At 44.2% G+C, this 144179-nt stretch overlaps 1 protein-coding gene across 7 annotated transcripts; it reads left to right on the top strand.

The window, feature by feature from the left end:
• Positions 1 to 6795: 6795 nt before the first annotated feature.
• Positions 6796 to 82354, top strand: HIC2 (HIC ZBTB transcriptional repressor 2). 7 transcript variants are annotated; one of them, XM_080628930.1, is made up of 5 exons: positions 6796 to 6965; positions 47988 to 48057; positions 72546 to 72689; positions 74107 to 74239; positions 78843 to 82354. In XM_080628930.1, exon 5 carries the CDS (start codon positions 78879 to 78881, stop codon positions 80589 to 80591), a length of 1713 nt encoding a protein of 570 aa, XP_080485056.1. In that variant the 5' UTR covers positions 6796 to 6965; positions 47988 to 48057; positions 72546 to 72689; positions 74107 to 74239; positions 78843 to 78878; the 3' UTR covers positions 80592 to 82354. The 7 variants fall into 7 exon arrangements, with proteins under 7 accessions (XP_080485056.1, XP_080485050.1, XP_080485053.1 ...); XM_080628924.1 differs by lacking the exon at positions 74107 to 74239; XM_080628928.1 differs by lacking the exons at positions 6796 to 6965; positions 47988 to 48057; positions 74107 to 74239 and adding exons at positions 32144 to 32256; positions 32745 to 32827.
• The last annotated feature ends 61825 nt before the right edge of the window (positions 82355 to 144179 follow it).

Consider the following 144179-nt stretch of genomic DNA (forward strand, 5'->3'; position numbering starts at 1 on the left):
GTGGCTCCTGTTCACCTAGATGTAACTCACTGACAAAATGTCAAGTTAGGGAAGGAGGAAACGGTGGCTTTTAGGTAGACCTCTACCGACTATATCAAGCTAAAATTACCTGTGCCTTTCTGCTTAACTGCCACTGCTTGAGAAGCAACTTCATTATGTGCGGTTAACACGTAAGCTTAAAAGCATTCAGCTAAAACCAATCCTTCTGCTGTCCCCTGGTCACCAACTGGCAACAAAGCTCCACATTGACACCAATCTGGCAACCTGTAGAGTTTGCCCTCTGTTACATTTTGCTTCTATAAGCACAGCTATTATTGGAACTGCTTACTTGACCATATTGTATGCTTTACCTCCGTCTGAAAATAATTCGTTCTTCCAGCTTGCAACATTAATTACTTATGCATACTATACACGCTGCCACTCAAAGTACATACACATAAAGAAAAGATTTTATGCACAGTTGAATTTTGTGCTTTTTTCCCTATTATTTTATCTAATGTGAGGACAAGAAGAGATTTTTAGGTTACCTATAACTTGAAAACCAACACCAGAAACACTCAGAAATGTAGCACATTAACAAACACTGGCTGGCTCTGTAGGTTATTATAGATAATACAAAGTATAGCTCAGTATGTCTGCGCTACCCAATAAGCAGCAGAAGCAAAACTTCACTTAAACACGGATTTATGGTTGTACACACACACATATATGTACTTAAATGTAACCCCAAAAAAATAAAAACAGGACCAAAAAAAGCTGGCCAATATATACATATGCTTTTGGTGATTAACACTATCCTATCTGTAACACTACAAACATAAGACTGGAAAAGATCCTAGCACTCGGGAATTCCCAGCCGCTACCAGCAACATATCGTACATCTCTCATAGCCATGGATCAGCACTTGTCTGTAAAGCAGTTGTGGCTTTCAGCTCTCTGTTGTTGCTGGGAAGCTAGTGTCTCCTATGATCACACTGGGCATCCTGATAGACTAATACCTGTCCTAATACCTGTGATGAGATCCTACACAACAACAGACATGGCAGTCCAGCAGCACCTTGTGTCATGCCAGTGGGGCCTTCCTATTGCTGCTGGAAGAACCTTGTCTAGGATCGTATTTGTCATTTCTATTACTGCCTCATGCACTGATGGTTCACAGTCATCCACAAACAAACCAATGCATGCATTTTTTTCTACTTTTTTTACTGTAGTCAGTTTTTTCTTTCAAGAGAATCTCATTTTCTTCATCCTGCATAGAGCTCTGCATAGATAATAGAGAGACACATCCACAGAACAGTTCCTCTTAACCTAAATTAAGAATCTAGAAGAGGCAGGACAGACCTCCACTTCAAGGTAACTTCCCGTTTTCATTAGCTGCAGAAGGAGCCCTGATGATCAGCTTGAAGAAGCAGACTGATTTTCAATGGTTAACGGTGAAGTGCATCCCAAATGTATGTTTGTTTTTGTAGGGAATTGCATCCCATTGCCATTGCTCATTGCTTTCACTGTGTTCCAGCTTACCAGCCGTGACGCTCTGACCCTGTTAATGACAGTGCCTCTTGACTATTTCATCAGAACATTTCTTTAGCATACTCCAGCTTAAATGACAATAGATCATTATAGTGAACATTAAACAAGTTTAGTCTTGAATCACCAGTAATCTCTCTATCCCAATAGTAATCTATTGGCACCTCTCCTTCAGACACTTCCTTATGCCTTTTACTGCTCTTTTACTAATCCCCATCTTTTCCATCTTAATTAATAACTTCCCATGTGGCATCACATCAAATGCTTGACTAAAATCCATACAGATTAGATCTACCACATTCGCCTTGCTTAGAAAATCAGTTATCTACGCAAAGAAATAGTTCAGGAAACTCAGCAAAATCAGCATTGTGGTTGTACCCTGTTTATCTTCTCTTTTGCGGCTTCTTTTTTTTTTCTGGTCCATTATATTTTCTTTCACCACTCTTCTGAAAGCCTCAAATGGTCTTAAAATTAGATAATTTTCAAATATTTTTTAAAATAAAATATTTTATCAACTATTTTTAAATCATGGAAGAACACCTTTCAGCTCAAAAATGTAATTCAAATCCTTGCTATCAATCTGGTACTTGCTCCTTTGGAATTCTGGGATGGAAATTATCTGGTTTCCCTAGCTTGAAAATTATGAGCTCTTTTAGATTTGCTTTCACCTTTATTGTGATAATTTTCATTTTCATCCCCTCATTCCAACTCATTATGCTGGGTTTGCTCCATTCTTCCTCTTAAAAACCTTGGAAAAACCTTCATTTAGGTTCTTTTTCATTTAGGTTCTCTTCTCATTCCCTGTTCATTTACGTAGCTGAAGAAATGCTTCCTTTTTGTTTTAACTTCCTTCTGACATCTATTTCAGAGTTATTTTCAGCAAATCTCACTTTATTCTTAACACAGAGGTAGGGGTTTGTTCATCAGTTGCTTTCCTTACTTTCTGTTGCTCTCCCATAGTCTAGTGAAATGATGCCATTGCACAGACTACATTAACTAACAGGGTAGACATAGTTAAATACAGATGTTTTGTAGATAGGTACAGAGTGAACATATTTGCAATGAAATTCACAGGCCAACAGAAATCAAAGATCCTGTTATAATGGAAGCAATGTTTTTATCTGATTAGAGTCACAAAACCCCTTGCATCAGCCCTGCCTATGCCAGAATGCCGAGCAAAATGCTTTGGCTTGCAGCAATAAAAATATTGTATGCTTCTTCTCTTCCAACGGAATTAAAACTTTCTATCACTAAGAATAAAACAGAAGCAGAATTGTACAAAAAAGTGCTTACTTTTTCAAACTGTTGCCTTCTGTTTATTTTTCTTTTTCAATTGGATTTCTAACGCCTGATTTTGAGCAGGAGCCTTATACTGTGAATCAGAGCAGAGCTGAGCCAATCTGTGGCCAGCCGCAACATAAAACTAGCTCTGAATTGGAAACCTTTGTGGCTATTTTTGATGCTAACAATTCTGATTACATTTACAGTTTCTGATTTCCTTTGATCACACCTTAGTTCCTTAAAGATTGCATTTTCCTCTTCAGCTATGGAAAAATAGTGTGTGGAATTTGTGCGCTGTCAAGTTCTGAATTAGTACAAACAGGAGAGATATGAGAAATTCCGGTATCATTATACGAAGGTAAAATGGAATGTTCTTTGTGTTCCCCCATCAACTGCAGTCAGAAGACCATACATAGCAGTGGGGGAAGCAACTAATCCAGCTAATTAGAAAGAAGCTTTACTGCAGAGAGTATGTTCCTACATAGAACATTTGCAGCTAAGACAGAAAAGATTTTCAAAACCCATCTTAGCATAAAATTGGAGTGTCCTCCAAGGACACTTCGAATCAGTTGGAAAAAGACCTTCCAGATGACACATATGTCTGACTGTAGAGAGATAGTTCTAGTGAGGAGACAGTAACGTAACTTCTTAATTTCACAAGCCATCACCAACTGTTTGTTACCCTTCAATCACCATTTTCCTGGGTTGATGTGATGCCTTCAGAGGATGCCTGTCTCAGATCCAATCTGATGTTCTGGTCCTCTGCATTTCTAGTAGCCCTGTCAGGACTGCCCCATTGGAGAAGCAACGACTGCAAACCTCTGCTAAGAAAAGCATTTTTAGGGCTAAGTCCTTATTTATTCTTGAGGAGCAGGCTGGTCACCCCTCGCTTTCGCTTCCCTTTCTGACATACACCCTACGCTGGCATTCTCTGCCCTTTATGTTTTGCTTAGTTCCTTGAATTATAACTTTCAGGTTTTCACTTCAACTTTTCCGCCCAGCTTTACCCATCAGTTTCCTACTGTAAACAACTGTTTTGCCTGCTAGATGGCACTGGACATCCACTAGCGCTGGGACTGAAGGCAGGTGGCACTGAAGAGCTGTAAGGGCACACGGCCACTCTTTGGTCGTTATTCTATTTACTTTCTGCAATGGCATTTTCTTTGCTCAGATTACTTCATTCCTCACCCACAGCACTGCCCTGCCACTATAACAATTCTACCCGTGTCCTCTTCCCGTTTTATGATGAGTATAAACTTCCTATTAGCACTGCTATGGAGGATTTGAGCTGTTTCTGAACCCATCAGTTAGTTGAAAACAACTAAAACCAAAGAGAAGCCCTGAAATTCCTCTGAGCTTCAGCCATTGACTTGATTTGAGTCCAAGTATTTTGCAAACAATCTGATTTGGGGGGATACAATTAATTAAATTTTTCTGCCTGAAAGCAGCATTACAGAGCTATTTGTGAATAGATACTGAGGGCTAATACAAGGCTGGTGTGAAATCTGCTTGTTCTTGCATTCTGGTCTGAATTCTTTGTATATTATTAAGACAAACATCTTTGGATGTGCTGTGTACAATATATTCATCAACACACCAAAGAGGAAGCTGATGCCTTCATTTGTGTCTGCAGAGCACCCAGCATAACCCAGTGTTGCTGCCTGACTGTGAGCTTCTCTAACTAAATGTTAAAAACCCCACAGTCAAACCAAACTAGAAAACAAAGTTAATCACAAATATCTGGCTGGAAACACAAGAGCCTCTTTCTTCAAAGTATCCACTAGTCCTCATGAAGATACCCCTCGTGACACAGCATCTGTAACCAGAGTGTCACCATCACCATTCTAGTCCACTCTGTCACTTGAGAATGCTGTTCTCTGCACCTACAGAATGAGTTTGCTTTTCATGTACACAGGCAGATGTTTCAGCCAGTGCCAGATGTGCCCACAGTGGGTGTGATTTCTTGGAACCTGAGGGTGTACCCTCTGTTTGGATGGCAAGTTCCGTGGCTGCGGTTGCTTGGAGACATTACTGGTATCATGGTATCTGCCTTGCATGCCTGTAGATGTTTTCCAGGTAGGTGTGGTCATACTTCTACCTGGCTCATCAGATTCCCCACAGATGTCTATGGATCTAGTGACAGCGCAAGGTCTGGCTTTCTCATTAATTCTTTTTCAACCTTATAATTATCATGTATATATGAAGCTGAATGCAGTGCTGCATCCTACCATATCATTTCTAGGTGCCAGACACCTAATTTCTATCTTTTTTTGTCTCCTCTCCACTAAGAATGTGTCTCTCTCTCGATTTCCTCATGGATGCTCAAAATGATCATCCCCAAACCTAGAGAAGATTCAAATAGAAGCAGAGCTTTTCACAGATTAAATCTTGTGTGGCATTTTAGGATGTCTCTTCCCTCCCTCCCAACCTTTTTCATTTCCCTCACTCAGAAAAGTTATCACCTGCCTAGCAGAGTTGGCAGACAGACTGAAATGCTTGTGCCTTGAGCCATTCCTGTGCAACGCCTGGCACCTTTGTTCAACTGTCTGCAGAAAGTGGGTTTGAAGTAAGATGCTGGTCTGTGAAGCGGCAGGGGCACGCAGGCTGTTCTGCTGACTCCTGCTGGGGTGGTGAGCTTCAGCGGAAGGAAGGAAGATTGAGGGCAGATGGTGGCATTGTTGAGGTCTTGAGATGCCACACAGAGATTCACAAAAGTGGCTATTTCTAAACCCAAGTGTCTAAACCTGCTTGAAATAACTCTATGATGCATTTTCTCCCTGATTAGATAACACAGCACAAGGACTTCTGTGTATTTGCCTACCAATTCCTCTGGCACAGCGTGAAGCAAATGGCTACCTACACCTCCCTGGCTATTTGCAAGGCCACTTAGCTTTAAAATACAGTCAAGAGCTGCACCACCAATCTTAAATTAACTTTCCTGGTGGGTGGAAGAGTCTTGAATTGATCCTTATCTACTTCACTGGGTCTTGTGCTGACAGTCCAGTTTGCTGTTCTCACCACTGTTAAAGTGTTCTGCTCTTTATTGGGTGCACTGTGAACAAACCCACCAGTCCAGACCTTTCTGATACTGCTGTTGTGATTTGCCTTATCTTTATTTGCTCCTCAAGCCACTTTGGTTGGGCTGAAAAAACCATCTCCTGCAAAAAAACTTTGAACTCTGGATGAGCAAGTAGAAAATACCTTTATTATCAGGGAAGGAGAGCTTAGGCTCCAGCTGGGGTCCAGCTGAAGTGCAGGGAAACTGCAGGGATCTGAACAGGAAGTGGCTGAGAGTCGCTGGCGTGGAGGCTATTAGGGAATTCTTAGAGATGTGTTAAATGGTAGGTTCAGCTTCACTAATGAATCACCTTGCTCAGGCTACAGAGAGTTTTGGTTGTAGGTGGCTTTGAGGGCACAGAAGAAAACGTCATCTCGCACATGCAGCTAATACAGTGATTCCTACACAGGACAGAGGAAGACCTGAGCGCAATGACAATAAAAATGTTCATATGCATCACTCCTGTTACTACAGATTAATTAGCTGTTCAGGGAGAAAGTGCTACAAAGGTATAATTCAGATTTCTGCACAGCTGTACTTTGTGGCAATGGTCAGGAAAATCGAGATTATATCAGCTCATATTTTACAAAATAATAGTGTGAGCTTGTGGGCTGTGCACACCCAAATAGCCCCTGCTTGCTCAGTGTGATTACTGATGTGCTTAGAGTTAAGCACACATGAAAGTCTTTGCAGGATCAGGGATGCAAACCACAAATAACTTTTCCCCTCGATATACTTCCAATGCGTAAACAGCTAAAAAACGAATAAAAGAAAAAAGCACAAACTAAAACTTTAGATTTCTACAGATTCTGTGGGTGCAAAGGCCATGTCTTCATCTGTGCCTTGGGTGGTGCAAAACGCACTGTCAGTCCTTAACAAACAGACAGGAGCGATAAAAAGCTAATATGCAAATAGCCTATACACGAGGATGTTTCCTTAATTTGTGTGTAAACCTCATTTCGGATTCCTATACATGTCTAATCTGTATCATTTCTCTTAACTCACACTTCAGACATCAGTGACGGGAGAAATAACCTTAACAAATGCCTTCTTCAGTGCTCGGAACCCGGCGGGAGCAGCAGCACTCGGGTGGCCGGAGGTAGGGCTGGGGGTCGGGGTGCGGGTGGTGGGGAGGGAAGGGGGAAGCCCTGGTCCCTCGGTGGGAACGACCCAGCTCCGCGTCCCTCTCCCAGCCCCGCCGCGGCAACATTTATTGCAAAAGCAGGAAATTGCTTATTACTAAACTAGCTGGCCAGGGAGCGGGAGCCGATGCTGTTCCACCCTGGCACAGCACTTGCTTAGCTGCTGCTTCCCCTTGTTCCGCTCTTTCTCCTTCTTCTTCTTCCCCCTCTTTCTCTCCTCTCTGCCTCTCTCTCCGCTTCTTTTTTTCATTTTGGCTTCTATTCAAATGTGGGTCAGGGGTGAGCGGCTCCCAACGTCACAAGCTTGCAAGATGGCGCTGGGAGGAAGGCTGTGAGATGAGGAACAGGCTGGTATAAACCGAGAGGACAGGAGAGGGAGAGGAGGAGGAGAGGGGAAGGGGAAGAAAAGCTGCTGCTCCAGATGCAATAAGAAGGTAACGCGGAGCGGGGCGCGGGTCCCGCTCGGCCGGCCGGGCGCTGCCGGGCTCCGCGGTGCAGCCCAGCCCCGCTCCCCGCTCTTTATTCGCAGCCCCGGTCATCTGCCCATCTGCCCGGGGCCGCTCGGGAGAGTCGCCGGGGTGGCGGCGGTGTCCCCTTGTTTTCTGCCCTGCATCAGCCGTGCCCGGCACCAGCGGTAGCTCCACTGAAAAGAACAGAGGGATCATTTTCTTGTCCCCCTTTACCCCTCTCCCCGTGCCCCAGGCCCCCTCCCCTCGCTCTGCCGGCGCGCTGCCCCGTTGCTTTCGGGGCTGGGGCGTGCATACGGTGTACCGGCCACCGTGCCTGCCTGGGGATCGCTAATGCTGGTTATTTGGTTGAAGCGGCTGAAAACTTTCCCCCTCCTCCCGTGCCATTTGTGTGTGTGTGTGTGTGTGCGGTGCCCCTTCCCCGGCGGCGCTGGGGTCGGGCGGGGGCCGCAGCTGCTGCCCGCGGGGCCGGCGGGCGCGGAGGGGACCGGCGGGGCGGGCAGGCAGCCCCGGAGCGGCAGCAGCCTTCTCCCCATCCCCGCTCGCCCCTGCGAGTGAGCCGTATTTTGTTTTAATTGATTTTACCCCCAGAAAGGAGGGAGCGGAGCCTCGGGGTGCCGGGGGGCGTGTTTGTGCTGGGGATCCGGCCGCATTGTGGCGGAGAGGGCAGGGAAGGGGCTCCCGGGACTCGCATTGCCTCCATCCCCCCCGCAGTCCATCCGCGGGGCCGCTAGGAGACGAGCCAGGCCCGGCATCCCCCAACCCCAGCGCCGGCCCCACCGAGCACCCCCTGCCCCACCGGGACCACGGTGAACTTTTGCCCCGGCTCCCCGCTTCCCCGCCGCCCCCCGTGGTCGTTCGCGATCGCGGAGGGAAGGACCCGCCGCTCCGCTCGCTCTGCCCGTCGCTGCGGGTCTCTGGCTTTTGTTACGGCACCGCTCGGACGCAATGGACGGAGCCGGGATCGCGCACCCTCCCGCGGCCGGGGTCTCCTGGGACCCTGCCCGCCGGCTTTGTGCCCGGGGGCAAGGCGCGCTGCCCGGCCCCGCCAGCCGGGAGCAGAGCTGTGCCCCCCACTTTAAAATAAAACCAATTCAATTGTCCGTCCAGGCCGGCACTATCGCTGCGGAGGCGCGGTACGCTGTAATTCCGGGAGCCGGGAGGCTGATCGCCGCCCGCGGCTGCCCGGTCCCGGGGGGACGGCGCCGCGGAGCCGGGCCGGGCTCCACATCCCCAGGCGCGCCGGTGCCGGTGCCAGCTCGGCGGGGGGGGAGCCGCGCTTTTTGTTTTGTTTGGGTTTTTTCTGGTTGCATTTAAAAGCAAAGCAAAGCCTGCGAGGAGTTGGGGGTGGTGGTGGAGGCTGTGTGCGCGGTGCGCGGGGGAACCCGCGGTGCCCGCAGCGCCCAGCCTGCTCCCCGCCTGCTCCCGGCCCCTTTTGTATGGGACAGAGAAGTCAATTATTGACTCGCTTGGCCCGGTCCCAGGTGGCGGCTCTCGGGGCACCCCCCCCGCCCCTGTTATCGCGGGCGCCAGCCGCGCTGTACCCGGGGAGCGCGTACGGACACACAGGGGAATCGGTGATTGAGAACTTTGTGCTGCGAAATCCGCAGCCTTTGGAAACTCGGGCAGCCCCGGCGCTTGTTGAGGCGCGTAACTTCACGTTCAGCATCCGCGAGTGGGGCGGGCATAGCCTTTACACCGAATTACTGCATTATATATGAACCCGAGCGCGCGAGCAGAGGGTTCCTCAAGTCACCCTGGATGTCACTGAGCCGTTAGAATGAATCTGAGAGAGCAGCCAGAAACAAGAAGAGCATCAACACTGCATTCTGCTAATAAAATGTCCTTTGACCAAAACTGGTTTAAATTTATTGCGGAATGCTGTTTATATTTGAATGGCTCCCATGTTTTTCCACAAATTAAAGGGGAAAACAATATGCAATAGTCACTTTCATTGGAAAATGTCAGAACTATGAGCAGATGTTTGCTGTGCTTGATAAATACACTGTATAAACAACTAGTATTTCAAGATGACTTACTAGTATTTTGTATGACTCAGAACTATTGTATATACTACAGCAGCTCTGGAGAGAAAGCTGTGAATGAGTCCTTCAGATTTCACAGCAAATACATGGGGAAAATGACATATGGAAAGAAAATTGACTTATTTCCACAACTGCAAGTGGCCTCCTTTTGCGCCTTTTCATTAGCAATCTAATCCTAAAAGCATTAGGAGCAATTATTTGCAGTGGTGCCTGACATTCTAGGTCTAATTATTGAAATCAGTTTAACTTTTGATGCTTGACCCATTAGGTCAAATCTGTGTGCCCTTTGTTATATTTATTTTTAAAAAAAAAGGAGAAGGGGGGGGGTGTCTTCAAACTTGCCACCTGCTACTGACATATCATTTTAGCTCCGGAGGAGATCAACAGTAAGAATAAGCAACCTCTTACATTTGTTACTTTCCATTCTAACATGGGTAAGGGAACCCTGCGGAAGTGCCTTGTTCTTCTGCGTCCAAAATCCATTGCTTAATCATGGCAGACTTGCATGGCTGCAGGGGTGTGAGCAGGAAGAATGGGAGAACCCAAGGATATGGCAGGTTTTTCGTATGTCCTGCTTCCCTAATCTATGGCAAATGCAGATGAGATGCACATAGGTAAAAAGGATGGGTTTTCAGTGTTTGGGGAAAAAGCTTCTTCCAAGGATCTGGGAGAGCTCTAAATCTTTAATGCATGAAGAAATAGCTCACGTTAGTATTCACATACGTTGCTGGGCAGAATGACTTATGGATGTGTAGATAGTAATAAGTATTGCAAGATGCTTGAAGCACTTGGTATCATGTGAAAGGCTGTAGTGTCGGTGCTGAATTGCTTGGCAGAAGCCAGTGTGTGACAAGGAGTGGGGGGAGAGAGGAGAGGAAGAGAAGGTGAGAGGCCTTATTTCAGGAGGGTACCCATTCAATTTATTTTGATTAGTTGTTTAAAACAATGAGAACGCAACCTAATGCTAATCACTTCGGCTGTGTAATGGATTGAAACTCTCTAAACCAGCCACCACAGCCCAAAATCGGTGGTCACAGCGTGAAATTTGAAGTTGTGAACAGCAGGACTTGCAATGAGAGTTCTCATTTTCTAGCACTTTTACAGCCCATAGTAATTAAGAACTGTCAAACATAAACTGTGTTGTGCATTGCTTTGACCTTGTATAGAAAATAGTGCGTGACTATTCTCTGAACTCCTGCTACCTTCTTTGGTGATAGATGTAGGGAAATAGGATAATGTTTGAAAACCGAGGTGCATTTGCCTTCATAGCAGAACTCCTGTTTGTGCTGACTGCAGCATTTAACCCTCTCATCCAGTCTGATGAACAAATTGTAGCCTGATAGGTAGAGGGTTTGGTGTGATGAGGATGCCATGTTTTCTCTACTGAAAACCAAGTTTCCCATCCCTTAACCAAACCTGGCTGAGAAAATGTATGAACAAAACTGCAGTTTCTGGCAACATGCAGGGAAGAATGTTGCCACAAAGCTTCATTGCACTGCAGCAGCAAATGTGGGGTGGGAGAAAGCAGAATCACATTTGTGCCATAGCCATTATACTGGCTGCATTGTGACAGGCGAGGCTCAACGGGAAGAGGGACATGCCCACCCTGCTGGGCTTGGAGAAAAATTAACAGGGCTCAGCTGTGGGATTGGCATAACAGAGCATCGTCCCAACCATAAGCAGGAGAACGTCTTTTAGAAAACAAAGATGACTTCTCCTTTGGTTTGCTGTGGATTGCTCCTATGACTAAACCACTAGGGCTGCTTCAATTGGCTTTTTATCTTGCTGTAGTATTGGGAGCAAGGACAGTGCATTGCAGTCGAGATTTCAGTCTGCTGAGCAGTAGCTCGTTGGCAAAGCAACTGCACTGGTTTGTTTAGGTCTTTTTTAATCAGCAGTGACAGTGTGCTTACTGCTCTCAAAAACACCAGAAAAAATGTAAAAAAAGTGTTCCAGAGAGTTGTATTTTCTTGTTCAGTTACGTCTCCAGGTTCCAACAGGATGCCAATTTTAAGCTGGGTTTCTTTCCTTGAAGTGTACACATATTACAAGCTAGCTGTCCAAACTTGTGAGTTACTCACGCTTCTTGTTTGTAATTCCTGGAAAGAAAATTCACCCTCCAGTGCTGGCTCCCACAAAACAAGGAAGAACTGAAACAGTGAGGTCAATCCTGAATTTTAAGCTGATATAAAATGGGTTGTTACAATAGCTGTGAGGAGGAGGCTACAACACTGCAATAGCTGTACCTGCTCTAAGTGACAGGTGGGAGAAATTCTGTTCTTTTTCATCTGTGTTTGGATGACGGCCCAGTGCTGGCCACAAACTGCAATCCAGGATTAATCCTCACATACTGTTTTCTTTCTATATATCAGATTTCTCATTTTGTTAATAAGCACAGCCTAGCATGCACTTCAAGTCAGCTGTTCTGGAGTGGAAGCAACAGGGTTTTGCATTATTGAAATGACGGCTCTCGTGCTTTCCTAGAGCCCGTATTGTTTGACCATGGCAGGGCAGAGGGTGATCCTTGTAATCACAAATACTAAACAGGGATTCCCGTTACTGATTTTACTTAATGAAAAGGGGAGGGGAATGTCGTTTATCCGGGATTACATACGTACTGTGTAACATCTTCAGATGTGCGCGCTGTGGATTTGAAGGGGCTAAAGAGTGATCTTTTAAACCAAAAACTTCAAACAGCGGTTTGGAACTAGACCTATTGTGGGAAACATCCTTCAGCACTGACTCTCTTGCTGATGTGGAAATGACAAACTGCTGAGGTCTCCTGCGGAAAGTGCAGAAAACACATGCACTGACAGCTAAGCTGGGAGAGGAAGGGTCCTAGCCTTCAGCTGGCAATAAGAAGAGTTTAGAGAAGTGCAGGGAGTTTCTTGCTCAACACTGCCATCAGGGGCTGTTCTAGTAAAGACAGCCCTGAAAACAGGGTATACTTCTCGCTTCTGTCACTGAATGTTCCGAGAGATCTATGCAGGGACTAGGAACAACTCTCTCTTGTTCCTCCAGCTTTAGATACTGGATGGAAAAACTTGCCAATGTTTTCCTCACCCAGGTTCTGGATGAAAGCTAGAAAGCGTTTCATGTCAGTACGCTGGCCTGGGGCACTCACTGTCCTTCAGTCTCTTGGGTGAAGGAAGAGGAGGTAGCTTTCAATAATATATCAGTTTGCCCTATCCACTCCCTTCCCCCTCCAAACCGAACACTGCAAGATAAAATTGCCTTCATCTCAGTCTTCTGCCATGAGTTTTAAGAGATACACAACAGGCTGACTGGGGAAGAGGCCTCATATGGTAAACAACCTCAGTCTGCTCTTCATGCTGGGCTAGTCCCATTCATTCCTGGCCTGGTTTAAGATGACAGGGGTGTACAGCAGATTCCTTCCCCTAAATGTGTGCTCATTTCCCGTTGTATAAAGAACCATTCAGTATGTGGATTCAGTTTTCCAGGAGTCACATAAAGACACTGCCATGTAGGACTCTACTTGCTGCATTTCCATCTGCTGTCAAGATGCCACCAGCCAGTTTGACAGTTTGGAAATCTTTTCTCTTGCCCGATAAAGAACAGGATGGAGTAATTTGCATTGCCAATTTTAACTGAGAACTGAAATCAGCCAACAAGAAACCTTACTTTAAAGCCTGCTTGTTTGTCTTTGTGGTTGTTAGTTACTCTCCAGTGGAAAGACTGGATCTCACTGGTTTCTACCTATTAAAACGTGTATGGATGTGCAACTAAAAATAACTTTGAAGTAAATCTGGTATTATTTTCTGCTGAGCAGGATGACAGGATTTCATGTATTCAAGCTATGATTTAACATGCAAATCAGAAACAAAATTAATATACTATGTTATTGTTTCTGAGAAGTGAATCAAACAACTTCTTAAATAGCATTAAATTCAATGAAATGCTAAATCTGTGTATATTGAAGTGTTAAAAATATTTGGAAAATACTTTCTTCTCAAAATACTTCCTGACAACCTTCCCAGGTCTCTTCCTGTGTGACTTACTCTATAATTCTTATTCAGCTCTATTTTAAATGCAAAGCAAAGGAAATGTTCATTAAGCAAAAGGGAACTGATTATTTACTAGCTATGCTCCTATGAGTTTAGAACTAGCAGATGTTAGTCTCTAACACCTAGTTTTGATTTGGAGGGAAGGAAGCTCTCTCGCCCTTCTGCCCTTCCTCAAATATCAATTGCTGTGTGCAGCCTGAAAGAACTAGTTTTTGAACTAAAACTGAAAAAACATCTTCTCTGTCCCTTTACGAAAGGCTCCTGATGCAACAGGTAAGATAACTGCCCAGGACTGGATGAAACAGTGAAGTAGTGGCTTCCTCTGTTTAGGGGCTGACTTGCCTCAAAACTTCACTACCAAAAAAATATTGAAGACTGACTTATTTTTAATAAACAAGACCTATTGACAAGCAGGTTTGCTATTATGGCAGGGTATAGTGAGACTTGAACTTATGCTGCTTTTATTTAATGTTGTTTACCCTGGAAGGATGAGGTGCTTTGCTATTCCTAGTTTCTGTTTGCCCTCATGAAGTATTCAGAATGATGCTCACGTGGAACTTTTTGCATCAAACTTCTCCAGTCGTTGAAAAAGGCTCTTTGTTACTTTTCCAGGCAGTTCAAATGCTCTTTGATAATGTGATACTAGTGATGTGATTATGTCCTATCCTCAAAGAAAAATGTGGATGTCCTTCTAGGCAGGAAAAATATCTACCAAAGTTGTAGATGGCGAAGAATCCGCTAAAAATAAAGGTCTGTGCACATCTATGAGGTGTCTATAGCCAGAACTGTAGTACCAAAATGCTCACAAAAAGGAATTTTGGCATGAGAGTGAGAGTTGTCGTGTAATTCTTCAGGTGTCAGCAGACTGACGTTTGGCTGAGCATGTTTTAAAAGTAATGTAACTTTGGACTCAAAATGTTTTACCCAGAAAACTTGGTTATAGGTTTTTACTGTTATGAATTGGTGCAGTGGTTGAAGGTATGCACACATCTAATACTTCTGGGCGAGTTTGTGGTCTAGGGAGTTCTGGGTTCATTTTCTATCACTGATTTAAATTTTCCATGCTCTGGTCATGAAGGAAGTTAAGCAACTTAAGTTTTGTTCATCTTTAAAGTATAGAGAATACAATGTCCTTGGTTTATCTTGTATATTTATATTATAAATGCTTATATTTAAAAGTTTGCACAATGGGACCCTGACCTTAGCAAGGGCCTGTAAATGCTGTCATCATACACAGAGTTCTACTACAGCTTCAAAATGATAAAGTTGCCAAAGGACTAAGGCTTCAGTATTATGCAAAACCCACAGTGGGGGAGGAAGAGGAGAGAAGATTGCTCTTCAGTCCTTCAGAAATGCTACATTTCTTAGTCTCCACGGTACTTTATCAAACCAGGCTTTCAGAATTGTAATGAAAATTGCAACATGCCAGCTATGAAAACTATTCACTTTTTGCGACAGCATTGAAAATATTAACGAGACTTTATCCCCCTGCAGCGAACACTGGGGTTTTTTTTGGAGGTCTGTTTTGCTCTGCCAATTTCTTCCTGGGAATAAATAAATGCCTCTAAATAACCCCTTTCAGGATGCGCAGAGCAGCAGCTTGTATTTTTTGTCTTTCCTCCCCGGGCTGTGTGGTGCAGTGCCAGCGTCCTGCGTGACGAAACAGTCTTGGAAATTCTTGGAAAAGCACTTCCGTTTGCTCTAGGTAAAAACTGTGTTGGCAGCAAAACTGACTCTGCTGTTTACAAGCTGGCAGCATTCTTAAGTGAACTCCAAGAAAAGTGGTTTAATGTATGCGGTTCTGCATATCCATCCAAGATGCAGAGGTGTTTGAGACTGTTGGCCTGGTATTATGGGTGGTGCCTCTGGAGAAGGAATGTCTTGAGTATTTCCCCAGGTGTGGACCTCTTTTTAGTACCTGTATTCAGCTGGCTTATCCCAGTTTGCTGGGTCTCCCAGTTTCTGGTTGCTACTTATAAGTGATGGGTTTAATTACTCTAGTGATACTCCTTAGCTCCTGAGTAAGGGAAAATCGGACCTGAGCACCAAGAGAGGACTGTAAGCCATTACCTTCATTCTGGCAATCTATTTTGGTGGCTAAAACAAAGAGTTGAATATGAGAATTTGTTTGCCACTGATTTGTTGCTTGATTCTGCCTGTGTAAGGACGTGGTATTTTGCAGATGGGCTGAATTTCCATTAGCATTTAATGAACAGTTAATAACAGCAGTAGCTGCTATTGTCTAATATTTCACCCTGTTAATTGTGCAAGAGGGTTTCAAGCTGAATGCTGTCCTAATAATTCAGTATCCTGTAAGTGGAACCAACTGCATAGAAAAACTAGTATGTTTGATAGTGCTGTAGTACTGGAAATCACGCTGTTATTTAAAAGCTGCATGAAGGTGTAACTAACAATAGAGGACAGTCATGAAAGGAAAATATATTTCAAGGGTCCTGCCAGAACAGTGAACACTGGAGTATATATTAAAATATTTGCCTATCCAGCAAAGAGATCCTTTCCACCCAAGGATCTCATAATGCCTTCATAATTACTAATCAGTGATTTACAGCTGTGTCTCTGCCATCTTCATATAACCTTTTTTGAGATGTTTATATGAGTTTCTGAAAGCTGCAGAAGGGTTCTTCCATACAGAACAGAAGCCATGGCCATAGCCAGACAAACCAGCTTCCACTCCCAGTACACGCAAATGACTGATTAAGCACCCCAGTTTCTCTCTTGCACTTGTAACAAATAAACAAAATCTCCCTCTCCCTTCCAAAATTTGGGAGTTCATATGAAAAGAGACCTGGGTTATCTGACGCCAGCCGTAGTCTTTCAAAAGACTTATCACTAGTTTTCTACCTAATACCCAGAGAATCTAATACCATATGCCAGAGGCTTGGGATGTTCCCCATCCATAAACTGGTTGGACAAGAAAGGGGGAAAGGACTCCAGGTGAGTCCAAGCAAGTTTCCATGTGAATCTACTCTGCCATTATTCAGAATATTTGCCTATTTGTGCTTGCTTCCTCCGTGGTTACGCATGGACCCTGCTACCTCTGTGTCTGTCTGGAACAGCTAGGGTTGTACCCTCACCAAAAACCAAAAAACCAACCAACCAACCAACCCCAAAGCACTCCCCCTAAGCCTTCTTGGAGCAAAAGCAAAGCATGTCCCCTTTTGAGGTGGAGGGGAAGCTGCTTCGTTACAGTGGCTTTGACCATCATTGATGGTGAGTGGGAGGGTATCTGACAGTGTTAGCTCTGTGGATTGACTGGTTGGGATCACGTTTTTGTAAGTGAGAAGGTAGCAGCTGTCCTTTGTGGCATGCAGGACGCAGCGTTTCAGGGCAACTTGCAGCCTTTTTTCCACAAGAACTGCTCCATGCTGTGCCATGCTGCTGTCCCACTCCTCCCTCCTTTGTGCCCAGGGAGGGGAAAGGGCTAGGTGCCCACCAGCAATGCTTGACCGGCACAGGGAAAGCAAGCCTGCCTCTGCTAAACTTACATATCACTGGAGACAAATCAGTCAAGTTTGTTGTTTTGCTTTTGTTTTCAGTTCCCAGTTTTTCAGACCTTCCGGGAAGAAAGGATGTCAGCATCCCGAGTGAAGTCAGTATAATGCCAGGGTGTGGGATTTCCATAATTCAGTGCCTGTCTTACTGCTTTTCAGCAAAATGTTTGAAACTAAAGAAGTGGAGAGGTGGTTTTGCAATAAACTAAAAGAATGAATGGTGCAAACTGGTTGCTGGTCAGATCAGAGTCTTCAGGAGAAACTGTCTCTAATAGATGTCATTGTGAGGGTAATGCTGCACTTGGCACCACAAATTAGATTTAATGCCATAAATGGAGATAAAGCACACTGCAGCTGACAATATACTCCCAGACCATGTCCCTGGGTAAAGAGCTTGCAATGCAAGGCACAAATAGGTGCAGCAGAGATAACTGACTGGGGGGGTCAGATTCTGCAAGTGCTTACTCAGGCACTTTGCTTGAACTCAGTCTGGAGTAAGAGCTTGCACAATCCAGCCGGAGGAGCGGGGCTGCAGCTTTATAGCTGTTGGTTAGAACAGAACTGCTTGGGGGTTTTATTTATTTTTGAAGTGCCTGGTGAGGCTGGCTTTAAGTAAAAGCCCGCTTCCGACCCTGACTTGCCTGGCTGTTTATTTGCTGCTATCACCTGTAACCCAGAATTGCAAAACTCCTGTGGATACACTAGTGATGCCTCTGCAAAGTTTCCCTAGCAAAACTTCAGCTGGATTTTAAAAGCACATGCTTCTTTCAAACCCCTTCGCTATGGAGTTCAGGCTCAGCCTTGTGGGGTGAGAACATTTTGGACTAGGTCAAAGGGCCACATCGAATGCTCTGGGTCCAGTTTCCCAGGCTGATCTGTGCCTGAACTCTTTGAAGGGAGCACAGCACCTGCAGATCCCCTTCTGGGGATTCCCTTAAAATGTGGGGAAGCCTCCAACAGGTGTGTGGAGCTGGCATGGCCTTGGCCCAAGGTGGGGAGAGGTGTGGCTGGGACATGTCTGTACCTGCACTTGGGCTGGAGCAGGGAATCAAAGAGGCTGTAAGTGGTAGCTGTTCTCAGCTCCTCTGCATCCCTGAACGGAGGGAAGGGATGCTAACCTCCACCAGGCCCTGTTCAGTAAGATATTCCTGTTAGGAAGTAGGCAGTGGGCAGGGGAGTTGCAGCTGCTTGTTTCCCCGCTCTGAGAGGCAGTGAATTGGCTGCCAGGGCAGATGCTGACTAATTGTATCAGGAAAGACGTGGGAGGCGATAGAGCTGATTCATGTCCCTGGGTTGAAAATCCTGAGCCCGGCTGTGTGAATGCCTGATTAATGTATTTTCTCCTCCGATTCATTTGCTTTGAGGTCACGGTTCAGATGCTCAAGAGCAAACAAGCAAGACATTCTGAGTCTCGCTGGATGTGTGTCACACTCACTGCCTAGGTGCTCTCTGCTTAAAAGGCTTTGACAAAGTGAAGTCCCAGATAGACAGAGGTACTACTGTGTCAGTGAAGGCTGTGCTGGGATGTCAGCATGGGTAGGGGTTTGAATCTTTCTTTTTCAGAGGCAGTTCGTTGGCTGGCATTAAACTCATTCCTTCTGATGGGTCATTGGATTTTCTTCATAACAGCTTTCTGGCTTATTTTAAAAACTTAATGTTTAAGATGTAAATAAAGCATTTTCTTTTGCTTTCACTGAAAAGAGTGTAAGCACTCCATCCAAGTAGGAAAGAAAAGCATGATTATTCATATAAAGTCAGTCTCTACAGTGAATGATTGAATGAGTAAGTCCAACTGGAAGAGTACATCAGTTCTACTGAGGGCAACAGACTCTTTAATTCTGTTAATCCCCAGAAGCCTTAGAGAAAAATATGTTTTCTCCCTCCTGTTTCTTGTCAGAGGATTTGGCAGAAAGAAGTCTACCTCCTTCCCAATCTAGTTTCTAGAATGTATTTGCTCTTTACGAACAAGTCAGCACAGTAATCCTGGTCCACATTAACTGCTATGAAATACGGTGTTAACTTTTTAGCCCTATAGTGGCAGGAAATGGGATTTCAGATTTTTTTTCCTTGAATACAGAAGAGTTTAGGAGCAGGATTTAAAAAAAAAAAATCCTTACAATCCTCTCTCTGAGTCTTATTTCCACAAACTAATCTTTCAGTTCATCTCATCTGTCTATTATGCAATTTGGTGTATGATTTTAATCATGATAGTCTTTAAATGCAAGTTGACGCCTCAGATCTCTGTGCTGGCTTCAACTCTTAGCCCATAGTGTCTGCTTATTTCGGTTTATGCTTTGGTTGTCTAACCTGTTGGATTCTTTGCTTCCTCCAGAATGCTCAGTTGTGAACATACTTGGTTTTTCCAACCATTTCTACCTATCTGCTGTATCACTGTAACCAATTCATTCCCTGGGCTGTGCCTATTCCTACCTGGTTTCTCTGTCTCTTTCCACACAAAGTTTGCACCATGTTTTGGGCTGTCCTTCACAAACGTAACACTAATTTCTTCACTGCAAGCTACTCCACAACTTCAGAGACTCACAGAATAGTCTAGGGTTACACCCATGCAAGTGTTTCTGGAGCATCTGTTGGTGCATGAAGACTCTCTTTACAGTAAGATCCATGTTTCAAAACTCTCTGAAAACATCCTTCCTATTACAATATTGAAGCCACTTGGCACAAATCTTTTATTGCCTGACTTCTATGAAACTGATACACCAGTAAATAAGAAAGTATCATTGCAGTTCTCATTAGGGCAGGGAAAATGAGGAACATCTAACTGACTTGCAGGAAAACCTTCTGGCTGTTCTACTGACAATGTGCTTCCACTTCCCTTAGGATGCTTTTTAATGTTTGATTAATTCTTCTGGAGCAGAAGAGTCATATGATAAAGTTCTAAGGAATATTCTGAAAGATACAAACTTTAATGTGTTGCTGCTTTGTCTTGCTAGATACCAGTGGTTAGATTGAAGCCTCTGTACAATTCCCACTTGTTCTTGACCTCAAACCTCCAGCCTATGTCAATGTCCTGTTTTCCAGAACTGCGTGCCCTTATGTCTAGGGGAAACTTGTGACTGATGGAAGGTTTGGTATTGAATGCTCTCAAATCTTATTGAAATCAGTAGGTTGAGGGTGCTCATTGCTAAAATTAGGCCCAACAGCTAAGATGAAATTTGCAGATCAGATCCCTCCTGCAGCTGGGTCGCAGAGCCTTGGAGAGAAGCAGTAGATGGTCTCATTCCCTGCCATGGACAGTCTCAAGTCCTCTCATTAAATTGATCATTATTTATTATACACACACACATATGGACTCTTTCTCTACTTTAAATATATGTGAATAATACCAGACATGAGTGTTCCTATATGGAATAACTGAACTCAGTTACACTTGGCATTCAGTTACAACAGGAAAAAATGGGGTTTGGTACTTAGTGCTGAACAGCAGAGGCCAACTCATCAAATTTTTCCATTGCAAAAATGCTATGTCTGAATTTCGTAAATAGTGTGTGTCTATAATAGGCCCAGAGACATGACAGCACATGTGGAGCACATGAAGGGTAAGACACAGGACATGAATTTTTCTGCAGGTTTTAACAAAGCCAGAATCTTCTGTGCCCTCTCTGCTCTGCCACACAGAATAAAAACCCCGGGGGGGGTGTTTCCAAAGTCATCTGAGAGCTGACAGCACAAAACGAAAGCCCCAAGGGTTTCTCCAGTCATTGAAGGGGCATCCACAGCCTATGAATGTGAAAATGCAATGGAGCTGCACTATGAAAGTGAGAGGACAGCGGCCTGGCACAGTCACTGGGGAGTCACTGAACAGTAAAGACTGCCACAATGTGGAACTCATGAACTTGTGTTTAAAAAAGTCATTTGTTTAACTGGTCTGTGACTTACTGCATGCTGGTGGCTGTTGGGCCCCAGATCCCGAATGTTCCTCCATCACCTTCCCCGTGTCTGTGTCTAAGTCAGCTTCCCTTTGGGGAAGTGTCCCTTTGGGACACTTGCTGTGGCATAAAGCTTGCTGGAAAATCCCAAAGCCATGCTTTGTTTCAGACCTGGGCATGTCAGATGCCTGGCTCTAACAAGTAACGTGAGTTCTCCTCTGCTGTCTTTAGGAGGGACTGCCCATTTCTGTGTCTGGAGGCAAGGGTCCCCATAGCCTGTGAGCAGGAGTCTGCTCCCAGTTTTGGCTCCATCACGCAGATACGCAAACTTTGGAAGTGAACGATGTTGTTGACCCCTCATGCAGCTCATGGGGCAGAAAGCACTGCAGGAGGGAGCTGGAGGACAGCATGGGCAATTCAGTTCCTATTTCAGCCCATGTCTGTCTGAATCCCCATCAGGCAGAGCTGCTACATGGCCACTGTTATGGACAGTTGCACCTGATGTGTAGAGTTACTTGGCACGTTGTGGATGTAGTTTCCCATTGATTTTTGGTGGAATTGATTTATAGAGCTATTTAATGGAATTGATTCTTTTTACAACTTTTTTCCCCTCTTAAAGACCAATTGTTTTTCTTGAGTGATGGCTACAAGTTTGTGTTGATGTATTAATATGTTCATGCACCAGCAATCCCAACAGTGTTCTTTCTACTTGCAGTGCAAAAGAAAGCCTCAATCTCACATGCCATCTTAAATTTCAATATTATATTTGATGTATGACCTGGAATAAATTAAACGTGCTAGAACTTGCAAGATGAAATCCTAGTGGTGGGTATAACCACAAGGCAGTGTTCTATTAAGCCAAGGACTGTGGAGAATGTCTGTTGTGGTTGTGTCTGGGTTACGAGTGGCTCCCTTTGGTTTAGTGTAGGTGGATATTTTTATTCTGCCTGGCTTGTGAACAAGGGGATGAAAATTCAGAATTTACCTACAAGAAGTATAAGACTCTGCCGAGTTTTCCTTTACAAGCCCATAGGTAGGAACCACATTTTTATCCTAAACCAAATATTTTTATTGTACTTAATGTCTTTCATTGATTGTCACTCCAGAGTGGCTTGCATTAGGAAAATGTGATATTCTGTACCTGGAGGAATACTATGAGAAAGTGTGAATATCATCATTCTCTGTTATTGTTTTGCACTTTGCAGGTCAGTTCTGTCAGTATGTTTAACTTGCAAATTTGTGTTGTGGTTTTAGGCTTCTTTCTTATTTCCTTCCTTTCTTTCTTCTTTCAAGAAGCACCAAAATAAACTTGGGCAGGATCTTAGCTCTGGGTGGGACTCCTGAGCTAGATATTATACCACCCAAATTTCCAGATCAGAGAGGCTTAAACTTGTGTGCTGGATCTTAGGATCCAGCTAACAATTGCCTGTCAGGATACAATGAAATAATCTCTGAAATAGCCAGCACCCAAGTCATACAAGGTATTAGTAATCCGAAAGTACCTCCCTGAATGGCAATGTGAAACAAACATCAACCATCACAGTTGTTCTGTGTAATCCCTGTGTAAAATCTAGCTAAGCAATTTGGCAGCTGTATGTAGTACTAGCTGGAGCTTCCAAGTGGTGGTCTGATGTAGCCCTAAGCATAGTACATTTGGGTAATCTAGTTATCACCAGAGAAGTGACAGAGATAGAGTCAGCACTAGTCAACATCCTATTTGAATAGAAGAGCTCTCAACTTCATGACTGCTTATCAAAACTTCCACCCTTGGCCAGCTATAATCTGTAGCCATCTAAAAACTGTTGAGAACCCAGCAGGCCCCCCTACTGTGCATTTAACTTATACTGTGAGTTTAACAGGATGGCCAAGAATAATATCATTAGTATGCTGAATGTGCAACTGCTGAAGAAGTGGGTTGTACATGTGAACAAAGCTTAGCAGGAAAACTGTAGATGGTACATGCATGGTGCAGAGCAGATATAATAATAGCAGAGTATCCGGTTGTCTTTTATCTACAACTCTAAATCTCACATACCATTAATTTCAGAAAAGGACTCCAAATGTAAGCAAATTGCTCTGACCCAGATTTTAAACTGGTAAAGGAACTTGAATTCACATGCGACACAATATGGGCCCTCTTGCAAAACATGGCATTTAAATGTGGCTTGCTTAGAGAAGCTTCCAACAACCATCAGTCTTCACCATGCATCCCAGAAGACAGCAGAGCCTTCATTCAACATCTTAGTGATCCTAAGTGGCAGTCTTTAAGAGGGGAAAGTATATCATTACTTTGTAAATTAAACCTGCAGCAGTTGAATTATACTGTAGTTTTACAGAGGTGTTTTATATACCACAGCCACATTGTAAACTAGATTTTGTTTGCTTGGAGTTATACTAGTAATTTGTAGTCTGTCTCTGACAGACATGTATGTGTCTCCCTCTAACCATCACATGCCCTAAGCAATTATGCAGAGTTAACAAAACCTAGCTAGAGAAGGCAACTGCTCTTATCTGTCTTGCCCCATGCCAGTCTTTGCCTTCCACTCTCTGCTGGGAAATAGTAGAAATTCCAGGCATTCTTTGGAAGGGAGAGGGTTAAGTTTAAAGAGAAGGGTATCTTGTCTTTCACCACTACTGGGGTGGAAAGATTTTAACTGTGCTTGCTCCCTAGAGGTGCTTGGCTATGGGTGTGATGATATGGCCTTGGCACGTCCTTGTGGGACAGATTGGATATTAAGGAGCTGTACTGCCAAGGTTCTTTCTTGTCATATGTACAGATTCTGGCACCGTAATTTGCAGGACATCAGAAAAAAGCAGTTACATGAGAATATGAGATTTCATAGTTGGTGTTATGTAAATTGGTCTATAGCAAAGTTTTTACATAAAAGCGTTGTTTGGCTAAAGGATTGCAGAGCCATAAGGTTGTCACTGGGTGCTGTACAAGCCCAGTCTCTTCCCTGAAGAAAGTCATAGTCTAAATGGACAAGGCAGAAGGCGAGAAAGGAAGCAGAGGCATGAAGAGAAGTATTATTCAGTCAAGATGGTGTGAACAGATGGAGGGAACTAGGAGGAGAACTTAAATTCCTTCAAGTTTACTTTGCTACCGAAACTGACTACTGTTATTATAGCACTCTTCTTTGCATCCTTACTCTTCCAACTAAATTAACTTTCCTTGCCTCAAGGACTGACACAGTCCTCATAAAGTCTCCTGGTATATTTTAGCTATTCCAGAAAACTGGAGCAACAAGCACGCAAATAAGTTACTGCACACTGACTGATCATATACTCTCTGTATGTGAGGCTTTAGCTCATGGCAGTGAAAGGTAACCAGATAAAACAGCATTATGCCCAGGAGAGAACCAGCCACACAAGTAGAAGTTGCTTCTGGATTTACACAGCTATGTGTCAGTCTGGAGATGCCTACCTTGGGTTTTGGTCTCTGGGTTCCTGGCTAGACAGGGCTAATACCACATCAGTCTGCCCTAGCTCCATGTTGGATGCATCTTACCTGGACTGTGTCTGAGCTGTAGCCAGCTCTCCCATGAAGTCAGAATTGTGTAAGTTGTTCTTGACTGCGTAACTTAAAAAGAGCAACATCGAAGTCTGACCTCTGGCCACCTACTTTCAAAAACACAGAATGGGCCCTGGGTTTATGAGTCTTCTTGGGACAAAGTGGCAGTAAGAGGAAACAAATGCAACTTCTTACAGCCCTGTACTCTGCCCTGGCTCCATAGGATAGTTTTATCAGAATGCTCTTGTGGTTGCCCACTCTAATCTTGCTTGTGTTTTAAACTCCTTGCCAGACTCTGCCTTACTAAGAGTCTGAGGGATTGCATTTCGGTAGTGCTTGCACTCAGAAAGCTACAAGATGGAAACAAATATTCCTGCTCCAGAAGATGGTAAACAGGACCAGTTACTTCAACAGTTACTTACTCTTTGTGTGTTGCCTTGGTAAAGACTTACATGTATGAAATGATGCAATAGCAAATTCCTTACAAAAAATAAAATGCCTGTAATCAGATAATAGTTGCTTTGGTGCTAGTGGTAACATGGCATTGAATATCTCTTGGTTTGGCTTCCACAGTTCAGGGGTGAGGGGAACTGGAATGGTGTTTACTGAGCCAATAAACTTCTCACTAAACATAATTCATGGGCTCTAGCTGGCTAATAACCAGGACCTCAATGCTCTAACAGTTGGCCCCATACATTTTAAAACAAAGCTTTATTTGAAGTGAAAACTTTAAGAAAAATAAACTTCAGGATTTAGTGGCCTCTAATATTGTCTGCCTCCACAGGCCACGAGAGAGCTCATAACCAGAGAGTGCACTTTTAAATATGTCTATTGCAGTCTCCTTGACCAATGCCAGAAGACTGCTTGCTCCAGAGGTTGCCTCAGCATCATTTTTTGTTTGCTGTTTTTAAGCTTACAGGAATCATACACTTCTTTTAGAAGAAGAACACCGTGCAGGGATTTTTTTCCTATCTGAGTGCCTCAGGCAGTCAACATTGCTTCAGTTATAAGAATAAGGTGAAGAGCTGAAACAGCTGAAAAGGCTTACTCTCTTTAAATGGCATTTAAAAAAAATTATTTCCATAACCTTTCTTACAGCCCTGTTTTTCCTCTGGAGAGGAGAGATCTTCATCTGAGCAGGCTTATTGAAACACTTGCTAGATTATGTACCAGGATTTCCCTTCCCCTTCTCATGAATGAAGACCTGTGCTTCTGCAGGTTCACTCAAGGAGTGCTCCCCCTTCGGAGCACTACAGAACTTCAGATCTGGATTGGTTTCAGATCCCCGTCATTTCCCTGTTTAGAAGAGTACTCTTGTGTTCTGTGTTTGTTTAGTTTCTCATGAATGAAATTTAAATTCTTAAAGAATCCCTCGCAGTTCTCAGAGGGGTGTGGGTGAGTGGAGGTTCTGCTCTCTGGTGCACGTGTAATTTGTACTGGGAGCAAAGCAGTTCATTTTGAAGGACTGCAAATCAGGTAATTTAGATTTCTGCTAATGGTTTTACCTTCTCTGGGAGACCTTGCCACTCTGTGCTTCAGCTTCTTTCTTGGACGGATGAAGAAACAACGCCTGCCTGCCTCCTGTCAGATGCTTTGAAGTCTGTAGATGAAAGATACCATATGAATGCAAAGTACTTGCCAGTTAATGTCAGCAAGTCATTTTGCTTGTACCTTGATGGAAAAAGCTTTATTGTCAGCTTACAATGAATGGATCTGCATATGCACCAGTAGTTCTTTCCTTTTTACTTAAGTCTTTTGCAGAATTGTATTGACTACCTCTCAGCAATAGAGGCAGGTTAAATAACAAGTGATAAAAGATTATCAGAGGCAATTTCTTGTCATGCAATACCTACCTTATAGATAATACTTTATATATAATATTTTGAAATGAAAAGAAAATAACGACTATGCACCCAGTCACAAGGAGTTCCTGCTAAATACTATCCTCTGTCTTTCGGGGATTATTTTCTGATGCAGAGCTAAGCCTAGTTCCATCAATGCATAGCGAAATTCTATTATTATGCACTGACTTGATAAGATAACATAATTAGTGTATTGGTCCATTGATGCAGACCTCTACTGTCCAAAACTAACATTAGGTTATTAAATCAATTCTCGTATTTGTTACAGTAATAAGTTAAACAGCATTATTTAGATATTGCTTGTCTAAACTGAGATAAATCATTCAACTGTATCTATGTTTGCTTATCCACATTCTCCTGCTTTTAAAAACTGGCACAAATTCACTAGGTAAGTGTAGGCTTTGGATTTCCTGGCTTTCATTGTTTGGTGTGGCTACATCTTCCCTGTCAGTTATTTGTGTCTTGTCTGTGTGGCTCTGCCTCCCCTGCAGCAGATGGGCAGTAAGGAAATGAGGGCTCCAGTGGATAAATGCAGCAGCAGCAGCAGCTGGCTTCAAGAAGGGTATCTGTGAAGCAGGTCACAAGTGAGATAGTGTCTGGGCAGCTAATCTGGGCAGATACCTACAAGCAATTTCTGCTGACACAGATTGGGAGACCTGGAATTGAAGGCTAAACTGGCCCAGAGCCAACGTCAACAGAGAGAAGAATTTTTAGGTAGAAAGGCAGGTCTAAGTTTACCCAGATTACAGTTGTTTTGGGGAGCTTGGGAGCCTTCTGGCTCCAGAGAAGGAAGAAAAAGGCCTTGCCAAGTGCACATTTCAAGTGTAAATGCTACCCCAAGCCCCTGGTTCCCAGACTGATACAGGTGTTTACTATTCTGCTGCAAGTGGGTTGACTTACTCAGAGGTTGTAGGGAATTGGTTTTGTAGGTAAACTTGGTTGTGTTTTGTCTTTTTTAGCTGTAGAGGCGCAGATCCTATAGGACAATGGGTAATTTAGCCTGATGCTGAGGGACCTCTGTGTCTCGTGAGATCTGTTTTGATTGACTGATTGACTTATTAATGCTGCATTTTGTATGAACCTGGTCTGCAGACTGCGATTCTGCTCTGTGCCCTGGTTTTGTGACATACTTGCATGGGAACATTCCGCTTCTTGCATGTGTGAGGACTTCCAGGGCGAGAGCTGAACCCTGCTTTGCTTTGTTCCCAAATTCTGTACTGTAACCCAGAACTCTCTGAGAATGCAAAGGGCCAAGCTGTGCTGCTGTGTGCTCCTGGTGTGCTGCTGGCATGATTGTGCACGGCCAGATGGAGAGGGAAGGCTATTTAATGGAGCCATGTGTTATTGGAACTTGCCATCTAACATTCCTTGCTTTCCCCAGTGTGCTCTCCCCCTTCCAGGGTGGAATGCAGTAATTGCCATACCAGAAAGAAGCCATGATCTGTCTGTCTAGTCTGGCATCCTTTCTCCAAGAGAGGCGAACACCAGATGCTTGAGGGAAAGGTACAAGAACTCCTAAAACAAACAACTATGGAGTAACTTGCCCATGGAGGAAGTTAGTGGTTGGTTTATGCCCTAAGGCAAGAGTTTCTGGCCTTCACATTAAGTGTTCTGTGTAGCTGGGTATTCTCTATCATATACAACATACTTGAGTTTAAACTATTCTTGCTGACTCTTTGCCTCCTGAACTGGGGACCAAGGAACTCCACCACTGTGCACTGTATTAGAGTGGTCCCCAGTCTTGATCTTTTGGAGGGCCCGGAATAACAAGATGTGATACTACTCCATAGTGTGTTGCTGATATGTTTGCCTGTAGACAATCAGTCACTCTGGGCAGCTGTCATTCACATTTTCTGCTTATTTTATTTGCTAGTTTTGACTGTCTGTTGGCTTTTCTCTGTTGCCTGTTGTAAGAGCAGCCCCTGTGTCTTGTGCTAAAGGCATAAACTGTGTTTGCCTGTGTGCTTTTTCTGTAGGGCTGCATTTTGCATACCTATGTCCTCTGCTCTTAGTCCCTTCTATCTCTACCTGTACAGAAGTCTGTGCTGTACACGGCTTCATGCTTTATCTCATGTCTTCCCTGAGTTTTAGGCCTGATGAATATACGAGATGTTCCTGGTCTTTCATTAGCTCTGCCTGGAGAAGATCCTGACAGACTGTGTTCCTGGTGGTATTACCAAATGACTCGATTTACTCTGTTCAGTAAAGTGTGATGTAAGCTCTTCCCTGTTCCTTCTGCACACAAGAGCAGGTGGGCTGGCTCCACTGGTGCTCAATCAAGGTCACCAGTAAGGGACCACTGAACATCTATTGCGAGGCAAGGTAACAACTACTATCTAGTTCCCTCCCTCCTGGTGTTCTCCAGTGGCTAAATCTTTCATCACAAGTTGCACATATGAATAGCATGTCCTGCTGCATAGGAACACTGCTGGTAACTGGTGTGAAATAGCCTCCAGCAACTGAAAGCAAGAGAGAGAGAGGCCTGGCTATAAATGAGAAAGACCTCAAGCAATTGTCTCATTCTCTGGTGCTGATGTAGAAGTCAGTATTATGCAGGACCTGTGTTCACCTCAGGGACGAGGAAGGGGAGAGTGCTTTTTTTTTAATTACGTATTGCTAATTCTTTCCTAACCAGCCAGCCTGGGATTTCCTTACATTCTGAGGCAGTGCTTTCATCCGTCTCCTGTTTGACAATCTTGACTTGCTTGGGAAGTTGGTTTCCCTTCTTGTGGAAGACTGCATTGAAGACAGAGTGCTGTTTACTTAATGTCTATAAGAAAAATTCTGTAGTCTTTTTTCCCTTCCTCTCCTAATCAGAAAGGGTTGGCATGGAGAGTAGCATGTATCTGGGGGGTGTGTGTGTGGAGATCTTCTGGGTTCTGTTTAGGAATCACAGCTACCAGACCCCTCTCACTTCAAGCAGTTGTCAGTCTCCCTTGTTCTAGCTGAACTTTGGTGGTCTGTGGTTCTGATTTGACACAGATTCTCCCAGCAATCACAGATAAACTGAAGCAGAGAGGAGAGGATAAGTCTCTTCCTAAACAGCAGCTAGAAATGTCCCATTAGTTGCCATTTCTCCTCTGTGAAATACTTTTTGCTGAGCCCTTTTGATGAAAAAACGTTGTGTCCGTGCAGCTAGATGAGTTATGGTGTGGTACGGCCCTTGATGAAGCTGCAAGAGGTTTGTACTGCATGGGTAAATTGGAAACATAACTAGTTGCTTACAAACAGCTCTACAATCTCACTTCTAAACTTGAGATCTATTCTCTCTGTTAGGTGGTCAGATCAGTAGCTCATGGAAACGGTGGAGGCCAAATCTAGATCCAGGTCCATAAGCAAACTATTGCACAGATGTGGCTGGGATCTAGTGTCTGTCTTTTCTGTGTGTGAAATAATGCCATGAAGGTTTCTTAGGAGCTGTTGTCTTTTCCCATTTTCTATGATATCAATGTCCTTTTTCTTTCTGATTCTTGAACAATACATACGTTCTGGTAGATTGAAACAAAAGGCAAATGCAGAGCCAGAGGTAGATTTTTTAATGCAGCTTGAGATTTTTAGGCATGGATAATTATAAAAAAATTGAATTTATAATTTTATTTATCTTATTTTTTGGGGGGGTGGGGTGCGGGGTGGAAAATGAATGTTCTTTAGCATAGAAGTGGGGAGACTTCCTATACCACACTCGACTCCAGCCTGGCATGTAACTTCATTCTTTGTTCAACCCACTAATCCATGCATGGGCATTCTTAGAATGAAAATGCTCTTAATTCAGTAAAAGATAAACCAAATTAAAGTTCCTTTGAATACTGAATGAATGTGTCTGTACAGAGATATAATGTGGTTTAGCTAAATTACTTTAAATTCACAACTTTAGTTAATCTGAATTAAGTTTCCCAAGTCCTGCGTGTAAAGATCTCTTTATTTAGAAAGAGCTGCTGTTATGGAAGGAGCAGTGGACTCAGCCCTGTCCTGAGGCATTCTGGCATGCAGCTAGCTTTTTCAGAGAGAGTTTCTGGCCATTAGCAAATTGTCTACCACATCCTTTTCTTCTCCTCTCAGAACGCCTCTGTGCCACCTCCTAATATTGAGGTTTCTGAGCCATTAGTCTGAGTAACTTGCTCTGTTTTTATTTGCTCTGCAGCTGAGGAAACAATATTTCAGCAACTTGCATCATTTCAGGACAGGGAATGTTAAACCCATCCGAAAACCAGCCATGAACATACCTTTTGTTTGAAAGGCCCATCCAGTGATGTTTACTGCCCAGACCAGGTACAGAGCAGGAAGCAGAATGTGGGATCTGCAAAGGTTTGTGCAGTAAAACTTGACATGTATGCATATAGATGGGAAAGCCAAACCGTCTTTTAGGTTGGAACTTGAGCTCAGAGATTCACTCCTGGAAATATGTGCTTTTCTGCTTGGAAATGATCCTGTGGTCATGTTATACTTTTCTTACGAAAGTAGAAACTGGTCAAGTATACCCTTTAGGACAAATACAGCTTAATGAAACTTGCTGCCTGCCAGATGCAGGGAGTGCTGGACCATTTGAATTTTGACCCTAGTTTCACCTGGTTAAGTTCATTGGACTGTTTTCCAACTCTTGCCCAATGGGAAACTGTTCATAGCACCACTGCATTGTCTCATGGGCTGCTGGTTTTGCTACAAGATCAGCTGGGGGGATCAGCTGGCTTCCTCCAGAATCTTGCAATTGGAATTTCCAGTAGGTTGATCATGGAAATTATGAATATTAGGTAGGAGACAACAGAGCAAAAATTAGCTTATTTCACTCCAACTTTGAGTTTGGAGTACACAGGGGAGGTGTTTTTCTATGGGTCAGCTGATGAATTAGTGTTCCTTCCACCTGGCAAAGTCATGCCTGACATGCTGAAGTCTCCAGAAGCCCTGAAAGCATCATGCGCTGTGCGTGTGTATTATAAATAAACTTTGAAAAACGTAATTTAAAATCACCTCTGGCAAAGCACATGCTTAACTGAGACTCGCCTGGTGAAGGTTGACTCAGGGGTGTAGGAAGGAGATGAGGAAAGAGCAAGTGGGAGGAAGTAAAGGAAACCTGCTGTCAGAAAAAAGCCACTTGTTTGTAATTTTCAGGCTGTCCAAGCCCTTGGCATGTCAGCTTTGGGAGATCCCTAGTGCCTTTCTGGGTATTTGCCCTTGGCATGCATGTTTGTGTGTGAACTGAGAATTCAAGTATTAACAAAGCTGCATGAACAGGTTTAGTTAAGCTGCTAGAAAAGGATTGGATGTCTTGGAATGAAGGTTGATCCTCCAGTTTTACATATCCAAAAAGCTCCTACTGACAGTCTCCAATCAATCAGACAGAATAATTTCAACAAGTCCTCTCAATGAATTTTCATATGTTCAGCCCACGACTCAGATTGCTGCATGCCTTTATTTCAAACAGACTACTTCTGATCAGCACAGAACCAGAGGCTGTTCGGGGAGATGGAACTCTCTTAGGGTAAATTCCCCTGACAGTGTTGGTGTAGGTATGTAATCTGCACTGCTGCTGTCTAAAAGCAGGGCTGGTGTACCTGCTTGTTTTTCAAAGGTATATGAAAACATGATGCATCTTTGAGCAGGAAAAGGAAGTCTTCTACACCAAGGCCTCTTTAGATTGGCCACTAAGGAGTTAAACGCATTGCCCAGTTCTGACGAAGCCTGTTCCAAGGAAGGCATGGACTGGAATAAGGTTTTGCTGCACACACATGCTGATGTGCTTGCAGCAAAGATTGCAGGCTTATCAGTAAAGATAAACATGCAAAGGCTTCCAAAACCGTGTGTCCCTGCCACTTGTTTGGGATCCTTTTCCAGAGACCAAGAGAAAATACAAGATCTTCTCCAAGATAGATGCTACTTCCAGGACAGCTGCCAGCGGACTTTGTAAACACAGAGGCCACGTACTGCTGCGTGGTTGGGTACAGGTACAGGAGATATTAGTTTACCTAATTCAAAATAGCACTTGAGACCTTGCAGGATCATGGGAGGCTGGCTCTCTCCACTCAATCATCAGTCTTCTGCAGTGTGTCCAAATGCTGGACAATGCTGGGTTTTGTTGCCCTCACTTAGTTACTTGCCACAGCTAATTTCTGCCTGTGGCTTTCTGCTGCCAGGCAATCTCCAGGCTTTACTACTCATTTGTCTGCCATTTCCCACAAATATTTTGAATGTTATTTTATTTTAAGGCTGGTGATGAGAGGAGGAGAATGGAGATAATTTTTCTTTAAATGAATGGAATAAAAATGTACCAGATCAGCTACAGAATTTCTGGGCACAGAAAAGACCTTTTGAGTTGCCTGCAAAAACAGTCACAATGGTAACACTAGGTATAATTATGGTGTAGCCTTGTAAATAATACATTTTTCTTTATTTCCCTCTCTTCCTGTTTCTGTCACCAAACACTGCAAAGCAGGAGACGCAGAAATCAAGCACCTGGCTTCTTGAGGTCAAATTCCAAAAGCCTGCAATGAAAAATGCAGAAATCATTCCAGACGGGTGAGGACTGGCACTTTCTTTTTGTCCAGGAAAGTCTGTGCCATTCTGAAATCTCAGCCTGGGTCCCTCCGTTTTGCCACCGAGCCTGATTGACACCTACATGTGTGTGGCCCTTTTACACAGGGGGCCACAGGGGTGGACTTAAGTTTGAAAATCCGGACATTTTTGGACTGTGACACCAGTTGGTATGGTGTTTCAATCTGTATTCTAGTTTTCTTTTAATTACATACATTATTTTAAATGGGAGTGAGGCAACAAGAATCAGAGAGAAGAGTTTATAAAAACAATTGCAAAGTTTCTGTCAGTGGAGTGAGTCTTTCAGTGTGAAAAGGGAGACTTGTACCATTTCAGAAATTCTCTTAAACTTGCAGAGTGATAGATAAAGCTAGTTCTGAGAATGTGAAAATGTGGGCTCCATGTGCTAAAGCTATTTGAAAAGAGGTGTGAGTGAAGGGGCTGAGGTTGGTGTGAACGTCAGACTTCCTGCCTTCTGCACTTTCTGTGTCACAGCTGTAGCACGTTCATAGTGTGGCACTTCTTTTAAAAGGGACTCTGAACTAACCCAGCCTTTCAGGAAAAGACTAGCTGCAGCCAGAAATTCAGGCCCATTGCAGGATGACAAGAGGAAGAGCTTTGTTACTAGCTTGTGTTTGATCTTAGCTGCTTTTTTTTTCTGCTCTCAGTAGCATGCTAATGATACCTGTGGGAGGTGAAAAATGGGTGAATTCCTGCTAGGGTGCGGACAAGTTCTCAGTTTAGTTCTCGTCCTCTTCTTCCCCTCTGGTAAAAATTTTGGGGGCTGTCCCAGATACATAAAAAGGGCCTTTTTCATAGAATAATTTCTGTCTCACATCTGCTGAGGACTCTGAATCAGAAAGGCAGTAAGCAGTTGACTCAGTTTGTTTTGTCTCCTCTCCCCCCTTCCTTATTTAAAATTACGAGTATTTATGGGAAATGACTGGCTTGAAAGCCTAGGACAAGTCTGAGCTGCCCATAAGCCGTTCCTTTGCTACAGGTTAGTTTTGCCTTGTTTATTTTGAAGTTTAAAGCTGAAATGCCAAGTGCGTCCTGAATTCCCATTCTGTTTCAAATGCCAGAGTTGCCAGTTTCACATTGCTTACATGCGATTCTCTACATATCACCCCACTCTTGCTATCAGAGAATCCAGCTGGGTGGGTAAGCTGCAGTCTGGGTCAGAAGCACAGGGTGATGTTGAAACAGAAGGGTGCCAAACGTCGAGGCAAATATGCCCCAGTTTCTGCTGCTGCCCAGGGAGAGGGTCTGCTGGTCTGTGATAAGGAATGGAAAGAGACCAAAAGGGATGGGTGGGCCCCCAAAGGCGGCGATCTGGATGCCAAAATATCTTGCTCCAGCCTTGCAAGGAGCAGCAAGCACGTGCTTCAGAGGGAGGGCTAGCTGTGGTTTGTGGTTTAGGGAGTTGACGCAAATAGGCTCAGGACCCTTTTCTATGGTCCTGCAAAGCAGTGTCCTGTCTGGGCAACCAGGGCCTGTCCTCCTTGGTGTAAACCTTTCTGTCTCAGCAGGTTTGAGGCAGTGCTCAGCACAAGCAGTCAAGGCTGTTCTTCAGAAAAGCTCCTAGATTATGAAGTAGGGTTTAGCATCCTACATAGCTTATATGTTAAGAGTTAGATGAGGATGGATCAAACACTTGGGTTTGGTTTCTGTTTTTAAACTACCGTTTTGTGTAAGTACTGTGGCAAGCAACCTGTGACAATGATTCTGTGCCCAAGAACTTCATGGGCTTGGCTGTTTTTTCCTTCTTTTAGTAAATGAGCTGTGTAACTTTTTTGTGGACAAAAAATACACACCAGCATGTTGACCTTCATTGCTGATCAAACTTCAGTTGCACCAAGATATAACTGATAGCAGGTCTTACCTGGATTTACTTTCTCCCAGCGCATGTAGCTGGTCACATGGAGGAGAAGTGAAGTACTTCAATATATATAGCACAAATGCCTGGATGGAATAAGAGGAAAAAAAGTGTGTCAAGAGGGCAAAAAGCACTGCAAATCTCTCAAATTCAATAAGAAAACATTTCCATAGGTCAGATATTTCTTTCTGCATGAGAGGCTGATGCTGAACCTGATAAAAGTCAACCAGATGGAGAGAGATTGCTAGCTAATACGAAACCACCAGCATGCCTATTGACTTGTACTATGCTCCTGGTACCTGGCAAAGCACTGGTTACACTAATCTCCTGGTCTGCTTCCTTTCCAATTGAGAGTCCTTCTACAGGGATGGCCAGAGGGAATCTTAGTGATACTACAAAGAAGCCTGTTTGCTTAAAGACGGCATATGTACATGTTTAAACAATCTGGTTGTGTACCTCCTTTGTGGGAGGATCCCTGACCTTATACAGAGAGGGACAAGTGCTAATTAACTTAATTCTGGGAACAGGAGGTGGTATGACCTTTTCCAAAGTGATTCGTTTGGGCTACAGTTTACAGAGAGGTATTTGCTAGGACTGCTGCCTGGGTTTGCTATGAAAACATTATTCATAGAAAGGGGTAAAATTCCCTGGTTGTGGCTGGGTGAAGAAATTCACCTCCCATCCCTCTCGTCTGGGTTCATGGTTCCTTGCCCATAAATTGTTGGCACTGTGGCCACATTCATGTTATTTAGTATCAAAACAGTTACGTTTTCTGTCTCATCTTTTAGCATTGAACACAGCAAGCAGATCCAAGTTAATTAGACCATTATTTTGGCCACAACTCATATGTTGTGAACATTCCATCTTTCACTGGCACCCCAGGAGGAGATGAATTTCTGGGGCCTTTTTTTTCCTAGCTGTCAAGATGCTGTCTGTCCTGAGCATCTTCCAGATTCCTCCCTCTTTTGCCAAAGAAGTGGTAAGGATTCTTAATGCCATCTCTTTGCTGTACTCCCTCTGTGCAGCTCAGGGACACAATTACAGCCACCCTGAGTGTGCCTATGCCATTTGAGTTTTGTTCTTGCTGCTAGCACTAAGCAATCAGCTCCAGTTGCCTCAGTGCAGACAAAACCAGAGGCAGCTCCAGTACTGCCTTAGCAGCAACTGCAGAGAGCAAAGCTTAAGGAGACATGCCTGAGGTGAGCAGGACGGATGGCCATCAGTGTGACTGTTGAGGAAATGAAGTACAGCCCTCATGAAGGAAGGAAGTCACTGAAAATGGCCTGCCTGGCCACGTGTCAGGCTCACAAAGCATCTAGAATGCCCTGTCCCCTGAGAAGTGGGCAGAAAACTGGCCATGGGGTCTTACAGCTTGAGAGAGGTAAGAAGGCAGCTGATGAGACTGAATTTTCCTCAGGGAAAGAAAGACCTTTGGTCCCTGCTCCCTGTTGTCTTCTGATGTTTTGGGTTTTTCAAGAAACAACAAAGCTGCTCTTCCTCATTCCCCACTACCACCCCCAACAACACAAAACCACAGTTTTACTGGACCCTTAGAGAAACAAATGTAAGCACCTCCTTGGAAAACACTCCAGAGGCCTGCGGCCATCCCGCATTCCAGAGGAGGCTGCAAGCCTGCTCCCCAGCGTGCCTGCCCAGCAGGGCAGCCGGCTCCATGCTGCAGTGCCGCCCGGCCCACTGCACCAGCGCACCCACCCAGGGCCCAGGCAGGGGCTCGCAGCTCTCCCGAGCCTGTCGTTAGCCGTGTTTTGTGCTGCTCATGCTCGGGAGGTGACTGCTCAGGAGAGCAGAAGCAGCATCTTTGCCATGTGGCACTTTCTGCCATATTCATTCCAAGGACAGCTCCATGTCTGAAGTGTTGCCAGACTGATCTATGAACACTGTGAAGCAAACAGCTGCCACGTCCTCATCCTGCTGCTTGTCACGGCATCTCCAGCAGAGCAGGAAGTTTTTCGGTAATGTAACTAGGTAAGGGGTATTTGTTTAGATGAAAATGAAGGTAAAATCCCTATTTCCCAGTTGGTTTGACCCCTATTTACAAAGCTCTAGTAATGCATGTATGTGGAAGAAATATCTACATGAGTGAAAATGTGCTCTGCTAATATTAAAAGGTACACTGTGGAATTTTGCCTAAGGATAAAATGTAATTTTAATTGAAAGCTGCTGTAACTTGATAGGGAATATCCACAACAGTCTTGAGGATCTACTTTAAACTATAGTTAAACACAGAGCCAACTCCCACCACTGTCTCTTAGAGCTACATGTCCTCTTTGATCCATCCATGGTGCTTACGATTCCTAAGAGACAGTAGTCAGCTCATTAATATTTATATGATACCTTCCATCTGAAGACGTGTGCTTGGCAATTATTAATTAAAGCAATTCACAAACCCCTAAAATTTAGATCCATTTCATAGCTTACAAAACAGACCCAGAAAGTTTGTGTGTCCTTGCATGAGACAGAATGGGATCAGGAATGTGGAAGCTTGCCTGCATGGACTACTATTATGCTGTATTTTTTTATCTGTCCTTCACCAGTAACTTTTGAAAAGGGAGTACAGGTTTCCTTTGGCAATGAGACGCACTGTGAGCCTAGGCAGTATTGAGAAGGTGAGTGAAGGGAACCTTCTCTTCCACTGTGGTTCTTCACACAGCACTTACTTGCTTTTTAGAAAGCCTCTTTAAAAATACAACCTGGAAACAGCTTGTCAGCCCTGCAGAAAAGACCCTGAACAAGCCTTTACTTGCATGTGTTAAACCCTCCCCTAGCAGGCTGTATTTTAGGTCCTGTGTAAGAGCAGGCAAAAGGGATGGTGGGTTATAATCCATGCCAGACATGAGCTCTCTTCTCTCAGTCCTTCCTGGTGTATATGGAATGAAGGAGCTTGGCTCAGTGGGAGACTGATAACGGGAGGGAGGGCTTGCCGTTCGATTAGCACCGTTCACTGTAAACACCTAAGTTGCACAAGTGGCTCAAACTTTGATCTTTTTGTTGTGGAAAATAAATCTGAGACTGTGAAACCTGCCCTCAGTCACAAACAAGGAGGTGAACATTACTCAAACCCAGCTGTGGAAATGTAAATAGAGTTAAATGTGATCAAAATGGGGAAAAAAAAGCACTTCTTTCCTCCCCGTCCCTTGCTCCTTGGCATACGGAGAGTCTTCTTTTACTAGGGGCTCCTATTCTGACTTGCCTAGCTCTGTTTGTGAGCACAGGCCCCAGTCCCACACCTGAAACGCCCAAATCCAAATGCTCCCCAGTGCTGTCTGGGATAAGGTTTAAGCCACAGGTGCAATTAAGCTTTTAAGTGGTAAGCCTATTTGGTTAGGGGCACACCTAGAGCCTGCAACAAGCTGAGAGAAAAATGATCAGTCTTTCAAACTGACAGGCGGTTCCTGAAATACTGCTGGAAGGGTTAAGAAGAAGCTACAACATTCGTAATTCTCCTGGTATTTATTGTAACAACCCTCTGAATAAGTTCTCTGTGGGTGCATCTGGCTGCCCTAGTGAGGTGGGACTCAGATTTTAATTACAAATCTGGTAAGAGTATCGAAATGATGGTGTTGCTAAGGCCCTGGGCACGCTTTTCTTCATCCTTTCTTCTTTTCCCCTTACCCCCTCCTTCCCAAATCTGCCTGAGCAAACACTGGAGCAAAAGGAGAAGTTTCACAAGAGTGTAGGCTGTTAGCCTGTGGTCCCTTTGCCTATTGGCATCTGGTGGTTTGATTAGATTTTTAGAGGAAAAATGTCATAGCAGGTTGTTCAGTAAGAGGCTGGTGAATATTTTAAGATGCAAATGTTCATAAGCATGCAGTGAGCATATGAAAAATGCTGGAGGTGAGACCCGAGCGATTCCTCGACACTCTGATTTCTTTGCAGTGTGTCATAGCTTTGCTTTTATAATCATTAGGACAGCATCAGACCTTTGCTTTGCATAGCCTTGAGTTCTTAGGCAAGGGTTTAAAAGCGGAGCATTAAGATGTGTTAGTGAACATGTCCTAATTAGTCTTTACCTTGGCTACCACATGCTCAGAAGCCGTGAGCCTTACCTACACCATGCCTCTAAAACACCTTCAACAATATAGCATTTTATCTTAGTCTAGACAAAGTCTTAAGGGTTATGTTGTCTAGTCAACTAATCACTCCTTTTAGTGGGAAAACTGCTTTCCTTTAGGTTTGTTTCTCTGCCTGCTTTTTCCTCCTTTCTCTTTTCTCCTTCCCTCTGCATACCTTCCCTGCAGCAACTCCTGTTCCATCTGCTGTAATGTAAGCATTAACTATTTAATTGCTGATTAGAAAATCTCATCATGTGGGGTTTGGAACGATATGGGAATGGTAATAGAGGAGTGGGAGGCAGAGGAAGGAGATGTGCAAGTTCCCAGTTCTCTATCACAGGCTGAACTGGAGAACATTAGTCATTCTTGATGCTATGAGGGTGTTTAACATCTCTCCAATCTAATGGGTAGAATAGTTGAATGGGATTTGGATGTAACTGAGTCCTAGTCATCTTTTGCTGCTGAACTTGCTATTTGACCTTGAGGGAGCTAGACCTGGCCTTTCATCCCTTAAGTTGATAGAAGGCAAGTACTGCAGCTAAGTGCTTTGAGATTCTTGAAAGCAGAAAACATATTCATGCAAAGGACTAGCTGCTTTTCCTGTATAATAAAATACTGTGGGCTTTTGGAATTCTTCTTTATGTTTCTGCACTAAGTTACACAGAGTGAGATGAGCAGCTGGAGGAGATCTGCAGTTCTCCAAGCAGTGAAAGCCCTTTTAGCTCCGTGTTCCCTAGTAGCCATATGGGGGCTTCTACCCAACTGACTTATTTCCTTGTGTGATGCGAATTCAGCTGGTGGCCCCCTTCTCTCCCCCTGGCATCAGCTATTCTAAGCATTCTCGCATTATCAGCATTTCAGCTCCTCTTTGCACTTGCAGCACCTAGTTGCCACAGTCATACATAGCCTGTAGTATACTACTTGTAAATATGGAAGACTTCTAGGGGACTGTGGGCGATATGGGGAGAGAAGGTGGACTCTGCAACCCACATAGTCTCTGCCCCAAGAACTTTTCACGGCTACTCATAATTGACAGTTTCTCAGTTGGTTTTGCAGTACCCTGACAGCAGAGTTGGAGTGGGAATTGGAGCTTTTCCTTTCTGTCACAAAAGAGAAAGGACTGAAATATTTTGATAATTGCAGAACTAATGAAATTGCCATTGTAAAAGACAAGAAAATGGTTTTCTTAGCAATTAGGAGGGGAAAGCATTTTAGTCAGACTGAAAGTATCTTCTCATTTGTATGGGGAGTTTATTGTTAGCAGATGTTTAAGTTCCGTAAGCAATTAATAGTTGGAAGGCTTACAATTATTTATGTACATATTAAAAAAACCCTTGTATTTTACTTCAGTCAGAGAGTAAGCACTATCTGACCCACTTACTAAAGTAAGTGGGGTCTCCTCAAAGACCCTACAAAGACCATGACTGGCATTCTTGGTACTTCCAAAGAACAGATGGGGCTATGTGTAGGGGAGCACAGGGGAGAGGGAAAGTGTATATGTGGGCAGGGAACAGAAATGAAAGATAACTATTGAGGAAAGGGACAAAAAGTGACAGTATAGCTGTGCTGTCTGCCTGCATCACAGACAACTCCCACCTCACAAAATAACCCAGTTCCATTAGAAAACATCCTTGTAGATCACGTGGCAGCTGGCAAAGGCTGCTAGCCCTTCTACCAAAGACAGCTTAGACTTGTGAAACAAAGCAAAATGGGTTGAAATTCTAGGCATTAAAATACTAAAGCAGCTGCCTCCCCGACATCCTGGGTTGGACTCTGATTTCAGTTTTGCTTCTGCTACATCTTAGGTAATGTCATTGGTACGGTGTAACTGAAATGAGAACTGGGTCAGCTAATCTTTGACATTGGGTCACCCATTGGTAATCCATTTGTTATCTCTGTTACATTTGTGTGAGCACACCCACCCACTCCTTTTAGACTGCAGTAATTTATTTGGCCTATTTTATGTCTGATGGTCACTTGAAACTGTACCTCTTGCCTGTCAGCAGCTGTAGTTGTTCTGCTAAGTGACTATCTGAAGTGAGACTTCCTTGTGCAAATGTGTGTTTTAGACACTGTCACCAGAAATCCAGTGGTTCCCCTCTCTCCCTACCCCTCCTGTCCTCTTCAGCTGTTTAGATATCAGGACACATGGCTTAAATGGATGTATGCTTGGAGTTTGCAAAAATGGCTTGGATGACAGGAGAAATCGGATCACACAATGAGAGTTCAGAACCCAGCCACCAATTGGTACAACAGGAGTCTGCATCTCCCTTGTGCTCTTCGTTGTCTCGGCATAACATCTAGCACTGTGTGTTTCTCACGTCCCCCTCTGAAAATGGTAATGCAATTGAAATGAGCAGGCGGAGGAATGTCACCACCTCCCTCTGAGCGGCTGGGCTCTCAGCCTCTGCTCTTTGTGGTACCCCCAAGGGCTGTGGCTATCGGGGTGGAGAAGGGCCTGCACACCTTATTGTGCCTTCTTGCTTACGCTGGAGAATCTCCAGCTTATCCTGCCAGTGCAGTGACTGCTTGTGGAGGAGGGGGAGAGGTTGTGTTGCAACCTCTGAGAAAATTAGTTGTCTCTATTTTATCTTCTGCAGCTGCAGCGCTTTTTTCCCCCTCATCACACACAATCTCTCCCCCCCCCCCCCCAGCGTGAGTGGTATGTCTGAACCATATCCTTCAAAACCAGTTTTCTAAGTAGATTAGATGGGGAGCAGAAACAGCTATGCAATTGGGCAAAAATGTGCACTCAAGCCTTCATTTCGTGCAGTGGCCAGAGCAGTAAGTGTCTACCACCTGGTTGGAGTGTTTTTCTTCATTCTCTCCCTTTCCTGTTATTCTGCAGCGCTGTGGTCTGTTGCTGTTGTACACTGAAACAAAATGCTCATTCTAGTGCTTAATTATATCAAAAATAGGGAGAGGAAGGAAGTTGCGTTCCTAATACTCGTTAATGTGAAATATAAAGCATGCTCCCTGGCTGGCATGCTTCACCATGCAAAGTGCCATTTGCTCCCTATGAGCTGGGTCCTCTAACACCAATCCCCCCCCCAACCGGTCTGGAAAACCAGTGTAGATGTTTGCTGCTCCTCTGAATTCATTGTACCCTCCTGGACTGCCCCCGCATGTGAATTTGGTCTCTTGCTGCCCTGTATCTTCCAGTGCTCCCCATCGGCCTTGTTGCATGCTAGGAATCTGACAATAATGGTCTTCACCTGCTTTGAGATATCATGCGAACTCTTAAGCATTGGTATTTGTTTCATGTCTTGTCTCTTATAGGACAACGAGCTGAATTTAGGATTATGCTCTGCAGACAAGTTTGGAAACCTTACGGCTTGTTCAGTGTGGGTGGAAAAAGGGGCTGAGTGGCAGACCTGAGGAAAAGAGTTAAGTAAGCTTTGGCTTCCTTCCAGGAGAGGAAATGCAGTGAAGTGTCCCAGGAGCCATTTGTTGCTCCTCTGGAGGAGAGAAAGGAACCCAGAGCAAGGCAATCCAGAAATGCTTCTTAAGTGAGTCTGCAGAAACATGATGGGTAAGAGAAGGAGGGAGAGAACTTGCCTGATAAAATGAGAAAAGGGAAGTTGGGCAATAAGGTTTGAGGGAAGAAGAGAGAAGGAGAGAAAATAAACCTTTATTTCCCATATAAGGCATAGAGAAGGAAAGAGAAACTAACCTGAAGACTTTTATGTGCTTTATGGGGTAAGGAAGATGCTTTTAGAAGTCCTGACAAATAAAGCTATGTTTGAAATATTGATATAAAACTGTGCTTTAACATGTTGGCACAATGCACTTGATCAGCTTTTGCTGATTCCTTAAAAGTAAAGAATTACTTTGAGGAGCGAAGAAAGTTGCAAACAAAAGAAAGACTCAATCTCACTGGCATAAAGGGGGTGGAAGGCTGGTTGGATGTGTCAACCACAAAAGTGGTGAGATACGATCACAGAGAATCCAGGGTTTAAAACACAAGGAAATCATGCAGAGATACTTTTCACGCTGACTTGTAAATAGCGTCTTTGGGTGTGCAGCACTGCCAAATTTACCCTTGTTACAGGGGCAACTTACAGTAAGTTCCCACCAAAGCCATACGCCATCTGTTCGAATCACTTAAAAGAAAGGTTTGTCTCCTTATTCCCCTTCTATTAGATGTGACAGATTAATGTCTTTGAGGGCAGATCACTGTTAGGCTGAATCTCTCTCTGGTTATGATTCCTTATAACTATAAAACAGTCACAAGGTTATGGGGTTTAAAAAGAGAGGTTTATTGCAGTTTCCAACACTGGAACTACAGGCTAAGCATCTCTCCTTTTTCTTTTTTTTTCTAAAGTAAATCAAAACCATGCATGCACTCTGCCTTCTCTCAGATACACCGACCTAGGGGTAAGAACACCGAGTCTACAGGAAAACTACTAAAATAATGTTCCGTGAATACATACTGATCCTCACACTGAGTCCCCTACACTTGAGTAAGAGCTACTTGTTAAGCACGAGTCAGTGGCATCCCTAACAGCTGAGGCAGAGCTTGGTGCCTTCAGCAGCTCCACCAGCATTTGTTTCTACCCAGTTACCACAAAAACCGTGTCCATGCCTCAGCTAGAAGCAGCAAGGGATTGACTGTTCGGATGTATGTTGCAGAATCTCTAGTTCAATATTGTCAGGCTCTCTCTACACTAGATGTTATCCTCCGTTGATGAACTCAATCCTACAGTCCCTGGGTCACACCAGGAAGCAGAGCGGTGCTGATGTTGCTGTATTTTAAGTTTCCTGTTAGGGGAAATTTCTGTAAGAGTGCGCTTTGTTCACTGTATTACTTCTGTGTTTGTTTGTAAGAGCGCTGCTGTGGTCAGTAGGAGACTGATGTTTCTTTGAAGAGGCTTTTTCAGGGAAAAATTGAGTTTCTTTAAAATTGAAGATTCTCCCCCCCCCCCCCCCCCCCAGCAAAGCCCAATTCTAGATTTCTGATCACCTGTAAAATTAATAAATAGCTTTTTACCAGAAATATTACATCAGCCTGTCTATATTAACTGTATGGGAATACTTCTTTGCTTTTCTTTACTTGGCTTCACCCAGAATTGGTTCAGAACATTGTGCTGGATTCCAGGTAGTCCTCAGCTGCTCAGAGACGTGTTGTTTGATGTACCCATCCTCTTCTGCTAGACTCCTAGGGCCTTGGTCTTCCCATATGGTGTTACAGCTCTCCTGGAGACTGTGCTGTGCCATGGGACACCTCAGCGTGTGCTATAGGAACTGCCTCCCAGCCAGGGAGTCTGACCCAGAAGAGAGAGCAGGGTTATAAGGCTGCAAGGGTGCAGTTTCTGAGGCAGTGCAGGGTTGTGGGAACAACACAGTTCAAGAGTGTACTGACTCAGAACAAAATTTCTCAGGTCAGGTCACCAAACCAAAATGAACCAACCTTGGTTTCAGTGATGTGAAAATATTCCATTTCAAATGGCACAGTATGCACTGGTGTTTGTAAATGGGTGTTGGGGTTGGTTGGTTTTGTTTTTTTGAACTTGTAAACTTCTGCAGAGAGTCTCTAATCCCAGTTTTTCTCTCCAAATTGGGATGAGAACAGATGTGCAAATGCTGGAATTTCTTCCTTTCTGGAGAGGAGGCAGCTGATGAGTATGAGCAACCAGTTTCGGGGTTAGGACAGCTGCCTCTGACGACCTGTACAGTGGAGCTGAGCAGGCGATGGTGGAGCAGATAGGTGATGGAGGGGAGGGGAACACACAGGCAGAAGGGGGTAAGTAGGAGACTGGAATGAGAAGCAGCGATGAGGGCTAGAACAGAGGGGTAAGGGGAGCAGAAGTTTCTGCTTGGCTCCCTGAGCTGTAGGAACTGCCGCATTTTTGTGCTGTGTGCTGTATTTTGTGCTGTTGGCTGTGCCTACCTCAGCACCTTCTGCTTTGCTGAGTGACTGGCAGACATGTGAGCTGGTGCAGCACTGAGAGCTCCTGTCAGAGTGAGCTTGGAACACTTCACGGGGACGGCAAGAGCTGCATGAGGTGGAGCTGGAGGTTCACACCAGCACACAATCAGTGCTGTGTGGTTTTGCTTCTGCTCACTGAGCAATTGAGTCCTTCCGTGCTAATCGAGCAGCTGGTGAATGCAGAACCTTTTGGTCCTCTTTTGAGCATGTCTCAGTTCCCACCTGGGTGCTGAGCAGGGCACTGCAGCCCTTGCAAGCAGAGAATCTCTCTGCCACCGAGTCTTTGCAAAGCAGAAGGAACAAGAACACTCTTTTCTGGTGTGACCGGGAAGGGGCACTAGTGACTGTTCCAACACGCTGCAGAGTGTTTATTATGCTGATGCTTTTATTATTTAACAAGTTTCTTAACTTTTTAAAGATACCAGATTGATACACTCCATCCATCTGCAATGCCCTCCAGGAATGAGTAGCTAATTAGAGAGCAGCACTTCTGAAAAGACAAACCCGGGTTATGCACAGAACAGGTTTCTCCGGTATTTATTGCCTACGTTACTGGCCAAGCTTCCTTGTAAGTAATAGTCAAATAATCGGCCTGGGTCCTTTTGTGAATGGCTTGAGCCTGTGTGGTCCTCCTTTGTTAGAGCAGCTCATGGCTTCTGAAAGCTCCTGCACCCCCTGTTCTGAGCAGCAGAGCCTGGTGGCACCAGCTGCTTCTGCCTGGAACAAACATTTGCATGTGACATTAAAAAAAAGCCAATTTCAAAATGTAATTGTTTTTCTTTATCCGTTCACTTTTCAGCTCTTCTTAGAACTCAGGAAATATTTGGAAGATTAATATATTTAGCTTTTGCTACAAGCATCTTTTGAACAAGTAAAGCCTGAGGAGGAAAGAGAAATCTTTCCTTCAGAAATAAAACAGCAGCCAGTGTTTGGAAATATTTTAACAATAGACCATATGGGAGTCCCAAACTATTAAGCTTTATTATTCAGAAGGCGGAAAATGTGGTTTGATATTCAATTGATATACAGCATAAATGAGAGCCGCAAACTCGGCTCCCTTGAGCTGAGATTCAGATGTTCTCTTGAATATAATAACTAACACTTTGGCCTAGTTCCACAGAACGCATCCAGCCTGCTGATCACAAGCCAAGAAAATGTAGGGGTTTTTTTGCCTTCCCCTCTCTTCTCCAAAGTACTTTCCTCTCCTGCCAGCATGAGCTTTTGGCCTGAATGTAAATCTCCTGATATTAGATGCATATAGAAGATGAGGAGGATGCTAAGAGCATGGAGCAGGAGAGCTGTGTGTGTGTGCATGTGTGTTTGTTTTTCTTCTGCTTTAATGGTAAGGTTTTCCCGTCGTGATGTGCTATCAGGGGATGACGTTGGTCATCCTAGGTGGGAGGGAGCTGCTTTGTTCCTGTTTCGCTGTTTGTTTCTTGGTGCTGTGGGAGCAGGTGAACGTCTTCTGGGGTTACTGTGAAGTGGTGCCAGAGACAATGAGCGCGTGGAATTTGGAGAGAGAGACTGGAAGTGGTTTCAGTTTCTTTTTTCCTTTGCCTGACTTGACTTGTGTATATTTATAATTGCCCTTTCCCCTTTCTGTCATGTCTCTATTAACTTCCTCTCCAATGAGGAAAACAACCCATAAAAGTTGCTTATAAAATCCTACATACATCGACTAAGACTGTCTATATGCAAAGGGAGACTGATAGTTACACAGGTACTGCAATCAAGTAATGGCAGGCTGGATCACCTGCTATTTTTGACACTGGATCCCTGATTCATTCTGTGTACAGGATGGACCAGCTTTGTCAGTGTGAGTGTGGGAGGTGTGGTATGAACAAGGAGTTGCAGGGACAACAGAAATGGTCTTGTGGGTCTGGCAGTTGAACGCTGCCCTGAAATCCTGAGCTCTGTGCTGTCTGTGTCAGAGCTGCTCTGAGATGCCAGTATCATCCTTGGAAATGACTGGACTATGTCCACTGAAACCCTTTGCCCTGAGCCCCCCCACCAGAACCCAACTACCTGGGAACAGACCTCAGGCATGGAAAATCATGCAGATGGTGATGTTTAACAGTCAGGTATACCAAACCAAGTCCTATTCTAACAGTCTAGAAGAAACCTTAAATAGAGTATGTTACCCTGTAACACATGCAACACGAGATGGTTTTGTATTTTCTGTTGTAGGTATTCAGTATTTCTCTCAGATTTTTGTGCTGCAGGACTTCACGATTGTCTATAAGTAACTCTCTTGGTGTTGTGACACGCATCTTCAGCTGTGTTGGGTCCTACCTCTTTTAGCCTCTTAAAATTGGGAAGAACTTTCTTTCTGGTTTGTGATTTCCCCTCAAGAGCCTATGAGACTCTGGCATTTTTCACTAGAAGTGTGATGAGCCCAAGGCAGACTCACTTTACGTATAAGTCCAGGAATGCCTGTAATACAGAACACTGTAGAGAATATGAATTATTCATTCTGAATGTGAAGTTCAGTTTTGGCTTCTGTCTTTCCTCCATTTCTCTTTTCAGTTGTTCACGATAGCTGAAATTTTCCATGTTTTTTGTCTCAACCCACACACAAGTTTTTTCCTTTGGGGAAAACTGGAGCAAAATCAATTTTAGTGCAATTTTTCAAGTCTCTTTGACTTGCACCTACATCTGTTTAATGTGGGGGAGTGGAATTTTATCATAAAACGTTTGATTTATTTAATGTATTCAATAAGCATCCAAGATGTGCCAGGTACTTTCTCAGCCCTTTTTGGATGAGAAATCTTGCAAGCTAAGAACTTAATAAACAAAGAAGCTACAGAACTCAAAGTTTCCCTGCTGTTAAGGTCTCCATATATCTAAGGAATAAACCAAGTTTGAACAGTGCAGATCCAGGACTTGTAAAGTACAGAAAGTCACATGCAGTACTGATGAGATCTAACATAGGAATAACTGTTCTTTACCTATTGCTTGATCCTGTTATTTGGCCAACTTACAACTAACTTGGCTGTGTCTACACCACAGCTCAACTTCCACTGCAACTGTGAGTCTGTTTTTATTGGTGAAGCCATTGCTGTGATTTTATGTTTCCGTACTAACAGCTCATCTAAACAGGGTCATTGATTCAGACCCAGGTAAGTTACAAATCTGAGTGGAAGAGCTATTCCCAATTAACTTCTTCATCCTAACAAAGAGGTGATTGGGAGTAGTTAATAAGGAATAGCTGTTCTGGAATATCCCTTTTTAAGACAAACCCTTACTCTTTCTATAATTGCATTCTAGGAAGCTATTCTGTACTGAATCAGCATGGGATAGAGTGCCTAGAAGATGTTCAGACCAAGCACAGCTAGCGGTGAGTGGGGCAATATACAATGGGATGCCCTATTGCAACTATAATGAGTGAGCAGAATAGCAGATCTGGTTGCCTGTGCATCTTTCTAGAAGGCAACAGAAAGTATCCTACCAAAATCACTGTATGGAGGCCTCTCTCTCAGCAGGGATGAAGCATGAGCTGCCTGTTACTGTCTGAGCATTAACCTCATGTTACGGACAGAATACGTGTTTTAACTCGTAACTGATTGCAAATTGATTAAATGTTGGGGTTTGGAAAGGATCTGTGTGCTTTTACCACTGTGTATTTACATTATTATGTGGGAGCAATCAATTTATCAAACCCATCTGATTATTCAATACTGGAAAAGACAACTGGTTAGAAGAAAACTTGTCTTGTTTTTAAGGTGGACAGAAAAATAGTTTAAGAGAAATTTGCACACCTTTTTTTTTTAAAGAGATCTTACACTAACAAACTAATGAAATTAAGGAAAAGCCAATAATTGAAAATGCCTTGGAAACTCTCCTGCAGCACAGAATTCTATACTTCACCTTGCCAAGGAGGATGGACTGGAGTAGAGATGGTGCTCTTGTGCTCTAGTGCATTGTAGTTGTGATCCAGTTACTGTTAATTCATAGTTCTCTAGATTTTTGGAATTCATCCCTTCCCTTAATAGGGAAGGTGGCAGCCTGGAGTGGAGAAGCTCCAACTGCAGCCCTCTGGATGTTAATCCACACTGACTTTCTTAAGCCTCCTACTTAAATCATTATCTTAATGAATCACCATTGCTGCTATCTTCAGTGCTACATAGGAACATGCAAATTTTAAACAGCCTGGGGGAAAGACCTTTTTGTCTGTGAAGTGCTCTGATACTTGCATTTAGATGTTGCCATGATAGGTACCTTGGATACTCTTTTCCACCTAACCTGGTGGATAGATCCTGGGTATGCTGCATCACCAGTGCATGGCTGCTGGGCGGCTCTGAGGCTTCTCCCTGAGAGGAGATGGATGTGATTCTGCTACTGAGCGCAAGCAGCAGCTCGAGCGGTTGAAGCTAGATGCTGTGCAGGTTTGTCATTCCTCTGCCTGCCTGTTGGCTATGCTTTTCTTCAGGTCTGAAATGGCAAGGAGCTGAGGGAGTGGGGATGGGGGACCCCCCTCAGCTCTGCAGCCGCCATTTCAACTTTTGGGCAAGTTTCTTTCATTTGACTCTTTTCACAACACAAATAAGACATGCAAATGTTAATGGATCAGCTAAATTTTCTCCCATGTAATTTTGGTACAGCGGGAAACTGAGCAGCTTGCTAGAAAATCTTAAGAACGCTTGTTTGAGGAAAAACTGAACACAGTGAAGCCACTGCGGGGTATCTCCAAAATTTTCAGCACTGTGTTGTACAAATATGTCCTTGAAGAATCAACTTGGCTTGGCATAGAGCTCTGCCCACTTTCAGCTCTCCCAGATTATCACTTAAATGTTTATTCATAGGTGGTGGGTATGGGGAGAGAGCCATGTGTAGCTGTTTCAGATGGCAAATCTTTGTGGTTATTTGCAATATGCAATGAAAGATTTGATTCCTTTATTCATTAAACCAAGAGCTGAGGGAGCTGTTTTATGCAAATGTCCTAGACGACAAGAAGTGCTCCTCTTAAACTGCACAATAAATTCACCCACTGTCCCCTTTCTGTGGCTTAGAAGAAGAGCCCATTCCCCTGCTATGGGTAACTTTTCCTCACCAATAATTGTTCTGCTTCTGGAACAATGGTAAGATAAAGGCAGAAGATACCAGGTGAACAGAGGTCCTCTAATCTCAGGTGGGAAAGGGCCATATTAACAGAACTGAACTTAAATGCATTTACTGCAGCAACATTACTCATTGTCAAGTCCTGCTGGGAGAGTTATGCCCACAGGAGGCCAGAAATCTATCTCAGGGAGGGCATCCTTGTTCTTCCCAGCTAAATCTTCTCTGAAACCAGTTGAGTTAGGTGGTTTTAGACTAAGAAATGCGTTTTCTTGCCTCCTGCTAAAGCTAAGTAACATGTTCTCACTTAGTTACCAGAGAAAGGGAATGTGAGCAAATGGTACGTGCTTTTTGCAGCTCGTGGCCTGGACGGGTCCAGTGTGAGTCAGGAGATACTAACTGCTTCTTCACCCCTTGATGTGCACCTTCCCAGACAGCAGCAAGTAGCCAGTCCTGTGACTAAAACTGTTTTCCTTGCCCAGTGTAGCTGTGACCAGATTGTCACTTTTTTGTAATAGCATTTAAGACACTTTTTGTAAAAACACTTTACAACAGTAACTTTTCTGCTCATTGTGAGCAGACTGTGGTGGTTTCTGTATTCAAGCTCTCAGGGGGTTCTGATCCCTCTTTGGATGGCAGTGTTGTATAATACAGGGGGTAAATTAACTGGGGAAGCATCTATTAGATTCAGCACTTCAAGAACAGTCAGAGTAGGGATTTCAGAAGAAGCACCAGAAGTGATTTATGTGTGTGTATAAATACATGGGGGGTGTGTGTGTGTGGTGTGTGTTATTTCAAAAGAGGGTGACTAACATTTGAGGCTCAGTGCAAAACTTAAACACAACTTTTTCTCATTCCAGTCTTGGAAAGTAATGGTGATGGGTGTGGGCAGGTCTCTGCTGACTTTCTGAATTGCCTGTATGCCAGAGCTCCAGCAAGGAATTTGGTGGAATTTCTCTTTGTTTTGAGTAAAAGTGATGTTCTATCCCACATGTGTTTCCTTAGAAAACTGAAGGAAAGGGACTCTTCTCCCCAGCAGTTAACGTGCCCAGTGTTATGTTTGCAGGCACTATGTGCAAAGTGTTCAGAAAATGAGATATCCAGAAGGACCGTTTGTATTTCAATATGCTGGACTGGCTTATATTATTCACCTAGCTTTTGCATGCTGTCTCGTGCTTGTAGGTAGCAGTAGAGTTCTGTTGATGTACAATGGTTATTATTTCTACAGTTTGCTCATTCAAATGTAGAGGTTTCTAACTACAGAAGTACAATGTGTCTGCGCTGTTGTTTTGTTATGCTGTCTTGAGCTACCTTTGTTAACCGTGTGTTTACAGGAGTCTGCCCAAGTTACCTGCTCAGTATTCTGGTCAGGTGTGCTGAGATGCAGTGTTACAGCTCATAACTTGGTTTTGAGTTGTCTTTCTCATGGTGTGTGACAACTGCCTCCCAGAAATTCTGGAATTGGGGTCAAACCAACTACTCTGTTTCTCCCAGCATTCACTACCAGGAAGCACAAAGAAACTGCAGCTGAGCACTCTGACTGCCAGTGCTGTTATGAACAAGAGATGCACAGAGCATTAACAGGTAGATGGATTTTAATCTACAAGCATATCTGTCATTAATTTTAAGGGCTTTTGGAACCATGGCAGCTCAGCTAAGAGAGGGGAAATGAGCTAAGCAATTATATGAAGCAGCTATATTTGGTGAAGTAGATCTCTTTGGATTAGCAGGGGCTCACAAGGCTGGGTAGAGAATGGTGCATCACACTGCCAAGTCTGATCCTTCAGGACAGTGACCCATTACATGGGAATGCCTGAGAAATTTCTTAAGACTGGAATATTCATTGCGATAAGCTTAAGAAAGTTTCCTTGGTTAGTCAGGATAGATTTTAATGCAACAGTGCTTTCCCCTGGTTGTTGGCAGAACCATGTACTTTCTGCTTCTCTGGCTTGTGGCAATTCTCACTGGGTGCACAGGTGAAAGAAAGTGGTGATGAGCTTTGAGTGGCTGCAAACTTCCATGCTTTTGGGAAGACTTTGCAAGGGGAGGAAATAAGGATTTGAAAGCTGTGAGTCTGACTGGCTTGAATTGGGTAAAACAAACAGAGAGATCTGTGGCAGCATTTGTTAGATGAAAAATTTTACCTGCACCTCAATAGACTCCCTGAGAGCAGTACCTGCAGTGAGTCCCCAGAAAGTTCTTGCAGAGACTGATGGCCAGCTGGGAGGAAATGCTGCACTCCCTGAAGAATCAACAAGCTCTGTGGGTGTTTACCCAAGATGGTAAAACAAACAGAAACCATCAGTACGCTTCATGGTGTGCCAGTACCTTCAACAACATACAGCTCTGATTGCCACGTCTGAAAGGTAGTGGAGGGCTTGGGAATGTCCAGAGAAGACCATCAAAGATTGGTCTCAAGTTGTGTTGACTGTCTTCTCTTTGCCATAGAGAAGAGCTGACATATTACAGGAATTGTAGATGTTTTATACTGTCATGAATGGGGTGGGGAAGGGGAGTGGAGAGTGATTCTTCATGGTTCTGGTGTTAACTAAATTGATTCAAAGCAGGCAAAGAGGAGACACTCTGTCGAGCAGCAGTTACCACGTGAAAGGGTGTTATGGATAGCAGAAGTCTAAACAGATAGAAAAATTGATGAAGGACAGATAAGTTCTTACTAAAAATGATAGCCTGGATGCAACCTCTGGATCAGGAGATCTTTAACAATTGCACAAGGGATAAGACTGCCTGTGCACTATTTTACTGGTTCTTTTCCCCTGTCTCTCCCCTTCTACCAACCTCTTCTTTCAAATTGGCCCTATGCTGGCTACTCCTGAAGAACAGAGACCTAGCCTTTTGCTCTTGTAATATGACTGTTTTTATAGTTCAAAACTAGAAAGGAAATGCTCCACTGCAGTGCAAGGGAACTAGTTTTGCCTTGCAGCCCACAAGTAATGTAAATGATGTAATGATCATCCTCTATGATTCTGAAGCACACTGAAATGAAGAGAATTAGGAGCCAAATTCTTCTTAATACCTTAAAAATGTGTGTTATAAAATGTTTCCACAGCTGGTTTTCTTCATTAAAATTCTCTTACTAAGAAGCTCAGATTCCTGTTGAAGCTGAGAGTCACTACAATGTTTCTAGTTAGTCTTCTCACTGTGTTTGGTGCTACAGTTGGTCTGGATGCCTGATAATGCACCTCATGGCCTGCCTGAGGCATTTTACCTTGAGTAGCAGGGACATCTTGGGCTGGATGCTGAGGATGGCTGCCCTCCACAGAAAGGGCTGTGGAGCATGATAAGGAGGGAAGCAGCAGCAAGTTGGGAAGGAGGCTGAAGAGGAGGGAAGGTATTAAAATCTCTTGTACATGCACAAAAGTGGGAAAGTCTAATACAGGGCAGGGCTTATAGTTGTGACTGCAGTGGTAACAGTCAGTTGGTATTTGGGAGGTGAAAAAATCAGTTTTACTTTTTGCTAGACGATTGTACTGTAATACAGCAGTGCCTCCTGGCAGGGAAAGCAATGTAATGTAAAGCAATACAGCATGGAAGAGCAGTTGGAGAGCTGTCAGAAGCTGAGTAGCTTGGAATGCTTCCATGTGAACCTGGGAGCAAGCGAGCTTGCTGCAGCATGGCATTCCCCTACCCCCAAGGAGGAGTATGGACTGCAGCACAAGCGTGAACAGTGCACCTGACAAACCATGCAGCTCTGGAGGAGGTCTAGGAGAGACTTTTCTAGGCAAAACAGGGAGAGTTTCTTCCTCTCTTCCAGCTCACAGAGCTCTCCTGAGTTCATGTGCCAGGAAGCCCTGGGGCAAATGAGTTTGTACCTGTCAGCTGTCATTGCCTGGCACACCTGAGTACTCAAGGGCACAAGACTGCCAAAGGGGTAGCAAAAGGCTGCAGGAAAGCTGCTGCGTCTCATCTGTCTGAGCAAACAAGGAAGTAATGACTTGCTTTTATTTTTTTTTTTATATATATATATAAAACACACATTAACAGTTAGCATTTCCAGAGGGCCTTGGTGCATGGCATTGCCTTCTATTCCAGTTTTTAGATGTTGGATATACTTAGCAATCTTACTCGTGATTTTTAACCCTCCCCCTTTCCCTGCCCCCAGCATTTTCCTTCCCTTCAAATCCTCTGCCTCACTCTATGTATTGCTACTAAAAATTGCTGGGGATGATGGGTCCTGCTTCTTGCTTGGAGCCTCTGGATGCTATTAACACGTAATTGCTGGAAAAGCTTGTTTAAACATCAACCCCCTACGTTATTTTTTAAATTGCCCTTTGAGGTGGCTGAAGTGCTACTGAAAGATTACTTTAATACTAGACAGGGAACTTTATTAGGTAAGGGAAATAGTGTTCTTACTAGACTATTTCTGAGGTACCAAGCCGTCTTCCTTTTACAGAAGAGATGTGTAGTTTTACTCCCCATGCTTGCTTCTCCTTCCACACCAGCAAAACTGACGTTTTAGCAAGGAGCAAAGAGGTTTTATTGGCCTCATCCCTTTCAGTGCATCAACTTTCTCTTTTCAGAAACCTGTAAGAATGGAACGATCCATTCTGCACGTTTCCTATCTAGCCACAACTTGAAATCCAGCAATACTGGTAAATTATGCAGGGACATCTTCTCGAAGTCCAGGCTACATTTATCAGGGTTGTCCAGTATGAGGTGGGACCAGGGCACTGTATCTAATACACTACTTCTCCTGTTGTAATCGCATCATTCAGGTTAGTGGATGGCTACCCTGCAGTCATGGATGAGTTTGAACAGGATCTCCACCATTCATAAAACAGCAGTTACACACATGATGCACCTCTCCAGGTTAAGACTGGCTGAAGTGCAACAGGTCTTGCTCAAAATGTAACTGGGGCGTGTTCTGCCAGTGGTGGTATGAGTCACCATTAGCCTACCAGCAACTACTGGATAACCAGGTGGAATTGGCATTTATTTCCCATACTGAAAACTGCTGGGTGACGTCCTTGCAGGATGGGTGTCTCCTGGCTTTAAGAACAAATAGTGCATGCAGCCAGAGGGGTGCAGTAAATGTATTGCCTTTTTATTCCCTTCCACTCTTTCATGTGAGTGTACACACAATATTACAAGAAAGCAGCAACTGACCTCATAGTTGTGCCTCATCACTTAATGAAGCTTTTGATTTAAAGAAATGACATGGGCATTGTGGGGAGGCTGTAGAAGCAGTATCTAGGCTGCCCAGGCCTCAGCCCCAGCAGGCCAAAGGGAAGACCTCATTTCAAGTCTCCTGAGCTTGTCAGGCAGCCAGGTCTGTGCTAGCAATCAAGGTGTGAATTTTATAAATGGAAGTGGTACCTTGGGAAGGAATAAACAAATAAAGGACTTAGTGCAGAAATGGTCTGAGAAATGTCGTGGGTTGTGAAGACAAACATGAATTTGGAATAGCATGGGAAGGTTTCATGAACACTTCTTTCTTCTGCCCTTTTCACATAACATTAAGTCTGATCAGGTGAAGGTCTGTCTTCTGATCCTCTGCCATTTTCCTGATAGCAAATTAAGCTTTATCTTTTTATATTTGGCAGGAATATTAAGAGGTTTTAGGAAAAGATTTCTTTCTAATATAAACTGCTAAACAGAATGTGGGCATTCACAATCACAGCGTCTCAGTATGCATGCCACAGAAAGGGAAGCAGAACACGTACTGTAAGAAAATGACAGGTACTTCTGCTTTCATGGTGTGCAAGTGCTACTCTTTCCCCATTGTTATTTATTTCTATTTGTGTTTAGTAGTCTTTATGTTAGGAATTTGTGGGATATTCAGCAAAATACAAGCGCATCATAGGCGTAGTGGCTAACAGCTACTGAATTGAACAATCTTTTTAATACCTAGGAAAAATGACTTGCTTGAAATAACAATAGCTGTCTGAAATTTCGTAGTGAGTTTAGGTCTGTCCTTATTCAGGCACTACTTGTCTTCTGCCAAAGGTTTAAGGAAAGAGAATGCTCAACTGCAGAAAATCTGTCCCTAAGCACAAGGAACAAGAGCTTGCAAGAAAGTACTGTGCTTTCGATAGATGTAGCTGCTTTTGCAGGGAGACCTTGAGGCCGTTTTTGCCAAAAGTTTCTTTTTTCCCATCTGACTTTGTTTAATGCAGTAAAGGATTTCAGTTGAGAAAAGAGTGAAAGCTTAAGAAACTCAGGATGCTTGTTCTCCTCTTCGAAGCTGGTGAATAAGAACTAATTTAATGGGAGGCAAATATCTGGTAGCTCTAGATTTTGAAGGACACGGCAATGAGAATTCGGTTCTAAACCATCGGCTACAGTCCACTTTAATAAAGGGTTTGTTTTAAATGTTAAACATGTTTGGGCTTAGATGTTTCACATGCTCGACAGGAAAATGAAGTCAGAAAATTCTCAATGGATGGTTACTTCTTGAATTTTCGGGCAGTATGAGTCAAATGAGGAAAAATAAAACGTCTAATAAAAGTCATTGGCTGTTTATTGAAATAATAAAAGGAGGAAGCATGTCAGCTGGATAAATACCTGTAAAATAGAATAAATGTTCAACTGGAGATAGTGCAGCTCTGGTTAATAAAAAATACCAAATTGAGAGTGGACTATATTTAGCTGCAAATCAATATGACTTAGTAGTTACCAGCCACTGTTCATGCTTTATGAAAATAACTACAGTGTAAATGTAAAACAAGATTAAAATTGGTAGCTTTAAATTACTTTGATTTAAATCCACCCTTTCTCTACTGCTGGATGCTATCTGCATAAATAAATAAGTAAAAGCACATTTAGCTGCTGGCACAGCATTGCCATGGCTTTTCCTGTATTTGCTGTGATACACAGATAAAGGCAACTCCCTCTGGGTGTTCATATATTAGGCAACTAACATAACACTTGGTCCCTTTTTTCCCCCTCCTTCCTCCATGTCTCATCTCCATTACTCTCCCCCCAAATGTAAATGGGCAAGTGGATTTTGAATTTGCTGTGTTTTACATGCTTCTCAAGGTGTGTGAGCTGCCTCTGGAGATGAGTGCACCTGGCCTCCTCTTTTCCTGTCTTCTGTGTATTTGCTACATACTGCAAGAGAGCCCTGAAGAGGTTTTTCTTATTTTACTCCTGGTCACATGTTTGGTGCTGGAACTTCCGAAAATTAATTATTACCTTTGAGGCAGACAGTGCAGCAGGGAAGCAGCCTCTAACTCATCTGAACTCAGCAATCCACTGCTTACAATTGTGTAAAACTTCCCAATAATTTGTTTCTATATTATTTTAAGAAAGAAAAAAGCCCTCCTTAATGATGAGTTTGGCTCCTCAATAAAAAAGGGGTAGCTATCTGGCTAATCACTGCTATGCACTAGGTTATTAATTTTCCTCTTAATGACAGTAGAATTTTTGCCGTTTTCCCCTATAAACCTTCTTCAGTTATACAGCGAATGCGTTTTTAAGGCACACTCTCTAGGATTTTATGCCCCAAGACAGGCACGTCATGAAATAGCTGGAGGCTGGTGGAGAACCTCAGCTGGATTAAATGCCTGCAAGTCTGGACAGGAGTAGGAGTTGAGCATTTGGATGGAGGCCTGTACAGAGGCTCATGGACAGCTCTGTTCTCAGCAGCTCCTACTTGAAATGAGTTACTATGTTTTGCTCTTAACTAAAAATTCAGTCTTCAAAGAAGATATATGTGCTGCTGTCCCCCTGTGGGCGCACCCAGCTCTGCCTGGGTATACAGACAGGTTGCTCCTAAGAAAGCCTGGTTTTCCCAAATTGTTTGTGAAAAAATGGAGTGTCTGTGTTCTGTACTAAATGTGGGCATTTTCTTTAAGTGGCTTCTTAAATAATTGTTTCTGCATTAGATGTGTCACTAAGTACCAAGATTTCTGGACGTGTACATCCTGTATACTGCACAGTTATAAAATACAGGTAGGCTTCCACTTCTCTGCTGGGGACACAGACCTGCTCTTGGATTTGGTTTGATGTTGCTCGAGGAAGATGCATCAGGGTGTATTGTAAGATCTTGTGATAAGCATGTGAGGCTCAGTGTTCTTACCAGGCTGGCTGCTAACAGGCCAGGATGTCACCAACACTGTGCCTAGCAAAGAGTAAAGAAAATGCTAAATCTTGGTTATGTGAGACCATTCGACATTTAAACTCCTGATGTCTGAGAACATGGGGCTGCATTTGCAGCAGATGTTTGCCTGGTAATCAAAGACCCGGTGTAATAAATAGTTGGTTAAAGAGTTGGCCTGGCAGTTAATGTGGATTTTTATGGCTATGGACTTGAGACCTCTTGAAAATGAGAAATGCCAGTAGTAAGAAGTGTACATGTTTCTGGGGGTAGATGGATTTGGGGGCTCTGGGGTCCTGCTCATTTGTTTGAGACTGAAGTAGCATAAACTGGCCTTATTCTGGATTCATTTGAACAGAGCTGGCCAGCAAGATGAATAGGAGACTGGGATGTAAGTGTGTGAGAATTTCCCTCTGCTTCTGACCTGTGCTGGACTGGTGAGTTGGGTTTATTTGAACCCACCGTATCACCCAGCCCTGGAGGGGTTATAAAGCAGAGATGCACTGAGAACGTCTTACCTATGCCACTTCAGAAGAACACTTAGCTTAGCACTGCCTCCATCCCTGATGGCTGCTTATTATGCCTGGAGCTATTTACTGTAGGGATGATCACGCAAACCTGATGTCTGCTCAAACCTGGAAATCTGAATTAATTAACCAGTGGAATAAGTTATCGATGAGGTCGATACCTCATAAATTACTTTTCATCAAGATTGGTGCGTGCACCTTCACTCGTGTACTCTCTCCCCTAAAAGCTGTTGCAAGAATCAGTCACTGGAAAATGAAGGCAGAGTAAGAATAGGATTCTTACAGGGCCCTATGGTTCTCCACCTCTGAACGGCTGGTCATCAGCTTCTCACATCATCGCTGCTCTGGCTGCCTGTTAAGTACTACAAGATGCCTTTGGTGAGATGGGTGGCATGGGGGCAGGTCTTCATGCTGAAGAATGCTTTTGTATTGAAATGCAGTGCTATAACTAAACCAAGTAGCTCTTCTCTTTTTATTATCTGTGCCAGCCATGAAACTATGACATAAAAAAAATGCCATTAATGCATTTGCTGCCCTAAAAATTTTCTTCTTGGCTCTTTCAGCTGCTTAAGCCAGCAGCTAGTATCCTCCAAGGCTTAGTGAAGAATTAGGTTGAAATTGCCAAGGGGTGTCTCCTACTGCACTGACTTAGAGAGATGTATGAGGCTCGCTCTCCTTTGTCCTTCCTTCATCCTGCACTAGCCATATTTGCTTGTGCCGTGTCAGCATTTTCTACTTGGGAATGGCTGAGTGGACTTTGCTGTGTTAGCCGTGCATCTTTTTTTTTATTTAAAGGAGATCTCCAGAGTGCCTGTTTGGCATAAATCAGATGAGAATTTGCAGGTAGTAAGTGCAGAGGAGGGAAAGAAAAGTATACTTAGGAGCCCTCCATTCCCTTTCTCTTGGCAGTGCCTCATTCCTGCTCATGGAGGAGGTCTTTTTGCTTGTCCCTGAATTGATTTAACCCCCAGAGCACAAATGCTCTGAAGCTGCAGTCTCAGGGTCGCTGTCTGTCTCCAGAAAGCCATGTGGCAAGGGGCTGTGCATGCTATGGAGAGCAGCTCCCCCCGTGTTTGGAGTTACAGGATACTGCTGGGGGTAGCTACAGCTGGTATGCACTGGTACTAATATAATCCCACCGACTGTATCCATGAGACACAAGTGTGACATGTGAGGTATTTAGGGAGACACACCTGTTCTAGGCACAGGCCTGGGCACTGCATGCCTTGGAAATGGAAGGGTTTGGTGGAGCAGGAAAGACTCTGATTTCAGTCACAGAAGGGTTTTGCTTGCTTCTTCCCTTCAGTTTCATGCTATTTTATAATTCCCTAACATTAGGCAATCCTGTGGCCTGTTAGCACGGGGCTGTTTCAAAGGCCAGGCTGGTGTTTGCATTTGGACTTCTTTTACCTTTACTGTGTGATTCCAGAGTGATTAGCAGGAGAGAACAGCTTCTGGGCTGAGTGATGGTTTGGGTGTAACTGCTCCCAAGAAAGGGCAGAGAATTCGGAGAATGTCATCTATGTGCGGGGTTGGGTTTTTCAGTCCTTTAGATAATATAGATTTTATGTTGTGTTTACCTGTATTCCTGTTATAAGGCCTCTGTCTTGCAATTTGGAGCAGTAAATCACATAAAAGTGATATCATCTTAGCAAATTTTGTACAAAAATACCGCGTGCCTTTGGCTTGAAATCTCTGAGTGTCTTTCCCTCTCTTCTTCCTATCTGCCCCCCATCCCCGAAAGTGTTGTGAAATGGCTACTTTCCATACCAAAGAAAAAGCAAGCAAAAGCAGAATAAATCTGATGGTTGTGTAGTATAAGGAAATGAACTTGCTCAGATTTTTATCTTTTTTTTTTTTTTAAGTTAATCTGACACTTGTTTGGCTGAAGGTAACCTCTTTTTTGCCATTGAGAAGGAGATGTATTAAGATAGAGGGAAAAGATGGCAGGGTCTATCATGACTTGATTCTGTCTGTCTCTCTTGTCTTTCAAGTATAATGGAATTTTTCCTTCAAACTTCATGTTTTAACAGCCTTTATTTGCTGCTAATGTGGAATCTCCTAGTTTGCCTTGGTCTCGTTCCACATGCCCCTTCTTTCCATGGATTCCTGCTCTTGGTGAGGTTTTAAGTGTGTGTTGGTTTGGGACAGCTTCCAGGACTGGGGCCAAGATTTCTTCTGTACCTGATGGACTGTTGTGTGAAAATAGGAGCAACTGGACAGTCTTTCTCTCCCATCTTTATTCTAAATAGAATTTGCCAATAAATATCCAGTATGTCAATTGCTTGTAGAACTTATAATGGCTGGTGGAAAGAAGGAAGGGAGGGTGAGAGGTGTGTGTTACCCTGGGACCTCTGATTAGTTTGGGCAGTAAGTTATTTAGGAGAAAGGAAGATGTTACTCCCTTGTATAAGAGCTCTGCATTCTCAGTGGGGTGGACTGGAATAACCAGACCCTAAAAGACAACAGGTTCTCCTCAGAAATAAAATGCTGTTGGCAGGGGTGAAGGTCCTGAGGATGGAGACTCCTCAGCTCCACCATCACCTGGCCCCTGACTGTGAGCAGGTCATTGACCCTTATGGCAAGGGGATATAAATCTGAATCTGGTTAATCCTAACCTGAAAGATGGCTGCACTGAGGCAAAGGCCTCCTCAGCTGCATGTGTGAGCAGAGGTGCTGACCAAAACCCATGGTCCTCTTTAGTCCCTGTGCTGGCATTCACTGTCTGACCGGCCCCAAAGCCTCAGATCTTTTTCATTCCTTGTGAGCAGACACATTTTTGTACATATGAATGTGAAAATACTTCTGATTGTGGTACTAAGAAGCAGAATATCTCATTTTAAGGGAAGAAGCATCCTCATCTAGCTGTGGTGCCTCCCAGGCTAGCTTTGTATCTCTGCATTATCATTGCGTTTTGCTGCGCAGCCTAAGGTAGACATGGCCTCACTATCCCTGCTAGCTGGTAATGGTGGGCTGTCTCTCATCCCTGTCCCTACTGGGTTCTCCCAGAGTTAATTGATTTCCAACCAAAAATGAGATAAATTCTGTGGTTTTGGTTGTTTTTTGGCTAGTTTTTGGTTATGTTTTTTGGGGGGTGGTGGTTGGGTTTGGTGGGGGTTTTTGTTCCTTAACGGCATGCTGCAAAATGTCCTGGCTGAGTTGTTTCCAAATACTGACATCTCTAGGGAAGGGGTTATAAATTGCTAATTTAAAGCCTGCAACAGGATAATTAACTAACCAGTTTGATGTAAATGGCTTAATGGGGCTTTACTAGCCCCTTTGAACTTAAAGTAGCACTAAAAAGTAAACTGTAAATACCTTCAAGGAAAGTACTGGCATGCTTGAATGTGGGGCTGCTTGGTTGTAAGGAGCAAGCCTGCTCCACTGCCAGGAATGCAGTGGCCTGTGTGACAGCCAAACATGTCAAGGGGGTGAGGGGGCCAACCAGGCACCCCTTGGGGAAGGTTCTGCAACTACGCTTGTTCTTCAGGAAGCACGTACACCCTGATATATCAGGCTTTCGAACCTGCCCTGCCTGCTGTGGCAAATTTAAATCGCAGCCTCAGTGTAAATTCAACTGTAATGAATTTCATCAGGATTGAAGGAAAAAAACAAAAAGAACCAAACCCCTGAGGGGGAGGCAGTCACCAGAGTCCACCCTAATTTTCCTGGAGTTCTATTTGCATTAAGGTCTTTTGGCAAGTCCAGGCAGAAACACTTATTACACTGTGTTTCAGAAGACCTCGTTACCCACTGAATCTGCTGAGACAACGTATTGCAGCCCTGCAGCAGATTCCAGTTTCTGATGCGTTTCGGGGACTTTTGGGAGAACTTTCGTTTTTGCTGGGCCTTCCAAGGGAGGAAGTCAACAACTGCCAAGCATCTAGAAATGAAGATCACGGCAAAGTGGAAGCATCTCATGTAGTTAGGCATTGATCTCGCTCCTGGCTATGCAAACTGGGGTGTTAAGAGAGGAGAATTTCAGGCCCAGAAGAGGCAGGAGTATTTCCTTCTGTTCCTGACCCTATGCAAGAGAAGCTCCTCCTGGTCCGAGTACTGCTCTGCTCCATCCTCTCATCACACATGCACTATGCACTGTCAGCAATAATTCACAAGAACTTTCTTTTCTTCATCGTTTCTCTGTCTCACCACCATCTTTCACCTATTGCCAGCAGCCTTCCTGGGTACTGGAGGATGTTTTGGAGTCTGAAGCACAGCCCTCAATTACTGCTGTGACCTCTGACACATGGGATTTGGCTTTACAGCCAGCTTTGCTGATGAGTGTTCCTGGTCCTTGGCGCTCTGCTGTGCTACCCTTGAGGACCATGAAGCTGTAATGCTGAGCCAGATCAGGGCTGATGCAGGAAGAGGGCAAGACCTAACATTTTCAGTGGTGGCCCTGACTTGGATCATGATGCCTCATCATCTGTAATAATGGATCTGTTTCTCTGTGGTGCTGGTTTGTTTGTTTGGTTTTGTTGTTTGGTTTGGTTTTATTCTCCCCAACCAGGAAAATGATGTGCCATTGGCACAGTTAATGCTGGCTTAAAAAAAACCAACCAACAACCAAAAAAACCAAAGCCCGTAAAAGCACTGAAGTCTGTTGTAGGGGGCAATGATGCACAACTGCTACATCTCATTTTAAGAACCATGTCTGACAGAGGAGTCAGTCCTGCACTCTAATTGTTCAGGTGTCCGTGGGCCTATTGTATGCAAGAATCAAAATGCTCTCCTGTAGCATTCAGAAGAGGTGATAACATGGCACTTCTCTGCTCCTACATGTTGACTGAAGAAGCTGGCACCACGGCACTACCTGCTTGCTGCGTGTGGGTGGGAGCAGTGCAGGATTAATTTGGGGTTGATTGTGTTGGCAGGGATCTGCCAGCAGAGCTGGCCCAGCTGCCTGTGCTACGCTGTAGCTGCTAATCCTTTACTTTTATGAGCACTAACCTAGATCACATAGTTAAAGTTAAAAATGCATGTGCTATTAGAGAGAGACACTTGCAAGGGAAGAGCTCTGTACACATGCCGTGTTGACGGCTGGAGGCTTCCTTCAAGGAACGCCAGAACACCTTAGCGTGCCAGCTTTGATATCTTGGCATCTGACAGGGAAATGCAAATACTCAGTCTTAATCCATCATTCCCACATGCTGACATGTATCCAAGGGGAACTTCTGTGAATGTTGTTGTTATTCCCATACAGTTTCAGCTGCTTCTTTGCTTCCCAGTACTACCCCATCATATGTCCAATTGAATACAGTGTCTTTCTGGCCTTTTATGTCAGATCTCTTGGATTTCTCATGGGGAGGCAAAGGGGCATCAGTGTGTGTGTCTTTATCAATGATCTGGACAAGCGGATCAACCACACCCTCAGTAAGTTTACAGAGGACACCAAGTTGGCTGGGAGTGTTGGTCTGCTGGAAGGCAGAAAGGCTCTGCAGAGGGATCTGGACAGCCTAGATCGATGGGCTGAGGCCAGTTGTGTGAGGTTCAACAAGGGTCAGTGCCAGGTCCTGCACTGGGGTCAAACAACCCCATGCAATGCTACAGGCTTGAGGAAGAGTGGCTGGAAAGCTGCTTGGTGGAAAAGGACCTGGGGGTGTAAGCTGACATCTGGCTGAGCATGAGCCAGCCTGTGCCCAGCTGGACAAGGCAGCCAGTGGCATTGTGGCTTGAATCAGAAATAGTGTGGCCAGCAGGACTAGGGAGGTGATCATCCCCCTGTACTTGGCACTTGTGAGGCTGCACCTTGAACACTGTGGTCAGTTCTGGGCCCCTCACTACAAGGCAGGTATTGAGGTGCTGGAGACTGTCCAAAGAAGGGCAATGAAACTGGTGAAGGGTCTGGAGAACATGACCTATGAGGAACAGCTGAGGGAAGTGGGGCTGTTTAAACTGGAGAAAAGGAGGCTCAGGGGAGAACTTATCGCTCTCTACAAGTACCTGAAAGGAGGCTGTAGCAAGGTGGGTGTTGGTTTCTTCTGCCAAATGAAAAGCGATAGGACAAGAGGAAATGGCCTCAAGTTGTGCCAGAGGAGGTTTAGATTGGATATTAAGAAAAAATTCTTCACCAGAAGGGGTGTCAAGCATTGGAAGAGGCTGCCCAGGGAAGTGGGTGGATTGCCATCCCTGGAGGTATCTAAAAGATGTGTGGATGTGGTATGTAGGTACCACATGGTTTAGCGGTGGGCTTGGCAGTGCTGGGTTAACAGTTGGACTCAATGATCTTAAAGGGTCTTTTCTGACCTAAATGGTTCTGTGATTCTATGTGCAGTAGAAGAACAAACCCCGTGTTTGGAGGGGGTGGGTTGGTTTTATGAGGCTTTTCTCTTTCTAATCCCTCCCTCAACAAACCCTTCTGCAGATTTTTAGATTCCTCACTGAGTCCTTTAAATAATAAGATCAATTACAAACCAAATGAGGAAAAAAGCTTGTTCACACTTCCCAGGAAAACGAAAACGAAGTTAAAGAAAAAACTGGGTTGTAACAACCATCCTTTCTTTCACATGAGAGATGGCCAGAGTTGGGACTCTGCTCTGGAGTTCTGGTGTAATTTACTTTATCTTCTAACAACAATACTTTTGTCTTTTATAATGAAAGTTTTGTAACAAAAAATACACCTGAAGACTGCTAGCATGACTAAGAATTTCTACCGTGCCGTTCATACCACTGACAGACCCAAACCCATCACTCATTTGGGGCACCTCAGTAAATTTTAGCACAGTTGTTAGTCCTGTCTAAAGCTTTGCATGTCTCTCAGTGACCCAGTTCCTTTTGGGGGGAAGAAGTAATAGCTGCAAGATGGCAGAGCAGTATCTCAGCAATTTCACTATTTGTTAGGAATAACTGTCTCTAAAAAAACAAACACAATAACTCTCCTTCCAGTACACCTTTTGTTTTGAAACACACCAAACCTGACACCAATATCTGATTTGTTGGCTCAAGAGTAACAGGGAAAATGTGAGCAGTAAACCCTGGCCTAGCACTCTCAAAGGCTCCTGCCAGAGAAGGAGCAAATTACATGTAGCAGTGTGTCCCGACCTTTCCTCTGCTTTTAGAAACATGAAAAATTTCATCATTGCTTTTTCTGCTTATTGCAAATAATAGAAAGTTGTGTGAAAATTAGAACATAATGAAGACAAATTATGGAGTGGTGTCTGCTGCAGGTCTTGGGTGTGTTTGCTGAACTGCCTCCTGCTTAGGGAGCAGCTGGAAAATCCAGGTCCACTCCCAACTTGTCAAAACCAACTTTTTCAAAGGCTGCAGTAGCTGTGCCAAAGCCCCTTGCCCATTTGTAAGCAAACACATACTACTGGGGCTATCTCTGCCTGGGCCAGCACTCTCACATGCAGCTGGCTGTATTAAATCAATTTGATGAATTACTAGATACTTCTAAATTTTTCTACAGGCAGGTCCCTGCTATTTCTTGCCTGCACAAGATTAAATGGGCTTTTACATTACATACCTTGTTGTAAGACTTTAATTGCCTGGAATGGATCTGTGTGTGCAATGACTGGTTCTGGAAGGGTCTGGGGATTTGGGATTATTGTCAGGCTTCCTACACTGAGGTAGCAGAGAAAGGAGGCATGTGAAAGCCATGTTAGCATCCACAGTGGTGGATACCCTATGATAAGAAGGATGCCACCTATGCCACTTACTCAGATTATTTATTTACTGTTGTTTGATGTCTGGATTTTGGGATGGTTTTCCTGCTGTTAAAACATTGAGTGAGGTGCCTGCCAAGAAAATGCCTGGAGAATGGAAAAGACTAACCCTAAATGGACTGACTTGATGGGTCAGAGAAAGCTGGATGGCATCAGAACATCCCTGTGGCTGATGAGGCATATCTCTTGTTGGGTTCATGAGCCTCAGGATGTGTGTGTTTTGGAGCACCTGCACTGTGGCATAACAGAGCTACAATTTATTCAGTCCTTCTCTATGACAGAATTGCGTATGTCTAAATAATGTGCGGCCAAGGGCCAGGTTCTGAAAGCAGCTTGATACCAGCTACAGGTGTTTGGGAATGCACAATGCCAAGAGAGAGGTTTTAGTCCAAACATATTCTCACTAAACACGCTTTTGCATCTTCTGAGAGTCTCTTGGTGCTGATATATTAGTGAGTGGTATATATTTATATTATATATATATTAACTGCTGGAAGTGGTAGCGATGTTTTGCTTCTAGTCCAAGGTGTAGTATCAGTGCTTGTTGTGGTTGCTAGCAGTAGTTTGTACATTTATTACTCCTTTGGCCAGGCTCTGATCCTGTTTATGTAGCTATAAAACAACTGAGTTGTCTCCTCTGTGCGAGGGAGGTTTCAGTCTCTCTGGCTGTTTTAGTTCTGTTTGGGTTTTTTGGTTTTGATGTAACCACCTTCCTTGCCGAGAGGGGAGAGCTCTATGGGAAGTGATCCAGTAAACTTCTAAATAGCTTTTTAGCGTGTGTGGGGAGTTAACTCTTGCTCAAGCTTTTAAATACGTGAATTCTCACCTGAGCCTATGTAACCTGCCAGCCAAGCCTAAATCTTGCAGGAGGTGCAGCCAGAGTGCTCTCGGAGCTCTCTGGCACTGACACCTGGTACACCTGTGTCTCCTGCTAGTTTCAGTGCTGTCACAACTTCACCCCTCATGCCTGTTTCTCTGGTAACTCCAGTTTTTCCCAAGGTTATCTTCTATAAATAGAATCTGCTCCAGCTTTTCACTTCCCCACACCCATCTTGGGGAGAATAATTACCAATGAGATGGTTTTAATAGTAGTGCTGAAAGGAGGGTGATCTATTCTGCTGTGCTCTTTGAGGCTTTTTTCTGACAGGAACTAAATGCTCAAACTGCTTTAGCAATTTCCTTAGGTGACAAATGTAAAGCGAGTAGCTTCTGAAATACTTAAGCTTGAGTATTTAAACACTTGATAAGCCCTGGGTTATCTGAAGAATAAAATTGTAATTGTTCTGGCATGCAAAGGTCTCTATTTTCATAGTCATTTCCTTAATCATCGTTAGGTTGGTGGAGGTGACTGTGGTATCTACTGTTCATCTGTTCGGAAACCCAAACTGTGCTCAACCCAGGCTGAGGTGCTTTGGATGACGAACCATCTGCCAGCACATGACACAGCAGCCAGCAGACACAAACATTTAGAGCATTCATAATCCAGAAACATTTCTCAAAAAATGAAAAACATAAAAAGTGAGAGCATGTAAGGGTTTGAGATGCTGATGTTGACTTTACTGTCCTGTGAACTATGCCTGCAGCAGCCAAGAGCTTAATGTCGTATAAACTAAGAGAAATGAAAGAGAAGCTGTATCTACAGGCTACATGATGCAACTGGTGAGCAACTACTCAGATAGCAGGTTGCTCTGTGTACATTAAGTGCCTACAGATAGAAATGGTGTGTAAAGGAGTCATTGCTGGCACACTGACACATGCTGGCAAATTAGACTGTACTTGGTGGAAGGATAAGGATCTACTACAGCTCTTTAAAATCACCCTTGTCGTGATCACCTCACGATAAAAATATTAGTTTCTCCGGTGTAAACAAAAGCGTAGCACATTTCCCAAAGAATCTTTTGAAGTAAAACCAGATCGGTGTGTAAGAGTAAACCAAGTGGGAACAACCTGTCAACCTACAGTGTTACCAGACAGAGCTCAGAATGAAATGGGAATGGCAGCGCCTTTTCAGGTTTTACAGCCACCTCTTTGCTCAACTTTTGACAATTATTTATTACTGCTAATATTGTGCTTTGTAAACTTGTACAGTGCTTTATGAAGTAAGACATGTTTCCTATTTTAAAGGTTTTATAATCTCGTGGGCTGATAAGGGGTGCAGATTATCCCTTGGATGTTCATAAATAGCATTAGCACTAACAGTTTTATTAGTGCTGGGTCCTTTCAAGCCTGTGGCTCTTTCTTTTTAATGACACTTTCCTACTCAAGTACCCAAATCAGGATTTCAACACCTTGATCTTCCAGGCTAGAAAAGTCTGGGCATTCTTTTGTTCTGCTTGTAGGGAAAGAGCAAAACCCAAGCAGAGTCCCAGCGTGGTGACTGTTGCTCTGCATGGATTTAATCCACTGCCGTTGCTTGCCTCTCTCTGAGACTACAAATCTGGGGTTTGGGTGATGGCAGCAGAGAGCAAGCTTGGGAGGTGTGTGTGTTTTAAATAAACAAACAATGGAACAGCAACTTCAACAAACTGTGAGTGGTGCTAATTTGTTATAGGGCTGTCTTGCCTTCTGGCAGTGTTGATTTAGGAGAGGCTGAGCAGACTGGAACGGATGCGGGGAGAGCCGCTGGTTCTTTTGCTCTGGGGTGTGTATGTGGTTCAGTATAAAATGCTTCGAGGGGTCCTGTCCTGAGGAGCTTTCAGATTACAGGGTAAAGCACATGCATAAACTGCCGATCTCCTTTTCAAAACCAAATCTTGGGCAGAAGTACCTTCCCCTCTGCCTTGTGCTTCCTCTTCCACTTTTTTTAAATGGAGAGATGCTTTAAGTCTTGACTCATTACAAGAACCTATAATTTGTGTGTTTTGAGGACTGCCAGAAAATCCTTGACAATGACAGTGTCTAGGGAAGGGAAGGAGGAAGATCCTGTGCTTTGGATTATAGCAAAGTTTTCAACACCCCATGGCCTTGGTGGGCTGCAATCCCAAACGCTGAGAACCTGACAGAGCGGCTGGCCGAATGCACAAGGTATCTGCAGCCCTGGACCACTCTTGTGCAGTGCTGCAGGATACAGATGGCAGGATGGAAGCCTTGCTGGGAAGAGGTGGACTTTGGAAGTGTAGAGTGACCTCCTTGCAGCCTGTGAGCTGAGTTTAAAGAAAGTCTGAATTCTCAAGTGAAGATGACAGAGGAATAGAACAGTCAAAATGAGAAGTCGTGGCTGAGGAGAGGCAGCCAAGGAAATGAAGAACTTTGAAAATGGATATACCCTGTTTTCCCCTTAGGTTATCTTCAGTTCAGATAGATTTGGATGCAACGCCCAGCACGGTTTGCAAACCTTTGAGTCTGTTAGGCCTTGTGCTTCATCAAGCAATAGTGGCTTTCTGGCATCCTCTCATTTGCCAGGCTCAGAGCTGCAGAAACGCTTTTTGGTGGTTGCAAAGAACCAAATCTGTGAAGGTTGAGTGATCAGTTACGCATCCAATTTGGAGGGATGTTTGGTGGGCAGTAGAGTCTTGATACTGCCAGGACCAGCTCTTAAACAGGGGTTTGCTTGAAAGACTTCACTGAAGTGAAGCTTAGACACAAAGATTTCTCTGGGAAGTAGAGGGCTGAATAAAGGGTCAGTTCTTGGGAAAAAACGTGGATAAAGTGCAAAAGGTGCTGTATTTAAGGCATTATTTATTTATATAAGGAGAACTGTTTCTGCTGCATCTGTAGGTACAGATGAGATAAAGGAGTGAGATTTGGTCTTGTAGAAGAAAACAAGACAGCAGAGTTTGTTCCTGTGCTTACTGGTATCTGGGATGTGGTGACAGAGATGCCATTTTGGTCCAAGGCTGTTACTACCCATATCCAGGACCTGGAGGGTCAGAACGTTCCTTTTTCTCTGCCAGGCCACGTGCTCTTGCCCTAGAGCAATGCTCAGCATGAAGCTGCCATCCTGTGCCCCCACTGCCAACTGTGCCTACCATACTAAAGGACAGGGTCCAAGCTTTTAGGAGGAGAAGCATCTTGTCACTCCATGTAATTCATAGAGTTGTTGATTCTGCCTAACACTCTCTAAGATTAGCTGAGAGGTAGCAACAATCCTTTAGTCATGTCCTAAATTCTTGCATTGTAAAGGGAGACTTCTGTACATCAAGGTTCAAAGGTACCTGGGAAACTGAGGAATTTTGCATACCAAAGGAGCCTTAACTGGTGGATGGGTGGAAGGTATCCTTCCTCTTGTGTGGGCTGAGCTACTCCACTGAATATGTGGGTATTTTAGTGCAATAAGGAGTCATTAGATTAGCATGGGACATCAGAACTGCTTGTCCTATTTGCAATGCAGGTACAGTTGGAACTGAGCCTGCTCAGTTGTTGCAGGGCTCCAGAAGAGCCCAACGTCTATTGCTGCTCATTAGTTTCTGAGGCTTTATTTGTTTTGTGCCACTGCTGTGTTCCTGAGATCAGCTGTGCTCTGCAGATACGCAGGAATTTTTAGTGCCTGCCTCTGCCTGACAAGATCTGCAATGTCCATGCCTCTCCTCTTCTCCTCCCACTGAAGGGTTTGGGTAGTCTTAGGCTCCTTCATATCAGCAGGGGAAATAAATGTATAATATACAAGGGTTCTGTTTAGGAATTGGCAGGAAGCTTCATTTTTGACTGCAGTGTGATGTTCTAACAGTAGGAAACACCTTTGTTTTAAGCAGTTCTCTGCTAATCTCTGCCCTAGAGGGGAAATAAAACTATGGAGAATAGCTTCTTACTTCACAGTAGCAAGAAGCCAATTGCTGTAATCTGAGTGTAAATCTGCGTTTGAGCTGTTGTTCAAGAAATACTTTCATGTAGCATTCAGCCTTTCCTAAACTGAGCATTGCTGGTATTGCTGAGTGTTTTGCAGTCCTGATGCTGGCAGATGCAGCCAGTAGTATGCTGCTTGCATGCATTCTAGAGTTTGCGATCTCTTGGGGAGGGGGGAGCTCCAATTCCCTGGGTCTCTGGCCCTGATGTTTAAAGCTGCATGCTATCTAAACGTGTTTGGTCTGTTCATGCTGGCAGTTGTCCGTTCAGACTGGTTCAGCAAATGCTCTTGGCTCAGCATAGCTCAGGTCAGTAAACAAACACTTGCTTACATTTCACTTCTTCATTGTATTGACAAGATTTAAAAATCTTCAGTCTATAGCAGTCAAAACAGGGCAATCTGAATACAAAAGACCTATTAGTTCAGTGTGAAAAGGGTTTAGTTACAGAATTGTGGGGTAAGAATGCAGGTGGGAATGATGGGAACACTGTCCTGGGCTTGAGCCCAGCAAATGTCCAGGACGAATGAAGAACTATCTCCTTAGATTCAGCGTCCCTTTCACAAAGACACTTTCTATTTCCCAGGCCAGTGGCCTCCTTTATGTTCTCTCTCGTCCAGCCACATTAATTACTGTAAGTCGTTTTCATTTGGCCTCTTACCTTTTAAGGTTGAAATAATAATCAATATTCTTGTAACGTTTTAAATGTAAGATTTCTATCTCTAACAGCACAGCTAGAGACATGCAGCCATCAATGTGACAAGAGCTATGCTGAAGTTTCACTTCACTATGAAGGTCTAAAACCCTATTTTAAATGCCTGCAAGGCTGCAGGCTTGTTTCTGTTCTGCTTTTTGTGTTGTTGGTTTGTTGTCTTATTTTTTTTCCTCATTGGGGCAGCATCACCCCCTGTAGAGAGAGGCCAGTCCTTAGCATCTATCCTGAGACTGTCTGGAGCTGATTACAGGAACTCTGGGGAAAGGAGGATAGGCACTGCAGAGGATACACTCAGCTTGTCAAGCCTAGGGTATCTGTGGGATGTGCTTTTCCCTGACATGGAAAAGATGTTGCTGCTTTTTCCTTTGGGCAGGGAAGGGTGAAATCACAGATCTTACGTTTTGCGACTCTTATACCACCTGCAGTTCCCCATGAATCAACTTGATCTCCAGTCTCCAAGAACCTACATTAAATTAGCAGTGAAGCATCATTATAAATAGAAGATACACACTATTTTCTTTTCTCGTCTTGCCCCACAGATGTAACAAAAGCCTGTCTCAATGCCATAACATCTCTAGAAGAACAGGATTCCGAAGGCTTGGGAAGGGGGACTGGGAAATTGGGACAACACAGATGATCAGTATTGAAGTGCCTTTACTGTGTGGGGAATGAGACCATGATGCCCTGGCACCAGGGCTTTCTTGTAGAGGCATTTCTAAATGGTGATATTTAATTGCCTGAATTTCCAGGCAGAAGGAAGCTGGTGCAGACATCCTGGGATCTGCTGTTCTTGGATACATATGGACTGGTCCCCCTGAAGCTCAGTGCTGTTGGGAGCCCTGACTGGAGGTGGCCAGAGTCATCAAGAAACTTGCAGAGGCCTTCTGCTGTGTTTCTGTCACAGTTCAGCAGTTCTGGGGAGCTGGGTGGAGGGGAGGTTGTTCTGGTAGTTACATACATAAGGCAGGTGGCCGTTTTAAAATGTACCTTTCAATTTTGATTGCAGTTTTTTAATTGCATTTAACAGCGTCCCTGCTGGTTCTCCATTCTGCATCCGTGCAGCCACGTTCTATTGATGGCCTGTTGTGATTTCAATGGAACATCATGGGATGTACCTGGCACGTCGGGCAGCACTGGATGGAGGTGCCTTTAGCCCAATGTACCTGGCATGGTAAGCGGCAACCAAGTGGTTAATCTGCATTCTACTGCTCATAGTCTCAGCTTGTATAGCAAGGTGTTCCTGCTTTGCTGCAGCCTTGCACTGACTAGAAATCACTTGCTCTCCTGATGTTAGTGCTTCTGTGCACACAGGGCCCTTACCCTTTTCACCTATGGAGATTCCCCTTCTCTGGGCAGTTTGCCATGCAGTAGAGAAAGGCCTAGCCATGTCAGGCTCTCCTTGTTATTCTAGAACAGGAAAGAGAAGGGACTGGGAAATCAGCTGACTCTTTTTCTTCTCTCCTTTTTGGGCCAGGAGCTGGTAGCAGTTGAGCATGTACTGCCCACGTACCTAATGTCCAAACGCTGCTGCACAAAGGTACCCAAAAGGTGCTTGTGTCCATAAGCAAGGCCGTACTGTTTCTGAAGGAGACCTCCTAGAGCTGCTTCAGGGAGCTGGGAGGGGAGTTCTGCCTGGCACTAATTGGAATGTAACAAACTAAACAATGGCCACTTTAAGTTTGCTGATGTGGTATCCTCTGTGAAAAGATCCTCCATTCTCCTTCTTTCCATGTCCAAACCTGCCACATCAGCTGCACATCCTGCTCTGTCCTGCATGTCGCTTCCTCTCCCTTCCCCAGCTCTGCAGACCTCTCCCTGAGTAACCTGACACGTTGGTCTTACCTATTTTGAAGTGAGTTATTCCTGTGAGAAGAACAAGGGCGCTGCATCCTGTTTCCTGCTTGAGCCCACGCCACAGAGCTTTTGCTGCTCCACTGCCAATGATGAAAATGCATGTTCTTGCCTCTGTTTCCGAGTTCTGCTGTCTGCCTGCTCACAGGGACTGGGGAACCATTTAGGCTAACACAGTCCCTGCATTCCTCCCCATGCCTCTGCTGCTCTGGAATGTGAATACCTTTAAAACGCATGGGCTAATGACTGGACTACTGCAGCTCCTGGGGGGAAGCCCACTTCACTGATACGTTGCAGAGTCCTGGAAATAGTTTCTGTTGGGATGTGGGGAGAGAAAGATCAGATGAGCTGGAGAGCAACAGGAAAGCACTCTTCCCAGTGGGGTCCTCAAGTGCAGTGAAGAAATTAGCTCATCTGAAACTGAAGAGTGCAGAAGTCACCTGTTTCAGTTTCACCCAGGTCCCATAGCAATTGGACACAGCATTTTTAATGTAGGAAGTAAATCGGTGGGAAAGAGCAATGCAGGAAACAATTGATTTAATTTTGTCTTGTTCTTCCCCACACTCACTGCTGCAGTGTCTGCTCAGCACAGCACAACTGCTTGGGAAGGTGGAGAAATAAGTAAGCAGGCCACTACCTTGTCCTAGGTATATTATAACATGCACAGTAGGCTAATGCTTTAACAGCATCTAATGTGATACATCACATCTAATCTGTTTGTTGGTTTTTATCTGCAGTACTGTTAGTTCACTGTTCAGGTGCTCGGTGTCTAATCTTCTCATCCATCCACAAATCCTCTACGTGAAATGAGTGATTCCTTAGATCTGTTTTTGATTGATTCTTTGCTTCACTGGTGTTGCTTCTTAAAAGGTAAACAATATTCATATGCTGCAATCTATAACTCAGAGATGAAATCAAATAGCATCTCCTGCCAGAGGTTGCTAAGATAACACATTTAGCATTCACTCAGCAATTCCTTTTAGGAAAAGATTTAGTGATATTAAAGAAAATCAGATCTGCAGTGAATATGTAGATTTTTACTATTTAAAAGGGTGAAGGGACTCCTGTCTCCTGTACTTTGGCAATGTAATATTCTGTGATGTCCAGAGTCTTTGTGGAAGTTGAGAGAAAATGAAGTTTTTCCTGCTTTGAAGTGAGAGCAGCTCAGCTCCTGGAGCAGTCTGGGTGTTCTGCACAATCTTCTTGCTCACAGGATCCCAGTGTGCCCCAGGCTGGGCACATCAGCTGTCAGTTACCCACCTCCTTGGGCAGTAAGCTTATGAAGATGCTGTCGGCTCTCAGCTTGCAAAGCTTTGTTTGATGTGTGGCATCTGCTTGCAGCATTACTGTATTCTGTGATTTGTGCCCTGTATTTTTCATGTCTTTGCATGTGCTGTGTGTCTCAGTGTCATGGATATGGTGGACGTAGTGGGACCCTCAGTCTTGCTTCATTCCCTACTTGCACAAGAATAGTTGAGCAGGTTCTTTGCTCTGAAATCTGTCTTGAATGCCTAGGAAGCAACCTGAATCTGAAACCAGGCCATCTCTAATGCTCTTTGTCCAAAGCCTTCTGTGATCCTGTTTTAAATGCCAAGGAGTGAAATTCTGCACACCAAATTCAATGATAAAAAGACTTGGCCCCAGTGAGACATCTACATACTCTTGGGCTTTGGGTTTTTTACTAGAAATGCATCTGAGCTTTTCCTAAGGCAGGGCTCCCCTGAAATAGGAATATGGTTTTTTCTATCTTTTTGAAGAGAACAGAAAAGGAAGGGTTCTTACAAATGACACTGAGATACAAGAAATATAAACCACTGTGATTTTTCAGGGCTTTGGGGAGCTTTTGTTGTCATTATTGGTGGTGGTGATGTTATCCAAATGCTCAGGGTTTGTTAAGAGCCAACTGTAAACTGATGGATAGCAAGGCCTTTGCAAGGCTGTACCTGCTATTTGTTTGGGAAGATCTGCTAACTTTTATACTGGATTTAACCTTGTAGTTGTGTCTGGTCCCATGCTTCCAGCTAGAAGTGAGGTTTTAGGAATGCCACAGATTAAGGAATAATGCCTGCTTCTCTTTTGCTAACAAGTTTTCCAGCACCCCTCTTCCCCCACCTCTGAAATGCATTAAAGAAGGGTTTGTAACTGGTCAGCTCTGGAAAATACTTGGAATGAATTTAGTTTTGTTTAGGACAGCACAAGACACATAATCCGGGTCGATGCTGTAAAGCTTCTGTCGGTCAGTCAGAGGTGTGTTCTCTGACCACGCTGCTGCCCTGGGCCCCCTCGGTGGGCAATTCTGGCAAAATTTTAAATGTGGGGCCCCAAACTTGGCTGAAGGTTTTGCTGCCTTTTCCCATCACATTCATTTTGTTGGGATTGCTAAATCCATCATAGACTTCAGTTGGCAAATGCAAATTTGATAGGCAGTGTTACACTGCTTAAACCTGACCACTGCTTTTAAAATCTACTGAAGGTAATAACCGACCTCACACTTATGTGCTACTGAACATGAATACTTCTGTACAATTTGACATGTGAGATAAATAGAGGTAATTTAAACAACTTGTACTATGCTAATTTTTATGCGGCAGAACGGACTGAGGTTTAATAATATTATCTTCCTCATGAAGGTCACTAAAAAGCAGACTTAAAATTCTACCCTTGTTTCCAGGGCTTTCCCTCCAGGCTTATTACCTGTTCTCGCTATCATTTAAGGCAGACAGAAAGAAATGAAAATGTAACCATATTTTCTATTAGTAGCTGCAGCAAGTCTTTACTCTTTGCAAAGACTTAGACAAGTACATACACAGAGATTTCTAGACCTCTGCTTCAAGTACCACATGAATGGGAAATAAGCTCGCTTTTACTTCAGCAACACACTTTTCTTTTTTTATTAGTCTGTTTAGGAAAAAATAGTGGCTGTGCTGTTTCCTTTCCTTTACCATATTTGTACTTTATGGAGCACATAAAAATCATATCCACGGATTTTGTGTGCTATATGCATGGAAAAGCCAACATTATGTTTGTAGTGAAAATAGTGTAGGAGTAGGCTGTCTCGTGCTATTCTTGAGCAGGATGCAGTTGTGTATATATAGATGCTGTGTTACGTTACAGGCCATGTTTTTGTCCTTCCTTATCAATATATCTCGGTGACCCAGAAGTAAGTGCTTTTACTGGCCTGGCTAGATAAAAGTGGGTATTTGGTGCCTCTGTGCTGTTGCTCCTTCCTCTTAATCAGCAATTCTGGAAGCAAGCCACTAGAACCAGACACATTGCCTGCATGCTGCAACTCTGATGTAACTCATTACAGAAAAATTGGTTTTAAAGTGCTCGACACTGTTCACTGGTGGTAATCCCAGTCTCTATCATGTTTCTGGGATGCTGCAGGATGAGTTTCTATGACAGAAACACTATAAATGAAGAAGAAATAGCTGGCAGTACCATGGCAAGCCTGCAGTTCCTCCTGTTGGCTGCTACCCTTTCTAAAGCCAGCCATCTCTGGGAACAACATTAATGTGCACAAAGGCACAGTGGTGAATCCACCCTCTTTTTGGGTTCCCATCCATTGCTGAAACAATACAGAACACAAAAGCAGAGCAGCCATTTCAGCTGTGGGTCAAGGTGATGAGCCACTGAGATCTTTGTGGATGCTGAATTAGGTCCTGGTGCACTGAACAGGGGCTACCAAATTCTACCAAATGTATAACCAAGTACTAGGCTGACCAGATAACAAAGTGAAGGAATGTGTCCTGTGGAGGAAGGGAGGCACGTGCTTGGCAGATCTGATCTGCTGGAAGAAGTATAAGTACCAGGCTAGTCAGGCAGCAATGCTGGAGAAAAAACTGTATTCCTTTACCTTTCAGTAGCTTTTTTCAGAAAGCAAAATCTTTTTGTTGTGCAGAAATGGATGATGTAAATTTACCACCTTTCTGCCAAATTAAATCTATTTATCACCAGTTAGTAAGAATCAGGTCTGAGATTATTTTTAATACTTGATAGTCTCGCTCCTTATTTTTCTTGTGTACATACTTAACGCAGAGGGAAGTCTAATGCTTCATCATTTGGGATATGATGGGACAGAATGGTGTAATGGGACTCACAAGCACTAAAGACATTAACTGATTATGATTTTAAGAGAAAATTTAAGCTCTTCATTTCTATGCATTTAGAGCCTGGTCCTCCTTCAGTAAGAGAAATCTGTTTCAGTAACACGATAAACTAGGGAAAGAAGGAGGTGGAAGGCTAAATGTGGCTGTTGTATGTTTAGTATTTAATTCCTATATTTGAACTCCAGAGACTATTTGAAATCAATCTTAACAGATAAATGCCCATTACAAGTAGTAGTTGACTCTTTCAAACAAAAAAAAACCCCAAACCAAACCAAAAATAAAATTTTATGTTGGATTCCTGAATGCAGCCCCAGATTTAAATTCTGTTTTTTATGTGCTGTAGTATCTACCAAATATGCAATTGCAATTAGTTCTGATATGCCTCAAACTAGGTATTTCCTACAGTCCATGCTACTGAGAAAGTCAATATAAGTATCTAAAATACAGTGTGAATACTGTTTGTGAAATACATGAACTACACAGAGGTAACCACAATTTTCCTCTCTTCCCAGCATCTCAGGGTAGAGAGACTGTGACTTGAGTTAGTTACTTGACTCTTACCAGTTTGAACAAAATTCCTTCAAACCTAAAGGCAGGGCAGAACTAACTTAAGAAATCAGTTTTAGATTGTTGAAGACATTTGGTGGCATTTAGCTAGCTCAGCCTCCTGAATTGCAGCCAGTTCAGGGTTGATTCTAGCCCTTCATGTCAATGGATTTGGGATATGGATATTGCCAGGGGGGTGGGTTTTAAGACAGCCTTTCATACTCTTAAGGAGATTCCCCATTCACACCTTAGTGTGATTAATTCCATCTTCAATGGATTTAGTTGCAACATGTCATTTTCTCAACTCCAGAGCAGCTGGGTGTTGTAGGATTTCAACATGTAAGAGCCAAGAATCAAACTACATGTTAAAGCAGGGAAGCTGCAGCTTATGCAAATTATTTTACATGCTCAGATATGCAAATGGAAGTGAAGCAGATGCTGCTTTTTTCTTTCTTTTTTTTTTCCTTGCTCTTCATCCTCCCTTCAGATTTGTGTCAAGAGAGAGAAACAGCTTTCCCCTGTACCTAACTATTGTGTTCCTGCTGGTATCTTTTGAATAGTAATTCCAGCCAATGATGGCTGCTTTTGTAAAGAGATATTTACAAATCTGATTTTTGAAAGACTTGAATCAAAGCTTAACGTGAGAAATAGTTCTCCCTGTACTCCAAGCAGGATCACAGCTTGCAGGGCTGAATGTACCCAGAGCTCCTTAGTCAGTGTCAAGCCTAACATTAACTGCGTTAAGCCAGTCTATTAAATGTAGACTTGTTAAGAGTGGAAACAGGAGGTTCACACCCTCTCATCCTCCTGTTTTGCAGGTGGTAAGGTGAAGGTGAAAGGAAGAGAAGGTGGAGATGGAACTGCCAAATCATGCCAAACAACTGCTACTGCAGCTGAACCAGCAACGAGCCAAAGGTTTCCTCTGTGATGTGATCATTGTGGTAGAAAATGCCCTGTTTCGTGCCCATAAGAACATCCTGGCAGCCAGCAGCATGTATTTCAAATCCCTTGTCCTGCATGACAACCTGATTAACTTAGACACGGACATGGTGAACCCCACCGTGTTCCGGCAGGTCTTGGACTTTATTTATACTGGTAAGCTCTTAACGACTGACCAGCCCGGTGAACAGAACTTTAATGCTCTCCTCACCGCAGCAAGCTACCTCCAACTGCACGACCTGGCAGCTCTCTGCAGAAAGAAGCTGAAGCGGAATGGCAAGTCCTTTGCTGGCAAGGCCGGTGGCCTTGGTGTTGGGAGATCTGCCAGGAGTCAGAGACTTTCCACTGCTTCGGTCATCCAAGCTCGCTATTCAGGGTCAAATGAGGGGTTGAAGGGCTCGCACTCAAAAGAGCTGTCAAAGGGAAAGCTCTCCGATGACGAGGTCTTCATCAGTAGCTCCAACCAAGAGAACTGTCACTCCTTAAGCAGGGGAGCCAGCAAGAACGGTGGCGGGAGCGGCAGTGCGAATGGGAGCACTGGGGACCAGGAGCTAGGCCTCGACCTGTCCAAAAAAAGCCCGTCGCTCCCTGTTGCAGCCTCCCATGATGACACGCAGCACAGCGAAAGCCAGCATGGCTCTCCCCAATCTGCCTCAGCCCCTGCAGCCAACAGTGCCTCATCATTTGACGAGTCTGGAGTCGGAGCCCCTCACAGCATGGCAGACAGCAGCGACCCCATGGAGATGGATCTGAGCGAAGAGTGCCACCACTCACTGACAGAGAGCAGCCAGCGCAAGGGCCTCCGGCACTCGTCCCGCAAGAAGGAGTGGATCAAGAAAGACAATGCCTTCGACCGAAAGGAGGGGGGCAAAGACAGGGACGAGGGTGAAGGGCTGCCCAATGGTATCTTGCTGGGGCCCTTGTCCAAGTCTGTGGAGAGGAGTCTGGCTGGGGCCTACGGTGCAGACCTACCCTACCCGTGTAAGGAGGAGGTGGAAAATGGCAAGGAGAACAGTGACGACAGTGGCCAGAGCGAGAGCGAGAGTGGCGGGCATACTAGTGCCAACTACGTCTACAGGCAGGAGGGGTTTGAGCCAGTGGCCTACGGTGACAACCTGTATGTCTGTATCCCCTGTGGCAAAGGCTTCCCGAGCTCTGAGCAACTCAATGCCCATGTGGAGACGCACACCGAGGAAGACCTTTACATCAAGGAGGAAGGCACATACGGCGGCAAGGATGAAGCCGAGGATTTGTCCAACCCCAACCAGTCCTACGCCGCGGAATCCCGACCCTTCAAGTGTTCAGTGTGTGAGAAGAGCTACAAGGATCCAGCCACGCTGCGGCAGCATGAGAAGACTCACTGGCTGACACGGCCCTTCCCTTGCAACATCTGCGGCAAGATGTTCACGCAGCGGGGCACCATGACACGGCACATGCGCAGCCACTTAGGGCTCAAGCCCTTTGCTTGCGAGGAATGCGGGATGCGCTTTACCCGGCAGTACCGACTGACAGAGCATATGCGTGTCCACTCAGGAGAAAAACCTTACGAATGTCAACTGTGTGGTGGGAAATTCACCCAGCAGCGCAATCTGATCAGCCACCTGCGAATGCATACCTCTCCCACATAAGCCAAAGACTCCAGAATGAGCTTCGAGCCCATCCGCAGTGATTTACCTTTCTGTAGACTTGCTGCTTAAAACAAAAAAAAAAAAACAAAAAGAAAAAAGAAAAAAAAAAAAAAACCAACAAAAAAGGGGGCAAGTCCCCACACTCTGTTCAGTCATGGGAGGCCTAAACAAATGTAGCTTTAACATTTAAAAAAAAAAGTTCCTTTTTTCCCTTTTTTTAAAAAAAAAGAAAGGTCCACAGCCAAGCTGATGCATTTAGTCCAACTCTCCCTCCAAATCCTGGTGATCTGGCAAGAAATGCCACTTCTTTTTGCACACATTGACTTCATTGTCAGACTGATTATCTGGAGCGGGTAGGAGGGGGACCATGGGGAACCTTCTGCTGGCTCCCCACTCCCTGCCTCTTTCCTTCCTGTTACTGTCACCCTACTTGCCTCCTCTCTTAAACCCAAACTCATTAGGGGCATTTCTTGCCATCAAAAAGACCATAAAATACACCTTTCTAGTGGCCTCAATAGCTGTGAAACAACACAGCCTTGCATTCACAAGTGCAGAAGCTGTGTCTGTGGACCATCTCACAGAGTTGGCAGCCCCTTCAGACACTGTGGGAAAGCCATAGCAGTGGTGGAACCCACCACCTTTCCCCTGGCCTGGCGATACGGGGAGTGCACCAGCTTGAGCGATGCCTCCCTCACCATGCCTTCCTCTTTTGGTTTTGATCTTTATCCTTGGCACACGTAACCACATGCCACCTCCTTCCCACAAAACACACAAACCTCTTCTGCCTTACCCATGACTGAACAGGGCCTGGATGCCCTGGGAATTTCTTTCAGTGAGCAGGGGGTCGTCTTTACTTTTCTAGTAGTTTCGTATGAATATTCTTTGCTTAGAGGTACTTGTTTTATTAAAGGAAAAACCATTGTAACGTTTATGTGAATGTTTGAACTGGAAGGTCTGAGGTTAATTCTGGGGGGTGGGTGGGGAGGGGGTTTGATGTAGGCTGGACTTGCTACAAGTTCCTTAGGTACTTTTTTATTATTTTTTATTTTATTTTGTGTGTGTGTGTACGTTTTTAGCTTTCCTCCCTCACTAAAGAGCGAGTCTGTGTGGACAGGCTTGTTACCTTTGCTACCTCTTGACTTCATGAGAACAATAAGATGGTTAGTGAAAGATTAGGCTTTTTTTTTTTTTCCTTTATTGTAAGTAATTAAATGTATAAAAGTAGAAGCTAAATTAAAGTTAAGGGATTTTTACCACCCCGTCCTTCCATCAAAAGTCAGCTAGAGAAATGTTAAAGCAAAGCTTGGCCAAAGACAAAGCAAAAAACATAGGTTGAGCCAGAGGCTGTGCTGGCTGCTTGGACTGGCTCATTCGCAGTCTCTTGGCTGGTTGTAGTCACTGTTAGATAAAAGAAGAAAACTTCCCTGAGCTTTTTGGGCCCTTTCCAGCTTTGTTTATTGAATCTGGATCCCATGGGGAGGGGAAAATGTCCCCCTCATCTTCCACTCCCCCAGCACATCTGGGTCAGTCTGTAAACACCTGGCAGGACAGAGGGTGAGGGCATAGCAGCCTATAATTTACTAGAATCCAGAGTGCAATAAGGTGGGGGAGAGGAGGAAAAAGCAAACCAAAGTGTTTCATATCCTCCCTTTTAGACAATTTAACACACGCACACACAAAAAAAAAAAAAAAAAAAAAGAAAAAAAAAGGATTAAAAAAAAAAGAAAAATGAAAAGAAAAAGAAACAAAATGTTCTTACAACATCTGCATAAGACATCACAGCCAACAGCTGCTATTGGTTTAGGAGAGAAGACAGAGAACTTAGCCCACCGATTCTTGGCCCCCTTGACTTTGTTGGCGTGACCTTGTGGAAAGCTATGGCTTATTTCTAGCCTCCCGTGACTGTGGTGGTAAAAATTCACAGCCAGTAGAATCACCCCTTCTGAATTGAGTCAGGTTTACACTTGTGTTTTCTCAGTTGTTTGTTCTGTTTGGGTTTTTCCCCCACTCAAACCAGTTCAGTCTCTGCAGAAGGTTTTCCAGACCTCACGCTTTGTCTTTTTCAGAAAAGAAACAAAACCAATTTTTTTAAAGTTTTGACCAAAAAAAAAAAAAAAAAAAAGGAAAAAGTGATCATGTTTGACTAAAACAAAGGAATATAAGCTTCATTTTCTATTGGGGTTTTTTTTGTTTGTTTTTTTGTTTGTTTGTTAAGGTAGACTAGTCCGTAAGAAGTTTTTGGGTCAATTGAATGAACTGAGGAAACTGGAACCCAGGCTCCAAGCAATAGAGATCCCAAAGGCTGAGCCTTGGCCTGGTGTTATGTTACAGGGAACACGCTGGCCCCTCTCCTGCCATGCTGCAGGGTGCTGCTCCCAGTGCCATTGTCTGCCTGCCCCGGACCCCGCGAGAGGGGAGCATGGATTTGTGTTTTTTTCCTAACTGTGCTGAGATGCGCTGTTTTCTTCTGGGGGGTTAGGTGTGATTTTAGTGTCTTTAGCACTTCCACATTTTGAATATATATTGAATTCTTTTTTTCCTTGATTCCTTGCCAAACCCCCCTGAGAATGTCCCCAAAACAGCCTTTGGGGAGGACAGGGAGGGCCCTGCCATCTACCTTTTTCTCAGAGCAAGTCTCAGCAGGGCTGAGGGACAGCAGTGCAACATTAGTTCCTAGGCACTTTCACCCTGCCTTTACCTTCCCTCCAACCACCCTAAAGCTGCGCTGAATCCCACCCTGGCTCAGGCTGCAACTCCCTTGTGGGTTTGGGACGCTGGTCCCCCCGTTCCCTTGTGGCCCTGCAGTTTGCCCAGCAGTGATGGGGGCGGCAGGAGGGTGTCTGCAGAAGCCGGCCCTGGGACAGACAGCTATGACCCACTGAGCCAAGCCATGGAGCAGCCCAAGGCATGAGGAAGCAGTGAGCTCCTCAGCAGGCAAATAACGTGCTCCCCCTCTCTTAACTCCATTTCTACAAGCATGCGTGTGGGTGATGTAGCCTCTGCCCTCCCAGGCACCCTCGTCATTTGTTTCTTAAGCCTTTGAGAATCATGTTGAAGTTTCAGGACCCAATGCTATTTTTTAAAACCATTTTTCAGAGCATCTTTCTTTTTTAACTTGATCCCCTCCCCAGCACTTAAACCATACGACATAAAGTCTGTGTACAGCAAGAGTATTGTACAAAAGGAGATTTTTGTTCTTTTTGTTTTCAAGTAGCTGTATAAAGTTGCGTTCCATAGACTGAGTATAAACAACATTTTCCAAATTGTGACAGTAATAATGAATAATGAATACTACTCAAAGCTTCAGGGACTGTTTCAGGCCTGCTTGGGGCCTAAACACTCAACTGCATTTGTACGACATAGTATTGTATCAAACATTTTTCTGTATTTTAATGAGAAAGCAAAACACTAGTTTCATATTTAAGATTTTAAGAGTTTTAGGGTGGGGGGGCGGGAGCTGCATTTTTTGTTTGTTTTTTTTTATTTTATTTTTTTTTTTAATACACAAAGAGCCTCAAGAGGAAAAAACCAATTCAAAAACAAACAAAAAAACAAAAATTAGAAAAAAAAAAAAAAAGAAGAGGCCAGGCAGCTTAAGTATATGCTTTAGTCACTTAGTTCCAGAATGTTTTCGGAATAACAGGAAAAAAGATAAAATAGCAAAAGTTGTATAAAAGAATAAAGAAGCTCATACCCAAATTCACAAAACTATTTTTTAAACCAAAGCACATTTGAACGAGTATGGAACCTCACTTGGCTCAGAAAAGTACTAATATATTTATCTCATTGTTTACATAAACTTTTACAGTTTCAGACCTCAACAGATCTAGGGGCCAGTCAAAATTAATCTTTGCTTTTTCCATTGGTTTGTCTGTGAAGGCTACGCAGCGCTCCCCAGCTTGGGAGGGAGACCTGTGTCCCAGCCTGCATTCCAGCGCTGCTCGGGAGGGCAGGGAGAGGGAGGGCAATGACAAATAAGGCACATAGATACTATTTTCTTTGTCTTCAACCCCTAAGAGATGTTGCTGGGAATGAGACCCAGGCACTGTTGTGGTGGCATTCCAGCCTACCTCTTCCTCAGAGCAGTCTGAGGGTGTCAAGAGGGCAAAGAGAGACGCAGGATGCTCTGGAGATAGAGAAGGATGTTGTCAGAAGATGGTGGGAGCTGCTGTACCCAGCACATCTCCTTACTGTTAGCCATGGGGAGCTGGGCTGAGCTGCTTTCCAATCCTTTACTGAAAAATCCCCAAAACCAAATTCCTGGCAAAAAAAGCCCCAAAAGCCCAGCTCTGTGCATGTGGGGGAATTAGCAGGAGCCACAAAGTTCACAGAAGACACCAAAGAGCTATTGACATGCAGCTTCTGTGAAGCTTTGTGGCTGCTGACATGGAAGAGTACGCACAACTCGGAAGGGCCCCTCTGCGCCGGGCAGGGCTGTGGCAGAGGTGGCTGCTCTCCCTGCGCTGACTTGGGTAGCTTTAATGGTCTGGTGTGAGGGCAAGAGCACGGCCCCTACCTGCCTCCTCCTGTTCAGAGCTGTGCTGGGGCCTGAGCTGTACTGTTGGGACCATCTGAGCCACCTCTTAATTTAACAGCTGGATTGATTCACTCCAGACCTCACAGTCATGCCCAAAGAGCCCAACCAAAACTCCTAAGGCATTTTAGGTGGGAACTTACGCTTGATTTGCATGTTAGGACAGTTTAAAGATGACCAGTGAAGGTGGTTTGCTAAAATACTGCTGAAGCCAAAAAAAAAAGGATTAAAAATAAGGCTCCCCATCATTAGTCTTGACCCTTTGTAGCTTTTAACCTTCTACACCAAAGCCACCTCAAAGATTTGAGGGGGGGCTGATGGAAAATGAAATATTAATTTTGCCTGGTCTTAATATCTAACAAAGATGGTGCAAACACTATTTGACAGTGTTGTTTTTGTATCAATATGTATGTGCAGTAATGAATGTATTTATTTCTCAGATTCTGTATGCACAGTTTTGCAATGTAATTCAGAAAGTTGCAAACACAAAGATGTGTCCGCAGGGTCTTCTCTACAGGATTTCAAAAAAAAAAAAAAAGAAAAAATATATTAAAAAAAAGAAAAAAAAAAAAAAAAAAAAAGAATCTCAGAGACTCTCAGCATAGCCATAAACCATAACCTGTGAAGACAATACAAAGACTGGACTTTTGTAGCTTTGCATAGAAGAGGAATTTATGTTTTGCTGTATTTAAATGTTTCAATTTACAATGTCACTCTCTTAAGATTCCTGTTTTGGTTTTTTGTTTGTATTTCCTCTCTCTCTCATGTGTGTGTGGAAAGCATTGTTTTCAAGCAGTGCAGGTTCAAAGTCTGGGTTAGCAGTATTTTACCGTGTCGCTTCAGTTCTGGAAAGCAGGAGTGTGGGTCTTGACCAGGGAAACATCCAGCGCACTCAGTGACACAAAACCAATTCTGAGGTGAGTGCTGGCAAAACCCAGAGAAGGTAAAAGTCATCAGGGGAACAGCTGTGTGCTTCTGATTGCAGCTTGTGACTGAGACCAGCCTCTTGTCCTGCCCAAAGGACAGGACATAGCTCCTTTGCTCTCCCTCATCCCTCACTCACTGTTTACCGTGGTAGCAATAAGGATCTCAGAATTGGGGAGCTGATGCCTAAGATACCTAGAGGAAGTTTTGTGCCAAACCCAACAGCCTCTGTGCCATCTTCTGAGGGCCTTGCAAACTATACTGAAGCATCAGATTCCCTGTAGTGTGACATGCTTAGAGTCCCAGGGTCAAGCTGTACTTCACAAAGCCTCTTATTCCAGCAGTATTGGTGGAGTCAGCAGTTACAGACCTCCTACAGCCTTAAAAGTTAGCATAAAGAAAGGATGTTTGTTGATTTATGGATATTTGCCAAATTCAGAAACCTTTCCAATCAGCTGTGCTGGAGTTAAGGGAAAAGCAAATAGAAAACAAAAAGACAAAACCTTCCTACATTTTTAAATAGGTTTGAGAAGCTCTACATAGCAAGTATCTTGCTGTCCCCAGACAGCATAAATGCTTATCATTGAGATGGCATGTTTGAATAAACATTTGTTTAAGCAAGAGTTTAAAATCTAAAGGAACTCTGAGCTGTAATTCTGGAATAATTCAATAGACTTCTAGCATTTTTTTCCTTAGTTTTTGTTTAAACTTAATAATTTGCTCAACAGCAGCAGTCTCTCCATTTCCTGTACAACCCCTTTTTTCCATAAGCTTACCCTTGCAGTCCAGAACTGACCATATTCTTGAAAATTTGGTGGTTACTTTCAATGGCTGAAAGTAGTTTGCTGCAATGTTTTAAGTCCCATGGTACTTTATTGTCGTGATTTTAGTGCAGGGGACAAGCAGGCAAGCAGTAGCTGATTCTCAGCCTCTTTCCATTCCTCGTATTTTGCATTTTTCAGAGTAGGAAATCTCACTTTTGATCATTTCCCATTAAACTTGCTAAATCTGCTGCTTTCCTTGTAAAAGGAGAAGATCTGGAATCCCTTGTGAGGCAGTTCCAGCTCTGCTGTAAGGCCGTGTGCTGGACCTCCTGATCAGGAAGGATTCTTTCTTTCAGCCCTAGTTAATCCCTGTGTCACAACAGAATTACTATTTATTTTGCTTTCCTTGTTTTAACTGGACTCAGAGACACTGAAATATAAGTTTAGAGCTAGAAATGCATCTTTTGTTCAGTTGTCTCCTATCACCATCCTCTTCTTTCCTTCCTTCCCCAATTTTACTAAGTATTTTGAAGCTCAGCGTTGAACACATGGGGATCAATGGATCAGTGGTTTTGAACAGAGCAGCCCTGTGCAATGCAGTAGGGAAGGTCTACACCAGAACACATCATGCTACATTTGTTGGCAGTTGGGGACACAATTCCTAGCGCTTGTTTTCCCTGAGGATGGGATGGTTTTAAACATTCTCATTCACAAGTTATCAGTCGAAGCACCTTGCACAACTGTTCTCTAACTTTCACAGGAGTTTGGCTGGCTGGGGATAACTTTTCTATGAGGAGAGGATCTTGTTCTGGCTGGCTGGATATTTTTTCCCCATTTTATTTGAATACTTCAACTGAAAAAGGGATGTTGCATCTCTCTTTGTTTTATTTTAATTTTAAGCCTTAACTATCAGTCAGTCGAGGAGCCCTGGATGTTTCCTGGGGAGAGGAAAGGAGGGAAGGCAAGGGAAAGGCCGACATTCCTGCTGCGATGTTCTGTTCATTTCCTTCAAGAGCTTGAATTCAGGTCAGAGCCACACATAGTTTGTGGCTTCAACTCAAGTGTCATATAAAAAAATACAGAAATTATAATATGATCTCAGCATTCAGAAATTTGCAGTCTTAATGTACAGTGATGAGAAACTGTTATTTTATGATCTTTTCATTAAAAGCTTGATTGAAAAATTACATCTTTCGCTCTAGAGTTCACCTTGTTCCTATAGCTGACTCTCTCCATGTCTTCTCCTCATTTATTCTTGCCCAGGGGTTTGAACCAGCTACTTCACAACGCAGACACCTCCCATGCACACAGAGCCAAGACAGCCACACACAACTTCTCATTTTAAGCCCCTATGCAATCTGCTCATAAGCCAAAATCTGATGCTCATTAGAATATACAGAAAGGATGAACTGCATGGGCCTGGTACATAGTAAATGTGCAGGCAATGAGTAATGAAGAAATGATAATTTCACCTTTCTTGTTGTGACCCTGCGCAAGCTGAGGCTGGTTTTGAACAGTTACCTCTGCCTTGTCCACAGTTTGAAAGCAGTGTTTGGCAGAGACAGCAGACAGACCTGCCGATCCATAAATCCCTTCAGTCCATTCGGACTGTAAGTCTGACTCCCTGAGCACACCTTGGAGGAGCAGAGAAGCAGCTGAGGCAGAAAAGTTTCCTAAAAGGAATTATGGTTGTCCATCCACCTGTGGTGCAGGTAAAAAGGGGAAATGTTTCCAGGGAAGGTGGCTGTAAGTAACGACAAAAGCACCCCTTGCAGATCTCAGCCTCTCAAATGTTAAGATCCAGACATTTTTCCTTAGGCAGGTTAAGTGTGTCCCTAGTAAAATTAATGAACACTACCTTGGGCTGGGTTCTCAGTGTTGTTTTCTGGTTCCCAAGCCATGTTTTTGGATCTAAGGATCCTTCAATAAAATACCTATTTAATGGAGACAAATTAAGCATCTTCACCGTAACACAAGAGCCAAGCCTAGTATTCTGCAACACTTCCCTTTGTCACACTACTCATCACCACAGTTTTGCTGTTTTCTCCCAGAGCCTGTTGGAATGCCTTAATATGCATCAAAATAACCCTGGTGTTGAATTCATGTATTTCTTTTTGATCCTTCTCCCTTTCTTTATAAACACAATGCTGACTATCTTTTAAAGTGACTGACTGAAGGAGCTTCAAGTTTAGTCAGTTTTCTGACAGGTTGCACAGTCAGCAGCACTGGTAAGAAAATCATTTTTATTTGTCCTTGGAGATGTGTTTTACCCAGCAAGGTTAAAGAGAAGGACAAAAATGAACAGAAAAACAGATGAAGAGCTACAGAAAACCAGAGGCTGTTTTTCAACAGCTCAGATGTGGTAATGAGCCTGTTCTCTTCCCCCAGCTACCAGGGACTTGTCTTTACCTTTTTCTTTCCTTTATTGCTAATTTGTTCTGGAAGTTTTTGCTTCCTGGCACCCATTTCTCTGTGGCATAAGTGGTTTCCAGCATAGTTAATAGATTGCATGTTCTATTTTACTTTCTTTGCCGTGGTCAGCTCCTTTTCACCTCAAAAGATCCTGTGACAACTATACAAAACTCTTCGTATAATAATTCACAACTGAAATGCAGCTGCCTCTGCGGTGGAACACTGAAATATGTACAACTGAAGCACAGAGCACAGGATGTAAAGGATACCAGATATGTCTGGAATGCCTGGGAATTTGTACTTTCTTCCCTCTGCTTTCATTGCCCCATTTATTGGTAGGACTTCTTTTCTCCCAAACCCACACTTGCTTTCTCTCCACTACTCTTCTCCCTCTTGAAAAGCAAACAGACTTTGGGTCAAACCCTTGAATGATAGGTTTGGGGTTTGCTTTTCTGCAGGGAATATAATTTCATCAAAATTGGGGCTTTTCTATTAGAACAAAACTCATTTTTTTAAATGAAATTTTATTTCAGCCACTGTTGAGGTCCCATTTGCTGAATAGATACAGATGTAGAATGTTTGTTTGTTTCATGAGAACTCTGATGTCTGTTCCCTCATTATGAAGGTACAAGGGAAGGACAGTTTTTTTAAAGAATAATTTCAGTAAAAGCCAAAAGACCAGCACCTCACTTTGCAGATTACTTCTAAAATATGCCTTCATCCTGTTCTGTATTGAAAATAAACTCTGAAGGACTGGAAGTTTTATATGCATGCAATGCAGAAGCTGTTATCAACTATCAGTTTTGTGTATCTATCTGAGTTTTGTTTGTCTGGATGCACTACAAAGTTGCCCAGGTTTAAACACACTGATTTTGTACGCACTTGTGCAAAGCCTGCTGTGTACCAAGTTTAGCGTGCCCTGGCTTAAACTGTAAATAGCTAAAGCTAGTGCCTTTACCTCAGCAGAACTCATTGTTCTTTGTCTTGTTCTTTTCTTGTGCAGTGGCAGCCTCCCATAAGCTGTACATTGAGAATCCAACTGTTTCTCAGTGTTCATCTCGTTAAGACTGTGTTCTTCCAGCATCCAAAGCCAACACCACTCCTGCCCCTCACCTTGAGGTACCTGGATTACAAAACCTGGCATACACAGCCAGAAATACTCCAAAGTTTGCTATTTGGACCAAAATTTGCTTCCTTCTACAACTCCTCTGGGCACTGCTTTTGCCTCAGTTCTGTAGTTCCCTCCTATCCTAGAGGTCACCACACCACATCTTCCTTCTTTCTTTCATGGGCTCTGTAGCAGCAGTAAGTTTGGTTTGGGTTTTTGTTGGGTTTTTTATCTCTGCAGTTGTACTGTCTTGGTGATGAACACTACTGGAAACTGCTGCAGAGCAAGCTCTGAGTCCATATGTTTCAGCTCATAGGCTGAGCCAGCTGTAGGAAAGCACGATCCCCCTGCAATTACAGCGCACCCATACTCCAATACTATAGAGTGAAAAACATTCATCAGACTGTCTTCTCCTGTTCCAGGTGCTAAGAAGAGAGGCCAATGTAGCTGGTATGTATCAGTCTAGGAGGTGATTGATGGCCCTGCCCACTTGCTTTGCCTTCTGCCTTCTCACCATTTTGCTCCTTACCTTAGTTCCTTGCTCAGTTACAGAGAACACTGGGAGAGGAGAGATGTTGTGGGGTTCTCTCAGGAGAATTTTTTTGATAACTGGGCTCTGAAGCAAAGACCTAATTCTTCTTTTCTGTTCTTGTCCATCCTCTCTTTTTTGTACACAATAATTAATGGTTTTAAAACCAGACAGAATCCTGCTGACTCTGGATTCAGACTCAGTCTGTTCAGTTACTATTGGTTAGAGATTTTTAACTTGATAAAAATCAAGAATACTTCCAGAAGCCTGACTTGAAACAAGCAGCACTAGTAAAGCCATGACACAGCCTTTCCTTGATTCCACAGGACAGTGGTGGCAGAGCAGACGCTAGCTCTAAAGTTTTCTGGTCAGCCTCCCTGCACAGTGTGCATGCACATTATCTAGTTGTTTGGTGTGCACCTACTGAGGGTTCAGATGCAGGAACCTGGCCAGACTACATAACCACATCCCCTGGCTGATGGCCGCACAGTGAGCACTTTATGAGCACAAGGCAGGAACTGAGCTCCACACCTGAGCAGATGCTGCTTCTCTGTAGCCCTACAGATCTGTATGCCTTTACACTAACGGGCCTGGCCATTCAAATACCACCTGGGACTGGCCAGACAGATCTGGCGGCAGGACAGAGGAGAGGGCAACATTACCAGATGGCCCTTATCAGCCTCCCAGACATCTGTAAAACATGCAGAATTAAGCTCTGGGTTTCTAGCCTTGTCACCAGAGGCTCTTGCTGCCCCCATTGCCTGGCAGCAGCCTTCTGCCAACTCCAGCTGGTCCCCTTGCCACAATAGCAGCCAAAGGCCAGCCAGGGAAGATTGCACAACCAGGCCTTGATCTGTATTTTCCACTGCTCAGCCAGCAAACCCCTCCTGTTTTCCAGCACAGCTGTTTTCCATCTCTGCTCAGGAAACATGCCCTGCTTTATGAAGCAATCATGGGCAAGCTGTCTGGGTGGAATGGGTCACAAAGCGGCTGTGGGATAACTCCAGATTCTGAACGCCAACACAGAACAAAAGCGAGCTCTGCCAAGGCTCAGGTGAGCCTGGGGTCAGCACACAGACAGGCTACTGACGCAAGCATGAACACAGGGTTTTCTTTCTCTGGGCCGTGATGGTTGAACCCCACCTCCCTTTTCCTCTCCTGTCCACTTGCCACAGCCTTTTCCTGGTTAGATCCATGTTTCAGTAACAACGGCGGGTGCAAGGGTGATGGTGTCACACTTTCACTACATCTCACACAAAACTCCCAGACCACGGCGGCTGGGCCTTCCTAGGCCACCAGCCATGCATGGCTAGGGTAATAAGCTGCCAGTTTGACCCCTTCTAGGTATCACAACACACAACTGCAGCTTGGTAACTTGTAGCCCTAACATTAAAGACACAGGCCCACAGTGCAAGCAGAGCATGGGGTTGGGATGGCAGACAGTGGGTGGAAGGCCAGGATGAAGCACAGGAATACCAGCAGCCAGAAGTACGCTGACATTGCACTTCTTGGCTTTCTCCCCGAAACACCGGAAATTAGCCAGCTCCCTGGTCATGTCGACCTGGAAATTAGCTAGCTTCCTCAAGGGTTAAGGCATTAATGTTAACACCATCTATATTAACTGAAAATAATATGTGTGCAAAAAGGTCTGAGTTACAGCTGTTACAAGAGTCATACCTTGGCTCTTCTGAGTCATTTACATATGAAATGTGGTCCTTTACAGCAAAGTGTCTTTTAGGCTAGAATGGGCAGAAGGAGCAGTTATGATGAACAGCCTTGGAGCTCACACAGATGCTCCTTGGAGCAGGGAAGAACAAGTGGTGGAGAAGACTGATCCCAGACGGGCAAAGCTAAAGACTAGCTGGGCACCATCACCCAACTGCCTGGCTGTGCTTCTAAGTAGAGGCAACAGACAGAAAAAGAGAAGGGAAGCAGAGCTCTGCCTCCTTTCCTTTTGCAAATTTACACATGATCAGTTCCCAGCCACTCTAACTGGTTTAAGAGTGTCCACACAAAGGACTTACTGCCATAAGAGGAAGTATTAAAAAATCATTTAATTGAATCATTGCTGTCATCACAAAAGCCACAGTCTGCAGCAGCAGCAGTTGACATGTGGGCAGCAACTAGGGAATCTTCCGCTATAGCTACTTCTTTGCTCTTGGTGGGAGCCTTTGTTTCAGGGCTGGGGGTGCAGGTGGGAACTGGAGGAGGGAAAGGAACACAAGCAGCTCGGGTGTCTCTGGCAGTGCATCACGGTCCTGCCCAACAGACAGATGGAGCCTGCTCTTCCAGTCTCGGGACTCTTGTGAGCAGAGCGTGCCACTCACACCAGATTGTGCAATAGGAGCTTAGGATGTGTACAAACACTGGCAGGAGGGAGAAATGTCAGTCCTTGGTGTAAACTCTGACCTATCCTGGCTTCAAGCCACTGATGGTAGTGGTAAGGTGTATAGATGGCAGATCTTGTCACGCACTCACAGTGCACTCTACCTTCCCAACAAAGTCTGTCAGGCTCCTCCTGTGCTTTGCTTTATATGTATACACACAACACAGTCTACGAGTACTCAGTCCTGCCGCTTTCCTTTGAAGACAGCAAAGGTGAGAGGGATCTCCATTATTTGACAGAGCATTTAGCTTAATGTTCTGAACTCCTTACGAGATTGGTATCTTCCACACCTCCTGGCCACTGTGAATACTTTCTACAGAGGCATATTAACTTCCCCTAATTTGGTTGGAATGCCTGCCTGCTCTCATCATCCTTTTGACACACAGTAGTGCTCTGTAGGCTGTCATACTACAGAAGACCTCTGACCATGAGATCTAGACCAGTTTCTGGTCCATAGCAAAACTGTAATACAAGTAAAACAACAATTCTCAGATGTAAAGGTAGCCCAATAGTGGCTCATGCATGGTCTGTGGGGCACATCCTCCCAGCAGCATGGCCCCTTCACACCCTAGGAACCAGTGAAGCAACATTCTTGAGCAACAAAGGGAAGCATGACACAGTGGCACATAAAATGAACTTGTTAAACTTCTACTGCCATGTTCTTCCTGCTGGGCTCAGATTTAACCTTATCTCCAATGTCAGTACCTTGCCTTTACTTTCCTCTCCATTTTGTTAAGTCATTTTTACAGTTTCATTTTCTCTTAACAAGCTTAAAGAACTTTAGGGAAAAGAAACACTTGATTTGGTTTGATGCCAGAGGTAATTTCTGTCCCCCACCCACCTTCAGTTTTTTCAATGTAAACAAGAGATGACATACCTTTGAAAAAGCAGCTTTCCTGGGAATGCTGGTGTCCTGAAAACATGTACCCTGGAAATGCCAGTGCTTGAGAGAAGATCAGTCTGGTTTTTCTGCACTTGGGGAACTAGAAGATGGGCTGGATTCCACGCTCAGTGGCTTCAGTCTTCCCTAGAAATGACAATATATGAAAGCATCAGCACTGAAATGTAAGAGCAAACTAAAAGATGAGGCTCTTTTCCCTTTAACAAGATCTCTTAAACAGCTTTCCTTGACATCTTAGTAGAGTTGACTCCACTGAGATACTGAGAAACGTGATGCTTTGGCAAGCTGATCTCAAATTATGCAGTATACCAGTACAGGTAAGAGAACAACAAATAGACCTAGTCCTAAAAGTTTCTGTATTGGCTGGTTCTACCTGCCTCATTAAGCCTTGTAAAAGGATAGATTTAAAGTGCATTTCTTTAAAATGAAGCAAAGCCTGGCACTGTCTGCTGCTGGAGAGCACTAAGTTCTTCAGACAGCCTTGAGGTGCTTGAAGGGAGGATTTATGAACACACACAAAAATATGTGAAAGCAAACTATGAAGGCTGTTAAAAAAGCCAGAGAGGTTTAAACTGTGGTGCCCTTCAAAGGAGGACTGTTCTGAGCAGAATTAGGTAACATCCCATCTAAACCACAACTGCCCGTGTCACTTAAGCTGATGGAACTGAACGTGTATTAACCATGCAGGAGGAGGGAAAATTTCAGAAAGGAGCCTTCACAAGCCTTTGATCATCCATTTTGCCTTTTGTTCCTTCGTACCTGCTACAGCCAAAGCACTCCATCAGGCAGCTGAGGGGATGGCTGGTTTAGAAGTGTGCATAGCAATACGGAGAGTTAGCAAAGCTATGTCAGGTTGCTCTAGGCCTTATCCAACTGAGGTCAGAATATCTCCAAAGATGGAGCTTTCATACACTTTGCTGGGCTACTTGTTCCAATGCTTAACCCACTCTCACTGTGAAGTCTTTTTCCTCATATCCAATGGGATAATTAAGGCAGTAGGCTGAGAGGTTTGCTTAAAATGCCAGCATTACACTTTCCTCCCTAACTTGACGTGTGAAGGCTCCAGGCCATCAGGAATATCACACAGTGACAGCACTACAAAGGGAGCCTGCAATATAATTATGTATGGGCAGACAGGCTGGAGAGGCCCAGGGGTCTGGAGATGACAAAAGACATGGTAACTGTCTGGGCCTTGTCTTTGTTTCTCAAGGCCTGTGCCAACTGGGCTGCCAACAGTGCGTGCTGTGCACATTAGGTAATGGTCTGGAAAAGCCTTCCTTCCAGAGGTATATTCTGTGTTTGTGGTGTTTGCCGCTATGCAGCCAGCCAGTTCTTCTTCCTCTTCCTTAGCTTTGTGAGCCTGGGACTGCGGAGGAGTTGGCCCATGTAGGGGCTGCAAGGAGCAGTCATCCTCTTGCTCAGCTCGTGAGCTTGTGAAGGAGTGGCACTGTGCAGTGCTGAAGGCAGAGCAGGACACAGATCCTGAGCAGCAGGTGTGGTATGGCACAGAGCAAGAGAGGGCCTGAGGAGATCCAGAATGCTGAAAGCAACAGATGCCCCTCTTTGTCTCTTAGGCAAGCTGAGTCTAAGCTCAGCTTTCTGTGCTTTTACAATTTAAGATACAGGGAAATCCGTATTTAAAAAGTGGCAATAGGATGAAGTCAGTTAATGCCACCATATCTGCATCCACTCTGCTTTAAAGAGTACGTAAGGCCTTGCTTTCCTCTGACAAATGGGTGAAGGGAACGGCCAGGGACTGGACATTTATTTGGTTTACTCTCCTGGCTTTGAAAGGCTTAGTTATAGTAGGGCTGAGAGCCAAATACAACTCTGTCTTGAGCTGTTCCTTCTCCTCCCCCACTAAAGAATGATCTTTAAGCTCTGGACCCTCATCTCCACCCAAAATGACTGCCCTGATTTATTTTATGCTTTTTTGTTGTTTCCTTTTAAATCACTTCTAAGCTAAGCTTTTGTTTGCCAAGTTTTCAGCCTGGAGCAAATTTTTAGTCGAATTATAACCTCCTCTCCTTCCCCTTGAAAAAGAGGTGTTTTTCTGGATATGCTGCTGTCCCACCCCTTACTCACCTTGCTGCTGGGAGGCAGAGGAGATGGCAAGCATTTTAAATATCAGCGTCTCAAAGTTCAGTGTCGCAGGCATGGGCACACATCTGGTTAAACCATTTCCCTCATATCTTGGCTCAAAATCCTTGGCAGAGACATCTCATGGCAGTAGACATGTCCAGGGAGCTGAGAGAGAGGGAATAAAGGAGACAAAGTGGTTAGGTTTCTCAGAAAGGGAATGGTTGTGGGCTGGAATATAAAGAAATGCCAGGACTGGAGAGTCTGCTCTCTCAGCACGTTAAACAGCTTTGTCTGTTCAGGGCAGCATGATGTGAACCTGCACTTGAGAAGCCCCCTCCAAAACACAGGCTGATGAAAGCAGCAAATAGCTGCGGCCAGTGCCTTCCACTGAAGGGACAGATGGGAAATGGTCTGAAAAGTTGCTATGACCTGGAGCTTCAGAGACTTGGACACTTCTTTTCCTCAGGGATTTTGATTTCCCCAATTAGAGTCCAGTGAAACTGAAAATCCCTGCTCTGCTGCCAGTGAATTCCAACACTGATTTTGAAGCCAGGAAGGTTCTGGAGAAGACATTTCAAAGTAAGCAACCTCACCTCCCCACCTGCCTGCTTTACCAGTGGCATCCAGTCCCTCATGCTTAATCACAGCATGTCTAAAAATCAGTGGTCTGGGATGGGGTGTGGGAAGGCACAAATAGGAGAGGAATAAAACACATTTGGAGGGGAATTCCCTGTGGATTTGTCAGATCAGGGCTGAAAGTCCTTCACTGGATTAAAGAAGTTTCTTGTACAGGAATTGATGCCCAAATTACTCTGCATTATGATCTTTCATTATTTTTATCAACTACACCCCCTCATCCCACAAGATCAGTTATCAAGCAGCAGTTGCCTCTCTCACTCTAGGCAGGTCACCTGCAGTTCCAACACACTCCTTCTCCTAAGGAATTGCTCCACGTTAGGAGCCACCATAGTCTGCAACGACATTTTTACACTTGCTGACATTGGCAGCAAGTTACATGATTGCTAGGCTTTGAAATACTCAGTGCATAGGTCTGGCTGTTGACTGGGAAGGAGAACAAACAGCATTCAGCACAACAAAAAGGCCAGTTCTGGTATTGAGCAAAGAATGGAGCTGGTCCCAGGACTAGCTCTCAACTTGGTGACATCAAATGTGAAAAGCCATCAGAAGACAGGGATGAAAAACTGCTCATGTCCTGTATCACAGTCTTCACATTCATTAAAAAAGCCCACACACTGCATCATGTCTAGAAGCCTGCAGGATAAGGGATACTTAAAAGCCCATGTGTAAGGCATCTTTGATGCCTGCCTGAATCTGCAGGCAGCTTGAGAAGCATAAGCTCTTATCTCAATATAAGATAACTAAGAATCACAGATCTGGAAAGGATAAGACAGCAGCAGCTCACTACCTTTTCCCAAAAACTATATTTCTCACCTAGTCTCCAAACTACTATCCCGGCTTTCCAGGGAATGAGTAATGTGGAGTGCAGACAGAAACACTGCTCCTTCCTCCACGCTCAGTGGTGTGCCAAGATCCCAAACTGCACTAATTTGACCTTGCCAGACTTTTCAAGGCAACAATTGCATGGGTCTCTGCCCTTAAGACTTGACATTCAAAGCCTCCAACCCTTCAAAACCATCTTCACTTGCTTGGCTTATAGCTTCTCATATCCACATGACATGAATGAGTTGTAGGCAAAGAAGGGCTGGGACGTGCATTCTGTTGCAAGAGCTGTGGGAGAGCAGAGACTATCACAAACCTTCCCCTCTCCACCAGGTGACAAACTCTACAAATCATGGACCCTTGCAACCTTCACCCTTGCCTAAAGTCTGATTTTTCCCTGGAATATTTGTTTTTCCTACATTTCCCCTCAGTAATGATCTAATCAAGTAGAATTCTTCTGGTATTAATCAGATGAGCAGGGGAGCACTTTGTGGTTAATATTATCAATGGGGATGTCAGGAAGGCTTTGACATGATTACCCTTGGAATTTGCCATTTATTAACCAGGCCATTAGCTAAAATGGCACAGCTGGGGTGGGGCTGGTTTTGCTTTGCACATGGGAGATGGCTTGTTTGAGGGTGGGGAAGCTGAGGGTGGTGGAGTTCTGTCTCCATCTGATTCAAAGATCTCGAACAGCTGCCCTGGCAGCCCTGAGATATCTCTCCCCATCTGTGCATCTTTCTTTGCTTTCATCATCTCTTCCCATTATTGGGAAATCATCACAAATCAGGCTGCAGACTGAGCTAGGAGACCTTGCACCACCCTGCGTAGGCTTGTGGTCCTGACCCGGGAGGATGGGGGTGAAGCCCTGCTGTTACAGGCTGTTCTGCTATGGGAGGCCAGGGATGAACACTCCAAACCCCTTAGCCCAGGGCACCAGGAAAGAGAACCCAGGTTTATAAATAGAAGGGTCTTAGACTTGCCAAGCTGGAACACAAAGTAAGCACACACAGGAAGGTTAGGCAAGTGAGAGAAACAAAACGATTACTTTGTTTTCTCTCCTTGAAATTTAGCAGAGCTGTTCACCCAACACAGGCAGGTGGATAAACATGGTGGGGGAACAGAAGAATACAATCAAACATTAAAGAGGAAACCAATGTAAAAGTATAGCTGCAACACCCTCCCCCTCCAAGCAGGTTTCTATCCCAAATTCTAGAGGTGCTAGGCTCCATTTGCTGTGCTCCACACAAGTTTACATGGGCTGATGCTGGAGGGAACTTTTGCAAACTTCACTCTCAAAGATCATTGCACCAGAGAATAGAGGCACCCAGCACCAAAAGGGGCTGGGCTGTGCAGAAAAGGGCCAAAGACTAAAAGAAACTCCCCTAACACAGCAGGGTATGTCTTTATTCATTCCTTATTCAGGCAAGAGCAGGGAAATAAAGTAGGACTTCTATTCAGTGCTTTTGTTCTTAGTAGCACACCTCAGGAAAGATGGCAGGATTTCCTCTGCACAGCTAGTTCTGGAGGATGAATCCCATGCAACAGCACTGGTTTCCTCGCAGGAAAGGGGTCTCTAGTCCTGGGGGGCAGGTGGAGCACAGAGCTCCGGAGCAGAGATTCTGGGGAGAGGACAAAGGCACTCATCAGGACAAATATGAGTCAGCGTCTGGGGAGTCTAAAGTGCATGTAGCCCAATGGAGGCCAGGCCTGAAAGCCGCCTCTAAATAGCATCTCACTGCCAGAGACAAACCCCTTACCTGGACAGAACCATCCCATGGGTGTGCCTCAGCAGGGCAGTTTTTACTGCCTACAAACCCCAGAATACAAAGGCATTGACTGAGAGCTTTTAGCATCTCTCCAGGTTTGTACCTGCAGCACCTGTCACTGCATTCAGATACCCCACAGCGTTTATTTGTCATGGGTATGTCAGTGGAGTAACTGGACTCAGCATTGAGCAGAACTGGGCCCTCACAGAGCATTTAGATGGGAAAGAAACATTGCTCTAATCTAGAAAGGCAAATCCTGTCCTGCCTGATCAGCTAAAGAAAGAATTAACACTAGAATCCAGACTGTTGCAGGAACAAAAGCACATCCAACCCATACAGTCTCCTCTACTTCAATACACACAGAATGTATTTGTGTAACTCCAGCTACTCTCACTTGAAATGTGGCACTTCTGCAGAGAGAGGCCAGCAAGAGGAGGCCCTTGAAATTTTGGTAAAATTGGTAAAATGCATTTCCTAGATCATAAACCAAGATCTTGCATCAGCCCTTAACCATTTATTCAGCACAAACAGAATTAACTGAAAATCCAACAGCTACTCTATAACTTCTCACACTGGTTATGGAAAAACTCATGTCTCAAAGTACACATGTGAAATTCCCGTTTCTCAGTTTGTTCCAGCAATTGCTCTGATGAGGGAACACCATCATTTCTTCACGAGGTACTTTGAAGAAGTCTGGCTCTGAACCCAAATTCACTATACCAATGTCATCTTCTTCACCTTAAGCAGATCTCCTAGTCTTCATCTAGAAAGAAGGTTATGGGTTCTCATGGAGGCAGCTTGCTATGAAGAGGTCCACCCAAAAGACAAATGAAAAGCCAAAACCATGTCAACATAAAATAGAGACTGAACCTAGCAAAACTGCTGCTGATATTTGGGAGCAGAAACCACATGCCTCTTCCCTGAACAATTTCCAAACCATAAATGATGTTTAATGTGGAAAAAGTCATAAATGTATAAAAGTTACTTCTAAAACCAAAAACACAGAGTTTCTTGCTTATGGCTTTGATGAATGAAGTGTTCTGTATTCTGGCGTCACGCTTGGCACTCTAAAGAACCTTGCTGCTAGGTGGAAATTCATGGCACTGTATGTCAGCATGTCCACTGCCTTTGCAGCAGACTGAAGAGTGCCCTTCAAGATCCTAACACAGGCTAGTTCTGTTGACTGCTCAGCAAGATGGAATATGTCCTCCTTCTACCAATGGTATATCATAAGAAAGGGTTAAATGATACTAAAAGGACTTTAGATGTTGCTGTGCACTATGTTCTTTCCTACTCTCAGTTCCTACCTGCCTTCAGCTACTGTTCAATTCAGCAAGAGACAATGCACGAATACATCACACTCAAGCCAGAAGCAGCAGATTTAAGGATTTCAAAAGGACACAGGAGCTAAGGAAATGATGCTCTAGTCTCCTCCCTGTTACTGTTGGTTTGCACACATTTCCAAGTATGTTCCAAAACTATATTTAAAATTAAGCTTTTAAAGTAAACACTTTGCAGCGGGTGCCAAGATTGCTTTAGTGCCAAAATAGAAAACTCTGTCTGGCACATGCACCACTTTCCAAGCAGGAAATCCAACAAAGCATTTAATACAACAGACATCATTTGATAGTCTCAACCAAGACGCCCACTTGGCACTGGCAATAACCAGTCTTCCATCAACTGCATCCAAAAATGATGCTTGCTTAACTCGTTATCATGCAAAACACTGATGGGAGTATCTTCCTCTTTTGAAGTCCGCTGGAACTGGAAGCGTAGGCTGAAAATGCCTGGTACACAACCATGCAGAATATCTGAGAACCACCCTTCCGAGGTGGAAGCAGACAGAATAACATTGGAAAGCAGAGCTTCCCCAGCCTCTTCTGCATGGTGAGTCACCGAGTGTACACACCATGCTGGGGAATCCCTACAGGAGCTACAGCCATGGGCAACACAGGGAAGCAAAACTAGCAGCCATTGTATGCAAGAGGCTTGCTGGAAGAGGTCAGCAAGCCTGTAGCTGTTCTGTCAGCTCTCCAAAGGCAACTAGCGGCTCATCAGCAGACCACAGCTTTGAGTGCCACTATCTGAACTGGTTTCCTTTTTCCCTACCACTAGTTATTTCCATGTTAAGTAATCCCAAATTTTTGTACGACGATTCGTTTCTTTTCCTCCATCAGTGAGAGACTGGGGGTCTTCCCATGGTGTGAGAGCGAGCTACAGTAACTCCTTCACTTGCAAAAGCAGCATCACTTAGAAAAAGCAATGAGTTGGATAGTGTAAGAGCTGCTACAAACATGTAGCAGTATTTTTGCTTAGAAACCTGTGTGTGACATCAGATCCACAGGACCAAGTCATACTATCAACACTTGAGGATTCAGTTTTCCTAGGCAAAAATGGTCTGTTGAAAGAAATTCATAGCTGAAAATATTACCTCACCACATGATTTGTTGACACACACTCCTCAGTGATCTTCTGAAACCTTGCCTCTAGTCAGAGAAAAAGGCATGCTACCTACCAATGGATCATTCTGAGCAGATCCTGATCCCTGTTTTCATCACTTCTAACCACTGAGTGATTCAGTTTTCCTTTTTAACTCCTGCACCTCAATTAAACAGGCTGTCAGTGGCTTAAGGCCAAGTCTGGCCCTCTCACTCTGACAACACACTTTAATTTTGCTGTTCAAGCACTTCTTCTGGGACAGGTGCCCAGTGAATGCTTTAGAAATCAGAGTCTACTGTTCACAAGAGGAAGAATTTCAGGAAAAATACCATCATAACATCCATGACAGGGGGGGTTTATCACTCTTGTTACAGCTATGCACTTTTGGCCTTCTGAATTGTGCTTTTTTGGGGGTCTCACCCATGGTAGGTTGCAGTTTCCAGTGCACCTGGAGTGAACATTGCCTCAGGTCTGGTAGCATCCAGATCCATGGTGGTGTTCTCCCTGGAAACTGGGAAGCAGTGATTAACGGGATCTTTACAGCCAGGTAGTTAGAACTAAAGTATGTCAGAGGAAATATATTCCTCAGCTTACCCGCTGTAGCATACTTGGTCTTTCCTTAAAGCTTGAACTGGAAAGACCCAAATCCTTTGTGTCTCAGCAGACATCTTATTCCTGAAGAGGCAACAAGGTTGAGTGTCCCCCATAACAGTTCATGAAGTTCTCTTTCCCTTTTTCACTATCAGTCTATTTTGCTATTTGACTTCTAACAAGTTTTGTCCCCAGTATAAGCAACTTTTACACTATATAAGTCCAGAGGAGGGCCACGAGGATGATCAGGGGACTGGAGCACCTCCCATACAAAGACAGGCTGAGAAAGTTGGGGCTGTTCAGCTTGGAGAATAGAAGGCTGCGTGAAGACCTCATAGCAGCCTTCCAGTATCTGAAGGGGACCTACAAGGATGCTGGGGGTGGACTATTCATCAGGGACTGTAGTGACAGGACAAGGGGTAACGGGTTCAAACGTAAACAGGGGAAGTTTAGATTGGATCTAAGGAAGAAATTCTTTACTGTTAGGGTGATGAGGCACTGGAATGGGTTGCCCAGGGAAGCTGTGAATGCTCCATCCCTGGCGGTGTTCAAGGCCAGGTTGGACAGAGCCTTGGGTGGCATGGTTTAGTGTGGGGTGTCCCTGCCCATGGCAGGGGGGGTTGGAACTGGATGATCTTAAGGTCCCTTCCAACCGTAACTATTCTATGATTCTATGATTCTGTATTACTGGCTGGTGCAGCTAGGTTAGAGTCTGCACACTAGTGAGCTGTCATACACCAGATGCAGAAGGAAAGATTGAGCTCCACATGAGTGATGAGGCATTCTTCATCAGTGGTAGTTCTGTTTTACTCTCTGGCTCATTACTGAATGCTGCTCCTGCCTCTTACCCATTTGCAATGTGCCATTGTCCTCAGAGATTCTGTACAGTCTCCAGGAATCCAGGCGTTGCTCCCATGCTCCAGCCTGGTGCTCGCTTGTAATTACCCTTCCTGTTTTTCCTATCCTTTTCCCAAAAGGCTGAGGCACTTTTTCCTTTTTCTCAGCTATCCTATGTGTTTTCCTCACACCTATTCAAAATTTCCCAGCGTAACAATCCAACAACGCCACCGCTGCCTGTGTCACAGCAACAACCTCTGAGCAGTCATTCCTGGAGCTGCCATGGAGACACAAGCACTGCTGAGCAAGAGCCTTCTGGGCAAGCCATGGCCCCTCACCTGCAGCCTGGGCACACCACCTGAACCTGCTATCACCGTGCCCTGTCTCACTAAGGGCACAAGGTAAATTGCAATTCTTTATTCCTCCACATGGAGCACAAGAGTGCCCTGAATAAATTCCTTTTGTTGTTGTTTTGAATATGCTCATTTCTTCTGGGGACTTCCAAACTAGATGTAAAAAGTGGTTAGGAATGAAGAATACAGTGGTACCCTATTCCAATGGATGAAGAGTCTCACCATTGTAATGCTTTACCCTCTTTCTCTCCTAAATCTACTGAGCTCCAGCTTTTAACCACAGAATATTGACACGCTTCTTTTTTTCCCTAGTTGGACAATTCCATTATCAAAGCTGTGCTCTCAAAACAAGTACTAAGAGATCATAGTAAGGGCTCCCTTCTATTCAGTAAATTAAACACATTGTTACCTGGGGTGCTAGAACTGATCCTTAGTTATCAAGAAGTCTCCAACTCAAAACACATACACCTAGGGCCAAGTGTTGATGCAGCTTCAAGTCAATTGGCATTATTTCCACCACTACTGGTGAGCAGAGCTGGGTTACAATGCAGTAGAGACATTCCTGAACCCAAATTTCTCTAAAGAATGAAATAGTGCTTAGACCAGGCTTGAAGTTTTCTAGTAAAGAGACACAAAGTTTGTCCGATTGCCACACAAGACTGTTTGGTGACTAAGTATGCCTGAGTATCTTGTTAACATGCCCTACAATCTTGAAAGCTGACCCTTTGCAATAAGAAGTGTGACAAAGAAACAAGCTCTTGAATGGTGGAAAAAAAGGCTGTATGCCCCAAGCACTGTAACCCGAATAAATGTGCTTTCTAAAGGAACAAAGATGCTTGTACACAGGTGCCTGCTACAGTTGCTGCTCCTTGAGTCAGTGCGTAAAGTGCAAGAAAACCACACTGCTGGGAACTGGGCAGCACTGGAGTTTGAAGCAGTGAGGCTGATGCTGGTATGCGCAGCCTCCCGATGTCACAACAGTTCCTGAAAATTCCGGAGTTCCAGGAGAGCTGCCCAACTTCCTCGGAGCCGCTGCCTCCCAGCTGCACGCGCAACACTGGCGGGCTGTGTATTTCAGGAATGCGAGAAACTGGCACAGTGAGCTCTGTGATTCAGCCAAGATGATGTGTTGGGACATGACTGAACTTAATTAAAAGGAGCTTAAGACAGACAGACAAAAAAAAAGAGTTTGCAAGACTTCTTAAAGAGCAAATTAATTATTATTTGTGGCTGCACACGCCAGCTGGGCCACAACACGGAATCTCCCCCGTGCTTACCACTCACCTCAGAGCCTTTGTACAATGCCAAAGAAAACCCATATGCAGGTCAGCCTTCAGGAGCTCTGGGCTGAAATCCCTGCACTGGAGCTGGGTAGAACTTTACTGCAATCAGCAGAATGGCATCATTTACACCCACAGAGTTATGCTAGGTCTTAATGGAACAAGAAATGAACATTATCTTGGTTGGCATGTAAAACAGCATGGGCTACTGCAGAGCAGGATGACCTAGTGACAATCATCTTTGTGCGCATGGACTGGAAAAGGAAGGACTGGCTCCGCCTGGAGTCAGGGTGGGGAAAGAGAGAATAACTGTGAATAATTTCATTCTCTCTACTGCATTATAGTGATCATTTTCAGAGCTGCACGAGGCACCAACACTACAGGAAGCCTAGTTTCCCAGAACAGACTTCCAAACTAGTTTCCTATAAGGAATTTGTTGCCTACTTAGCAATTCCCTGACTCTAAACTCCTCTGAACTCCCAAAGACTAAATTCCGAGCTGTGAGTTTATGGCCCCAAACCCTTCATTAACCTCCCCAAGGATAGCAAAGCAATGCTCACATGCATGAACAACCTCCTCACTTCCAATTCTTCTACACATTCAGCTAGTGCTGTCCCAGAGGGAGTGGGTTTTGCCATAGACAAGCCTGGCTGGGAGCTGGAGCCACATGTACTGCACAACAGAGCAGCCAGAGCCACCCATGCGCTGCGCCAGCATACGCTTTCCAAAACTTCCCCTTTTCCTGCTCAAGAGGAACAGACCCCACTACACCCTGTCAGTAACCAACACAAATGTTTAAGAGAAGGCTGCAAATTTAAACAAAGGGGACTTCTTAACTTCAGCTGCCTGTCATTCCGGTGGCTGATGGTGATCCCAGCTCACAAGGCTCCTGTGTGCGTGTGAGTGGCACGGCTGGAGCCTCCCTCCCACCGCTGCAGGCCCCACACCTGCTCGCACAGCCCTACCTGCACGTCTACCTTGGCAGCCCCTGTGGCATTTGCTGGGGTGGGGGTGGGAAGACCATGGTGTCATTTACACATAGGTTGAGCAAACCAGGTGCAATCAGCTTGGGTTTGGCTGAAGAATCCTCCACCCTTCTCAAGCTATTTTAACCCCTGCAGTGCCAAACCTTTAGGCATGCCCAGGGTAATGAAAGCCTTAGTCTGCAGAGAAGAAATCTTTAGGTCAGTCATCATTCTCAGATTCCCAAAGGCACCACAGGAGGGACGAGTCATATTAAAGACCTACTGCTTAGACAGATGGCAAGTGCTCCAGCTACAGTACTTGGGAAACTATTTTAACCAAAGCAATGATAACACAAAGTAAGTATCACAAAATCAATTGTCATCTGAAAATGGTTTCATTGCCCTTCTACTACCTGGCCTTGGACAAGCTAAAATGATGCTTGAAAACCCTCTGAAGAGCACAGCATAGGGTCCAATGTGCTGCAAGTACGACAGGCAACAAGACTTTGACCTACCCACTCCTCTCCAGAGGCTGCATCTCTTCTGGTGCCAGTGTGGGAGCATTAGGAAGGGTTCCCTGTTTCAGCCTTGAGACATAGTGCTTGGTTAGCCACCATGCAGGTTATGTTCAGAAGGGACGCATCTTCTACACAGCTTTGAAAATAAAGCACCTACTGCACACAGCAGCATATACACTGGAGCATAAGCAGATAAACTGTGGCACTTCTGAGCAGTTCACATGTAACTCAAATGGGTTACAGCCGCGGCACTGTGGTGGCACAGGGACCACTGGGCAACCCAGGCTTCACTACTGGGAAGCAGCAGTAGCACTGCACCACCCTTGGCCACAGCTGCACATTCAGTCCAGCTCTGTCCCACAGAGGGAAAATCCCTTGGACCCACAATGGGAAAATCACTCCCTGGTACACTCACCTTTTGTCTTTCCACCCACTGAGCTCTCTGGTTTGTGGGATGGGCATCTTGTGGCCCTCTGACAAAGAAGGTTTGGGGATGAGGTTTGTAGGGGCTGGACCATTATCCATCCCTGAGCTCAGGGGTCCATGAAGTCAACTAAGGGCTGCTGTTTACTCTCTGTTATGTTGCTCAAAATTAACACTATCATGACAAAACCTTAAGATGACAACCCCTACGGGAAGTTGTCAACTGCAGATCACACAGGCTGAGAGGGACATGTGTGCAGAAAGGCCTGGAACAGTGGATTTCATCTGAGTTTCTATCTCCAGTTGTTCTAAACCTTTCACAAAGGGTTGCAGAAACAGCGGAGGAATTTGGAGGTAAGTCCCGACTGAAAGTAGCTCAACACCTTGCTGGATCCTTGCCAAATGCAGTTTCAAATTAACAACTCCAAACTAGCAAAGAAAATGCTTCTTTGGACCTCCGGGGGTTCAGTGCAACACCCAAGCAAAGGCGCAATGCAGAGCTCAGATCTGACACTAAAGACAAGGTTGCTCACCTCTCCCGGGGGCTGAAGCCCAGAGAAAGGGGCACTGCTTCTAGGAGGAAAACAAAGCCTGCAAACCCCACAACAAAGGCCACTTTTCAGCAGCACATAAAGGAAGGAGGGCCCGGCTCTGCCCCTCCAGCCAGACCCCACCCCTCGCAGCGTGGAGGCCTTCGCCCCAGCGCCAGCCAAATCTAATCAAGCCTGACACACAAGACAAGCGGACAGCCACTGCCTAAGGCACCCCTGGCCTCCCCAACCCACCGGGGCGCTGCCTTGCTCACACCAACCCCACAGTACCTTTCCTGCCTCCTACAGCAGCCTGGCCCCCAGCCCGGTCATCACCACCTCTGGTCAGCAGGGTGAGGTGAGCCCCTTCCTCTGCCAGCCTGGGGGCCTATGACCATCACTGCACCAAAGCTATAGCTCTGCTGGTGTGGGGGGAAAGGCGGCCCATGGTCCTGCTATAGCTGTGCATGAGCCCTTCCCTGCTTGCAGCCAGGACCCGTGTCCCCTCTCCCTCACATGAGCACCCATCAGTGGGTGCTATGTACCCGGGGGAGTCTTTTCCCCCTGGTCTTTACAGTTTAAAGCACAGCCAGTGTTGATTAAAACATACAGGATCTGGGCCAGATCCTCAACAATACAAGTTTACCATCAGATATGAGGAAAAAAAAAGTCCAAACTAAAGCTTTAAAAGAGTTCATTTAAGCATTGCTGGGACAAAGAAGCAAATGCTGGAGGTAGACAGCAGCTCCAAGCAGTCAGACCTGTCTCCTAATAGCAGGGAAGGCTGAATATTTCCTAAAATTGCCCATCCTGCATTACCTACTTCACTCCTCAGGTCAGAGCTCAGTGTGCTCCACAGCGGGTGAGAATCTAGCAAGGAAAGCTGAATAAGCACTGCTTGAAAGGGAGGAGGCAGGAATTCACCAAAGTGAAGAGGAGGAGAGAGCACAGGCTGTTTTTAGAAGTACTGGCACCACCTTAGTCTGCAGCAGCCAGGAAACTGGTTGGAAGCACCAGGACTTGAGCAAGACACCCAGACCTGGGAGCCAGAAGAGGAAGGAACTTGGCAGAAATCCCCCTGCAAAGCAAGGAATCATTCTACAGCAGAATATTCAGCTTGGCCTCACTGCAAACAACCCCTGCCAGATACCTGATCATGCCACCACCATCAGCACTCTGCTCCCCTGCTCTAATATAGCCATGAATCTTCTTCACCCACATCTATCTTCATCTGATCTGGTTTAAACAGCTTCCCTCTAACCCCAGTCTTCCTGCATTGCCCTGGGGCCATCACAGTGCTCTGCACCAACAGTGTCCCATCCCCCTGGCTTCCAGCTGCCCACCCTCATTCCTCCCACACTTGCCCTTTGGGCACTGTTGTCCCACCCCCTCTTTTGAGAGGCAATGGCTTATAGCACATGGCAGCCTGAAACCCACTGCTCTGGTCTTCCTGGGGTTAAAGACAAAGAGGCCAAGCATCAAAGAGCCAACTCAGGGAAATTTTGGCACCGTGCAGGAAGCTGAGATAACCTGGCTGATGCATTGCTAAACTCACTGCTTCAGTTTATCTTTATCCTTCCTCTGCGGGACTGGCTGTATGGAGCACGCCCCATGCGCAGTGTGGTATAAAGCCCAGGGCAGCTGGAATGTTTGTAAGGAAACAGAGCAGATAGGGTAATATTATAGCACTGCATTTATTTTCTTAACTTGCTTGCAACAGAGGAGGAGAGTGGGAGCTGCAAAGCCAGGCAGCTGGAGCGCCTGACACCCACAAGAGTGTGATGGAGCTGAAATACACCTCCCTCTCCTGCAGAAAGCTGCCTGTGTCAGGGATCTGGTGCCAGCATAAACCCATGGGCAAAGTCTGAGAGGTTTACAAGAACTTTGAGAACAATACCACTTCAAATACAAACACCCACCTTAAAGCTTCACTGTGCAAATGGCAGCCACATCCTTGTTTTCTGAATGTGTTTGTCCCTTTTGAAATCAAAAAATGAAGCAGAGCAATTTTAACTTTAAAGACGTTTTCCAGGGCACAACAATGCACTGAATAATTTCCCTTCATCTATTCCATGGAAACAAAAAAAAACCCTTTTAAGAAGACTATCATCAGTGTACCTCTCCCCAGCAGACGCAGAAAAGATAAATCTATGCTTGAGTTGTAGTCCTGTTTTAACATGTCATCTAAGAAGACTGTCAATTCCAGTCCAGCTATGAGTATCTGTTGCTAGAGGAATAAAATCCTAGCTGAAAGTCTAGAGCTAAAACATAAGTACCCTGGAAACATCTTGTTAATGAACAAATGATTGTGTAAAACATCCACTAGCAGTCACAATTGTATGCTAATTATCCTCTGTGTTGAAAAGAAGCATAAACATAACCAAATCCACTTGGGGAACGCCAAAAATTGATGCAGAATAAAGCAGAGTTCACTTCGGACCTGAGACTTGCCACACCAGGTTTGAAGTTACACAGGAACAGCCCCCTCCAGGCCACAGTTCCAGTTCCAGGCCTTTTGTCCAGTGCATCTTGCTGCAGACTGGATCCTGCATTCTTCCCCTTATAGAATCAATGCCTGCAGAGGGAAGGCCTTGTGCCCACACAGCAAAGTGTGTGGCACCAGCAGGCATGGAGGGAAGCACAGAAAATAGGTTTGATCATGGCTAAAGGGATGACTGATAAGCAGAAAAGTACAAATTTTGTTCTTCATTACTTTTAAATTAGAATAAGCCTGTATCTTTGGGTGCCTGCCTAGTTTTTCCAAGCTAGCTGGATTCCCATCCTGTCCTCCTTTCCACATAACTCAGTTCTGGCCATGAGTTTAAGGCTCCTGAAAGACACCAGATGTTGAGGGATGTTTGTTTGTTTGAACTCCCCTTGCAAAAACAACAATAAAAGAAGGGAAGAAGATTGGATGAGTGCAGATTTGCTTTCCAGCAGAGTATGACTAAGGCAGGGAGGCAGCTTGGTAAATACACTCAGGGAGGACTAAGCAGAGGGACACAAAAAACATACAGAGAATCACAAAGGAAGCAAAGGGATAGAAGTTTCCTGTCATTAGCAAAGTGAAGAAAATGGAGACAAAATGGGTGGATCAGGAGAAAGTTTTTGTGGACACAGCCTGGAGGGGGAGATACAAGAGTTTAATCTCCAGGCATAGTCTAGTATGGATCCAGCAGACTGACAGCTGAATAGGTGAGAAAAGCAAGGGAAGGAGACAGAGCAGAGAACGGGGCTCACTTGTTGGCGAGCAGTCCAAACTCTGTGCTGGACCCTGCTTTGGTTAGTCACTGTTGTGTTACTGGGGATTTCACACTGTCCTTCTAGAAGCTTATAACATTGAGGAAACTTCTCCAGAAAGCTTGCCCTGCCTGCATGGAAGAGCACTGTGATCAAGGTGAGCCACTGGGACGTGCAACAGAAAAGCTGTGAGGATGAATGTGAGGAGAAAAAGCGTCCAAAAAATCTGAATTGATCCTGGTTTGTGAGACAGGGACAATCTGAGGAGGAAAAGATAACGTAGACAAGACAAAAAGAAGGCCCTAGAAGGAGAGGACACAAGTTCTTTGAACTGAAATTCTGCTTTACTTTGAAACACACACATTGCAAGAGAGATGCGCACACGCACGCACACACACAAACAAGTCAAGTATCCACATGAACACAGTTGGTTCTGGATATTCCTTCTTTCTTTAATTGGTCCCAGGTGAGGCATCAACAATCACATCTGGAAATTTTTATACAAATGGCAGGAAAGCCAATGACTCGGGTCACAAATATTTCACGCTCTCTCTTTGCCAGAAACACAGGACAAATGTGGTTTACATCTGCCTCCCTATAAATACACACACTCACACTTGCAAGATTCTCTACTATGGCAAATACTTCTGCATGGAAAAGCCAAGCTGGTCAGTGTGCCTCTCATCCTACACAAGGGGGATTCAGTCAGAACTGAGAAACTGGATGCTGGGTGATACCTGCGGTCAACACCAGGCTTATCACTGGGATAAGGATCAAGAGACGGCAAAGACATCCTTACTGACTGTAGAAGCAAAGCACAGAATCAAATTACATGGATGAACACGTTCAAAAGCTGCTGCAGCCCCAGCCTCCCAGAGACAGACTCTCCATGAGACCACAGGAGAGGCTGTGCCACGCACACCCAGGTTTTTCCTGACACGCAAACTCAGCTTAGCTTTCAAAAGCTCATCTTTCAAGGAAAAAAGCCACCAGCCTTCCCTTAATCCCCTACTCTTCCTGCCTGGCTGTTAACAGGCTTGCTGAAGAAAGGCAGTGGCGGCAGTAGCTCCCACCTGAATTTATCCATTCCTAGTCAAGAAGAGACTGTATTAGTTGCTTGTCTGTGATTCAAGCAGGGCGCTCCCTGACTTAACTAGTTCTAGCCAGTGTGCACTGGTTCTCCAAAATGCTGCACAAATCCAACACGTCTCAGTAGTAAGGACATATCTCTTGGGCATCAGAGCCCAGAACTCAGATCAAGTGCTAATTGTAGCACTGCTTCCTAGCAGAAACACCATGCTCAGCTTCTTTTTGGGAGTAAGCCTCAGAGAACACAGGATACCCTCAACACTGTTGCTATGTGAGCATTACAGTTGAAAAAGATGGACACAACTTCATTACTATTCATTCACAGGAATGCAGAGAAGACTTACTCCTCTCCAGTACTAGCTAATTCTTAGAACCACAAGATCTTTGGTTCTTTGCTCTTCTGATATGTCCTGCTAGTGTAGATGATGCTGTTAGTAGTTTGCAGTAGATACTGATTTAGAAGAACTGAGACCTGCTGGGTGCAAAGAAGGCAGATGGGCAGGAAAAGCTTACACATGAGCCAACTCTGATCCTATCTATGCAACTTTGTGTTGCTCCAGGGGTAAAGAGACTGTAGAGGTGACTAAATTAGATGTCAGAGGGAATCTCCCAACACCACCAAAGCAATCCATTCAGCATTTTTTCATTCCTTCTGCCTGCCCTTAGCATAGTGGATGCAGCAGTAGCTATTTACAGAGCTCTGCCAACTAGCAGGGTATTTCATGCCAGCTCATGCCATCAGAATTTCTACTGGACGTGAGAGTCAACAGCACTCAGCTACTACATCTCTTGGCTTTGTTTTTTTCTTCATCTGTGGTGTTTAGTTAGGGCATCTGGTCATATTTTCCCTCCTCTAAAGCTTTAAAGCCAATTGGAAAGTTCCACGTATGTTCAAGCAAGAGCTGATCACTCGGGCAGAACAGCACAGCAAGATATACATTCCCTTCAAGTCAATGGAATTCTAAAAGCAAAGCACTTAAAATTGACAAAAGGTCATTATTTTTTATTCAATGTTTAATTAACACATCCAATTTACCTCCAGTCCCACGTTGCAAGGAAGAGCTGAAGAGCTAATTTGGGGGGTTGTTAAAGGATTAAAGAAATTTGATTAAAGATAACAACTTCTGATTGTTCATTCATTAGATCTTTAGAGCAATCCATCAGCCAGGGTAAAATGTGTGATGTTGCTGGTACCTGTCCTGTCCTCACAAGTGAAGAACAGGTACTGCCTTAACAAGCGTCTCATTAATTTTGGAGTTTTCCTTGGGGAAGCCCTACAAGGGTCACCGTTGGAAACAAGATCACTGAGCTGATCAATGAATTTGTCATGGATGGCTCACGCTGTTCTCCTCTGGTGCTTTGGGAGCTTTCCTGAAGCCCACACCACATTGGCCAGCATCCCTGCAGGATGGAGATAACACACAGCCTAAGAGAAACTGAACCAAGCGGAAGCACAAATGGCTGGAGTCCTCATTCCAAGTGCTGACAGACACTGCTGTGCTCTGATTTATCCTCTGGAGCCTTCTTAAGGGCATACATTGAAATGACCTCCCCACGTGTCTCCACCAGCACTCATCTGGTATGCCACAGGTGTGAAGCTGTTGCTGCTCTTAACATCTTTTAAATGTTCCACCAGATGAAGAGATGAATTCCCTTTGTTCCTCAGAGATGGAGTTTCTTTCATTTCCTGCATAAGGATGCAGTCCACACTTCTAGTCAAGGGAACAGATGATGTAGGCCTAGAGGGTAAAGGTGCATTTGCATGGGATGGTTTATCAGGTATTTTTGCACAATTAATCATTTATGCCCATTGGGCTGTACATGTCTGTTAACAGCAGTACTTTTCTGAGCGTGTGCTCTGTTTCACAAGAGCTAAAGAGAAGAAAACCGCCTTTTCAAGTCCCTTTTCTCTCAGCCCATGGAGAGAGTCACCTTAAAACCAAAGCTGAAAGAAAGGACCCTGATTTGGCCTATCTGCATATGTTATTATGTAAATCAACCTACTGCTGCTTATCCCATGGCAGCAGACCTGCCATACTAGGCTGCAGAAGAGCCTCCAGGTCTGTGCCACAGTGGAGAAAAAGATTGGATTATAGAAAGGGACATATGCGTGAAAACAGGTCCTAGCTGCATATTCACAGTTCATCAGCAGGCACATGGGAAAAGTGGGATTTAACCCTTTAGTTTCAGGAGGCAGGGAAGAGGAAGCAGTGCAACAACCATGGAGAATGCTTAGGTATAATGCAGCAGCCTCCTTTTGAACAGTTTAATACTTGAAAATCCAAGTATTCTGTGACCACTCAGAGAGCAGCGTGCTGTGTACAAAAGGGTTAACGTTTTTAAGCCATCAGAAAGATTTCCAGCCCCAGGATCATCACAAGAAGAGTTGTCTCATTCACGTATCGCTGTCACCATCTGATGTGCGCACACAATCTGCTTGCTGCTCACCAGCATGTGCAGCACCTACCTCCTGAGATGTATGTTCTGCATAACCACACAGCTATCCTGCACCCCATTGCTGTCTAGACTGTCATCTCTCTTCATAGCTCCAGCCTTCCAGCTCCATCCTAGAGATGCAGCATCCAAACTGATGCTAGCTGCACTGCCCACATGCCCAGGCCATGCCACAGCCCTCTACCTCTTTGTTCTTACTATGGGCCTGCCTGCTGAGCACCACCCAAACACCTCCCCTAGGGGCCAGGGTGTTACAAAGCACCTTCTTTTCTCTGGGAGGCTCAACAGACCCTATCAGTGCAGCAGCACTACTGGGGTTAACCCAACCCCAGACCAGCATATCTAAGCGTCTGTAGGAAGTGGAACGTTTTTAATGCTGTGAGGAAACTGCTGTGTGGACTGAAGGACAGGAGCAGAGAGACCAAGCTGTCTCCATCAAGAGGAAATGGAAGCAGTGTTCAGGGATGCTTGGAAAGTGGCGAGTAGTCACAAGGTGTATTTTGCAAGCTCAAATAAACTCTTCCTAGGGCTAATAAGGCACCTCTCACAAGAAAAAAAAAATAATGGCAAAAGGAAACAGAAGTGGCACTTCTGGAGAACACATCTGATACGAACCAGCCATCTCCAAGGACTGATTTTAAACTGACTACAGGAATAAGTGACAGTAACTTCAGGGCTCCAAGAAATGTCCCGAACCAAAACTAAACCTGCATCTGGATTTCTCTTTGTTCTGAGATTTGAACTCAGGCTGGTTTTGGCCAAGAGTCACTCAACTTTTAAAGCCAACTTTGCCCAATCTGAAGTTTCTAAACCAGGGCAAATAAAGCAGATTTGGCAGAGTTTTCTTTGGAGGGATTTTGCACATGTGACACAAACTCAAAGCAAAAGGTGTGGGGCAGGGGAAGGAGGGTTGGTTTTGTTTTGTTAGCCCTGCCACAACTAGCAACACAGGAGGATTTTAGCAATACCGTAGGTTGTCCAGGCCAGTAACATCTCTTCAGATGATGCTGGCTTTTTCTACCCTGGGTCAGCCACTCTAACTTACCCTTTGTGAAGGTTAGAAGAGCACGCTGAGAGGCAGTAGCTGACACTGGCTAACTCCATCTCATTTTCCTACTGCAAGCAGGAATGAGGTGCGAACAAACCGTGCTGAGTCAAAGCCCAACTTAGTGAAATGGCAGTGTTATGCACAGCCCTGGCAGTCCCACAGCACTGCACTTCAAGTATCTGCAGTTTGAAATGTAAACTAATAAGATAAAATTCCTTTACTTACAGGATTCCTCAACATCCTCCCAATCATCAGGTTTTGATGCTCCTTAAAGGCAAGATCAAAAGCAGGAAGCTGGGGCATCTGGATTATAGCTGTACTCTAATCCCGCAGTTCAGATGCCACCTTCCTCTTCTGTGGTGGCAAACCATGCTCAGAATCAGGGAAACAACCAACCATTTCTTTTCACTATCTTTATAGCTAAGACAGAGGCTTAGCTGTGGGGTTTCCTGCATGCCCACTGCACTGCTTTAGCCATGGCACTGTACTGATTCTGTGGTCAGAAGGATGACACCATAGGAACAACATCCCTCTAGCTCCAGCAAAAAATATTCTGGCAACTTACAAGGCAGTTATTAAGCTTCCACTCATTTGTGTTTGTTTCCTCACAGTGGAATGCAGGGCATGTGGTGGTGGAGTCCAAACAGCCCTAGTGGGTTGTACATGACTGCCAGTCATGGTCACTCTAGAGGAGAGAGATAAAGCAGGAGAAAGGAAGGAATCCAGCTGAGGAAAGGAACATGCATACGGACAAACCCATCCCACTGAGCATTGCAAGGAAGAGCAGGGTGCTGAGTTCAACGCATCCTTAGGGACAGAGCTTGGAAGCAATGGGAAGGCCTCAGAATGAGCTAGCTGCTGGCAAGGACCATCAATGGCAGCATTCGCATGTTATGTTTCTCTTTTCCCTTCTTTGAATGCCCCTAGTAGGCTTGTACCACTCCAATTTACCAAGCCCACACATACGCCAAACCTCTTCTCTCTAGTTTCTTCAAGGCTGGACATGGACCTGTTGCTGTTACATGTACCTGAGAAGGCTCAGGAGCAGCTCCCTACAATCCCACTGATCTCTTGCAGTTAGGAACTGACAAAAAGATGGGGATGTAATTGTACCTGCAGAGACAGCCTGGCATATTTAAGCTGCACCAGCTGGAAAAATGACTGCTGAATACCAGGAACTGCTTTATCCATGGGGTTAGTCTAAGGCAGCTCTTGTCAAACTGACCAAGTGCTTCATGCCCTTAGAGTAGGGTACTCGCTACCCTCTGCTCCTGTGTGCTCCTCCCCAGGAGTCTTGTGGCACCAGATAAAACAGCCCAAGGTCAGAATGTGTTCTGAATGGCAACACCCACAGTGCCCTGTCCCTAGCCTGAGTGAGAGCATCACTGACATGAAGCATCCAGCCCAGGCAGCCTGAGAGATTAGACTCCAGCAACGTCTTCCCATTCCCGGCTGGCTGTCTCCCATGTGGCGACGCACAGCACTATTCACCCGACTATTGGCCCAGCCCAGCACTGTTTTTATTAGAAAACACTAAGGCAAGCCTTTCCAAGCCTCAGAAGAATCATCTTGTAAAGATCTGGGCTTGAGATGCCAAATGATTGCTGCTTTGGCGGAGTCTGCACATTCATTTTTTATTGGTCACAAACGCTTTCCAGATGCTGGCACGCTGGCTGCAGATTGCAGCTCTGGGGACTTGGCTCCCAGCCCCAGTCACTTTGTTAAACTCTTGACCTGCTGTGGGTTAAAAGAAGCAGGGAATGGGACTGAGTCACCATGAGGGCACTGCTAAGAGAGTGCACTACACAGCAGAGACCCATTTCAGCAGCTTTCTGCGCTCAGCTGGCATGGAAAACATTTAAGGTGGTCCACAGCAATCCAGCTCAGCTGCCAAAGCTGGTGACAACTGCAGCAGAACACTGCTCCAGGGTTTAGAAGCAGGGACAGAGAGGCTGCCCTGCAGCTGCATTTTCCAACACTGCAGCCCATACAATTTCCATATCTTTTTTCCTCTGCACAAGTGGATTTCCCATCCCTACTCCAATACTAAAGCAATCCTCTGAGCCAGAGCCATGTGCAACATCACACTGAAAGCTGAAGCCAGGAAACCTTCCTTGGGTTCAGGTTTCATGACAAGCCTGAAGCTTGTTCATCAAGGAGGTTTGCAAACCTTTGGGGGGAAAAAAAAAAAAAAGGAGTTTGTGGATCCTCGGTTGTTACAGGATGTCCCAAATAGGGGAAAAAAAAGAAGAAACAAAAAAAGAAGAGAGAGAAGTGAACAGCAGAAAGAAACACAATTTAACACAATTTTGATGGAGCTATTTGATATTTTTCTGAATGGAAAAAATTCCCTTTGAAAAACGTAGCTGTTAAGAGTCATTGGGAGTTTTTTCTCCCCCTCAGTAGGGGAATAGATTTTTTAAACTGATATTTTGCACTTTTTGATGGATTCCTCAACTGGAATTCTTCTGCAGTTGATGACTTTGTTTAATCTCAGTTTTTCAAGAAAAAAAGTCCTCTCAAAATCTCAGTTCAAAGAGAACACTTTGAGCTGAAACAAAGATTTTTCATTCTGCTTTGAAATACGCAGCCAGAAGCAGTGTTTCAGAGAATGTATTTCCATTCAGAACTTCAGGACAGAAAGGAAACCAGTTCTTGATGAGATCTACTGACCTGAGCTTTTGTGCAGTTTCCACCTCCCCAGCTCATGGAGTAGCGTCCCTCAGCGTGTCCTCTGCCCAGGACATGACCTCAAGGTGCTCAGCTCCCCACTCCTATCCACTCCCTTCACAAAATGCTGCTAAACCACAGCCCTGACCAGCTCCTGTTCTCTCTGCTGGGGAAGATGAACTACGCTGCACTGGATGTCAACACTGGACAGGACACTGATGCAAGAATGCAGATAAGGGCTGGAGATGCACAGAAATTCATGAGCTCCCCCAGCACTCATGCAGTGATGTCGTGGTGACAATGGCCATTAACGCCTGGTCACTCGTCTGCTACTGCTTCAGCTGGGAAAGCTGCTAGTAGAGGTCTGCTTGCTCCTCTCTGCACCCCCCAGCAGCATCTTGAAAGATGGAGACTTTTCAAGATGCAGAGAGAAGCAGGATGCTGAGGGATGGCTGGCTGCCTCACCACTCTGGTTGTTAACTTCTAACCTTCCTTCAGACCTCTGTGGGAGCTTGATGTCACCCACAGGCCATTCGTTAGAACAGGTGGGGCCTCAGGGTCCTGAGCAAAAAAAAGAAGAATGAGTAAGCCAGTCCTTCCTGTTCCAGCCTTCAACAGCCACCAAACGAACGGAAGCCACAGGCAAAGGTTTCAGTAGAAGCTGGGATCTGCCTTTGTACTCCTCTGGCTCTAGAGGCCTGCCCACAGCTCTCCTGCCCATGGCTGCAAGCAGTGCACGAGCCCTTCAGCATAGCTTGAGCATGTAAAAAGCTCTGCAGTCCTTAAGGAATACTGGGGGAAGGTTTTATCCCATGGAGCTGGTCCAGTGATGCTAATTAAATCATCACATTAGAGCTGGGAGCTTTCTTGAGTAAGTGTTACCACTTGAGCTGAATCCCACCTCAGATCATGGCCAGGTGTGCTGAGTAGACTCCAGAGAGCCCTGCCAAACTCATTCCACTTGTGATGCTGAGGCCAATTCTAGCACAGACTCTAGAGATTAATAAGAGTGGAACAAACCAGTGTAAACCTGAAACCTTTTAGATTCAGCCAAGTGGAAATCCAGCCTGACTCCCCACCCAAAACCTAACAACTGAGGAAAAGAGAGAAAGTTTTACATGATAATCTATCCAATGTTACACAGACAGGGTTTCTCCAAGGACGTTATGTAATGTCTCGTAAGGGCTTTCAGCTAAATTATCAGGTGACTTGCACAATTACTGAAGAGAAAACCAGAATCACAGGTGAGCTGTGGGTGTGAGAATACGCATCTGCCTGCTGTACGTGAGCAGCAGCAGAAGTGATTCAGATTCAACGAGATGTCACTGGAGATAGGCTTGTGCTACAGACCTCAGAGTTGACAGCCTGCAAAACCTATAGCTGTTTAGATCTGACACTCTGGTCCAGGCTTGTCTTCTCCAGTGGTAGGGAGAGCAACTCCACAATAGGAGGAGAGACTCCTCAAAGAGTCACAGTAGGAGAAACTCCTCAAGGTATTTTCCTTTCTCCTCACAACTTCAGGTCTTTACACCAGGGATCACTGTTCTGGGACTCAGTATTTGTGACACAAGGATATAAGAGAGAGCTCTTGGCTGTTTCCTCTTCCACAGTCCAAGGATGGGAAGGATGAAAACACCCCAGCTGAACTGACACTAGGTAGATGTTGATGTTTACTTACACGGTATTCTCTCTCCCACCCTTTCCAGTCACTGAGAGCTGCAGGGACACAGGAGGAAGGACATGTGCAAACACAGCCAGTACATCAAGTAATATAACCCCTCATGCCAGTTTACTGGCTTCTGTCTAAACTCTGCTGACAGCAATGAGAAAACCAAAACCAAACCCACCAAACCAGAAAAATGCATCACTTGTTGCTGGGAGCCTGCTCCAGAATCTCTCTCCTCTGATGGTCAGGAACCTTCTAATTACCAGCCTAAAGTTCCTACTGACTAGATGATACCCATCTGCTCCTATGCCAGTGTTGCCTTTAGTGTAAGCAGTTGTTCTTTCTTCCTGGCACTTACCCTCCCTTTTCCTCCTGTCCTAGTGTATTTATAGAATTTCTCTCAGCCTTTGCTTTGTCAGACTAAACTTTTTATTGAGGAATATTTATCTAATGGGTTTTACATTTGCTTTTGCCATACATTGGTCTGCATTTGTCCAGCTTCAATGCCAGAGTGGAGCAGCTTTGCTTTCAGATCAGCACTGTCCTTTTAGCGCACCACTGAAGAGGTACCTCGTACATTCATTAAATGAATGAATGCTCTATTGCTATGCAGAGTCCTTTGCAACAGAATAAATACTCACATGAAGACAAATCTACAAAGTACTATCACCCATGGTAGTAATTACTGAAACAACAGGTAGATATCAGCAACAGAAGGCAAGAGAAGAACGAGGTGGATGGTATTGAGAGCTGTTTGAAAGAGACAAGAAAAGGCACTTGGCAGAATGAAGAATTAACTTCCAGAGAGGTGGAGAGAGCCAGTATTGCTCTTCAGCAAGCCCCCAGGCAACAAACCAATGGTGGACTGCAGTACAAAGAACTCTTCTTAAAGAAGATGAAAAACAAAGTGTTGCCAGAATTTTTACATTAAAATGTCTTTTCTGTAGACAGTTCTAGTAATATCAGAGTAATTCTGCACATGGGATCATAAAATTATAACACAAGAAACTTAAATCGTTCATAATCCCCCACTTACACCATAATCAAATTGCTACTATCATAACCCCACTGTGGTAAAACCAGCCAGACCAGCAAGGAAAATGCCTCTTGGGTGAGTACATACAAGTCTCACATGATGTTGGGATGAGATAGGAAGCTCTGTCCTGCCTGCTTTTGGATTCCATCAGTGTTGTAATATAGCTCATACGCATACTATCCTCTCTCCTGTGAGTGCAATCCAGAGATACACATGTGAACCCAAGCCAGTGTATGCAGCTGGCTTAAATACATCTGTGAACTGCATTCCCAGCAGAAATTGCCTTAGATTCCATTTTCTGGCTAAATTATTGCTCACATTTTGAAGTAGTTTCTACTGGAGACATTTTTAAAGCTAGATTTTGTACATGGGTATAAATCAAGCAATTCCATTGACAGCTGACAGATTTCTTCCAGATTTCACTGGGGCAGTTGATATAAAATCTCAGCATTTCATGCTCCTCCCAAACTCTGCTGTGAAGTCCTGTTGGTTCACTAACTTTTGTGTTTCACCCAAGAGGCAACTGCATTAGACTAGAGAGTGAATAACTCTGAGTTAATCCGTTACACTGTGTTGCTTCCTACAGAGAGACCAGTGCTACTCAAGAACATAGCCTATTGTAATTGAAGGTAAGTGCAACTGATAGGTAGAATTCTAGGAGATACGGTCAATCACCCAGGAAGCTTTAAAACACATTAATATCTCTTTCCAGCTTTACATTTCATAAATTCAAAGACCTTACTAACCACTGCAGCAAGCCACCAGCAACACCTACTGTTTAAATGATGGGTGTCCTACCAACAGCTCTTCTGCTCCCCCTAGCACTTGTTCCTGTTATTGCAGATTATTTATTGAATTGCCAATTACTACTAATTTGACAATGTTCTGATTGCAAAGCTGAGTTTCACCCTCCCACATGGAACCTGTGGGAAGGGAGGAATGGTGAGAGTCATGAGAAGATTCTCCTGAATCAGCCTGGGAAGAGCTGGTTTCATTTCACCCCTACACATACTGGCCCTCAGTACTGCGGCACTTGCAAGGAGTTGCAGAGCTTGCTTCTCCCAGGGTCCATCACAGGCCGGAAAGATCATTTGCTTTGCTCCCGTTCTGGAATCTCGTCCCTGTTGCATTCCTCTTTGGAGTCAGAAAAAGGCATAGTGCTAGTGTTTATGCCTGGATTTGGACTCTCAGACTCACCTACACCTGCATATGAACACACATACACAAAAGATAGCAAGAGTAAACAGTTCATAGCAGAGCTCCCTGAAATAATTCCACTTTGAACTCTGCTATCATCACCATTATTATTATTACTACCTTAGCAAGTTTGCAGGCATTGCTAACTCATGGATTCCATAGATCTCAAACCTCAGCTCTGCTGCCTCTGTATAAATGGACTATAGCTTCCTTTAGCTGCCACTCTGACACAACACATCCCTACAGACCAATGGGAACTTCCAGCTCAGAGCTCCTCCTGGATCAGGGCATTGGCAACACCGACATCAGCACTTGCATCAGGAATCTCGTTGCTCACTCCTGTTCTCTATGGCTCACTCTCTATTCTCACGTTCCCATCTGGCTCTTTGTAAGTCAATTTCACCAGTAATAAATAAATGTATGCACACATCCATACTCAGATACCCCAAACCTGTATCTGATACTGTGATGCTGAGAGGCATCTAGAAAGGAACAGTGGGTTTGGGGTTCCTTATCCAGGGGCAAAGACTGATGTTGATATAGCCTCATCCTTAACTAAAACAAGAAGGGGCTCTAAGGATGAGGAGAAAAAGAGAGACTTTTAGGGGACAACCTTTGAAAAGAACTCAGAAATCTCCTACAGACACACCCTTTGGGTTCCCTGCGGCTAAGGCAGGAGAAGACTCCTCAGAACACACCCCAGGGTTAGGGAGCTAGGAGTATGACTAATTCTAGTGCATCATACATCTGTCCCTCTAAAAAACAATGAATGAATGTTGACTGTCAGGGAGCAGCCAGCAGTTTGGGACTGAGACTTTTCTTACTGTCATCTCTGCTGACTGGGAAACAAATTTCTCTTCTACACATTTCCTACTTTCTTTCTCTATCACTCCCTTCCTCTGAAAGTGTAAAATGAGCTAGTTGGAAAGCAAAATAAGAGAGAAAAAGATGATGTTCATTAGAAGCTAGGGAGAGTCAATATCTACCCACAGTTGAAGGGATTGGCATGGATTCCTGCCCATAAAGATAAGCCTCCACAGCTATAGCTCTAGGAGGTGAGATCTTCCTCCAGGCACGACAGGCCTCAATCCAGTGGATAGTACAAAGAGAACAGGGATTTCCCCAATATTGGTACATACTGTATTAAGTTCCACCTTCAGGCAATATATAATGGGTGAATTATAAACCGTTGAAATCTAGTTTTCTAGTACAAACATTGGTAGATCCTTGAAACAGTCATATTGATATAACCATTACACCAGATAGCATTGTTTACTAATGGCAATAAACTATAATCCACCTTGATATTCTAATACTGTACCATGATTACAGCTAAACCAAATATTACGCTGAACTAATGCAACTAATTTAGCAGATATAAAACTCTTAGCTTAATTTCAAGTTTCACAGTTGCAGAAAGTGCCAAAACAAACTGAAGTTCAAAGGCAGAACAAAAGGAAACGGAAGGTTATACAACCAGCAGTCTTCAAAGAGAAAAAGGGAAAAGACAGGCAAGGGGAATCACTTTACACAATTGGAAGGAAAAGAATCTTGGGAGGGTTATAAAACAACATGGTTAAAATGGTCAAAAAAATGTTTGATTTCCCTTTCCTATATAGGATTAACAAAATAAGCAAAGCACACATGTGCAGTGTCAAATGATTTGGTCACATTTGTTTAATGTGTATACATTTGGAGAACACACTAAATAAACCTCCAAAACAGACTACATTGCTGTTCCTGCTGTAACAGCAAGAAGCACCATAACTGTACTATGATCTGCTATGTGCCCTGGAGGACTGTTCAGACCGTTTCACAACTTCTTTCAATGTCCTTTGGAGCTTCAAGAAACATGGTGAGAAGGTTTACAGAGCCGTGATAAAGCCTAGATCATCATAAAGGTGCCCTAGTTGAGTCATTACTAACAGCGCTTCAGAACTGCCACAGGTTGTATAGTTTTGGGACAGTCCTGTGGTAGGTATGTTAAAGCAGGAAGATAAATCCATAGTCAGGAAGAAATGAAAGGAAAACATTTCCATTTGCTAACCCTAAAATGCATGTGTGTGCACACACTCGTGCACATATGCCCTTCCTTATCACAATGCTTTCCAAACACAGCACTGCTGTACAGTGCATCGTGGCTTTGGGGTGACTGCTCCCAATGCTTGAGGATGAGGATTCTTTTTTTCCACTTTCCCACCTAACGTAAGAGTAACATGTTTCAGCCTTTTGCCCTGCCTGATTTAGTTCAATGGCAATCAATTCTAATGTTTGCAGTTAGATGCACAGCAGACTTTTCAAAATGGTGTTGAGTTCTTCTGGTAATCTAATAATTGCAGTGAGCAGGCTGGACAGGTCTTCCTGGCCTACAGGAAGGATGGAACATGCCATCTCTCACTTCCACTCCTAACCCTTAATTCAACAGCCTTCTCATTTGCTTATTTCAGTGCTGGATCCATCCCACACATGAAAGGCTCAGAAAATCATCATGCAAACTAGCAGAGGTTTGTGCAGAAGTCTCACATACAGGCAGAGCTACAGTTAGCATGGGTTTGGTTAACCCCACAAAACCAATATCTCCAACTTCTCAAGAAGAACGCTGACTCTTCTTCTTACCACCCCACACTGTCAGAGGTGAAATGAAGACATAAACAATTTTCATTCATCCCAGCCTCACCCGATTCAGCACACATGTACATGAAACAGTGATAGTTCAAGTCATAAGACTGAAAATCAGGATGGTCATTTTGGAATTTGGAAACACATGTACACTTAGCCTAGAATATCATAAATACAGTTTGCCCTGATATCACCTAGAATGCTTATTCATGTGTGAATGAATGCATATTCATGTGTGAACCCTCCCACTGCTTTCTGCTGCCACTCAAAGCACTGTATTACATGTGTGGAAGTACCGTTGGATTATGAACTCTGCATCCTTCCTTTGGAGTGAGAGGAGCAGGGTAGGTCTACCAATGCTGAGCTTCCAGCTGCTGCAGACAGATTTCTACCCTCAAAGTGGTTCTGGTACCTCTGCATTACATTGTAGTCACGCTAATTTAAGAAGAGATGATGCGAAAAAAAAATAAAAAAATTGAAGACTGATGTTCTATGAAAGTTGAGATTCTCCCCCTCTGCCTGATACCATCTCCCACATCAGAGAAAGCCCAAAATAGCCTTGGGCTTCCCATCCAGCTCTGGCTCCTAAATGGCAAAGCTGCAAACAAACTCTAAATTAGGCAATGATTACAGGTAAAAGCAGAATTACCACACACTTGTCAAGCAGCCAATTTAAAGCAGCAAGACCTGAGGAGGAGGCTGAAAGTTTGATGGCTTTGCTAGCTCGACTGGCTGCCACAATGCCCAGGATGACCAATGACACTTTGTTGGGCAGGAGCCATCTCCTGCAGGGCCCACACCCTCAAGCAGAGGCTGCTTTCCTTCAGAGCAGCTGGCTCCTGCAATGGGTTCATGCCTAGATGTTTGCTTCTTCCCAACTTCTGAAACAGGTCCTACTTGGGGGGGGGGGAGGACCCTTGGTGTGTCTCTGGTATTTATAATTACACATTTATTGAGCTTGTGCAATCCAAACTCCAGCTTCAGGCTAAAAGTTCATTGCTAGAGGGGTTCAATAAAGAATTTCCTCTTGAGAATGGAGCATTACATCACTTGCCAAGTGTGTCAGGCGGTTTTCCAGCCTCCTGTTGGGTCACACCCATCTGACTACTCTAGTGGCTGGATACTGCACATGCCTGGCCGCATCCCTAAACTCCATTGGATTAATCATGTCTGTATGCTCCAGACATCAGAAAACTGAGTAATGGTTGTCACACAGCCTTTCCTATCACAGGCCTCAGAACCCCATAACAACTGAAGCAAGTCAACACATAAGGATACAATTAGGTTTCCAAGCATCAGCCAGCCAACTGTTGAATGTTCTGCAGGTACAACCCCAAAATATCAGACCATTCTTTGCAATCTCATCACACAGGCAAGTCTGTGGTGACAATAATGATATTCTTCTGATGGAATGCTTAATAATCTCAGGGACACACCACTTATCACGCTAGAGACAATGCATACATCATAAAAAATTGTGGTTCCTGCCCAAAGACTTCACTCTCTGTGTAACACAGTATGATATTCCTTTTGTATTATACTTGTAGCATCATGAAGAACTGAATACTTGATAGTGTATTATCATCCTGCACCTAAGGAAATAAAAATCCTGGTCCTTCCACATGCCATTAAAGGATCTTTTCCTGCCTCTCCATACACAAAACACACACCTGAAGACCCTGAAGAAAACAGTTCACCTCTAATGCTCTGATGTGATATTTCACCATGCAGCCACGATGATTAACAGAATAATCCTAGTGCAAACAGATAAACCAGAACTCTTGCACAGTTTTAGTTTATTATGAAGTCTGATACCACTGTTGATAGTAAACCAGGTGAATGAAGCTAATTTTGTTATCAAGGTTCATGTGAGTGTAAATGCTCTTCCCTACCCTTTATATATCTGCTCCCTCAATGACCTTACTGCATGAAGCCTTACAATGCAATAAACCATTTTTTAGATGGGGAAACTGAGGAAAAAAGTCAGAGGCCACTCATGGGATCACACACAGAGTGAAAACTGAAGCCAAAGACCTGCCTGTTGCTAGTCTATAAATCCCATTTGCTGACCACCAGGCTGAATGTCCCGCACCTCAGATGGGAGCACAGGCAAATGGTCCGATTATGAGAAGCAAGATACATGAAGACATGGATTTCAGTAGAACAGACTGGAGCGGAGGGATTAATGTGATTTAATGGGTCACTTGGGGAGGAGAATTGGCAAACAAATACAATCTTACTCAGTGAAATTTAACTAGCAGATAAACCAGGCCCTAATTGTAGACAGCTTCCCAGTCCCTTTTTTCCCAATGAAACTAACAGCTCTGTGCCCTCCAGCCTCAGAGCTCCTACACTCAAAAAGGAACAAGGACCACACAAACATGATTTGGAGATACACAAACAGCACAGTCTGGTGATTTCTTTCCAAGTTAAGGCTGCCAGAATTGGTATAACCTCTCCAGCTCCATACCCTAATGCAAGAGTACCTTCAACTCCCACTGACCAAGGTGGAAACTGCACATACTAAGAATGCTGTATTATGAGGCTCTTTGTTAACCATTATTCTAGCACTGATGCCTTCAATCAATGCAAGGATCTTCTGTGGTTCCAAAGTTTTTGAAGCCAAAAGCCTGGAATAACAGAGGTTTTTTTCATTCCTCATTTGCACAGCATCTGGTGTCTGGGATAATGGCCAGTGATATTTCTGAACGCGTTTCAGGTCCTACTAGAGGTTTTGAGCTCAGCAGATCCCCATGATAGGCACACATCTCCTTGTGATCTGAGACTGGCTTACTGGCTAAGGCAGAATTATTACCTGGCATGTTAGTCCCTTAACACAGGGCATGCCAGGCATCCATCTGGTCTGAAGAAAATGATCACTGAAATGTTCTGTCAATATTTAAACCCAGTCACTATGGCACAGCTTGGCTGGAGAATCCCCTGAAATCCAAGGTAACATTTTTAGACAGACATATATGCAGACTCAGGAATAAAACAGGGACTGGAAGGAGCCTCCAAATATAAATCAGATTGTTGCTGACCAATAATTGTGCCAGACCACCTTAAATGGACACTGTGCCCATCTGCTCTTCCCCTCTCCTCCCCCACACCTCCTCCCTCAGGGTTGTAAACCATCCTGCAATATTTAAAGTAGCATTGTTCACCTCTCTTCTGAAGCCCCTGGACCATTTGAGTGGCTATATATTCTCTCTGTGCTGTTTGTTATTCCTGAGGACATGCACATTGCTGAACATACTAATAAAAATTTCATAAAAGAGGTTGCCAAAAGGGTGTGTATAAGGGGATTTGTAAAGCTCGCTCACACACACACACACACTCCATTCACCATTAAGAAAGGGCTGCAGCAGGCAAAAGCAAGTACCTCTGTACAACAAAAAGAAAGGGCTGTGCTCCTGAAAGGGATCAGGCAGTCTTAGGTAACAGAGCAAAGATGCACATCATCCAGTGATTCAATATAGGCACAGAAGTGTGTTCCTTTGCAACCATGAGCAAGTTAAGAGAAAGGCAAGAAGAACTAGCAAGAAAATGCATGCCAGTGTAATAAGCGCTGTGTATGTTGGTGTACTGCCTGCTTACTCACCTACAGTGAGCCTGCTTGTACCTTTCCTGAGTGCAGATTAAAAGGACAAGGAGTAACACTGACTAGGGATGTATTTGGGAAGAACGTGCTCTTTTTTTCTCCCTCCCCTCTTGTTTTTTCTAACAGCTTTAGCTTTAGAGACTGAAGCCTCAGCCACATGCTGCCACTTTCATGGGGTGGGACTGCTGGGCTTCTCTCTAAAGGGTATCACCCGAGATTGCCAGTATTAGCTGGGTCTCTCTGCAGGTTTTGGGATGTGGAAGTCCAAGACCCTCCAAGTTCACTCCTTTTAAGGTGCCTCACCACGTTAAGGTGTCTGTGGCTTCTTACTGCTAACTACTTTAGCTTAGGTTTGTTGAACTTCATAATGCTCATTGTCTGCAGCCTGGGACTCAGCAGAGCAGCACTGGGGCGGGTACCTGAGTCTAAGCATGTATGCATTTTAAAAAGAGCTATATAATAGTCTGAAGCACTGAGCAAAACCAGTAGCTCACAGACTGTCCTGCCTCCAGGCTAATCAGAGTTAGATCTTGTATGACTGGAGGCACCAAGGAAAGCCAAGGTGCTAAGGAATGCTTTCTGGTGATCTGTTTGATTCCTTTTCCCCTTTGCAACTTTCCCTAAGTGATCCATACTCTGCTTAGTAGATTTAACACCCACTTTCAACAATTCTGTATTGCTAATTAGGATTTTCTGGGCAGCACAAAGGATTTTAAGATCTCTTAAAGCTCTTCAAGCTGGTCTGTGTTCAGTATTCAGCAGATGCTGTGCTCCACCTCTGAGCGACTTCTGTGTTGGTGGTGAAATCACACACATTTTAACTGAGCCTCCTGGATGGAAAGCACAGTATAAATGTATGTCATTATAATGAAATACAACCAGAAAAGAAACAAAAACCTCACAAGATCCACAAACGCATGTTTTGTCTGTACTAAAGAGGTAGAGCATTTATAGAATTGTAAATAAATAACCTAGTGAAGTCAGGCTCTTTGTTAAGCCAGACATTAGGAAATTATTGCAACGCAGGTTATTGCCCTCACAGCGAGTAACAGCTCATGTGGAATGGTTATGGCAGAGCATTCAGTTACACATTAGGGATGTTTTTATTATAAAACATATTTACAGGCTTCATGATCTGTCTTGTAAATACATATTAAGGAAATGTAAGCAGTCAGCTTTCAGTGCTGGGCCTCAGATATTTGCCAGTTTTACTTCAGATAAACAGGGACAGTCTCACAGCATGAAGAGCTTTCTTTGTAGTTGCCACAATAGCAAACACCCTGAGAGGACAGCAGGTATTTAAGCAAGTAGCAAGCTTAATGCTAAGGAAAGATGGCTTGCACACAGAAAGACTGATGCTCCAGTGATGAGGCCTACCCCATTCTTTGAAATATGATTATACAGACATGGGCATTTATTTGTGTGGGCGAGTGGTTGGGTGCCTGAATCCCCAAGGATTCTTATGTAACACCGGGATGCTATTCCTGCTCAGTTTTCTACCCAAGCTCACGCACAATCTACTGCTGTACCATAGCAAGCATTAATAATTATTACACAGGCAAACAGACGCACACTGCGTGAAGTGCCTTGGCCACAAGTTTACTAATGTGCAAGAATAAATTCACTGGGAAGAACAAATTCTTTTCCAGATTACAGTCTGTATGTGCTGAATATTCCATATCCATTCACCAGCCCAGCAAGCTTCATGTGTGTATATTTAAACACAAAATGTACAGATGTTCACTGTAATTTGCCTCGCTGAACATCATGTCTATTCAATCCATTTTGAAGGTCAAATGTATTTTAATATTTTGGCAAATGCCTTTGGAACCCACTTAATTAAACACCACAGTTAAATTGGGCAGTAAGTTTTCCTCAAAAATGCTTACAACAACTAGTCTGAACAATTAGCTACAGGCTTAGGCCAATGCAGCTGGAGAGCTGGAGCTGAGGTGACTGTGCTATGCCAGACCTACACTGCAGCATGCTACACAGACGGAGACAAGAAGCACCAGCAGAAGGCACTGAGGCACAGCATGGCAGAAGAAGGAAAAGCTGGAAAAATTAAGCAGTGAAACAGTGAGGAAACTCGGCAATACTCCAAACCCAAGGGCAGCTCATCTACAAGGTGTCTGACAATCATCATCAAGCATCACACAAATATTAAGGTGAACAAAGCATTAGTGCTCCCAGAAGGGGAGCCAAGAGCTGGGACCGGAACTCAGTAATTCTTAGAAGATACTGCCTTCATGCAAAATATATACATAGAAAAATACATGCTCATCTCATGGTATACATATATAACAGTGCAGATGCACTGCTTCACTACATGAACACTCAAGCAAGACACTTTTTGCATGTCAGGAGGAGTTTATGCAGGGTTTTCACATGAAATGTACATCTTAGTTTCACACGTCAGCTCAACAGCATGCATGAGCACCAGATTGCAGGCACATGTGCACATGCATGTGTTCTTGTGAAATACTCTGGCAAGTATGCAAGCCTGAGGAAAATGTTCTGTCAGACATTATGTTGACAGATGTAGATGCAATGCCTCTTTCAGCTTACAGAAACCAGTCCAGACATCATTTTTCCATGCACAAAGCCAAAACTGGAGTGTTAAAAATTCAACATTGACATCACATCCAATATTATAATTGTTATCACTTGACCCTTTGGTCCATGCTTGTTCAAGGCAGCTTCCTTTTTATTACTATCTCAGCACACTGTGTGACACAACTTGAGTGTGTCCTAATTTCATTTTAATTAGCGCCGACTTTTACTTTCCTCACTAATGAAACAGTCTCATTACGAAGTGTAATTGAAGACCCCTAGAGGGAGGGGTGCCTGGAGACCTCATTGTGTTGGTACCCAGCATCCTGCCCAATAAAATTCCCTTCTGAACGAAAGCAGTTTTATCATTAATTCATCCTGCAGGGGGGCTAACTAGCTGCCAGGCGCTGAGTTCATACTGCTCTGAGGAAGAGCCCGAAGCCTGTTTGTTTTCTCCAAAGAAACAATTCCAGTTTTCTAATGACTAAAATACTGACATCGTAAATCCTTCGGTCTCATTGTTAAAAGTATCTTTGAATGTCGGCTATTATGAAGTATGCGTCTTCATTAAAAGCAGACTATTCATGAACTCTTGTGTGTGTGTGCTTTTAATTGAGCTTGAATGATACAAATATTGAGTTGTGGTTAACTCTGTTTAAAAAAAAAAAACCAAAAAAAGAGAGAAGGAAACAAGCTCTATTTACAGGCACTCCAAGATGACCCGGGCAATCACAGTAAGAAACAAACTCAGAAGAGCAGGCCAGGCAGGTGGTTAAGTGACCACCCTTTGGATGCACACATGGATTGCCACAAGAAAAGAGGCCTCTATGCCCAGAGCACCCCCAGACCCAGTTTCTTGGCTCTGTAGGTAAGCAATCATGGTAACTGCAGAAAAAAATTCTTCAGACAACTGCACATACATTGTTTATGGAATTTTCAGGGCTTTTTGTAATTTAGGCTTCAAAAGTTTCCCCTTTCCGTTACCGGACAGAACACAGAACTGCCATTGCATGTGCTCCAAGTACTGACAGAGTATTCACAGGGATTTATTCAGAAACAGTTACTGCACTTTAGATTCACCTTCTGCTTCATCCCAAGCCAAGACTGGAGCATGCCAAGCCTCTACAACAAGACAGAGCAAAATGGGCCTCCAAGTTTATCAGAACTATCACCATCTCAAACACTGGCAATGGCAGAGTTCCTCTGGCACCAGTGAGTGTCCCAAATCTGGGTAGCTGGCACCACATCTTGCAAGAGCTGAGGGTGCACTTGCCAACAGACACACATATCTGCTCAGGAAGGGGATACAGATTTACGTACAAATCTGGTCTAAATTTGCACTAAAACGTTCACGTCACCAGTGTCGGATTAGGTTTTACCTACCATGCACTGGGATCAGAGGCACACACTACTGTTAACCCAAGTAGTATTTGTGTGAAAAAGGCAACTCCCACAACAGGGCATCTGAAAAACACACGGCCTTTTTGCCAGCACTGGTCATAAGAAAAATGGCAAACATTTTACCTAGAGCACTGGGGACTCCGAGGTTTTTCCCCTCTCTGGTTGTAAACACCACTACAACTTGTATTCTGATAAATATCTGTAATGACAGCAGAATCAGCTTTCGGTTTCCAGAGTTTCTCAGAGCAAAGGCCTCCCAGTCAAGTCTGGTGCATGCGTGCTGATTTGTAACACTTCCTGCCATCCCATCCCAAGGCAACAACAGGTGACTGTTTGCCACATTTGTGTTACCCAATTTGTATGCACAGGCATTGGCTGGGCTGAAATATGGCTTAATATCACTGAGAACCTGGACAGAGTGTATACTGTGCTCAAAACAAGAAGGAAGATGGCATGTTCACACAAACTCTGTCCATCTCCCTAACCTCAAATTAATGACTCTTCATTAACTTTCCTGAGATGACCCTGTATAAAGCAACAGCAGAATAAAAAAATCCATGGACAATCGTGCATTCAGATGACTCCATTTCCAGTGTAGTTCAGAAGCTGAACCACAATTTAATTGCATCTTATAACAGAAAAATCTCTGTGTTCATGTGTCCATTATAAGCTTGAGCTTTGGTGATTAGAAAGTTGGGGGAGACACAGGGAAGGGATTTTGCCTATTGACTCACAGCACCCATCACCAGCAAAATACCATTAGTGAAACTCGGTCTCTTTAATAATGAAGTGTCTGATAGACACCACTGCTGTGGTTCTGCTATTAATCTTGTCCTGATGCTGTTACATTAGGGGATGTAAACTATCTTTTCTCTCTACTCATTATGGAAACTGTGCAATTCACATCCTCCCAGGAGTGCTCCAATTAGCGCAGCCTGCATCACATTCAGCTTTCCATCAACTCACTGTGTTATCCTGTGCTAGAAAAGCTACCCTCCTACCACAGGCATGCTCAGCAAGAGCCGGTGGTACCGTATCACTGCTGACTCTTCAGATACATTCTCTCTAAAGCTGCAGGTTTTGGTCTCATCAGCAGTTCCTGAATCTTTATACAAGAAAAGCAAATCCAACAATAAAATATTTTCAAGTAGCTAAGAGACACACACGATCCTTGATTGCAGTAGAATTTGGGGAGAAAGCAAAGGCTGTGTGTGTAACTGCAACCAGGCTACTGCTAACCATCAAGCAAGATTTTGTACTTTGCAGCAATACTACTGAAAGACACACTCTACAGCCTGAGTAATGCCCCCCTCTTCCTTTCATGGCACAGTCAATTAGCAAATAGTTTGCTTGGTGTTTTGCACCTCTATCATATTTTGGCAGGTTTTTAGCTCACCTCGTGGGCTTTCCTAACTTGCACTTCAAAGTACACCAGCCCTGGTGTTTTACATAAGTGGGTTCTAAAAAGAGATTAGACTTGCTTCTGTTTTGTTTTGCTTCTTCCAGCTTAAAAGCAAATGATTTCTGCAATATTTCCATAGTTAATTTCATTCTGGATAGCAAGCACAAAATTATGCGGCTCTCTTACGTAAGATCAAGGAGAGGTTATGGATTTTGCTTCACAAGCATCTTCTCCATGGGACTAAAGTCTGCTTCCCCAGAGGATGGTTACAGTGGCTAGAAATCCCTTAGTCTCTGGTCACACCTCTTGTTCTGCATGCAGCAGCCAAATGATGATGCTAATTCCCTAGCCCAAGCTCTGCCACTGCCTTTCTGATCTGCTAACATAACTACATTTGCAGTTGCTCCTTAACTCAATGCTGCTGGTTGAGAAGCTGGCCTGGGGAGGGCAGAAGCTTCTTGCTGCTTCCTGTGGCTCAACTACAGCTGCAGCAGGACATGCAAATGAAACCCACAGCTCCTGGCTGCTCCTGGATGTTGCCATCACTTTAGGCCATTTGGGGGGCAGCAGAAGGAAGTATGTATAGTGTTTAAGATTTTAACCTTCAGAAGTTAGTATCAAGCTATCCTGCAAGTACGAAGAAGCAACTACTCATGCAAAGTGATGTAGAGCTGTTGATTACAAAGTCCACACCTCCTGGGCACTGAGCATCCCTAGCACCTCATCACACCTGACTGGGTACCTCAATCACCAGCGCACACTGCAGCACAGCCAGGGAGGCAGAAAGGATGCTCCAGAGGATGCTGCAGAAACTGAGCAGCCCAAAAAAACTATTCAACATGCAGCATCTGGAGTGTGTACACTGGAAAGATGGCGAGAGGTTGGCTTTTCTTAACAGCCCCCCCTGCAACAGGTAATGTTTAAAGTAAGTTCTAATTCTGATACTTTATGTATATTCCTGAATGGCTGGTGACAGAGACCAAGTCTGAGGGGTTTTCAGGGAACAGCTATTACTAGCATTTTTTAAGCTCTCACCTCTCCATAGTTTAAAATGCAAAGTATGCATACGTGCATTAGCAAAGTGGCCCATTCCCCTGCGTGGGAGGGAACCACTCTGGAGGTGACACTGGGCCAGGGTTATATGTGCATGGAGCAGCCAACTGACATGTGAATCCATTACTGTTATCAGCAATGCATTCAAATGACCTACTTTTTAACAGTCACAACTGCCTGACAGAAGAATTCAGTAAATTGCTGGCATGCAATTCTCTATCTAGAGTGATAGAATAATAACCCAATGCAGATACATAGCAGGGCTAATCCTCTTCAGGTATAGCTGCATTTTCCTATGCAAACCTATCAAAGAAAGATAAAAGCCACCAAGAAAGACCTTTTTAATCTTCCAAGTGCTGTTTTCCAGCATGGAGTCAGCAGGTCACCACATAAGATGGTGCTGTAAATGGCAACTGCCAGAGATCCCAGGTTCTCACACAAGCTGAGGTTGCAGAAACTCATTCAGTAGCACCCAAGTGGCACAGACAGTTTATCATTGTTCCCCTCCTTTGCTATTCATTGTGCCTTTACATTTCTGTGAATGAACTTTCTGCATAAACAGCAACTGTCTTGTTCTCTCAAGCCAGCATAGCCTGCTGAAAAACATACTGCAGAGCTCCATTCTTATGAGGTAGCATCATTGTTTGCCATCATATTCCTTACATGTTCCTATTTGAAAGAATGAAGTTGTATTTCACCTGCAGAGGTGCGTAGATGAGCCACGTGCTTTCAAGCATATCTTGACATAATGCCTATAAATGCAGCTCTCCCATTTTAATTGAATCCATTTAAAAATCATAGCTTTTTGTTATCTTAAAAGTAGAACAACTGTACTGACTACAGAAGGATAATAATAAAACAATAGCCCTACTACAAGTGTGTTGCAAATACATTAAGAATATGCTGAAAAGACAACTACAGATCTTCAGCATTTGCCAGAGACGGGTAAGTAATGAAGTAACTGAGATGAAACAAGCCCATCAGCTTCAATAGGGTCCAAGTTTTCAATCCAGGTCTTACTGAGACAGATCCTCTACACATCACACCTAGCTGAGCCCGAGCTACAGACAATCCTGATCATCTTGCAGCCACATCTGAAGAAACGTGACTCACACACAGTATCACACAGTATGTTAGAGATTGGAAGGGACCTCAAAAGATCATCTAGTCCAATCCCCCTGCCAGAGCAGGAACACCTAGATAAGGTCACACAGGAATGTGTCCAGGCGGGTTTTGAATGTCTCCAGAGAAGGAGACTCCACAACCTCCCTGGGCAGCCTGTTCCAGTGTTCTGTCACCCTCACTGAGAAGAAGTTTCTTCTCAAGTTTAAGTGGAACCTCTTGTGTTCCAGTTTGTGCCCATTACCCCTTGTCCTATCATTGTTTGCCACTGAGAAGAGCCTGGCTCCATCCTCGTGACACTCCCCCTTTATATATTTATATACACTAATAAGGTCACCCCTCAGTCTCCTCTTCTCCAAACTATAGAGACCCAGCTCCCTCAGCCTTTCCTCATAAGGGAGATGCTCCACTCCCTTAATCATCTTAGTTGCCCTGCGACTCCTGCCTTCTGTTCTAAAGGCAAGGAGAAGACAGGCACTTGGACAATTGTCACTGCGGGGGGCTGACCAAGCCACCCTTGGGTTACCAAGGAACTGAAGGCCTGGCACAGATTTAGCACTTCTGGACTGAAGTCAAAAAGGGTATGAAAACACAAGAGCTGACTCAAAAATCTCCCCTCCTCTGCTCCCAGCATTTTGAGGAACAGAGAGCTTTTGGAAATTAAAATCAGTCTGTCCACTACTCACTTGGGAGCCACGGCAGGAATAGAGACTGCAGCACTCTCGCTACAAGTCATCTGCCTCTCCACTCTCCTGAATGTGTCTGCTATGAGCAGAACAGATTACAGCTACAGAGGGTTCAGACACCTTTGGCCAATAATCCCTAATCAGAGGGGAGGTGGAAATCAAAACATTTATTCTTAGAAAGAAGAAGTATAATACTGAAGCAAGCATTTAGTATGTAGGATACTGAAAAGTCTTAGGTTCTCATACATTCCTTGAAGGCTGTAAGCACAGAAAGGTACCTATGTAATACTTACATCAAGAGGAACGTTTAATGTCATGAAGCATACACAAAGAGCAAATAGAGCTAATAGCAGCAGGAGAAACCAAATGTTTAGCTCCAGCATAATAAATACAAATATTCAGAGACAATTAAGACCTCAAACCATGTTTGTGCACACAGGCACACCTTGCCACACAGGCTCATACAACCCCTTCCATTAACACAAAATCCCCTCTTCTCCGTTTGTCCTTTTCTCACTCTTGTTCTTGGGATGACAAACACAGCTTAGCAAATGGCCATTTCAGGCCAGAGCACCCCCATACCCTGTGATGCTTTACTCCTTAAAGGTGTTAAAATGTAACACATGCATGAAGGGGTTCAGCTCACATGGGAACAGGGCACTGACACTTGCAAAGGCTGGTGATAGAGAAGGGGTTTTCCAGACCTGCATCCCTCTGTAGTTAACAGGCAAGAGGCTGGTAGTGTGGCAAAGCTGCCACTCTCTGTAATTACACACAGAGTATGTCAGGTACTAGCGGCACAATAGCACCAACTTGCTTTGATATCTGAAAATTTGCTATGCGTATCTCTGAGTGCCAGACTCCGTTGCTACGACTGCAGTAGAAAAGCAAACCCGTTGAAGTCAGATTACTCTTAAGTTTAGAAATAGCCCTCAAGATTCCTCATCTATCAGACATAAGAGCAGCTTTCTTCCTTATAACCAGAGCACACGAAGCCCCAAACCCTCCAAACCACTTGCACCACAGGAAACCTTTGTAAGCAGCCTGCTAAACACCCTCCTCAGCAGAGTGAACTGTAGTGTCCATAAAAGTGTTTTTTTTTTTTCATCTGCACCAGCAGCAGGGATTGAATTTCTCTGTCACTCCTTGCACTTGTTCATGCTGGACCAGAAGCTGCTACTGCAAGAATAGGTGCCAGAGATGCTACGTTACTGACACTCATGCTCTTGAAGCACACTGTATTCCATCCCCTGCATAGAAAGGGCCTGTTTTTCAGGCTGTTTGTATCTGCTCCTCCAGACAGCTGTCCATGAACCAAAGTTTGGGAGTCTGTCTTGACTGTGCTGAGCAGATCTGAATCAGCAGCCTAAGCAAGTCCAATTACAAAGGGGCTTTTCCACAGGGTTTCTTAAAATTAAATCACAAGCAAAAAATGCAGCTCAGTCCTTCAAAAGCTGCAATTTGCTAAGGCCCTGAAGGTATTTTGGCAAAGTCTTCACAACTTCACTCAAATATTATCTACCTCTTTGTGCTGCCAAATTTAAAGATAAACTTCCATGGACTCCTTAATGTCAGTATGAACCTGGTAGCAAGACTACAGTCTGGGCGTGCAAACCAGCTCAGACAGTTCAGGTCCTCCTACCAAGGCCACTGAACTGCTCAGGTCAGTGTGGGAAGAAGATGGAGACTTCTCAAGTTGATGGAGGTTTCAGAGCTGGGGTAAGTAGATGCCCAAAGTTCAATGTTCAAATGACATGAAGTCTGCTTGCCTCTCAAAGCTCTTCCATTTCACCACACAGTCCTTGTCCTTGGCACTCACTAATGTTAGTTCCAAACTGAAGAGCACTTCTTCATGTTCTGCATAACAAGGAACTCCCTCTATCAGAAGGAAGACATGCCCTTGTGCTTTCAATTGTGTTTTCCACACAACCCTGTTATTCCTGTGATTTCTAGACTTGTTTTATGGCATGAACTTTGGTGCATCCTACATGTCTGTCATCTTTCTGGGACCCTGGAAATACCAAGGCCTCAGGAAACTCTAGGAACATCATTCTTTACTGTATAATTCTTATCTTTCACAATACACGTTTTTCCTAAACCTTCTCTTCCCAGAAGCATCACACTTTCCAGTTTCATGCTATTTGCCCTTAAGTTCTATTGTGCAACCTCTAACTTTTGTAAGTAATCTGGATTAGCACAAACTTCATTAATGCTTTCACTATTATAAGTAATTACACATCATCCAAAGTGGTTTTCTCTTCCTTTCCCAATATAACTCTAATTTCAAAATGGGTCATTTAAATTCAATTTCTGTAAGTTACATTCCAAACTCCTCATACCTTTAGTATTATTATCTAATGAATCTGCATTGGTTTTGCACCAAATCCAGATAGGAATATGTTAATTAGCTTCACATACAAGCATTTCAGTTCTCAAATTTCCCTTTGTGTTTCCTTTTGCTTTTATAGTAACTATGATCACTCTACATGAAAAAGAGACTAAAAGGGCCAGTTTACACAATGGGACTTGCTGTGGCATGAACCAGCTTTGCAGATGATACAAACACAGACCAAGAGACAGCTTGGAATATAACATAAAACAGTGAGGCTGTATTATTGGTAAATCCCACTCCTTTTTTCTTGATAAATGAAGGCTGCTTCTTTCTACAGAATGATCACAGCACAACGAAACAGTGGTAGGACAGCTCTGAAGCTTCCTCTGGTTATGCCCCCTAACTTCTCTAAATGTCTCTTTTAAAATGAAGAGGGAGGAGATAAGCATATATAGACAAACATATCCAGACCTTCACACATTCCCTAAGCACGTGTGCAATGTGCAACCCCAAGACATATACATGCACTCACCTAGCACAGCAGCATTCAGAGAACGTGTGTTTTTTCTCTCCACAACCTATTTTCCAAGTGATGGAAGATTTAAAGTTTCTAATTTTTTCCTTTCCCTCGATGAAGGATATTCACTTTCTTAACCCCCCTTGGGGAGGCAGAGTCGCAGAAACAGCAGCAGGTCACTGTAAATCTTCAAAACTAATAATTATTAAACACATAAATCTATTTAATGCATCAAGCCCCAAACATGCTGAGTGGATAATATAAGAGAGAGATCCACACACAGCAAAAGGGCCTTGCCATCTTTCCACACAGCAGGCTGGAAATGTATTTCAGTGACAAGGCTGCATTTGCCAGAGCAGCTAGCGAGCCCTGGGAAACCTTGGGCTTCCAGCTTTTCATTCCATGCTACCAACAGCTCAGCTGGAGTCCCTGGCAGGAGCTATAAGCAGAAACTGGGAACCAGACCTCCTGAGTTGTTTCAATGACCGCAACCCTCAATCCATGCCAAGCCCTTAGCAATGTTGGGCCCCTGGACAGCAAACAAGGCAGCAGCCATGCCCAAGGAATAGCAAAACACCCCTAACTCAGGGCTCTGCAGAGAGTCCCTGCTGCGAGCATGGATCCGGTGGTGCCAATGCACTAGTGCCCAGAGGGCCCTGGCTGAAGAAGTCTCCTCCCTCACCTTCATAGTACCTGGTTCCCTCTCCATCCGTCAGTAGTTAAGACAAAGCTGTCCTAACCTGCTTCATTTTCTACCAGATTAAAGTGGGTACTTCCCTCCTACAGAAACAGGGCCTGAGATTCAGGAGAGGTGGGTTTTAGACACAAGAGTTTGCCTCCACCAATACTCTGGGAAAATGGGAAACAAGTGTCACATCTGTCAGGAAGCAGCTTTTGTGCTCGGCATAACAATGTGGTTAATGTAGCCAAAGAACAAGCACCCTGCAGCAGAACTGGGAGAATTAAAATCTCTTCACTGCTGACCTGAGGCTAGCAGGAAGGGTAATGGACCTTTATGGTTCCATCTTCCCATTATGGTTCCCCTTTTAAGTCTCCAAGCCCACTGCTTCTGCACATTTAACTAGAGTAGCCTTTTGCCAGGGAATGTAGTTGTCACATTCCTAATCTACCTGTCTTCACTAGCATTTATTTGGCCTCCAGAAGGCAGAAACATTTCAGCAAGCACCTTTGCCTTGCAGTAGTCAAAATGGTATCTGGTGCAATGCAGCAACTGTTTTCAATGCCAGAAAGCTTGGAAGCAGCACCTCTGCAGATCTCTTCTCCACCACCCAACACAAAGGAAAAGGCAAAAGCCTGCTTTCAGGAACAACCTTCCCACTGACTCTGCTAGGACATAAATATATCTGCAAGACTGCAGCTGGAGACAGGGATGAGGTAAGCAAAAGCCTCACATGAGCCAATTTAGTACCTGAACACTGGGACATTTCCTTCCTGTGACTCACACATTTGCCATAAAAAAGAAGGTAAAACTGAAGTGTAATCACTCTGCTCCTGTTCTTGGTTATGAGTAAGGTACTGCCAGGTTCTCATCAGGGTCATGAGCACCACCCTTGCAAAACAACAAATCACATTACAGACTTCGCATTTCTCTCCATGCATCAGTGCGCATCCACCCCATCCAAATGATCCCAGTAAAGAAAAATAAATTTTAATGGGTAAAATCTGGTGTGCCTTAGTATATGTTTAATTTCCACCACAAGCACTATGACAGTAACAAATCTGTATCTCTACAATGTAGAGTTAAGCATCTTCAGATGGTTTTCCATTCCTTCCTTTATGCGGATTCCTTTACAGTTTTATCTCAATTCCGAATCCCCTGAGTACACAATGCACACTTCTGGAATGACACGTAGTGCAATGTTTTACTCTTAAATTACTAATATATAGTCCCAACTTCGGCTCTGTCTTGGTACAGCCATTTCCTGCAATTATGACTCAATGTAGATATAAACTTTGCATATGAGGACTGTCCCTTGCTATTTACAATGAAGAGAAATATCAAAAATATAAGATGCTCTGAGCAGAAATGCTCTTCGAAGAAAGCTACCCATGGGACTTTGGTAAATCTCAGAAAAACCCAAAACCACCCAGCATAGGAATGTGACAGTGAGGTCCAGGATATTAAAATTCAGCTATGCTCGATGAGGAACTTGAGCAGAAGATTGAACAAGATAACCTTCAGTGGTTTCCTCTAACTCAAAGCATTCTATGATTTATGAGAATATCTTCTGGTTTGGCCATTGCAGAATTTGTTTCTATTTGTTTATGTCTCTGCCTATCACTCTTCTCAGCAGACAGAAAATAATAAAGTGTTCCATATTGCTCTGAATCCCACCACTGGAGAAGTTCTCGATGGTGTGCACCAGGCACTCTTCTCGTATGTAATGGAAACATGCTGACTGCAACTGACTGTACTTTGAACAGATAGATCAAACACCGTGAGTGACAGGTTGAGAAAATGAAACAATCATCTCCATATTTTGTTGTAGGATTTTTTTTCCAAGAAACTATGTAAGTGAAATGTGGTGGACAGGTCCAAGGAGGCTGAATTTATCTCTTTTTGAAGTTGTTTGTGGATGGCAAGAAAAAATGTGAAAAGGATTTTTGGACAGATCTCCTCCTATTTTGCAAGCTAATGGAATTTGCTGAAACAAGACCACCAGCTGCTTTGCTTATAACAGTTTGCAATACATTTCAATACATTCATTTCCTTCTATTAGGTGCCAACTCTGTTCCTCATTGAAGATGGGTCTCATCCAGTGCTATAGATACAAACATCCCTTTTACCATAACAGTACTCAAAATTGGAGGCTACATTTTTCAATATGGAAAGTTTGATGACTCAAACCCTTCAAATCACTGATCTCTACCTTCTGAGTGTGTGCAATGAGATCTTTATTAGAATCCTGTGACCTGGGATCTTGAAAAATAAATTGTGAATTTCCTGTTGAGAATAGGCAAGATAAGAAAGATATTTGATAATTTTTTTTTTTAAGCATTTCTAATGTCTATTTTTAACATTTCTTGGATGTCTGAAGAAGTTCAGATCCTTCTTTCCAAACCATCCATTACTTATCGGCTGGTTTCCTGAGAAAACAAGTTTTACACAATCCTGCTCTATGTGTAAGGACATGTTTGTGCAAGTCTCTCCATTAATAACTGTGTGATTTAATACAATTATTACAATACCATACACTACATATTGTTTATTAGTTATAACTTATTGGCCAATATCTACTAAATTTGACAGATAAAGAGATCTTAAAGATAGACAACACTGGTTTTAGCAAAACCGGGTTTTGCTAATTCTGCACATAATTACTGTGCGTTTTTTACACATCTCTTTTCTGATTCAAGTCAAGACTGTTCATGAAAATACCCAGAACTGATGGGATTGTCAGTCTGCTACTCTCTGTTGAGCCAGGGAGGCTGGCTAAGTTCCAGTGCAAATAGAACTTAGCTAACCAAAGTATTGATATCCATCCTCCTCTAGTAATGAGCCCAGAAGAGAGCAGTGAGAATGATGAGGTCTTAAGCAAATCTGATTTACAAGCAAAAATTACAGGAATTGAGGTTGTTCAGTTTATACTTGCGAGGAATAACAAAACCCTGTGGAGAAATACAACAGAAGTACTCAAAACACAGAAAAGGATGTGGGAGGAGGCAATCTATTCTCCCAAGTCCATGGTGGATGTAATAAAAATGGATGTAAAATGAACCAAGGACAGTCCAAGTAAGACAACAAGAAGCTGTTTCTTATGGTAAGGAAAAATGAAGCAATAGGACTGGACTTTCTGGGAGGCTGCAGAAGCTCTGCCCCTGGAGAGCCCTAAGAACAGGCTGAACATCTCCCAGGAGTGGCACCGGGAATGTTGAGCCTGCCCTGAGTCAGAATAACTTTGATTCTCTTTTGAGATCACTTCCAGCTCAATTTGTCTATGCTTCTGTAAGTTGCAGGGTGGCTGGGAAAAGGAAAGAAAGGAAAGAAAAAGAAATAGAGTAGTAATTCTAGGCATTCAGAGAAGGAGAAGCAGACAGAAGACTAGAAAATGAGATGCATTAAATGAGTCTAAGCATCATTTATTCACTGCTGGAGAGGCAACTGAACAAGAGCTTTCCCTCCTGCTCACAGCTGTGGGCCAGCCAGCCTATTCCAGTGTGGGATGTGGAGCCCATAGCAAGTGCAAGGCCAGATGAGAAACTATCTATCATCATCTTTGTTGCCCTCCAGCTTAAACCATGGAATCTTTTGGTACAGTCTGTCTGTATAGTACAGGGATACCCTGAGAATCTTTTTCATCCTTTATCTGACACATGTCACTGTGTCCCAACATCACCCTTCCCAGGTTCTGCACTGGTCCCCGCAGCAAGCTGAGAGCGAACCCCCCAGAAGATGCTACTGTGAGTCTCCCAGCTGTAACACACAGAGAAAGTAAAGACACAACTTGGGACCTACAGAAATTGAGTGTAGGCTCCAGTTCTGCCACATTTCACCTGCAGCACCATAGAATCATTTAGGTTAGAAAAGACCTTTAAGATCCCCGAGTCCAACTGTTAAACCAGCACTGCCAAGTCCACCACTAAACTATGTCCTTATGTGCCACATCCACACATCTATTAAATACCTCCAGGGATGGCAACTGCCACTTCCCTGGGCAGCCTGTTCCAACACTCAACAACCCTTTCAGTGAAGAAATTTCTCCTAATATCCAATCTAAACCTCCCTTGGCACAACTTGAGGCCATAATCATGCCGTAAACACTTTGCACTCTGAGCCTCCATCGCGAACCTGGGCACCGCATTTCTCGGTGTGAACAGGTCATGCGAGTTCGACCTCACAAACCTCTGGAGATGCCTTTGGGACTCTGGAGTGAAAGGGCTCTGTAACTGCTCCAGGAGCACGTTTTGCACATCAAGATGCTGCCACCTAATGGCAAGCGAGGACGAGCAGTACCAGGGTAAATCGCCGACTGCCATTTGCAAGCTCCCAGAGACCTGGGCTTTCGTTGCAGATGTAGAGATGCCTTGAACTTAGCCTAACTGCCGGAAATCCCATTCACTCTCCCCCACTGCTG

The sequence above is a fragment of the Psittacula echo genome (assembly GCF_963264785.1).
Source record: "Psittacula echo genome assembly, chromosome: 13".
Classification (NCBI taxonomy): domain Eukaryota; kingdom Metazoa; phylum Chordata; class Aves; order Psittaciformes; family Psittacidae; genus Psittacula; species Psittacula echo.

Excerpts from the sequence above, each read along its gene's own strand:
- HIC2 (XM_080628930.1), top strand. The coding sequence starts at position 78,879 with ATGGAACTGCCAAATCATGCCAAACAACTGCTACTGCAGCTGAACCAG.